Source organism: Staurois parvus, unplaced genomic scaffold (assembly GCF_062004578.1).
Source record: "Staurois parvus isolate SC_StPar_1 unplaced genomic scaffold, SC_StPar_1.0 ptg001505l, whole genome shotgun sequence".
In the NCBI taxonomy this organism is placed as follows: Eukaryota; Metazoa; Chordata; class Amphibia; order Anura; family Ranidae; genus Staurois; species Staurois parvus.
This window is the reverse complement of record NW_028319301.1, coordinates 733,596-877,774: the sequence shown is the minus strand read 5'-3', so window position 1 is coordinate 877,774 and position 144,179 is coordinate 733,596.

The following is a 144,179-nucleotide window of genomic DNA, read 5'->3' as shown; positions in this document are numbered from 1 at the left end:
TTCACTGACAACATTCACTCACTGACAACATTCACTGACAACATTCACTCACTGACAACATTCACTCACTGACAACATTCACTGACAACATTCACTCACTGACAACATTCACTGACAACATTCACTCACTGACAACATTCACTGACAACATTCACTCACTGACAACATTCACTGACAACATTCACTCACTGACAACATTCACTCTCTGACAACATTCACTCACTGACAACATTCACTGACAACATTCACTGACAACATTCACTCACTGACAACATTCACTGACAACATTCACTCTCTGACAACATTCACTGACAACATTCACTCACTGACAACATTCACTGACAACATTCACTCACTGACAACATTTACTCACTGACAACATTCACTGACAACATTCACTCACTGACAACATTCACTCTCTGACAACATTTGCTCACTGACAACATTCACTGACAACATTCACTGACAACATTTACTCACTGACAACATTCACTGACAACATTCACTCACAGACAACATTCACTGACAACATTCACTCACTGACAACATTCACTCACTGACAACATTCACTGACAACATTCACTCACTGACAACATTCACTGACAACATTCACTCACTGACAACATTCACTGACAACATTCACTCTCTGACAACATTCACTGACAACATTCACTCACTGACAACATTCACTGACAACATTCACTCACTGACAACATTCACTCACTGACAACATTCACTGACAACATTCACTCACTGACAACATTCACTGACAACATTCACTCACTGACAACATTCACTGACAACATTCACTCACTGACAACATTCACTGACAACATTCACTCACTGACAACATTCACTCTCTGACAACATTCACTCACTGACAACATTCACTGACAACATTCACTGACAACATTCACTCACTGACAACATTCACTGACAACATTCACTCTCTGACAACATTCACTGACAACATTCACTCACTGACAACATTCACTGACAACATTCACTCACTGACAACATTTACTCACTGACAACATTCACTGACAACATTCACTCACAGACAACATTCACTGACAACATTCACTCACTGACAACATTCACTGACAACATTCACTCACTGACAACATTCACTGACAACATTCACTCTCTGACAACATTCACTCACTGACAACATTCACTGACAACATTCACTCACTGACAACATTCACTGACAACATTCACTCACTGACAACATTCACTGACAACATTCACTCACTGACAACATTCACTCTCTGACAACATTCACTCACTGACAACATTCACTGACAACATTCACTCACTGACAACATTCACTGACAACATTCACTCACTGACAACATTCACTGACAACATTCACTCACTGACAACATTCACTCTCTGACAACATTCGCTCACTGACAACATTCACTGACAACATTCACTCACTGACAACATTCACTGACAACATTCACTCACTGACAACATTTACTCACTGACAACATTCACTGACAACATTCACTCACTGACAACATTCACTGACAACATTCACTCTCTGACAACATTCACTCACTGACAACATTCACTGACAACATTCACTCACTGACAACATTCACTGACAACATTCACTCACTGACAACATTCACTGACAACATTCACTCACTGACAACATTCACTCACTGACAACATTCACTGACAACATTCACTCACTGACAACATTCACTGACAACATTCACTCACTGACAACATTCACTGACAACATTCACTCACTGACAACATTCACTGACAACATTCACTCACTGACAACATTCACTCTCTGACAACATTCACTCACTGACAACATTCACTGACAACATTCACTCACTGACAACATTCACTGACAACATTCACTCACTGACAACATTCACTCACTGACAACATTCACTGACAACATTCACTCACTGACAACATTCAATGACAACATTCACTGACAACATTCGCTCACTGACAACATTCACTGACAACATTCACTCACTGACAACATTCACTGACAACATTCACTCACTGACAACATTCACTGACAACATTCACTCACTGACAACATTCACTCACTGACAACATTCACTGACAACATTCACTCACTGACAACATTCACTGACAACATTCACTCACTGACAACATTCACTGACAACATTTACTCACTGACAACATTCACTGACAACATTCACTCACTGACAACATTCACTCACTGACAACATTCACTGACAACATTCACTCTCTGACAACATTCACTCACTGACAACATTCACTCTCTGACAACATTCACTCACTGACAACATTCACTGACAACATTCACTCTCTGACAACATTCACTCACTGACAACATTCACTCTCTGACAACATTCACTCACTGACAACATTCACTCTCTGACAACATTCACTGACAACATTCACTCTCTGACAACATTCATTCACTGACAACATTAACTGACAACATTCACTCACTGACAACATTCACTCTCTGACAACATTCACTCTCTGACAACATTCACTGACAACATTCACTCACTGACAACATTCACTGACAACATTCACTGACTGACAACATTTACTCACTGACAACATTCACTGACAACATTCACTCACTGACAACATTCACTGACAACATTCACTCACTGACAACATTCACTGACAACATTCACTCACTGACAACATTCACTCACTGACAACATTCACTGACAACATTCACTCACTGACAACATTCACTGACAACATTCACTCACTGACAACATTCACTGACAACATTCGCTCACTGACAACATTCACTGACAACATTCACTGACAACATTCACTCACTGACAACATTCACTGACAACATTCACTCACTGACAACATTCACTGACAACATTCACTCACTGACAACATTCACTCTCTGACAACATTCACTCACTGACAACATTCACTGACAACATTCACTCACTGACAACATTCACTGACAACATTCACTCACTGACAACATTCACTGACAACATTCACTCACTGACAACATTCACTGACAACATTCGCTCACTGACAACATTCACTGACAACATTCACTCTCTGACAACATTCACTCACTGACAACATTCACTGACAACATTCACTCACTGATAACATTCACTGACAACATTCACTCTCTGACAACATTCACTGACAACATTCACTCACTGACAACATTCACTGACAACATTCACTCACTGACAACATTTACTCACTGACAACATTCACTGACAACATTCACTCACTGACAACATTCACTGACAACATTCACTCACTGACAACATTCACTCACTGACAACATTCACTGACAACATTCACTCACTGACAACATTCACTGACAACATTCACTCACTGACAACATTCACTGACAACATTCACTCACTGACAACATTCACTGACAACATTCGCTCACTGACAACATTCACTGACAACATTCACTCTCTGACAACATTCACTCACTGACAACATTCACTGACAACATTCACTCACTGACAACATTCACTGACAACATTCACTGACAACATTCACTCACTGACAACATTCACTCACTGACAACATTCACTCACTGACAACATTCACTGACAACATTCACTCACTGACAACATTCACTGACAACATTCACTCACTGACAACATTCACTGACAACATTCTCTCACTGACAACATTCACTGACAACATTCACTCACTGACAACATTCACTCTCTGACAACATTCACTCACTGACAACATTCACTGACAACATTCACTGACAACATTCACTCACTGACAACATTCACTGACAACATTCACTCTCTGACAACATTCACTGACAACATTCACTCACTGACAACATTCACTGACAACATTCACTCACTGACAACATTTACTCACTGACAACATTCCCTCACTGACAACATTCACTGACAACATTCACTCACTGACAACATTCACTCACTGACAACATTCACTCACTGACAACATTCACTGACAACATTCACTCACTGACAACATTCACTGACAACATTCACTCACTGACAACATTCGCTCACTGACAACATTCACTGACAACATTCACTCTCTGACAACATTCACTCACTGACAACATTCACTGACAACATTCACTCACTGACAACATTCACTGACAACATTCACTCACTGACAACATTCACTGACAACATTCACTGACAACATTCACTCACTGACAACATTCACTGACAACATTCACTCACTGACAACATTCACTCACTGACAACATTCACTGACAACATTCACTCACTGACAACATTCACTGACAACATTCACTCACTGACAACATTCACTCACTGACAACATTCACTGACAACATTCACTCACTGACAACATTCACTGACAACATTCACTCACTGACAACATTCACTGACAACATTCACTCACTGACAACATTCACTCTCTGACAACATTCACTCACTGACAACATTCACTGACAACATTCACTGACAACATTCACTCACTGACAACATTCACTGACAACATTCACTCTCTGACAACATTCACTGACAACATTCACTCACTGACAACATTCACTGACAACATTCACTCACTGACAACTTTTACTCACTGACAACATTCACTGACAACATTCACTCACTGACAACATTCACTCTCTGACAACATTCGCTCACTGACAACATTCACTGACAACATTCACTGACAACATTCACTCACTGACAACATTCACTGACAACATTCACTCTCTGACAACATTCACTGACAACATTCACTCACTGACAACATTCACTGACAACATTCACTCACTGACAACATTTACTCACTGACAACATTCACTGACAACATTCACTCACAGACAACATTCACTGACAACATTCACTCACTGACAACATTCACTCACTGACAACATTCACTGACAACATTCACTCACTGACAACATTCACTGACAACATTCACTCACTGACAACATTCACTGACAACATTCACTCTCTGACAACATTCACTCACTGACAACATTCACTGACAACATTCACTCACTGACAACATTCACTGACAACATTCACTCACTGACAACATTCACTCACTGACAACATTCACTGACAACATTCACTCACTGACAACATTCACTGACAACATTCACTCACTGACAACATTCACTGACAACATTCACTCTCTGACAACATTCACTCACTGACAACATTTACTCACTGACAACATTCACTCTCTGACAACATTCACTCACTGACAACATTTACTCACTGACAACATTCACTCACTGACAACATTCACTGACAACATTCACTCACTGACAACATTCACTGACAACATTTACTCACTGACAACATTCACTGACAACATTCACTCACAGACAACATTCACTGACAACATTCACTCACTGACAACATTCACTCACTGACAACATTCACTGACAACATTCACTCACTGACAACATTCACTGACAACATTCACTCTCTGACAACATTCACTCACTGACAACATTCACTCACTGACAACATTCACTCACTGACAACATTCACTGACAACATTCACTCACTGACAACATTCACTGACAACATTCACTCACTGACAACATTCACTGACAACATTCACTCACTGACAACATTCACTGACAACATTCACTCACTGACAACATTCACTCTCTGACAACATTCACTCACTGACAACATTCACTGACAACATTCACTGACAACATTCACTCACTGACAACATTCACTGACAACATTCACTCTCTGACAACATTCACTGACAACATTCACTCACTGACAACATTCACTGACAACATTCACTCACTGACAACATTTACTCACTGACAACATTCACTGACAACATTCACTCACTGACAACATTCACTCTCTGACAACATTCGCTCACTGACAACATTCACTGACAACATTCACTCACTGACAACATTCACTGACAACATTCACTCTCTGACAACATTCACTGACAACATTCACTCACTGACAACATTCACTGACAACATTCACTCACTGACAACATTTACTCACTGACAACATTCACTGACAACATTCACTCACAGACAACATTCACTGACAACATTCACTCACTGACAACATTCACTGACAACATTCACTCACTGACAACATTCACTGACAACATTCACTCACTGACAACATTCACTGACAACATTCACTGACAACATTCACTCACTGACAACATTCACTGACAACATTCACTCTCTGACAACATTCACTCACTGACAACATTCACTGACAACATTCACTCACTGACAACATTCACTGACAACATTCACTCACTGACAACATTCACTCACTGACAACATTCACTGACAACATTCACTCACTGACAACATTCACTGACAACATTCACTCACTGACAACATTCACTGACAACATTCACTCACTGACAACATTCACTGACAACATTCACTCACTGACAACATTCACTCTCTGACAACATTCACTCACTGACAACATTCACTGACAACATTCACTCACTGACAACATTCACTGACAACATTCACTCACTGACAACATTCACTGACAACATTCACTCACTGACAACATTCACTCTCTGACAACATTCGCTCACTGACAACATTCACTGACAACATTCACTGACAACATTCACTCACTGACAACATTCACTGACAACATTCACTCTCTGACAACATTCACTGACAACATTCACTCACTGACAACATTCACTGACAACATTCACTCACTGACAACATTTACTCACTGACAACATTCACTGACAACATTCACTCACTGACAACATTCACTGACAACATTCACTCACTGACAACATTCACTCACTGACAACATTCACTGACAACATTCACTCACTGACAACATTCACTGACAACATTCACTCACTGACAACATTCACTGACAACATTCACTCACTGACAACATTCACTGACAACATTCGCTCACTGACAACATTCACTGACAACATTCACTCTCTGACAACATTCACTCACTGACAACATTCACTGACAACATTCACTCACTGACAACATTCACTGACAACATTCACTCACTGACAACATTCACTCACTGACAACATTCACTCACTGACAACATTCACTGACAACATTCACTCACTGACAACATTCACTGACAACATTCACTCTCTGACAACATTCACTCACTGACAACATTCACTGACAACATTCACTGACAACATTCACTCACTGACAACATTCACTGACAACATTCACTCTCTGACAACATTCACTGACAACATTCACTCACTGACAACATTCACTGACAACATTCACTCACTGACAACATTTACTCACTGACAACATTCACTGACAACATTCACTCACTGACAACATTCACTGACAACATTCACTCACTGACAACATTCACTCACTGACAACATTCACTGACAACATTCACTCACTGACAACATTCACTGACAACATTCACTCACTGACAACATTCACTGACAACATTCACTCACTGACAACATTCGCTCACTGACAACATTCACTGACAACATTCACTCTCTGACAACATTCACTCACTGACAACATTCACTGACAACATTCACTCACTGACAACATTCACTGACAACATTCACTCACTGACAACATTCACTGACAACATTCACTCACTGACAACATTCACTCACTGACAACATTCACTGACAACATTCACTCACTGACAACATTCACTGACAACATTCACTCACTGACAACATTCACTGACAACATTCACTCACTGACAACATTCACTCTCTGACAACATCCACTCACTGACAACATTCACTGACAACATTCACTGACAACATTCACTCACTGACAACATTCACTGACAACATTCACTCTCTGACAACATTCACTGACAACATTCACTCACTGACAACATTCACTGACAACATTCACTCACTGACAACATTTACTCACTGACAACATTCACTGACAACATTCACTCACTGACAACATTCACTCTCTGACAACATTCGCTCACTGACAACATTCACTGACAACATTCACTGACAACATTCACTCACTGACAACATTCACTGACAACATTCACTCTCTGACAACATTCACTGACAACATTCACTCACTGACAACATTTACTCACTGACAACATTCACTGACAACATTCATTCACAGACAACATTCACTGACAACATTCACTCACTGACAACATTCACTCACTGACAACATTCACTGACAACATTCACTGACAACATTCACTCACTGACAACATTCACTGACAACATTCACTCACTGACAACATTCACTGACAACATTCACTCACTGACAACATTCACTCTCTGACAACATTCGCTCACTGACAACATTCACTGACAACATTCACTGACAACATTCACTCACTGACAACATTCACTGACAACATTCACTCTCTGACAACATTCACTGACAACATTCACTCACTGACAACATTCACTGACAACATTCACTCACTGACAACATTTACTCACTGACAACATTCACTGACAACATTCACTCACTGACAACATTCACTGACAACATTCACTCACTGAAACATTCACTCACTGACAACACTGACAACATTCACTGACAACATTCACTCACTGACAACATTCACTGACAACATTCGCTCACTGACAACATTCACTGACAACATTCACTCTCTGACAACATTCTCTCACTGACAACATTCACTGACAACATTCACTGACAACATTCACTCACTGACAACATTCACTCTCTGACAACATTCACTCACTGACAACATTCACTGACAACATTCACTCTCTGACAACATTCACTGACAACATTCACTCACTGACAACATTCACTGACAACATTCACTCACTGACAACATTCACGGACAACATTCACTCACTGACAACATTCACTGACAACATTCACTCACTGACAACATTCACTCTCTGACAACATTCACTCACTGACAACATTCACTGACAACATTCACTCACTGACAACATTCACTGACAACATTCACTCACTGACAACATTCACTGACAACATTCACTCACTGACAACATTCACTCTCTGACAACATTCGCTCACTGACAACATTCACTGACAACATTCACTGACAACATTCACTCACTGACAACATTCACTGACAACATTCACTCACTGACAACATTCACTGACAACATTCGCTCACTGACAACATTCACTGACAACATTCACTCTCTGACAACATTCACTCACTGACAACATTCACTGACAACATTCACTCACTGACAACATTCACTGACAACATTCACTCACTGACAACATTCACTGACAACATTCACTCACTGACAACATTCACTCACTGACAACATTCACTCACTGACAACATTCACTGACAACATTCACTCACTGACAACATTCACTGACAACATTCACTCTCTGACAACATTCACTCACTGACAACATTCACTGACAACATTCACTCACTGACAACATTCACTGACAACATTCACTCACTGACAACATTCACTCACTGACAACATTCACTGACAACATTCACTCACTGACAACATTCACTGACAACATTCACTCACTGACAACATTCACTGACAACATTCACTCACTGACAACATTCACTGACAACATTCACTCACTGACAACATTCACTCACTGACAACATTCACTGACAACATTCACTCACTGACAACATTCACTGACAACATTCACTCACTGACAACATTCACTGACAACATTTACTCACTGACAACATTCACTGACAACATTCACTCTCTGACAACATTCACTCACTGACAACATTCACTGACAACATTCACTCACTGACAACATTTACTCACTGACAACATTCACTGACAACATTCACTCACAGACAACATTCACTGACAACATTCACTCACTGACAACATTCACTGACAACATTCACTCACTGACAACATTCACTGACAACATTCACTCTCTGACAACATTCACTCACTGACAACATTCACTGACAACATTCACTCACTGACAACATTCACTGACAACATTCACTCACTGACAACATTCACTGACAACATTCACTCACTGACAACATTCACTGACAACATTCACTCACTGACAACATTCACTCTCTGACAACATTCACTCACTGACAACATTCACTGACAACATTCACTCACTGACAACATTCACTGACAACATTCACTCACTGACAACATTCACTGACAACATTCACTCACTGACAACATTCACTCTCTGACAACATTCGCTCACTGACAACATTCACTGACAACATTCACTGACAACATTCACTCACTGACAACATTCACTGACAACATTTACTCACTGACAACATTCACTGACAACATTCACTCACTGGCAACATTCACTGACAACATTCACTCACTGACAACATTCACTCACTGACAACATTCACTGACAACATTCACTCACTGACAACATTCACTGACAACATTCACTCACTGACAACATTCACTGACAACATTCACTGACAACATTCACTCACTGACAACATGCACTGACAACATTCACTCTCTGACAACATTCACTGACAACATTCACTCACTGACAACATTCACTGACAACATTCACTCACTGACAACATTTACTCACTGACAACATTCACTGACAACATTCACTCACTGACAACATTCACTCTCTGACAACATTCGCTCACTGACAACATTCACTGACAACATTCACTGACAACATTCACTCACTGACAACATTCACTGACAACATTCACTCTCTGACAACATTCACTGACAACATTCACTCACTGACAACATTCACTGACAACATTCACTCACTGACAACATTTACTCACTGACAACATTCACTGACAACATTCACTCACAGAAAACATTCACTGACAACATTCACTCACTGACAACATTCACTCTCTGACAACATTCGCTCACTGACAACATTCACTGACAACATTCACTGACAACATTCACTCACTGACAACATTCACTGACAACATTCACTCACTGACAACATTCACTGACAACATTCACTCTCTGACAACATTCACTCACTGACAACATTCACTGACAACATTCACTCACTGACAACATTCACTGACAACATTCACTCACTGACAACATTCACTGACAACATTCACTCACTGACAACATTCACTCACTGACAACATTCACTGACAACATTCACTCACTGACAACATTCACTGACAACATTCACTCACTGACAACATTCACTCACTGACAACATTCACTGACAACATTCACTCACTGACAACATTCACTCTCTGACAACATTCACTCACTGACAACATTCACTGACAACATTCACTCACTGACAACATTCACTGACAACATTCACTCTCTGACAACATTCACTGACAACATTCACTCACTGACAACATTCACTGACAACATTCACTCACTGACAACATTTACTCACTGACAACATTCACTGACAACATTCACTCACTGACAACATTCACTCTCTGACAACATTCGCTCACTGACAACATTCACTGACAACATTCACTGACAACATTCACTCACTGACAACATTCACTGACAACATTCACTCTCTGACAACATTCACTGACAACATTCACTCACTGACAACATTCACTGACAACATTCACTCACTGACAACATTTACTCACTGACAACATTCACTGACAACATTCACTCACTGACAACATTCACTGACAACATTCACTCACTGACAACATTCACTCACTGACAACATTCACTGACAACATTCACTCACTGACAACATTCACTGACAACATTCACTCACTGACAACATTCACTCACTGACAACATTCACTGACAACATTCACTCACTGACAACATTCACTGACAACATTCACTCACTGACAACATTCACTGACAACATTCGCTCACTGACAACATTCACTGACAACATTCACTCTCTGACAACATTCACTCACTGACAACATTCACTGACAACATTCACTCACTGACAACATTCACTGACAACATTCACTGACAACATTCACTCACTGACAACATTCACTCACTGACAACATTCACTCACTGACAACATTCACTGACAACATTCACTCACTGACAACATTCACTCTCTGACAACATTCGCTCACTGACAACATTCACTGACAACATTCACTGACAACATTCACTCACTGACAACATTCACTGACAACATTCACTCTCTGACAACATTCACTGACAACATTCACTCACTGACAACATTCACTGACAACATTCACTCACTGACAACATTTACTCACTGACAACATTCACTGACAACATTCACTCACAGAAAACATTCACTGACAACATTCACTCACTGACAACATTCACTCTCTGACAACATTCGCTCACTGACAACATTCACTGACAACATTCACTGACAACATTCACTCACTGACAACATTCACTGACAACATTCACTCACTGACAACATTCACTGACAACATTCACTCTCTGACAACATTCACTCACTGACAACATTCACTGACAACATTCACTCACTGACAACATTCACTGACAACATTCACTCACTGACAACATTCACTGACAACATTCACTCACTGACAACATTCACTCACTGACAACATTCACTGACAACATTCACTCACTGACAACATTCACTGACAACATTCACTCACTGACAACATTCACTCACTGACAACATTCACTGACAACATTCACTCACTGACAACATTCACTCTCTGACAACATTCACTCACTGACAACATTCACTGACAACATTCACTCACTGACAACATTCACTGACAACATTCACTCTCTGACAACATTCACTGACAACATTCACTCACTGACAACATTCACTGACAACATTCACTCACTGACAACATTTACTCACTGACAACATTCACTGACAACATTCACTCACTGACAACATTCACTCTCTGACAACATTCGCTCACTGACAACATTCACTGACAACATTCACTGACAACATTCACTCACTGACAACATTCACTGACAACATTCACTCTCTGACAACATTCACTGACAACATTCACTCACTGACAACATTCACTGACAACATTCACTCACTGACAACATTTACTCACTGACAACATTCACTGACAACATTCACTCACTGACAACATTCACTGACAACATTCACTCACTGACAACATTCACTCACTGACAACATTCACTGACAACATTCACTCACTGACAACATTCACTGACAACATTCACTCACTGACAACATTCACTCACTGACAACATTCACTGACAACATTCACTCACTGACAACATTCACTGACAACATTCACTCACTGACAACATTCACTGACAACATTCGCTCACTGACAACATTCACTGACAACATTCACTCTCTGACAACATTCACTCACTGACAACATTCACTGACAACATTCACTCACTGACAACATTCACTGACAACATTCACTGACAACATTCACTCACTGACAACATTCACTCACTGACAACATTCACTCACTGACAACATTCACTGACAACATTCACTCACTGACAACATTCACTGACAACATTCACTCACTGACAACATTCACTGACAAGATTCTCTCACTGACAACATTCACTGACAACATTCACTCACTGACAACATTCACTCTCTGACAACATTCACTCACTGACAACATTCACTGACAACATTCACTGACAACATTCACTCACTGACAACATTCACTGACAACATTCACTCTCTGACAACATTCACTGACAACATTCACTCACTGACAACATTCACTGACAACATTCACTCACTGACAACATTTACTCACTGACAACATTCACTCACTGACAACATTCACTGACAACATTCACTCACTGACAACATTCACTCACTGACAACATTCACTGACAACATTCACTCACTGACAACATTCACTGACAACATTCACTCACTGACAACATTCACTGACAACATTCACTCACTGACAACATTCGCTCACTGACAACATTCACTGACAACATTCACTCTCTGACAACATTCACTCACTGACAACATTCACTGACAACATTCACTCACTGACAACATTCACTGACAACATTCACTCACTGACAACATTCACTCACTGACAACATTCACTGACAACATTCACTGACAACATTCACTCACTGACAACATTCACTGACAACATTCACTCACTGACAACATTCACTCTCTGACAACATTCGCTCACTGACAACATTCACTGACAACATTCACTGACAACATTCACTCACTGACAACATTCACTGACAACATTCACTCTCTGACAACATTCACTGACAACATTCACTCACTGACAACATTCACTGACAACATTCACTCACTGACAACATTTACTCACTGACAACATTCACTGACAACATTCACTCACAGACAACATTCACTGACAACATTCACTCACTGACAACATTCACTCACTGACAACATTCACTGACAACATTCACTCACTGACAACATTCACTGACAACATTCACTCACTGACAACATTCACTGACAACATTCACTCTCTGACAACATTCACTCACTGACAACATTCACTGACAACATTCACTCACTGACAACATTCACTGACAACATTCACTCACTGACAACATTCACTCACTGACAACATTCACTGACAACATTCACTCACTGACAACATTCACTGACAACATTCACTCACTGACAACATTCACTGACAACATTCACTCACTGACAACATTCACTGACAACATTCACTCACTGACAACATTCACTCTCTGACAACATTCACTCACTGACAACATTCACTGACAACATTCACTGACAACATTCACTCACTGACAACATTCACTGACAACATTCACTCTCTGACAACATTCACTGACAACATTCACTCACTGACAACATTCACTGACAACATTCACTCACTGACAACATTTACTCACTGACAACATTCACTGACAACATTCACTCACTGACAACATTCACTCTCTGACAACATTCGCTCACTGACAACATTCACTGACAACATTCACTGACAACATTCACTCACTGACAACATTCACTGACAACATTCACTCTCTGACAACATTCACTGACAACATTCACTCACTGACAACATTCACTGACAACATTCACTCACTGACAACATTTACTCACTGACAACATTCACTGACAACATTCACTCACAGACAACATTCACTGACAACATTCACTCACTGACAACATTCACTGACAACATTCACTCACTGACAACATTCACTGACAACATTCACTCACTGACAACATTCACTGACAACATTCACTCTCTGACAACATTCACTCACTGACAACATTCACTGACAACATTCACTCACTGACAACATTCACTGACAACATTCACTCACTGACAACATTCACTCACTGACAACATTCACTGACAACATTCACTCACTGACAACATTCACTGACAACATTCACTCACTGACAACATTCACTGACAACATTCACTCACTGACAACATTCACTGACAACATTCACTCACTGACAACATTCACTCTCTGACAACATTCACTCACTGACAACATTCACTGACAACATTCACTCACTGACAACATTCACTGACAACATTCACTCACTGACAACATTCACTGACAACATTCACTCACTGACAACATTCACTCTCTGACAACATTCGCTCACTGACAACATTCACTGACAACATTCACTGACAACATTCACTCACTGACAACATTCACTGACAACATTCACTCACTGACAACATTTACTCACTGACAACATTCACTGACAACATTCACTCACTGACAACATTCACTGACAACATTCACTCACTGACAACATTCACTGACAACATTCACTCACTGACAACATTCACTGACAACATTCGCTCACTGACAACATTCACTGACAACATTCACTCTCTGACAACATTCACTCACTGACAACATTCACTGACAACATTCACTCACTGACAACATTCACTGACATCATTCACTGACAACATTCACTCACTGACAACATTCACTCACTGACAACATTCACTCACTGACAACATTCACTGACAACATTCACTCACTGACAACATTCACTGACAACATTCACTCTCTGACAACATTCACTCACTGACAACATTCACTGACAACATTCACTGACAACATTCACTCACTGACAACATTCACTGACAACATTCACTCTCTGACAACATTCACTGACAACATTCACTCACTGACAACATTCACTGACAACATTCACTCACTGACAACATTTACTCACTGACAACATTCACTGACAACATTCACTCACTGACAACATTCACTGACAACATTCACTCACTGACAACATTCACTCACTGACAACATTCACTGACAACATTCACTCACTGACAACATTCACTCTCTGACAACATTCACTCACTGACAACATTCACTGACAACATTCACTGACAACATTCACTCACTGACAACATTCACTGACAACATTCACTCTCTGACAACATTCACTGACAACATTCACTCACTGACAACATTCACTGACAACATTCACTCACTGACAACATTTACTCACTGACAACATTCACTGACAACATTCACTCACTGACAACATTCACTCTCTGACAACATTTGCTCACTGACAACATTCACTGACAACATTCACTGACAACATTTACTCACTGACAACATTCACTGACAACATTCACTCACAGACAACATTCACTGACAACATTCACTCACTGACAACATTCACTCACTGACAACATTCACTGACAACATTCACTCACTGACAACATTCACTGACAACATTCACTCACTGACAACATTCACTGACAACATTCACTCTCTGACAACATTCACTGACAACATTCACTCACTGACAACATTCACTGACAACATTCACTCACTGACAACATTCACTCACTGACAACATTCACTGACAACATTCACTCACTGACAACATTCACTGACAACATTCACTCACTGACAACATTCACTGACAACATTCACTCACTGACAACATTCACTCTCTGACAACATTCACTCACTGACAACATTCACTGACAACATTCACTGACAACATTCACTCACTGACAACATTCACTGACAACATTCACTCTCTGACAACATTCACTGACAACATTCACTCACTGACAACATTCACTGACAACATTCACTCACTGACAACATTTACTCACTGACAACATTCACTGACAACATTCACTCACAGACAACATTCACTGACAACATTCACTCACTGACAACATTCACTGACAACATTCACTCACTGACAACATTCACTGACAACATTCACTCTCTGACAACATTCACTCACTGACAACATTCACTGACAACATTCACTCACTGACAACATTCACTGACAACATTCACTCACTGACAACATTCACTGACAACATTCACTCACTGACAACATTCACTGACAACATTCACTCACTGACAACATTCACTCACTGACAACATTTACTCACTGACAACATTCACTGACAACATTCACTCACTGACAACATTCACTGACAACATTCACTCTCTGACAACATTCACTCACTGACAACATTCACTGACAACATTCACTCACTGACAACATTCACTGACAACATTCACTCACTGACAACATTCACTGACAACATTCACTCACTGACAACATTCACTCACTGACAACATTCACTGACAACATTCACTCACTGACAACATTCACTGACAACATTCACTCACTGACAACATTCACTGACAACATTCACTCACTGACAACATTCACTGACAACATTCACTCACTGACAACATTCACTCTCTGACAACATTCACTCACTGACAACATTCACTGACAACATTCACTGACAACATTCACTCACTGACAACATTCACTGACAACATTCACTCACTGACAACATTCACTGACAACATTCACTCACTGACAACATTCACTCTCTGACAACATTCACTCACTGACAACATTCACTGACAACATTCACTGACAACATTCACTCACTGACAACATTCACTGACAACATTCACTCTCTGACAACATTCACTGACAACATTCACTCACTGACAACATTCACTGACAACATTCACTCACTGACAACATTTACTCACTGACAACATTCACTGACAACATTCACTCACAGACAACATTCACTGACAACATTCACTCACTGACAACATTCACTGACAACATTCACTCACTGACAACATTCACTGACAACATTCACTCACTGACAACATTCACTGACAACATTCACTCACTGACAACATTCACTCTCTGACAACATTCACTCACTGACAACATTCACTGACAACATTCACTCACTGACAACATTCACTGACAACATTCACTCACTGACAACATTCACTGACAACATTCACTCACTGACAACATTCACTCTCTGACAACATTCGCTCACTGACAACATTCACTGACAACATTCACTCACTGACAACATTCACTGACAACATTCACTCACTGACAACATTTACTCACTGACAACATTCACTGACAACATTCACTCACTGACAACATTCACTGACAACATTCACTCTCTGACAACATTCACTCACTGACAACATTCACTGACAACATTCACTCACTGACAACATTCACTGACAACATTCACTCACTGACAACATTCACTGACAACATTCACTCACTGACAACATTCACTCACTGACAACATTCACTGACAACATTCACTCACTGACAACATTCACTGACAACATTCACTCACTGACAACATTCACTGACAACATTCACTCACTGACAACATTCACTGACAACATTCACTCACTGACAACATTCACTCTCTGACAACATTCACTCACTGACAACATTCACTGACAACATTCACTCACTGACAACATTCACTGACAACATTCACTCACTGACAACATTCACTCACTGACAACATTCACTGACAACATTCACTCACTGACAACATTCAATGACAACATTCACTGACAACATTCGCTCACTGACAACATTCACTGACAACATTCACTCACTGACAACATTCACTGACAACATTCACTCACTGACAACATTCACTGACAACATTCACTCACTGACAACATTCACTCACTGACAACATTCACTGACAACATTCACTCACTGACAACATTCACTGACAACATTCACTCACTGACAACATTCACTGACAACATTTACTCACTGACAACATTCACTGACAACATTCACTCACTGACAACATTTACTCACTGACAACATTCACTCTCTGACAACATTCACTCACTGACAACATTCACTCTCTGACAACATTCACTCACTGACAACATTCACTGACAACATTCACTCTCTGACAACATTCACTCACTGACAACATTCACTCTCTGACAACATTCACTCACTGACAACATTCACTCTCTGACAACATTCACTGACAACATTCACTCTCTGACAACATTCATTCACTGACAACATTAACTGACAACATTCACTCACTGACAACATTCACTCTCTGACAACATTCACTCTCTGACAACATTCACTGACAACATTCACTCACTGACAACATTCACTGACAACATTCACTCACTGACAACATTTACTCACTGACAACATTCACTGACAACATTCACTCACTGACAACATTCACTGACAACATTCACTCACTGACAACATTCACTGACAACATTCACTCACTGACAACATTCACTCACTGACAACATTCACTGACAACATTCACTCACTGACAACATTCACTGACAACATTCACTCACTGACAACATTCACTGACAACATTCGCTCACTGACAACATTCACTGACAACATTCACTGACAACATTCACTCACTGACAACATTCACTGACAACATTCACTCACTGACAACATTCACTGACAACATTCACTCACTGACAACATTCACTCTCTGACAACATTCACTCACTGACAACATTCACTGACAACATTCACTCACTGACAACATTCACTGACAACATTCACTCACTGACAACATTCACTGACAACATTCACTCACTGACAACATTCACTGACAACATTCGCTCACTGACAACATTCACTGACAACATTCACTCTCTGACAACATTCACTCACTGACAACATTCACTGACAACATTCACTCACTGATAACATTCACTGACAACCTTCACTCTCTGACAACATTCACTGACAACATTCACTCACTGACAACATTCACTGACAACATTCACTCACTGACAACATTTACTCACTGACAACATTCACTGACAACATTCACTCACTGACAACATTCACTGACAACATTCACTCACTGACAACATTCACTCACTGACAACATTCACTGACAACATTCACTCACTGACAACATTCACTGACAACATTCACTCACTGACAACATTCACTGACAACATTCACTCACTGACAACATTCAATGACAACATTCGCTCACTGACAACATTCACTGACAACATTCACTCTCTGACAACATTCACTCACTGACAACATTCACTGACAACATTCACTCACTGACAACATTCACTGACAACATTCACTGACAACATTCACTCACTGACAACATTCACTCACTGACAACATTCACTCACTGACAACATTCACTGACAACATTCACTCACTGACAACATTCACTGACAACATTCACTCACTGACAACATTCACTGACAACATTCTCTCACTGACAACATTCACTGACAACATTCACTCACTGACAACATTCACTCTCTGACAACATTCACTCACTGACAACATTCACTGACAACATTCACTGACAACATTCACTCACTGACAACATTCACTGACAACATTCACTCTCTGACAACATTCACTGACAACATTCACTCACTGACAACATTCACTGACAACATTCACTCACTGACAACATTTACTCACTGACAACATTCCCTCACTGACAACATTCACTGACAACATTCACTCACTGACAACATTCACTCACTGACAACATTCACTCACTGACAACATTCACTGACAACATTCACTCACTGACAACATTCACTGACAACATTCACTCACTGACAACATTCGCTCACTGACAACATTCACTGACAACATTCACTCTCTGACAACATTCACTCACTGACAACATTCACTGACAACATTCACTCACTGACAACATTCACTGACAACATTCACTCACTGACAACATTCACTGACAACATTCACTGACAACATTCACTCACTGACAACATTCACTGACAACATTCACTCACTGACAACATTCACTCACTGACAACATTCACTGACAACATTCACTCACTGACAACATTCACTGACAACATTCACTCACTGACAACATTCACTCACTGACAACATTCACTGACAACATTCACTCACTGACAACATTCACTGACAACATTCACTCACTGACAACATTCACTGACAACATTCACTCACTGACAACATTCACTCTCTGACAACATTCACTCACTGACAACATTCACTGACAACATTCACTGACAACATTCACTCACTGACAACATTCACTGACAACATTCACTCTCTGACAACATTCACTGACAACATTCACTCACTGACAACATTCACTGACAACATTCACTCACTGACAACTTTTACTCACTGACAACATTCACTGACAACATTCACTCACTGACAACATTCACTCTCTGACAACATTCGCTCACTGACAACATTCACTGACAACATTCACTGACAACATTCACTCACTGACAACATTCACTGACAACATTCACTCTCTGACAACATTCACTGACAACATTCACTCACTGACAACATTCACTGACAACATTCACTCACTGACAACATTTACTCACTGACAACATTCACTGACAACATTCACTCACAGACAACATTCACTGACAACATTCACTCACTGACAACATTCACTCACTGACAACATTCACTGACAACATTCACTCACTGACAACATTCACTGACAACATTCACTCACTGACAACATTCACTGACAACATTCACTCTCTGACAACATTCACTCACTGACAACATTCACTGACAACATTCACTCACTGACAACATTCACTGACAACATTCACTCACTGACAACATTCACTCACTGACAACATTCACTGACAACATTCACTCACTGACAACATTCACTGACAACATTCACTCACTGACAACATTCACTGACAACATTCACTCTCTGACAACATTCACTCACTGACAACATTTACTCACTGACAACATTCACTCTCTGACAACATTCACTCACTGACAACATTTACTCACTGACAACATTCACTCACTGACAACATTCACTGACAACATTCACTCACTGACAACATTCACTGACAACATTTACTCACTGACAACATTCACTGACAACATTCACTCACAGACAACATTCACTGACAACATTCACTCACTGACAACATTCACTCACTGACAACATTCACTGACAACATTCACTCACTGACAACATTCACTGACAACATTCACTCTCTGACAACATTCACTCACTGACAACATTCACTCACTGACAACATTCACTCACTGACAACATTCACTGACAACATTCACTCACTGACAACATTCACTGACAACATTCACTCACTGACAACATTCACTGACAACATTCACTCACTGACAACATTCACTGACAACATTCACTCACTGACAACATTCACTCTCTGACAACATTCACTCACTGACAACATTCACTGACAACATTCACTGACAACATTCACTCACTGACAACATTCACTGACAACATTCACTCTCTGACAACATTCACTGACAACATTCACTCACTGACAACATTCACTGACAACATTCACTCACTGACAACATTTACTCACTGACAACATTCACTGACAACATTCACTCACTGACAACATTCACTCTCTGACAACATTCGCTCACTGACAACATTCACTGACAACATTCACTCACTGACAACATTCACTGACAACATTCACTCTCTGACAACATTCACTGACAACATTCACTCACTGACAACATTCACTGACAACATTCACTCACTGACAACATTTACTCACTGACAACATTCACTGACAACATTCACTCACAGACAACATTCACTGACAACATTCACTCACTGACAACATTCACTGACAACATTCACTCACTGACAACATTCACTGACAACATTCACTCACTGACAACATTCACTGACAACATTCACTCTCTGACAACATTCACTCACTGACAACATTCACTGACAACATTCACTCACTGACAACATTCACTGACAACATTCACTCACTGACAACATTCACTCACTGACAACATTCACTGACAACATTCACTCACTGACAACATTCACTGACAACATTCACTCACTGACAACATTCACTGACAACATTCACTCACTGACAACATTCACTGACAACATTCACTCACTGACAACATTCACTCTCTGACAACATTCACTCACTGACAACATTCACTGACAACATTCACTCACTGACAACATTCACTGACAACATTCACTCACTGACAACATTCACTGACAACATTCACTCACTGACAACATTCACTCTCTGACAACATTCGCTCACTGACAACATTCACTGACAACATTCACTGACAACATTCACTCACTGACAACATTCACTGACAACATTCACTCTCTGACAACATTCACTGACAACATTCACTCACTGACAACATTCACTGACAACATTCACTCACTGACAACATTTACTCACTGACAACATTCACTGACAACATTCACTCACTGACAACATTCACTGACAACATTCACTCACTGACAACATTCACTCACTGACAACATTCACTGACAACATTCACTCACTGACAACATTCACTGACAACATTCACTCACTGACAACATTCACTGACAACATTCACTCACTGACAACATTCACTGACCACATTCGCTCACTGACAACATTCACTGACAACATTCACTCTCTGACAACATTCACTCACTGACAACATTCACTGACAACATTCACTCACTGACAACATTCACTGACAACATTCACTCACTGACAACATTCACTCACTGACAACATTCACTCACTGACAACATTCACTGACAACATTCACTCACTGACAACATTCACTGACAACATTCACTCTCTGACAACATTCACTCACTGACAACATTCACTGACAACATTCACTGACAACATTCACTCACTGACAACATTCACTGACAACATTCACTCTCTGACAACATTCACTGACAACATTCACTCACTGACAACATTCACTGACAACATTCACTCACTGACAACATTTACTCACTGACAACATTCACTGACAACATTCACTCACTGACAACATTCACTGACAACATTCACTCACTGACAACATTCACTCACTGACAACATTCACTGACAACATTCACTCACTGACAACATTCACTGACAACATTCACTCACTGACAACATTCACTGACAACATTCACTCACTGACAACATTCGCTCACTGACAACATTCACTGACAACATTCACTCTCTGACAACATTCACTCACTGACAACATTCACTGACAACATTCACTCACTGACAACATTCACTGACAACATTCACTCACTGACAGCATTCACTGACAACATTCACTCACTGACAACATTCACTCACTGACAACATTCACTGACAACATTCACTCACTGACAACATTCACTGACAACATTCACTCACTGACAACATTCACTGACAACATTCACTCACTGACAACATTCACTCTCTGACAACATCCACTCACTGACAACATTCACTGACAACATTCACTGACAACATTCACTCACTGACAACATTCACTGACAACATTCACTCTCTGACAACATTCACTGACAACATTCACTCACTGACAACATTCACTGACAACATTCACTCACTGACAACATTTACTCACTGACAACATTCACTGACAACATTCACTCACTGACAACATTCACTCTCTGACAACATTCGCTCACTGACAACATTCACTGACAACATTCACTGACAACATTCACTCACTGACAACATTCACTGACAACATTCACTCTCTGACAACATTCACTGACAACATTCACTCACTGACAACATTTACTCACTGACAACATTCACTGACAACATTCATTCACAGACAACATTCACTGACAACATTCACTCACTGACAACATTCACTCACTGACAACATTCACTGACAACATTCACTGACAACATTCACTCACTGACAACATTCACTGACAACATTCACTCACTGACAACATTCACTGACAACATTCACTCACTGACAACATTCACTCTCTGACAACATTCGCTCACTGACAACATTCACTGACAACATTCACTGACAACATTCACTCACTGACAACATTCACTGACAACATTCACTCTCTGACAACATTCACTGACAACATTCACTCACTGACAACATTCACTGACAACATTCACTCACTGACAACATTTACTCACTGACAACATTCACTGACAACATTCACTCACTGACAACATTCACTGACAACATTCACTCACTGAAACATTCACTCACTGACAACACTGACAACATTCACTGACAACATTCACTCACTGACAACATTCACTGACAACATTCGCTCACTGACAACATTCACTGACAACATTCACTCTCTGACAACATTCTCTCACTGACAACATTCACTGACAACATTCACTGACAACATTCACTCACTGACAACATTCACTCTCTGACAACATTCACTCACTGACAACATTCACTGACAACATTCACTCTCTGACAACATTCACTGACAACATTCACTCACTGACAACATTCACTGACAACATTCACTCACTGACAACATTCACGGACAACATTCACTCACTGACAACATTCACTGACAACATTCACTCACTGACAACATTCACTCTCTGACAACATTCACTCACTGACAACATTCACTGACAACATTCACTCACTGACAACATTCACTGACAACATTCACTCACTGACAACATTCACTGACAACATTCACTCACTGACAACATTCACTCTCTGACAACATTCGCTCACTGACAACATTCACTGACAACATTCACTGACAACATTCACTCACTGACAACATTCACTGACAACATTCACTCACTGACAACATTCACTGACAACATTCGCTCACTGACAACATTCACTGACAACATTCACTCTCTGACAACATTCACTCACTGACAACATTCACTGACAACATTCACTCACTGACAACATTCACTGACAACATTCACTCACTGACAACATTCACTGACAACATTCACTCACTGACAACATTCACTCACTGACAACATTCACTGACAACATTCACTCACTGACAACATTCACTGACAACATTCACTCTCTGACAACATTCACTCACTGACAACATTCACTGACAACATTCACTCACTGACAACATTCACTGACAACATTCACTCACTGACAACATTCACTCACTGACAACATTCACTGACAACATTCACTCACTGACAACATTCACTGACAACATTCACTCACTGACAACATTCACTGACAACATTCACTCACTGACAACATTCACTCTCTGACAACATTCACTCACTGACAACATTCACTGACAACATTCACTCACTGACAACATTCACTGACAACATTCACTCACTGACAACATTCACTGACAACATTCACTCACTGACAACATTCACTCTCTGACAACATTTGCTCACTGACAACATTCACTGACAACATTCACTGACAACATTCACTCACTGACAACATTCACTGACAACATTCACTCACTGACAACATTTACTCACTGACAACATTCACTGACAACATTCACTCACTGACAACATTCACTGACAACATTCACTCACTGACAACATTCACTGACAACATTCACTCACTGACAACATTCACTGACAACATTCACTCTCTGACAACATTCACTCACTGACAACATTCACTGACAACATTCACTCACTGACAACATTCACTGACAACATTCACTCACTGACAACATTCACTCACTGACAACATTCACTGACAACATTCACTCACTGACAACATTCACTGACAACATTCACTCACTGACAACATTCACTGACAACATTCACTCACTGACAACATTCACTGACAACATTCACTCACTGACAACATTCACTCTCTGACAACATTCACTCACTGACAACATTCACTGACAACATTCACTCACTGACAACATTCACTGACAACATTCACTCACTGACAACATTCACTGACAACATTCACTCACTGACAACATTCACTGACAACATTCACTCACTGACAACATTCACTCTCTGACAACATTCACTCACTGACAACATTCACTGACAACATTCACTCACTGACAACATTCACTGACAACATTCACTCACTGACAACATTCACTGACAACATTCACTCACTGACAACATTCACTGACAACATTCACTCACTGACAACATTCACTGACAACATTCGCTCACTGACAACATTCACTGACAACATTCACTCACTGACAACATTCACTCACTGACAACATTCACTGACAACATTCGCTCACTGACAACATTCACTGACAACATTCACTCTCTGACAACATTCACTCACTGACAACATTCACTGACAACATTCACTCACTGACAACATTCACTGACAACATTCACTCACTGACAACATTCACTGACAACATTCACTCACTGACAACATTCACTCACTGACAACATTCACTGACAACATTCACTCACTGACAACATTCACTGACAACATTCACTCACTGACAACATTCACTCTCTGACAACATTCACTCACTGACAACATTCACTGACAACATTCACTCACTGACAACATTCACTGACAACATTCATTCTCTGACAACATTCACTGACAACATTCACTCACTGACAACATTTACTCACTGACAACATTCACTGACAACATTCACTCACTGACAACATTCACTCTCTGACAACATTCGCTCACTGACAACATTCACTGACAACATTCACTGACAACATTCACTCTCTGACAACATTCACTGACAACATTCACTCACTGACAACATTCACTGACAACATTCACTCACTGACAACATTTACTCACTGACAACATTCACTGACAACATTCACTCACTGACAACATTCACTGACAACATTCACTCACTGACAACATTCACTCACTGACAACATTCACTGACAACATTCACTCACTGACAACATTCACTGACAACATTCACTCACTGACAACATTCACTCTCTGACAACATTCGCTCACTGACAACATTCACTGACAACATTCACTCACTGACAACATTCACTGACAACATTCACTCTCTGACAACATTCACTGACAACATTCACTCACTGACAACATTCACTGACAACATTCACTCACTGACAACATTTACTCACTGACAACATTCACTGACAACATTCACTCACAGACAACATTCACTGACAACATTCACTCACTGACAACATTCACTCACTGACAACATTCACTGACAACATTCACTCACTGACAACATTCACTGACAACATTCACTCACTGACAACATTCACTGACAACATTCACTCTCTGACAACATTCACTCACTGACAACATTCACTGACAACATTCACTCACTGACAACATTCACTGACAACATTCACTCACTGACAACATTCACTCACTGACAACATTCACTGACAACATTCACTCACTGACAACATTCACTGACAACATTCACTCACTGACAACATTCACTGACAACATTCACTCACTGACAACATTCACTGACAACATTCACTCACTGACAACATTCACTCTCTGACAACATTCACTCACTGACAACATTCACTGACAACATTCACTGACAACATTCACTCACTGACAACATTCACTGACAACATTCACTCTCTGACAACATTCACTGACAACATTCACTCACTGACAACATTCACTGACAACATTCACTCACTGACAACATTTACTCACTGACAACATTCCCTGACAACATTCACTCACTGACAACATTCACTCTCTGACAACATTCGCTCACTGACAACATTCACTGACAACATTCACTGACAACATTCACTCACTGACAACATTCACTGACAACATTCACTCTCTGACAACATTCACTGACAACATTCACTCACTGACAACATTCACTGACAACATTCACTCACTGACAACATTTACTCACTGACAACATTCACTGACAACATTCACTCACAGACAACATTCACTGACAACATTCACTCACTGACAACATTCACTGACAACATTCACTCACTGACAACATTCACTGACAACATTCACTCACTGACAACATTCACTGACAACATTCACTCTCTGACAACATTCACTGACAACATTCACTCACTGACAACATTCACTCACTGACAACATTCACTGACAACATTCATTCACTGACAACATTCACTGACAACATTCACTCACTGACAACATTCACTGACAACATTCACTCACTGACAACATTCACTGACAACATTCACTCACTGACAACATTCACTCTCTGACAACATTCACTCACTGACAACATTCACTGACAACATTCACTCACTGACAACATTCACTGACAACATTCACTCACTGACAACATTCACTGACAACATTCACTCACTGACAACATTCACTGACAACATTCACTCACTGACAACATTCACTCTCTGACAACATTCACTCACTGACAACATTCACTGACAACATTCAATGACAACATTCACTGACAACATTCACTCACTGACAACATTTACTCACTGACAACATTCACTGACAACATTCACTCACTGACAACATTCACTGACAACATTCACTCACTGACAACATTCACTCACTGACAACATTCACTGACAACATTCACTCACTGACAACATTCACTGACAACATTCACTCACTGACAACATTCGCTCACTGACAACATTCACTGACAACATTCACTCTCTGACAACATTCACTCACTGACAACATTCACTGACAACATTCACTCACTGACAACATTCACTCTCTGACAACATTCACTCACTGACAACATTCACTGACAACATTCACTGACAACATTCACTCACTGACAACATTCACTGACAACATTCACTCTCTGACAACATTCACTGACAACATTCACTCACTGACAACATTCACTGACAACATTCACTCACTGACAACATTTACTCACTGACAACATTCACTGACAACATTCACTCACTGACAACATTCACTCTCTGACAACATTTGCTCACTGACAACATTCACTGACAACATTCACTCACTGACAACATTCACTGACAACATTCACTCTCTGACAACATTCACTGACAACATTCACTCACTGACAGCATTCACTGACAACATTCACTCACTGACAACATTTACTCACTGACAACATTCACTGACAACATTCACTCACTGACAAAATTCACTCACTGACAACATTCACTGACAACATTCACTCACTGACAACATTCACTCACTGACAACATTCACTGACAACATTCACTCACTGACAACATTCACTCACTGACAACATTCACTGACAACATTCACTCACTGACAACATTCACTGACAACATTCACTCACTGACAACATTCACTGACAACATTCACTCACTGACAACATTCACTGACAACATTCACTCACTGACAACATTCACTCTCTGACAACATTCACTCACTGACAACATTCACTGACAACATTCACTCACTGACAACATTCACTGACAACATTCACTCACTGACAACATTCACTGACAACATTCACTCACTGACAACATTCACTCTCTGACAACATTTGCTCACTGACAACATTCACTGACAACATTCACTGACAACATTCACTCACTGACAACATTCACTGACAACATTCACTCACTGACAACATTTACTCACTGACAACATTCACTGACAACATTCACTCACTGACAACATTCACTGACAACATTCACTCACTGACAACATTCACTGACAACATTCACTCACTGACAACATTCACTGACAACATTCACTCTCTGACAACATTCACTCACTGACAACATTCACTGACAACATTCACTCACTGACAACATTCACTGACAACATTCACTCACTGACAACATTCACTCACTGACAACATTCACTGACAACATTCACTCACTGACAACATTCACTGACAACATTCACTCACTGACAACATTCACTCTCTGACAACATTCACTCACTGACAACATTCACTGACAACATTCACTCACTGACAACATTCACTGACAACATTCACTCACTGACAACATTCACTGACAACATTCACTCACTGACAACATTCACTCTCTGACAACATTTGCTCACTGACAAAATTCACTGACAACATTCACTGACAACATTCACTCACTGACAACATTCACTGACAACATTCACTCACTGACAACATTTACTCACTGACAACATTCACTGACAACATTCACTCACTGACAACATTCACTGACAACATTCACTCACTGACAACATTCACTGACAACATTCACTCACTGACAACATTCACTGACAACATTCGCTCACTGACAACATTCACTGACAACATTCACTCTCTGACAACATTCACTCACTGACAACATTCACTGACAACATTCACTCACTGACAACATTCACTGACAACATTCACTGACAACATTCACTCACTGACAACATTCACTCACTGACAACATTCACTCACTGACAACATTCACTGACAACATTCACTCACTGACAACATTCACTGACAACATTCACTCACTGACAACATTCACTGACAACATTCACTCACTGACAACATTCACTCTCTGACAACATTCACTCACTGACAACATTCACTGACAACATTCACTGACAACATTCACTCACTGACAACATTCACTGACAACATTCACTCTCTGACAACATTCACTGACAACATTCACTCACTGACAACATTCACTGACAACATTCACTCACTGACAACATTTACTCACTGACAACATTCACTGACAACATTCACTCACTGACAACATTCACTGACAACATTCACTCACTGACAACATTCACTCACTGACAACATTCACTGACAACATTCACTCACTGACAACATTCACTGACAACATTCACTCACTGACAACATTCGCTCACTGACAACATTCACTGACAACATTCACTCTCTGACAACATTCACTCACTGACAACATTCACTGACAACATTCACTCACTGACAACATTCACTCTCTGACAACATTCACTCACTGACAACATTCACTGACAATATTCACTCACTGACAACATTCACTGACAACATTCACTCTCTGACAACATTCACTGACAACATTCACTCACTGACAACATTCACTGACAACATTCACTCACTGACAACATTTACTCACTGACAACATTCACTGACAACATTCACTCACTGACAACATTCACTCTCTGACAACATTTGCTCACTGACAACATTCACTGACAACATTCACTCACTGACAACATTCACTGACAACATTCACTCTCTGACAACATTCACTGACAACATTCACTCACTGACAGCATTCACTGACAACATTCACTCACTGACAACATTTACTCACTGACAACATTCACTGACAACATTCACTCACAGACAACATTCACTGACAACATTCACTCACTGACAACATTCACTGACAACATTCACTCACTGACAACATTCACTGACAACATTCACTCACTGACAACATTCACTGACAACATTCGCTCACTGACAACATTCACTGACAACATTCACTCACTGACAACATTCACTCACTGACAACATTCACTGACAACATTCGCTCACTGACAACATTCACTGACAACATTCACTCTCTGACAACATTCACTCACTGACAACATTCACTGACAACATTCACTCACTGACAACATTCACTGACAACATTCACTCACTGACAACATTCACTGACAACATTCACTCACTGACAACATTCACTCACTGACAACATTCACTGACAACATTCACTCACTGACAACATTCACTGACAACATTCACTCACTGACAACATTCACTCTCTGACAACATTCACTCACTGACAACATTCACTGACAACATTCACTCACTGACAACATTCACTGACAACATTCATTCTCTGACAACATTCACTGACAACATTCACTCACTGACAACATTTACTCACTGACAACATTCACTGACAACATTCACTCACTGACAACATTCACTCTCTGACAACATTCGCTCACTGACAACATTCACTGACAACATTCACTGACAACATTCACTCTCTGACAACATTCACTGACAACATTCACTCACTGACAACATTCACTGACAACATTCACTCACTGACAACATTTACTCACTGACAACATTCACTGACAACATTCACTCACTGACAACATTCACTGACAACATTCACTCACTGACAACATTCACTCACTGACAACATTCACTGACAACATTCACTCACTGACAACATTCACTGACAACATTCACTCACTGACAACATTCACTCTCTGACAACATTCGCTCACTGACAACATTCACTGACAACATTCACTCACTGACAACATTCACTGACAACATTCACTCTCTGACAACATTCACTGACAACATTCACTCACTGACAACATTCACTGACAACATTCACTCACTGACAACATTTACTCACTGACAACATTCACTGACAACATTCACTCACAGACAACATTCACTGACAACATTCACTCACTGACAACATTCACTCACTGACAACATTCACTGACAACATTCACTCACTGACAACATTCACTGACAACATTCACTCTCTGACAACATTCACTCACTGACAACATTCACTGACAACATTCACTCACTGACAACATTCACTGACAACATTCACTCACTGACAACATTCACTCACTGACAACATTCACTGACAACATTCACTCACTGACAACATTCACTGACAACATTCACTCACTGACAACATTCACTGACAACATTCACTCACTGACAACATTCACTGACAACATTCACTCACTGACAACATTCACTCTCTGACAACATTCACTCACTGACAACATTCACTGACAACATTCACTGACAACATTCACTCACTGACAACATTCACTGACAACATTCACTCTCTGACAACATTCACTGACAACATTCACTCACTGACAACATTCACTGACAACATTCACTCACTGACAACATTTACTCACTGACAACATTCCCTGACAACATTCACTCACTGACAACATTCACTCTCTGACAACATTCGCTCACTGACAACATTCACTGACAACATTCACTGACAACATTCACTCACTGACAACATTCACTGACAACATTCACTCTCTGACAACATTCACTGACAACATTCACTCACTGACAACATTCACTGACAACATTCACTCACTGACAACATTTACTCACTGACAACATTCACTGACAACATTCACTCACAGACAACATTCACTGACAACATTCACTCACTGACAACATTCACTGACAACATTCACTCACTGACAACATTCACTGACAACATTCACTCACTGACAACATTCACTGACAACATTCACTCTCTGACAACATTCACTGACAACATTCACTCACTGACAACATTCACTCACTGACAACATTCACTGACAACATTCATTCACTGACAACATTCACTGACAACATTCACTCACTGACAACATTCACTGACAACATTCACTCACTGACAACATTCACTGACAACATTCACTCACTGACAACATTCACTCTCTGACAACATTCACTCACTGACAACATTCACTGACAACATTCACTCACTGACAACATTCACTGACAACATTCACTCACTGACAACATTCACTGACAACATTCACTCACTGACAACATTCACTGACAACATTCACTCACTGACAACATTCACTCTCTGACAACATTCACTCACTGACAACATTCACTGACAACATTCAATGACAACATTCACTGACAACATTCACTCACTGACAACATTTACTCACTGACAACATTCACTGACAACATTCACTCACTGACAACATTCACTGACAACATTCACTCACTGACAACATTCACTCACTGACAACATTCACTGACAACATTCACTCACTGACAACATTCACTGACAACATTCACTCACTGACAACATTCGCTCACTGACAACATTCACTGACAACATTCACTCTCTGACAACATTCACTCACTGACAACATTCACTGACAACATTCACTCACTGACAACATTCACTCTCTGACAACATTCACTCACTGACAACATTCACTGACAACATTCACTGACAACATTCACTCACTGACAACATTCACTGACAACATTCACTCTCTGACAACATTCACTGACAACATTCACTCACTGACAACATTCACTGACAACATTCACTCACTGACAACATTTACTCACTGACAACATTCACTGACAACATTCACTCACTGACAACATTCACTCTCTGACAACATTTGCTCACTGACAACATTCACTGACAACATTCACTCACTGACAACATTCACTGACAACATTCACTCTCTGACAACATTCACTGACAACATTCACTCACTGACAGCATTCACTGACAACATTCACTCACTGACAACATTTACTCACTGACAACATTCACTGACAACATTCACTCACTGACAAAATTCACTCACTGACAACATTCACTGACAACATTCACTCACTGACAACATTCACTCACTGACAACATTCACTGACAACATTCACTCACTGACAACATTCACTCACTGACAACATTCACTGACAACATTCACTCACTGACAACATTCACTGACAACATTCACTCACTGACAACATTCACTGACAACATTCACTCACTGACAACATTCACTGACAACATTCACTCACTGACAACATTCACTCTCTGACAACATTCACTCACTGACAACATTCACTGACAACATTCACTCACTGACAACATTCACTGACAACATTCACTCACTGACAACATTCACTGACAACATTCACTCACTGACAACATTCACTCTCTGACAACATTTGCTCACTGACAACATTCACTGACAACATTCACTGACAACATTCACTCACTGACAACATTCACTGACAACATTCACTCACTGACAACATTTACTCACTGACAACATTCACTGACAACATTCACTCACTGACAACATTCACTGACAACATTCACTCACTGACAACATTCACTGACAACATTCACTCACTGACAACATTCACTGACAACATTCACTCTCTGACAACATTCACTCACTGACAACATTCACTGACAACATTCACTCACTGACAACATTCACTGACAACATTCACTCACTGACAACATTCACTCACTGACAACATTCACTGACAACATTCACTCACTGACAACATTCACTGACAACATTCACTCACTGACAACATTCACTCTCTGACAACATTCACTCACTGACAACATTCACTGACAACATTCACTCACTGACAACATTCACTGACAACATTCACTCACTGACAACATTCACTGACAACATTCACTCACTGACAACATTCACTCTCTGACAACATTTGCTCACTGACAAAATTCACTGACAACATTCACTGACAACATTCACTCACTGACAACATTCACTGACAACATTCACTCACTGACAACATTTACTCACTGACAACATTCACTGACAACATTCACTCACTGACAACATTCACTGACAACATTCACTCACTGACAACATTCACTGACAACATTCACTCACTGACAACATTCACTGACAACATTCGCTCACTGACAACATTCACTGACAACATTCACTCTCTGACAACATTCACTCACTGACAACATTCACTGACAACATTCACTCACTGACAACATTCACTGACAACATTCACTGACAACATTCACTCACTGACAACATTCACTCACTGACAACATTCACTCACTGACAACATTCACTGACAACATTCACTCACTGACAACATTCACTGACAACATTCACTCACTGACAACATTCACTGACAACATTCACTCACTGACAACATTCACTCTCTGACAACATTCACTCACTGACAACATTCACTGACAACATTCACTGACAACATTCACTCACTGACAACATTCACTGACAACATTCACTCTCTGACAACATTCACTGACAACATTCACTCACTGACAACATTCACTGACAACATTCACTCACTGACAACATTTACTCACTGACAACATTCACTGACAACATTCACTCACTGACAACATTCACTGACAACATTCACTCACTGACAACATTCACTCACTGACAACATTCACTGACAACATTCACTCACTGACAACATTCACTGACAACATTCACTCACTGACAACATTCGCTCACTGACAACATTCACTGACAACATTCACTCTCTGACAACATTCACTCACTGACAACATTCACTGACAACATTCACTCACTGACAACATTCACTCTCTGACAACATTCACTCACTGACAACATTCACTGACAATATTCACTCACTGACAACATTCACTGACAACATTCACTCTCTGACAACATTCACTGACAACATTCACTCACTGACAACATTCACTGACAACATTCACTCACTGACAACATTTACTCACTGACAACATTCACTGACAACATTCACTCACTGACAACATTCACTCTCTGACAACATTTGCTCACTGACAACATTCACTGACAACATTCACTCACTGACAACATTCACTGACAACATTCACTCTCTGACAACATTCACTGACAACATTCACTCACTGACAGCATTCACTGACAACATTCACTCACTGACAACATTTACTCACTGACAACATTCACTGACAACATTCACTCACAGACAACATTCACTGACAACATTCACTCACTGACAACATTCACTCACTGACAACATTCACTGACAACATTCACTCACTGACAACATTCACTGACAACATTCACTCACTGACAACATTCACTGACAACATTCACTCTCTGACAACATTCACTCACTGACAACATTCACTGACAACATTCACTCACTGACAACATTCACTGACAACATTCACTCACTGACAACATTCACTGACAACATTCACTCACTGACAACATTCACTGACAACATTCACTCACTGACAACATTCACTGACAACATTCACTCACTGACAACATTCACTCTCTGACAACATTCACTCACTGACAACATTCACTGACAACATTCACTGACAACATTCACTCACTGACAACATTCACTGACAACATTCACTCACTGACAACATTTACTCACTGACAACATTCACTGACAACATTCACTCACAGACAACATTCACTGACAACATTCACTCACTGACAACATTCACTGACAACATTCACTCACTGACAACATTCACTGACAACATTCACTCTCTGACAACATTCACTCACTGACAACATTCACTGACAACATTCACTCACTGACAACATTCACTGACAACATTCATTCACTGACAACATTCACTGACAACATTCACTCACTGACAACATTCACTGACAACATTCACTCACTGACAACATTCACTCTCTGACAACATTCACTCACTGACAACATTCACTGACAACATTCACTCACTGACAACATTCACTGACAACATTCACTCACTGACAACATTCACTGACAACATTCACTCACTGGCAACATTCACTCTCTGACAACATTCGCTCACTGACAACATTCACTGACAACATTCACTGACAACATTCACTCACTGACAACATTCACTGACAACATTCACTCACTGACAACATTTACTCACTGACAACATTCACTGACAACATTCACTCACTGACAACATTCACTGACAACATTCACTCACTGACAACATTCACTCACTGACAACATTCACTGACAACATTCACTCACTGACAACATTCACTGACAACATTCACTCACTGACAACATTCACTGACAACATTCACTCACTGACAACATTCACTGACAACATTCGCTCACTGACAACATTCACTGACAACATTCACTCACTGACAACATTCACTCACTGACAACATTCACTGACAACATTCGCTCACTGACAACATTCACTGACAACATTCACTCTCTGACAACATTCACTCACTGACAACATTCACTGACAACATTCACTCACTGACAACATTCACTGACAACATTCACTCACTGACAACATTCACTGACAACATTCACTCACTGACAACATTCACTCACTGACAACATTCACTGACAACATTCACTCACTGACAACATTCACTGACAACATTCACTCACTGACAACATTCACTCTCTGACAACATTCACTCACTGACAACATTCACTGACAACATTCACTCACTGACAACATTCACTGACAACATTCATTCTCTGACAACATTCACTGACAACATTCACTCACTGACAACATTTACTCACTGACAACATTCACTGACAACATTCACTCACTGACAACATTCACTCTCTGACAACATTCGCTCACTGACAACATTCACTGACAACATTCACTGACAACATTCACTCTCTGACAACATTCACTGACAACATTCACTCACTGACAACATTCACTGACAACATTCACTCACTGACAACATTTACTCACTGACAACATTCACTGACAACATTCACTCACTGACAACATTCACTGACAACATTCACTCACTGACAACATTCACTCACTGACAACATTCACTGACAACATTCACTCACTGACAACATTCACTGACAACATTCACTCACTGACAACATTCACTCTCTGACAACATTCGCTCACTGACAACATTCACTGACAACATTCACTCACTGACAACATTCACTGACAACATTCACTCTCTGACAACATTCACTGACAACATTCACTCACTGACAACATTCACTGACAACATTCACTCACTGACAACATTTACTCACTGACAACATTCACTGACAACATTCACTCACAGACAACATTCACTGACAACATTCACTCACTGACAACATTCACTCACTGACAACATTCACTGACAACATTCACTCACTGACAACATTCACTGACAACATTCACTCACTGACAACATTCACTGACAACATTCACTCTCTGACAACATTCACTCACTGACAACATTCACTGACAACATTCACTCACTGACAACATTCACTGACAACATTCACTCACTGACAACATTCACTCACTGACAACATTCACTGACAACATTCACTCACTGACAACATTCACTGACAACATTCACTCACTGACAACATTCACTGACAACATTCACTCACTGACAACATTCACTGACAACATTCACTCACTGACAACATTCACTCTCTGACAACATTCACTCACTGACAACATTCACTGACAACATTCACTGACAACATTCACTCACTGACAACATTCACTGACAACATTCACTCTCTGACAACATTCACTGACAACATTCACTCACTGACAACATTCACTGACAACATTCACTCACTGACAACATTTACTCACTGACAACATTCCCTGACAACATTCACTCACTGACAACATTCACTCTCTGACAACATTCGCTCACTGACAACATTCACTGACAACATTCACTGACAACATTCACTCACTGACAACATTCACTGACAACATTCACTCTCTGACAACATTCACTGACAACATTCACTCACTGACAACATTCACTGACAACATTCACTCACTGACAACATTTACTCACTGACAACATTCACTGACAACATTCACTCACAGACAACATTCACTGACAACATTCACTCACTGACAACATTCACTGACAACATTCACTCACTGACAACATTCACTGACAACATTCACTCTCTGACAACATTCACTGACAACATTCACTCACTGACAACATTCACTCACTGACAACATTCACTGACAACATTCATTCACTGACAACATTCACTGACAACATTCACTCACTGACAACATTCACTGACAACATTCACTCACTGACAACATTCACTGACAACATTCACTCACTGACAACATTCACTCTCTGACAACATTCACTCACTGACAACATTCACTGACAACATTCACTCACTGACAACATTCACTGACAACATTCACTCACTGACAACATTCACTGACAACATTCACTCACTGACAACATTCACTGACAACATTCACTCACTGACAACATTCACTGACAACATTCACTCACTGACAACATTCACTCTCTGACAACATTCACTCACTGACAACATTCACTGACAACATTCACTGACAACATTCACTCACTGACAACATTCACTGACAACATTCACTGACAACATTCACTCACTGACAACATTTACTCACTGACAACATTCACTGACAACATTCACTCACTGACAACATTCACTGACAACATTCACTCACTGACAACATTCACTCACTGACAACATTCACTGACAACATTCACTCACTGACAACATTCACTGACAACATTCACTCACTGACAACATTCGCTCACTGACAACATTCACTGACAACATTCACTCTCTGACAACATTCACTCACTGACAACATTCACTGACAACATTCACTCACTGACAACATTCACTCTCTGACAACATTCACTCACTGACAACATTCACTGACAACATTCACTGACAACATTCACTCACTGACAACATTCACTGACAACATTCACTCTCTGACAACATTCACTGACAACATTCACTCACTGACAACATTCACTGACAACATTCACTCACTGACAACATTTACTCACTGACAACATTCACTGACAACATTCACTCACTGACAACATTCACTCTCTGACAACATTTGCTCACTGACAACATTCACTGACAACATTCACTCACTGACAACATTCACTGACAACATTCACTCTCTGACAACATTCACTGACAACATTCACTCACTGACAGCATTCACTGACAACATTCACTCACTGACAACATTTACTCACTGACAACATTCACTGACAACATTCACTCACAGACAACATTCACTGACAACATTCACTCACTGACAACATTCACTCACTGACAACATTCACTGACAACATTCACTCACTGACAACATTCACTGACAACATTCACTCACTGACAACATTCACTGACAACATTCACTCTCTGACAACATTCACTCACTGACAACATTCACTGACAACATTCACTGACAACATTCACTCACTGACAACATTCACTCACTGACAACATTCACTGACAACATTCACTCACTGACAACATTCACTGACAACATTCACTCACTGACAACATTCACTGACAACATTCACTCACTGACAACATTCACTCTCTGACAACATTCACTCACTGACAACATTCACTGACAACATTCACTGACAACATTCACTCACTGACAACATTCACTGACAACATTCACTCTCTGACAACATTCACTGACAACATTCACTCACTGACAACATTCACTGACAACATTCACTCACTGACAACATTCACTCACTGACAACATTCACTGACAACATTCACTCACTGACAACATTCACTCACTGACAACATTCACTGACAACATTCACTCACTGACAACATTCACTGACAACATTCACTCACTGACAACATTCACTGACAACATTCACTCACTGACAACATTCGCTCACTGACAACATTCACTGACAACATTCACTCTCTGACAACATTCACTCACTGACAACATTCACTGACAACATTCACTCACTGACAACATTCACTGACAACATTCACTCACTGACAACATTCACTGACAACATTCACTCACTGACAACATTCACTCACTGACAACATTCACTGACAACATTCACTCACTGACAACATTCACTGACAACATTCACTCACTGACAACATTCACTGACAACATTCACTCACTGACAACATTCACTCTCTGACAACATCCACTCACTGACAACATTCACTGACAACATTCACTGACAACATTCACTCACTGACAACATTCACTGACAACATTCACTCTCTGACAACATTCACTGACAACATTCACTCACTGACAACATTTACTCACTGACAACATTCACTGACAACATTCACTCACTGACAACATTCACTCTCTGACAACATTCGCTCACTGACAACATTCACTGACAACATTCACTGACAACATTCACTCACTGACAACATTCACTGACAACATTCACTCTCTGACAACATTCACTGACAACATTCACTCACTGACAACATTTACTCACTGACAACATTCACTGACAACATTCATTCACAGACAACATTCACTGACAACATTCACTCACTGACAACATTCACTGACAACATTCACTGACAACATTCACTCACTGACAACATTCACTGACAACATTCACTCACTGACAACATTCACTGACAACATTCACTCACTGACAACATTCACTCTCTGACAACATTCGCTCACTGACAACATTCACTGACAACATTCACTGACAACATTCACTCACTGACAACATTCACTGACAACATTCACTCTCTGACAACATTCACTGACAACATTCACTCACTGACAACATTCACTGACAACATTCACTCACTGACAACATTTACTCACTGACAACATTCACTGACAACATTCACTCACTGACAACATTCACTGACAACATTCACTCACTGAAACATTCACTCACTGACAACACTGACAACATTCACTGACAACATTCACTCACTGACAACATTCACTGACAACATTCGCTCACTGACAACATTCACTGACAACATTCACTCTCTGACAACATTCTCTCACTGACAACATTCACTGACAACATTCACTGACAACATTCACTCACTGACAACATTCACTCTCTGACAACATTCACTCACTGACAACATTCACTGACAACATTCACTCTCTGACAACATTCACTGACAACATTCACTCACTGACAACATTCACTGACAACATTCACTCACTGACAACATTCACGGACAACATTCACTCACTGACAACATTCACTGACAACATTCACTCACTGACAACATTCACTCTCTGACAACATTCACTCACTGACAACATTCACTGACAACATTCACTCACTGACAACATTCACTGACAACATTCACTCACTGACAACATTCACTCACTGACAACATTCACTGACAACATTCACTCACTGACAACATTCACTGACAACATTCACTCACTGACAACATTCACTGACAACATTCACTCACTGACAACATTCACTGACAACATTCACTCACTGACAACATTCACTGACAACATTCACTCTCTGACAACATTCACTCACTGACAACATTCACTGACAACATTCACTCACTGACAACATTCACTGACAACATTCACTCACTGACAACATTCACTCACTGACAACATTCACTGACAACATTCACTCACTGACAACATTCACTGACAACATTCACTCACTGACAACATTCACTGACAACATTCACTCACTGACAACATTCACTGACAACATTCACTCACTGACAACATTCACTCTCTGACAACATTCACTCACTGACAACCTTCACTGACAACATTCACTCACTGACAACATTCACTGACAACATTCACTCACTGACAACATTCACTGACAACATTCACTCACTGACAACATTCACTCACTGACAACATTCACTGACAACATTCACTCACTGACAACATTCACTGACAACATTCACTCACTGACAACATTCACTGACAACATTCACTCACTGACAACATTCACTCTCTGACAACATCCACTCACTGACAACATTCACTGACAACATTCACTGACAACATTCACTCACTGACAACATTCACTGACAACATTCACTCTCTGACAACATTCACTGACAACATTCACTCACTGACAACATTCACTGACAACATTCACTCACTGACAACATTTACTCACTGACAACATTCACTGACAACATTCACTCACTGACAACATTCACTCTCTGACAACATTCGCTCACTGACAACATTCACTGACAACATTCACTGACAACATTCACTCACTGACAACATTCACTGACAACATTCACTCTCTGACAACATTCACTGACAACATTCACTCACTGACAACATTTACTCACTGACAACATTCACTGACAACATTCATTCACAGACAACATTCACTGACAACATTCACTCACTGACAACATTCACTCACTGACAACATTCACTGACAACATTCACTGACAACATTCACTCACTGACAACATTCACTGACAACATTCACTCACTGACAACATTCACTGACAACATTCACTCACTGACAACATTCACTCTCTGACAACATTCGCTCACTGACAACATTCACTGACAACATTCACTGACAACATTCACTCACTGACAACATTCACTGACAACATTCACTCTCTGACAACATTCACTGACAACATTCACTCACTGACAACATTCACTGACAACATTCACTCACTGACAACATTTACTCACTGACAACATTCACTGACAACATTCACTCACTGACAACATTCACTGACAACATTCACTCACTGAAACATTCACTCACTGACAACACTGACAACATTCACTGACAACATTCACTCACTGACAACATTCACTGACAACATTCGCTCACTGACAACATTCACTGACAACATTCACTCTCTGACAACATTCTCTCACTGACAACATTCACTGACAACATTCACTGACAACATTCACTCACTGACAACATTCACTCTCTGACAACATTCACTCACTGACAACATTCACTGACAACATTCACTCTCTGACAACATTCACTGACAACATTCACTCACTGACAACATTCACTGACAACATTCACTCACTGACAACATTCACGGACAACATTCACTCACTGACAACATTCACTGACAACATTCACTCACTGACAACATTCACTCTCTGACAACATTCACTCACTGACAACATTCACTGACAACATTCACTCACTGACAACATTCACTGACAACATTCACTCACTGACAACATTCACTGACAACATTCACTCACTGACAACATTCACTCTCTGACAACATTCGCTCACTGACAACATTCACTGACAACATTCACTGACAACATTCACTCACTGACAACATTCACTGACAACATTCACTCACTGACAACATTCACTGACAACATTCGCTCACTGACAACATTCACTGACAACATTCACTCTCTGACAACATTCACTCACTGACAACATTCACTGACAACATTCACTCACTGACAACATTCACTGACAACATTCACTCACTGACAACATTCACTGACAACATTCACTCACTGACAACATTCACTCACTGACAACATTCACTGACAACATTCACTCACTGACAACATTCACTGACAACATTCACTCACTGACAACATTCACTGACAACATTCACTCACTGACAACATTCACTGACAACATTCACTCACTGACAACATTCACTGACAACATTCACTCTCTGACAACATTCACTCACTGACAACATTCACTGACAACATTCACTCACTGACAACATTCACTGACAACATTCACTCACTGACAACATTCACTCACTGACAACATTCACTGACAACATTCACTCACTGACAACATTCACTGACAACATTCACTCACTGACAACATTCACTGACAACATTCACTCACTGACAACATTCACTGACAACATTCACTCACTGACAACATTCACTCTCTGACAACATTCACTCACTGACAACCTTCACTGACAACATTCACTCACTGACAACATTCACTGACAACATTCACTCACTGACAACATTCACTGACAACATTCACTCACTGACAACATTCACTCTCTGACAACATTTGCTCACTGACAACATTCACTGACAACATTCACTGACAACATTCACTCACTGACAACATTCACTGACAACATTCACTCACTGACAACATTTACTCACTGACAACATTCACTGACAACATTCACTCACTGACAACATTCACTGACAACATTCACTCACTGACAACATTCACTGACAACATTCACTCACTGACAACATTCACTGACAACATTCGCTCACTGACAACATTCACTGACAACATTCACTCTCTGACAACATTCACTCACTGACAACATTCACTGACAACATTCACTCACTGACAACATTCACTGACAACATTCACTGACAACATTCACTCACTGACAACATTCACTCACTGACAACATTCACTCACTGACAACATTCACTGACAACATTCACTCACTGACAACATTCACTGACAACATTCACTCACTGACAACATTCACTCTCTGACAACATTCACTCACTGACAACATTCACTGACAACATTCACTGACAACATTCACTCACTGACAACATTCACTGACAACATTCACTCTCTGACAACATTCACTGACAACATTCACTCACTGACAACATTCACTGACAACATTCACTCACTGACAACATTTACTCACTGACAACATTCACTGACAACATTCACTCACTGACAACATTCACTGACAACATTCACTCACTGACAACATTCACTCACTGACAACATTCACTGACAACATTCACTCACTGACAACATTCACTCACTGACAACATTCGCTCACTGACAACATTCACTGACAACATTCACTCTCTGACAACATTCACTCACTGACAACATTCACTGACAACATTCACTCACTGACAACATTCACTCTCTGACAACATTCACTCACTGACAACATTCACTGACAACATTCACTGACAACATTCACTCACTGACAACATTCACTGACAACATTCACTCTCTGACAACATTCACTGACAACATTCACTCACTGACAACATTCACTGACAACATTCACTCACTGACAACATTTACTCACTGACAACATTCACTGACAACATTCACTCACTGACAACATTCACTCTCTGACAACATTTGCTCACTGACAACATTCACTGACAACATTCACTCACTGACAACATTCACTGACAACATTCACTCTCTGACAACATTCACTGACAACATTCACTCACTGACAGCATTCACTGACAACATTCACTCACTGACAACATTTACTCACTGACAACATTCACTGACAACATTCACTCACAGACAACATTCACTGACAACATTCACTCACTGACAACATTCACTCACTGACAACATTCACTGACAACATTCACTCACTGACAACATTCACTGACAACATTCACTCACTGACAACATTCACTGACAACATTCACTCTCTGACAACATTCACTCACTGACAACATTCACTGACAACATTCACTCACTGACAACATTCACTGACAACATTCACTCACTGACAACATTCACTGACAACATTCACTCACTGACAACATTCACTGACAACATTCACTCACTGACAACATTCACTCTCTGACAACATTCACTCACTGACAACATTCACTGACAACATTCACTGACAACATTCACTCACTGACAACATTCACTGACAACATTCACTCACTGACAACATTTACTCACTGACAACATTCACTGACAACATTCACTCACAGACAACATTCACTGACAACATTCACTCACTGACAACATTCACTGACAACATTCACTCACTGACAACATTCACTGACAACATTCACTCTCTGACAACATTCACTCACTGACAACATTCACTGACAACATTCACTCACTGACAACATTCACTGACAACATTCACTCACTGACAACATTCACTGACAACATTCACTCACTGACAACATTCACTGACAACATTCACTCACTGACAACATTCACTCTCTGACAACATTCACTCACTGACAACATTCACTGACAACATTCACTCACTGACAACATTCACTGACAACATTCACTCACTGACAACATTCACTGACAACATTCACTCACTGGCAACATTCACTCTCTGACAACATTCGCTCACTGACAACATTCACTGACAACATTCACTGACAACATTCACTCACTGACAACATTCACTCACTGACAACATTTACTCACTGACAACATTCACTGACAACATTCACTCACAGACAACATTCACTGACAACATTCACTCACTGACAACATTCACTGACAACATTCACTCACTGACAACATTCACTGACAACATTCACTCACTGACAACATTCACTGACAACATTCACTCTCTGACAACATTCACTGACAACATTCACTCACTGACAACATTCACTCACTGACAACATTCACTGACAACATTCATTCACTGACAACATTCACTGACAACATTCACTCACTGACAACATTCACTGACAACATTCACTCACTGACAACATTCACTGACAACATTCACTCACTGACAACATTCACTGACAACATTCACTCACTGACAACATTTACTCACTGACAACATTCACTGACAACATTCACTCACAGACAACATTCACTGACAACATTCACTCACTGACAACATTCACTCACTGACAACATTCACTGACAACATTCACTCACTGACAACATTCACTGACAACATTCACTCACTGACAACATTCACTGACAACATTCACTCTCTGACAACATTCACTCACTGACAACATTCACTGACAACATTCACTCACTGACAACATTCACTGACAACATTCACTCACTGACAACATTCACTGACAACATTCACTCACTGACAACATTCACTGACAACATTCACTCACTGACAACATTCACTGACAACATTCACTCACTGACAACATTCACTCTCTGACAACATTCACTCACTGACAACATTCACTGACAACATTCACTGACAACATTCACTCACTGACAACATTCACTGACAACATTCACTCACTGACAACATTTACTCACTGACAACATTCACTGACAACATTCACTCACAGACAACATTCACTGACAACATTCACTCACTGACAACATTCACTGACAACATTCACTCACTGACAACATTCACTGACAACATTCACTCTCTGACAACATTCACTCACTGACAACATTCACTGACAACATTCACTCACTGACAACATTCACTGACAACATTCATTCACTGACAACATTCACTGACAACATTCACTCACTGACAACATTCACTGACAACATTCACTCACTGACAACATTCACTCTCTGACAACATTCACTCACTGACAACATTCACTGACAACATTCACTCACTGACAACATTCACTGACAACATTCACTCACTGACAACATTCACTGACAACATTCACTCACTGGCAACATTCACTCTCTGACAACATTCGCTCACTGACAACATTCACTGACAACATTCACTGACAACATTCACTCACTGACAACATTCACTGACAACATTCACTCACTGACAACATTTACTCACTGACAACATTCACTGACAACATTCACTCACTGACAACATTCACTGACAACATTCACTCACTGACAACATTCACTCACTGACAACATTCACTGACAACATTCACTCACTGACAACATTCACTGACAACATTCACTCACTGACAACATTCACTGACAACATTCACTCACTGACAACATTCACTGACAACATTCGCTCACTGACAACATTCACTGACAACATTCACTCACTGACAACATTCACTCACTGACAACATTCACTGACAACATTCGCTCACTGACAACATTCACTGACAACATTCACTCTCTGACAACATTCACTCACTGACAACATTCACTGACAACATTCACTCACTGACAACATTCACTGACAACATTCACTCACTGACAACATTCACTGACAACATTCACTCACTGACAACATTCACTCACTGACAACATTCACTGACAACATTCACTCACTGACAACATTCACTGACAACATTCACTCACTGACAACATTCACTCTCTGACAACATTCACTCACTGACAACATTCACTGACAACATTCACTCACTGACAACATTCACTGACAACATTCATTCTCTGACAACATTCACTGACAACATTCACTCACTGACAACATTTACTCACTGACAACATTCACTGACAACATTCACTCACTGACAACATTCACTCTCTGACAACATTCGCTCACTGACAACATTCACTGACAACATTCACTGACAACATTCACTCTCTGACAACATTCACTGACAACATTCACTCACTGACAACATTCACTGACAACATTCACTCACTGACAACATTTACTCACTGACAACATTCACTGACAACATTCACTCACTGACAACATTCACTGACAACATTCACTCACTGACAACATTCACTCACTGACAACATTCACTGACAACATTCACTCACTGACAACATTCACTGACAACATTCACTCACTGACAACATTCACTCTCTGACAACATTCGCTCACTGACAACATTCACTGACAACATTCACTCACTGACAACATTCACTGACAACATTCACTCTCTGACAACATTCACTGACAACATTCACTCACTGACAACATTCACTGACAACATTCACTCACTGACAACATTTACTCACTGACAACATTCACTGACAACATTCACTCACAGACAACATTCACTGACAACATTCACTCACTGACAACATTCACTCACTGACAACATTCACTGACAACATTCACTCACTGACAACATTCACTGACAACATTCACTCACTGACAACATTCACTGACAACATTCACTCTCTGACAACATTCACTCACTGACAACATTCACTGACAACATTCACTCACTGACAACATTCACTGACAACATTCACTCACTGACAACATTCACTCACTGACAACATTCACTGACAACATTCACTCACTGACAACATTCACTGACAACATTCACTCACTGACAACATTCACTGACAACATTCACTCACTGACAACATTCACTGACAACATTCACTCACTGACAACATTCACTCTCTGACAACATTCACTCACTGACAACATTCACTGACAACATTCACTGACAACATTCACTCACTGACAACATTCACTGACAACATTCACTCTCTGACAACATTCACTGACAACATTCACTCACTGACAACATTCACTGACAACATTCACTCACTGACAACATTTACTCACTGACAACATTCCCTGACAACATTCACTCACTGACAACATTCACTCTCTGACAACATTCGCTCACTGACAACATTCACTGACAACATTCACTGACAACATTCACTCACTGACAACATTCACTGACAACATTCACTCTCTGACAACATTCACTGACAACATTCACTCACTGACAACATTCACTGACAACATTCACTCACTGACAACATTTACTCACTGACAACATTCACTGACAACATTCACTCACAGACAACATTCACTGACAACATTCACTCACTGACAACATTCACTGACAACATTCACTCACTGACAACATTCACTGACAACATTCACTCACTGACAACATTCACTGACAACATTCACTCTCTGACAACATTCACTGACAACATTCACTCACTGACAACATTCACTCACTGACAACATTCACTGACAACATTCATTCACTGACAACATTCACTGACAACATTCACTCACTGACAACATTCACTGACAACATTCACTCACTGACAACATTCACTGACAACATTCACTCACTGACAACATTCACTCTCTGACAACATTCACTCACTGACAACATTCACTGACAACATTCACTCACTGACAACATTCACTGACAACATTCACTCACTGACAACATTCACTGACAACATTCACTCACTGACAACATTCACTGACAACATTCACTCACTGACAACATTCACTGACAACATTCACTCACTGACAACATTCACTCTCTGACAACATTCACTCACTGACAACATTCACTGACAACATTCACTGACAACATTCACTCACTGACAACATTCACTGACAACATTCACTGACAACATTCACTCACTGACAACATTTACTCACTGACAACATTCACTGACAACATTCACTCACTGACAACATTCACTGACAACATTCACTCACTGACAACATTCACTCACTGACAACATTCACTGACAACATTCACTCACTGACAACATTCACTGACAACATTCACTCACTGACAACATTCGCTCACTGACAACATTCACTGACAACATTCACTCTCTGACAACATTCACTCACTGACAACATTCACTGACAACATTCACTCACTGACAACATTCACTCTCTGACAACATTCACTCACTGACAACATTCACTGACAACATTCACTGACAACATTCACTCACTGACAACATTCACTGACAACATTCACTCTCTGACAACATTCACTGACAACATTCACTCACTGACAACATTCACTGACAACATTCACTCACTGACAACATTTACTCACTGACAACATTCACTGACAACATTCACTCACTGACAACATTCACTCTCTGACAACATTTGCTCACTGACAACATTCACTGACAACATTCACTCACTGACAACATTCACTGACAACATTCACTCTCTGACAACATTCACTGACAACATTCACTCACTGACAGCATTCACTGACAACATTCACTCACTGACAACATTTACTCACTGACAACATTCACTGACAACATTCACTCACAGACAACATTCACTGACAACATTCACTCACTGACAACATTCACTCACTGACAACATTCACTGACAACATTCACTCACTGACAACATTCACTGACAACATTCACTCACTGACAACATTCACTGTCAACATTCACTCTCTGACAACATTCACTCACTGACAACATTCACTGACAACATTCACTGACAACATTCACTCACTGACAACATTCACTCACTGACAACATTCACTGACAACATTCACTCACTGACAACATTCACTGACAACATTCACTCACTGACAACATTCACTGACAACATTCACTCACTGACAACATTCACTCTCTGACAACATTCACTCACTGACAACATTCACTGACAACATTCACTGACAACATTCACTCACTGACAACATTCACTGACAACATTCACTCTCTGACAACATTCACTGACAACATTCACTCACTGACAACATTCACTGACAACATTCACTCACTGACAACATTCACTCACTGACAACATTCACTGACAACATTCACTCACTGACAACATTCACTCACTGACAACATTCACTGACAACATTCACTCACTGACAACATTCACTGACAACATTCACTCACTGACAACATTCACTGACAACATTCACTCACTGACAACATTCGCTCACTGACAACATTCACTGACAACATTCACTCTCTGACAACATTCACTCACTGACAACATTCACTGACAACATTCACTCACTGACAACATTCACTGACAACATTCACTCACTGACAACATTCACTGACAACATTCACTCACTGACAACATTCACTCACTGACAACATTCACTGACAACATTCACTCACTGACAACATTCACTGACAACATTCACTCACTGACAACATTCACTGACAACATTCACTCACTGACAACATTCACTCTCTGACAACATCCACTCACTGACAACATTCACTGACAACATTCACTGACAACATTCACTCACTGACAACATTCACTGACAACATTCACTCTCTGACAACATTCACTGACAACATTCACTCACTGACAACATTCACTGACAACATTCACTCACTGACAACATTTACTCACTGACAACATTCACTGACAACATTCACTCACTGACAACATTCACTCTCTGACAACATTCGCTCACTGACAACATTCACTGACAACATTCACTGACAACATTCACTCACTGACAACATTCACTGACAACATTCACTCTCTGACAACATTCACTGACAACATTCACTCACTGACAACATTTACTCACTGACAACATTCACTGACAACATTCATTCACAGACAACATTCACTGACAACATTCACTCACTGACAACATTCACTGACAACATTCACTGACAACATTCACTCACTGACAACATTCACTGACAACATTCACTCACTGACAACATTCACTGACAACATTCACTCACTGACAACATTCACTCTCTGACAACATTCGCTCACTGACAACATTCACTGACAACATTCACTGACAACATTCACTCACTGACAACATTCACTGACAACATTCACTCTCTGACAACATTCACTGACAACATTCACTCACTGACAACATTCACTGACAACATTCACTCACTGACAACATTTACTCACTGACAACATTCACTGACAACATTCACTCACTGACAACATTCACTGACAACATTCACTCACTGAAACATTCACTCACTGACAACACTGACAACATTCACTGACAACATTCACTCACTGACAACATTCACTGACAACATTCGCTCACTGACAACATTCACTGACAACATTCACTCTCTGACAACATTCTCTCACTGACAACATTCACTGACAACATTCACTGACAACATTCACTCACTGACAACATTCACTCTCTGACAACATTCACTCACTGACAACATTCACTGACAACATTCACTCTCTGACAACATTCACTGACAACATTCACTCACTGACAACATTCACTGACAACATTCACTCACTGACAACATTCACGGACAACATTCACTCACTGACAACATTCACTGACAACATTCACTCACTGACAACATTCACTCTCTGACAACATTCACTCACTGACAACATTCACTGACAACATTCACTCACTGACAACATTCACTGACAACATTCACTCACTGACAACATTCACTGACAACATTCACTCACTGACAACATTCACTCTCTGACAACATTCGCTCACTGACAACATTCACTGACAACATTCACTGACAACATTCACTCACTGACAACATTCACTGACAACATTCACTCACTGACAACATTCACTGACAACATTCGCTCACTGACAACATTCACTGACAACATTCACTCTCTGACAACATTCACTCACTGACAACATTCACTGACAACATTCACTCACTGACAACATTCACTGACAACATTCACTCACTGACAACATTCACTGACAACATTCACTCACTGACAACATTCACTCACTGACAACATTCACTGACAACATTCACTCACTGACAACATTCACTGACAACATTCACTCACTGACAACATTCACTGACAACATTCACTCACTGACAACATTCACTGACAACATTCACTCACTGACAACATTCACTGACAACATTCACTCTCTGACAACATTCACTCACTGACAACATTCACTGACAACATTCACTCACTGACAACATTCACTGACAACATTCACTCACTGACAACATTCACTCACTGACAACATTCACTGACAACATTCACTCACTGACAACATTCACTGACAACATTCACTCACTGACAACATTCACTGACAACATTCACTCACTGACAACATTCACTGACAACATTCACTCACTGACAACATTCACTCTCTGACAACATTCACTCACTGACAACCTTCACTGACAACATTCACTCACTGACAACATTCACTGACAACATTCACTCACTGACAACATTCACTGACAACATTCACTCACTGACAACATTCACTCACTGACAACATTCACTGACAACATTCACTCACTGACAACATTCACTGACAACATTCACTCACTGACAACATTCACTGACAATATTCACTCACTGACAACATTCACTCTCTGACAACATCCACTCACTGACAACATTCACTGACAACATTCACTGACAACATTCACTCACTGACAACATTCACTGACAACATTCACTCTCTGACAACATTCACTGACAACATTCACTCACTGACAACATTCACTGACAACATTCACTCACTGACAACATTTACTCACTGACAACATTCACTGACAACATTCACTCACTGACAACATTCACTCTCTGACAACATTCGCTCACTGACAACATTCACTGACAACATTCACTGACAACATTCACTCACTGACAACATTCACTGACAACATTCACTCTCTGACAACATTCACTGACAACATTCACTCACTGACAACATTTACTCACTGACAACATTCACTGACAACATTCATTCACAGACAACATTCACTGACAACATTCACTCACTGACAACATTCACTCACTGACAACATTCACTGACAACATTCACTGACAACATTCACTCACTGACAACATTCACTGACAACATTCACTCACTGACAACATTCACTGACAACATTCACTCACTGACAACATTCACTCTCTGACAACATTCGCTCACTGACAACATTCACTGACAACATTCACTGACAACATTCACTCACTGCCAACATTCACTGACAACATTCACTCTCTGACAACATTCACTGACAACATTCACTCACTGACAACATTCACTGACAACATTCACTCACTGACAACATTTACTCACTGACAACATTCACTGACAACATTCACTCACTGACAACATTCACTGACAACATTCACTCACTGAAACATTCACTCACTGACAACACTGACAACATTCACTGACAACATTCACTCACTGACAACATTCACTGACAACATTCGCTCACTGACAACATTCACTGACAACATTCACTCTCTGACAACATTCTCTCACTGACAACATTCACTGACAACATTCACTGACAACATTCACTCACTGACAACATTCACTCTCTGACAACATTCACTCACTGACAACATTCACTGACAACATTCACTCTCTGACAACATTCACTGACAACATTCACTCACTGACAACATTCACTGACAACATTCACTCACTGACAACATTCACGGACAACATTCACTCACTGACAACATTCACTGACAACATTCACTCACTGACAACATTCACTCTCTGACAACATTCACTCACTGACAACATTCACTGACAACATTCACTCACTGACAACATTCACTGACAACATTCACTCACTGACAACATTCACTGACAACATTCACTCACTGACAACATTCACTCTCTGACAACATTCGCTCACTGACAACATTCACTGACAACATTCACTGACAACATTCACTCACTGACAACATTCACTGACAACATTCACTCACTGACAACATTCACTGACAACATTCGCTCACTGACAACATTCACTGACAACATTCACTCTCTGACAACATTCACTCACTGACAACATTCACTGACAACATTCACTCACTGACAACATTCACTGACAACATTCACTCACTGACAACATTCACTGACAACATTCACTCACTGACAACATTCACTCACTGACAACATTCACTGACAACATTCACTCACTGACAACATTCACTGACAACATTCACTCACTGACAACATTCACTGACAACATTCACTCACTGACAACATTCACTGACAACATTCACTCACTGACAACATTCACTGACAACATTCACTCTCTGACAACATTCACTCACTGACAACATTCACTGACAACATTCACTCACTGACAACATTCACTGACAACATTCACTCACTGACAACATTCACTCACTGACAACATTCACTGACAACATTCACTCACTGACAACATTCACTGACAACATTCACTCACTGACAACATTCACTGACAACATTCACTCACTGACAACATTCACTGACAACATTCACTCACTGACAACATTCACTCTCTGACAACATTCACTCACTGACAACCTTCACTGACAACATTCACTCACTGACAACATTCACTGACAACATTCACTCACTGACAACATTCACTGACAACATTCACTCACTGACAACATTCACTCTCTGACAACATTTGCTCACTGACAACATTCACTGACAACATTCACTGACAACATTCACTCACTGACAACATTCACTGACAACATTCACTCACTGACAACATTTACTCACTGACAACATTCACTGACAACATTCACTCACTGACAACATTCACTGACAACATTCACTCACTGACAACATTCACTGACAACATTCACTCACTGACAACATTCACTGACAACATTCGCTCACTGACAACATTCACTGACAACATTCACTCTCTGACAACATTCACTCACTGACAACATTCACTGACAACATTCACTCACTGACAACATTCACTGACAACATTCACTGACAACATTCACTCACTGACAACATTCACTCACTGACAACATTCACTCACTGACAACATTCACTGACAACATTCACTCACTGACAACATTCACTGACAACATTCACTCACTGACAACATTCACTGACAACATTCACTCACTGACAACATTCACTCTCTGACAACATTCACTCACTGACAACATTCACTGACAACATTCACTGACAACATTCACTCACTGACAACATTCACTGACAACATTCACTCTCTGACAACATTCACTGACAACATTCACTCACTGACAACATTCACTGACAACATTCACTCACTGACAACATTTACTCACTGACAACATTCACTGACAACATTCACTCACTGACAACATTCACTGACAACATTCACTCACTGACAACATTCACTCACTGACAACATTCACTGACAACATTCACTCACTGACAACATTCACTGACAACATTCACTCACTGACAACATTCGCTCACTGACAACATTCACTGACAACATTCACTCTCTGACAACATTCACTCACTGACAACATTCACTGACAACATTCACTCACTGACAACATTCACTCTCTGACAACATTCACTCACTGACAACATTCACTGACAACATTCACTCACTGACAACATTCACTGACAACATTCACTCTCTGACAACATTCACTGACAACATTCACTCACTGACAACATTCACTGACAACATTCACTCACTGACAACATTTACTCACTGACAACATTCACTGACAACATTCACTCACTGACAACATTCACTCTCTGACAACATTTGCTCACTGACAACATTCACTGACAACATTCACTCACTGACAACATTCACTGACAACATTCACTCTCTGACAACATTCACTGACAACATTCACTCACTGACAGCATTCACTGACAACATTCACTCACTGACAACATTTACTCACTGACAACATTCACTGACAACATTCACTCACAGACAACATTCACTGACAACATTCACTCACTGACAACATTCACTCACTGACAACATTCACTGACAACATTCACTCACTGACAACATTCACTGACAACATTCACTCACTGACAACATTCACTGACAACATTCACTCTCTGACAACATTCACTCACTGACAACATTCACTGACAACATTCACTCACTGACAACATTCACTGACAACATTCACTCACTGACAACATTCACTGACAACATTCACTCACTGACAACATTCACTGACAACATTCACTCACTGACAACATTCACTGACAACATTCACTCACTGACAACATTCACTCTCTGACAACATTCACTCACTGACAACATTCACTGACAACATTCACTGACAACATTCACTCACTGACAACATTCACTGACAACATTCACTCACTGACAACATTTACTCACTGACAACATTCACTGACAACATTCACTCACAGACAACATTCACTGACAACATTCACTCACTGACAACATTCACTGACAACATTCACTCACTGACAACATTCACTGACAACATTCACTCTCTGACAACATTCACTCACTGACAACATTCACTGACAACATTCACTCACTGACAACATTCACTGACAACATTCACTCACTGACAACATTCACTGACAACATTCACTCACTGACAACATTCACTGACAACATTCACTCACTGACAACATTCACTCTCTGACAACATTCACTCACTGACAACATTCACTGACAACATTCACTCACTGACAACATTCACTGACAACATTCACTCACTGACAACATTCACTGACAACATTCACTCACTGGCAACATTCACTCTCTGACAACATTCGCTCACTGACAACATTCACTGACAACATTCACTGACAACATTCACTCACTGACAACATTCACTCACTGACAACATTTACTCACTGACAACATTCACTGACAACATTCACTCACAGACAACATTCACTGACAACATTCACTCACTGACAACATTCACTGACAACATTCACTCACTGACAACATTCACTGACAACATTCACTCACTGACAACATTCACTGACAACATTCACTCTCTGACAACATTCACTGACAACATTCACTCACTGACAACATTCACTCACTGACAACATTCACTGACAACATTCATTCACTGACAACATTCACTGACAACATTCACTCACTGACAACATTCACTGACAACATTCACTCACTGACAACATTCACTGACAACATTCACTCACTGACAACATTCACTCTCTGACAACATTCACTCACTGACAACATTCACTGACAACATTCACTCACTGACAACATTCACTGACAACATTCACTCACTGACAACATTCACTGACAACATTCACTCACTGACAACATTCACTGACAACATTCACTCACTGACAACATTCACTCTCTGACAACATTCACTCACTGACAACATTCACTGACAACATTCACTGACAACATTCACTCACTGACAACATTCACTGACAACATTCACTGACAACATTCACTCACTGACAACATTTACTCACTGACAACATTCACTGACAACATTAACTCACTGACAACATTCACTGACAACATTCACTCACTGACAACATTCACTCACTGACAACATTCACTGACAACATTCACTCACTGACAACATTCACTGACAACATTCACTCACTGACAACATTCGCTCACTGACAACATTCACTGACAACATTCACTCTCTGACAACATTCACTCACTGACAACATTCACTGACAACATTCACTCTCTGACAACATTCACTCACTGACAACATTCACTGACAACATTCATTGACAACATTCACTCACTGACAACATTCACTGACAACATTCACTCTCTGACAACATTCACTGACAACATTCACTCACTGACAACATTCACTGACAACATTCACTCACTGACAACATTTACTCACTGACAACATTCACTGACAACATTCACTCACTGACAACATTCACTCTCTGACAACATTTGCTCACTGACAACATTCACTGACAACATTCACTCACTGACAACATTCACTGACAACATTCACTCTCTGACAACATTCACTGACAACATTCACTCACTGACAGCATTCACTGACAACATTCACTCACTGACAACATTTACTCACTGACAACATTCACTGACAACATTCACTCACAGACAACATTCACTGACAACATTCACTCACTGACAACATTCACTCACTGACAACATTCACTGACAACATTCACTCACTGACAACATTCACTGACAACATTCACTCACTGACAACATTCACTGACAACATTCACTCTCTGACAACATTCACTCACTGACAACATTCACTGACAACATTCACTGACAACATTCACTCACTGACAACATTCACTCACTGACAACATTCACTGACAACATTCACTCACTGACAACATTCACTGACAACATTCACTCACTGACAACATTCACTGACAACATTCACTCACTGACAACATTCACTCTCTGACAACATTCACTCACTGACAACATTCACTGACAACATTCACTGACAACATTCACTCACTGACAACATTCACTGACAACATTCACTCTCTGACAACATTCACTGACAACATTCACTCACTGACAACATTCACTGACAACATTCACTCACTGACAACATTTACTCACTGACAACATTCACTGACAACATTCACTCACTGACAACATTCACTGACAACATTCACTCACTGACAACATTCACTGACAACATTCACTCTCTGACAACATTCACTCACTGACAACATTCACTCACTGACAACATTCACTGACAACATTCACTCACTGACAACATTCACTGACAACATTCACTCACTGACAACATTCACTCTCTGACAACATTCACTCACTGACAACATTCACTGACAACATTCACTCACTGACAACATTCACTGACAACATTCACTCACTGACAACATTCACTGACAACATTCACTCACTGGCAACATTCACTCTCTGACAACATTCGCTCACTGACAACATTCACTGACAACATTCACTGACAACATTCACTCACTGACAACATTCACTGACAACATTCACTCACTGACAACATTTACTCACTGACAACATTCACTGACAACATTCACTCACTGACAACATTCACTGACAACATTCACTCACTGACAACATTCACTCACTGACAACATTCACTGACAACATTCACTCACTGACAACATTCACTGACAACATTCACTCACTGACAACATTCACTGACAACATTCACTCACTGACAACATTCACTGACAACATTCGCTCACTGACAACATTCACTGACAACATTCACTCACTGACAACATTCACTCACTGACAACATTCACTGACAACATTCGCTCACTGACAACATTCACTGACAACATTCACTCTCTGACAACATTCACTCACTGACAACATTCACTGACAACATTCACTCACTGACAACATTCACTGACAACATTCACTCACTGACAACATTCACTGACAACATTCACTCACTGACAACATTCACTCACTGACAACATTCACTGACAACATTCACTCACTGACAACATTCACTGACAACATTCACTCACTGACAACATTCACTCTCTGACAACATTCACTCACTGACAACATTCACTGACAACATTCACTCACTGACAACATTCACTGACAACATTCATTCTCTGACAACATTCACTGACAACATTCACTCACTGACAACATTCACTGACAACATTCACTCACTGACAACATTTACTCACTGACAACATTCACTGACAACATTCACTCACTGACAACATTCACTCTCTGACAACATTCGCTCACTGACAACATTCACTGACAACATTCACTGACAACATTCACTCTCTGACAACATTCACTGACAACATTCACTCACTGACAACATTCACTGACAACATTCACTCACTGACAACATTTACTCACTGACAACATTCACTGACAACATTCACTCACTGACAACATTCACTGACAACATTCACTCACTGACAACATTCACTCACTGACAACATTCACTGACAACATTCACTCACTGACAACATTCACTGACAACATTCACTCACTGACAACATTCACTCTCTGACAACATTCGCTCACTGACAACATTCACTGACAACATTCACTCACTGACAACATTCACTGACAACATTCACTCTCTGACAACATTCACTGACAACATTCACTCACTGACAACATTCACTGACAACATTCACTCACTGACAACATTTACTCACTGACAACATTCACTGACAACATTCACTCACAGACAACATTCACTGACAACATTCACTCACTGACAACATTCACTCACTGACAACATTCACTGACAACATTCACTCACTGACAACATTCACTGACAACATTCACTCACTGACAACATTCACTGACAACATTCACTCTCTGACAACATTCACTCACTGACAACATTCACTGACAACATTCACTCACTGACAACATTCACTGACAACATTCACTCACTGACAACATTCACTCACTGACAACATTCACTGACAACATTCACTCACTGACAACATTCACTGACAACATTCACTCACTGACAACATTCACTGACAACATTCACTCACTGACAACATTCACTGACAACATTCACTCACTGACAACATTCACTCTCTGACAACATTCACTCACTGACAACATTCACTGACAACATTCACTGACAACATTCACTCACTGACAACATTCACTGACAACATTCACTCTCTGACAACATTCACTGACAACATTCACTCACTGACAACATTCACTGACAACATTCACTCACTGACAACATTTACTCACTGACAACATTCCCTGACAACATTCACTCACTGACAACATTCACTCTCTGACAACATTCGCTCACTGACAACATTCACTGACAACATTCACTGACAACATTCACTCACTGACAACATTCACTGACAACATTCACTCTCTGACAACATTCACTGACAACATTCACTCACTGACAACATTCACTGACAACATTCACTCACTGACAACATTTACTCACTGACAACATTCACTGACAACATTCACTCACTGACAACATTCACTCTCTGACAACATTCGCTCACTGACAACATTCACTGACAACATTCACTCACTGACAACATTCACTGACAACATTCACTCTCTGACAACATTCACTGACAACATTCACTCACTGACAACATTCACTGACAACATTCACTCACTGACAACATTCACTCACTGACAACATTCACTGACAACATTCACTCACTGACAACATTCACTGACAACATTCACTCACTGACAACATTCACTGACAACATTCACTCTCTGACAACATTCACTCACTGACAACATTCACTGACAACATTCACTCACTGACAACATTCACTCACTGACAACATTCACTGACAACATTCACTCACTGACAACATTCACTGACAACATTCACTCACTGACAACATTCACTCTAAGACAACATTCACTCACTGACAACATTCACTGACAACATTCACTCACTGATAACATTCACTCTCTGACAACATTCACTCACTGATAACATTCACTCTCTGACAACATTCACTCACTGATAACATTCACTCTCTGACAACATTCACTCACTGACAACATTCACTCTCTGACAACATTCACTCACTGACAACATTCACTGACAACATTCACTCACTGACAACATTCACTGACAACATTCACTCACTGACAACATTCACTGACAACATTCACTCACTGACAACATTCACTCACTTATAACATTCACTGACAACATTCACTCACTGACAACATTCACTCACTGACAACATTCACTGACAACATTCACTCACTGATAACATTCACTCTCTGACAACATTCACTGACAACATTCACTCACTGACAACATTCACTCTCTGACAACATTCACTGACAACATTCACTCTCTGACAACATTCACTCACTGACAACATTCACTCATTGACAACATTCACTGACAACATTCACTCACTGACAACATTCACTGACAACATTCACTCACTTATAACATTCACTGACAACATTCACTCACTGATAACATTCACTGACAACATTCACTGACAACATTCACTCATTGACAACATTCACTCACTGACAACATTCACTGACAACATTCACTCACTGACAACATTCACTCACTGACAACATTCACTCTCTGACAACATTCACCCACTGACAACATTCACTGACTACATTCACTCTCTGACAACATTCACTCACTGACAACATTCACTGACAACATTCACTCTCTGACAACATTCACTCACTGACAACATTCACTCACTGATAACATTCACTCTCTGACAACATTCACTCAGACAACATTCACTCACTGACAACATTCACTGACAACATTCACTCACTGACAACATTCACTGACAACATTCACTCACTGATAACATTCACTCTCTAACAACATTCACTCACTGATAACATTCACTGACAACATTCACTCTCTGACAACATTCACTCACTGACAACATTCACTGACAACATTCACTCACTGACAAAAATTCACTGACAACATTCACTCACTGACAACATTCACTGACAACATTCACTCACTTATAACATTCACTGACAACATTCACTCACTGATAACATTCACTGACAACATTCACTCACTGACAACATTCACTCTCTGACAACATTCACTCACTGACAACATTCACTCACTGACAACATTCACTGACAACATTGACTCTCTGACAACATTCATTCACTGACAACATTCACTGACAACATTCACTCACTGATAACATTCACTCTCTGACAACGTTCACTGACAACATTCACTCACTGACAACATTCACTCACTGACAACATTCACTGACAACATTCACTTACTGATAACATTCACTCACTGACAACATTCACTCACTGACAACATTCACTGACAACATTCACTCACTGACAACATTGACTGACAACATTCACTCACTGACAACATTCACTGACAACATTCACTCTCTGACAACATTCACTCACTGACAACATTCACTGACAACATTCACTCTCTGACAACATTCGCTCACTGACAACATTCACTGACAACATTCACTGACAACATTCACTCACTGACAACATTCACTGACAACATTCACTCTCTGACAACATTCACTGACAACATTCACTCACTGACAACATTCACTGACAACATTCACTCACTGACAACATTTACTCACTGACAACATTCACTGACAACATTCACTCACTGACAACATTCACTGACAACATTCACTCACTGACAACATTCACTGACAACATTCACTCACTGACAACATTCACTGACAACATTCACTCTCTGACAACATTCACTCACTGACAACATTCACTGACAACATTCACTCACTGACAACATTCACTGACAACATTCACTCACTGACAACATTCACTCTCTGACAACATTCACTCACTGACAACATTCACTGACAACATTCACTCACTGACAACATTCACTGACAACATTCACTCACTGACAACATTCACTGACAACATTCACTCACTGACAACATTCACTCTCTGACAACATTCGCTCACTGACAACATTCACTGACAACATTCACTGACAACATTCACTCACTGACAACATTCACTGACAACATTCACTCACTGACAACATTTACTCACTGACAACATTCACTGACAACATTCACTCACTGACAACATTCACTGACAACATTCACTCACTGACAACATTCACTGACAACATTCACTCACTGACAACATTCACTGACAACATTCGCTCACTGACAACATTCACTGACAACATTCACTCTCTGACAACATTCACTCACTGACAACATTCACTGACAACATTCACTCACTGACAACATTCACTGACAACATTCACTGACAACATTCACTCACTGACAACATTCACTCACTGACAACATTCACTCACTGACAACATTCACTGACAACATTCACTCACTGACAACATTCACTGACAACATTCACTCACTGACAACATTCACTCTCTGACAACATTCACTCACTGACAACATTCACTGACAACATTCACTGACAACATTCACTCACTGACAACATTCACTCTCTGACAACATTCACTGACAACATTCACTCACTGACAACATTCACTGACAACATTCACTCACTGACAACATTTACTCACTGACAACATTCACTGACAACATTCACTCACTGACAACATTCACTGACAACATTCACTCACTGACAACATTTACTCGCTGACAACATTCACTGACAACATTCACTCACTGACAACATTCACTGACAACATTCACTCACTGACAACATTCACTCACTGACAACATTCACTGACAACATTCACTCACTGACAACATTCACTGACAACATTCACTCACTGACAACATTCGCTCACTGACAACATTCACTGACAACATTCACTCTCTGACAACATTCACTCACTGACAACATTCACTGACAACATTCACTCACTGACAACATTCACTGACAACATTCACTCATTGACAACATTCACTGACAACATTCACTGACAACATTCACTCACTGACAACATTCACTGACAACATTCACTCACTGACAACATTCACTGACAACATTCACTCACTGACATTCACTCTCTGACAACATTCACTCACTGACAACATTCACTGACAACATTCACTGACAACATTCACTCTCTGACAACATTCACTGACAACATTCACTCACTGACAACATTCACTGACAACATTCACTCACTGACAACATTCACTCTCTGACAACATTCGCTCACTGACAACATTCACTGACAACATTCACTGACAACATTCACTCACTGACAACATTCACTGACAACATTCACTCTCTGACAACATTCACTGACAACATTCACTCACTGACAACATTTACTCACTGACAACATTCACTGACAACATTCACTCACAGACAACATTCACTGACAACATTCACTCACTGACAACATTCACTCACTGACAACATTCACTGACAACATTCACTCACTGACAACATTCACTGACAACATTCACTCACTGACAACATTCACTGACAACATTCACTCTCTGACAACATTCACTCACTGACAACATTCACTGACAACATTCACTCACTGACAACATTCACTCACTGACAACATTCACTGACAACATTCACTCACTGACAACATTCACTGACAACATTCACTCACTGACAACATTCACTGACAACATTCACTCACTGACAACATTCACTGACAACATTCACTCACTGACAACATTCACTCTCTGACAACATTCACTCACTGACAACATTCACTGACAACATTCACTGACAACATTCACTCACTGACAACATTCACTGACAACATTCACTCTCTGACAACATTCACTGACAACATTCACTCACTGACAACATTCACTGACAACATTCACTCACTGACAACATTTACTCACTGACAACATTCCCTGACAACATTCACTCACTGACAACATTCACTCTCTGACAACATTCGCTCACTGACAACATTCACTGACAACATTCACTGACAACATTCACTCACTGACAACATTCACTGACAACATTCACTCTCTGACAACATTCACTGACAACATTCACTCACTGACAACATTCACTGACAACATTCACTCACTGACAACATTTACTCACTGACAACATTCACTGACAACATTCACTCACAGACAACATTCACTGACAACATTCACTCACTGACAACATTCACTGACAACATTCACTCACTGACAACATTCACTGACAACATTCACTCTCTGACAACATTCACTCACTGACAACATTCACTGACAACATTCACTCACTGACAACATTCACTGACAACATTCACTCACTGACAACATTCACTGACAACATTCACTCACTGACAACATTCACTCACTGACAACATTCACTGACAACATTCACTCACTGACAGCATTCACTGACAACATTCACTCACTGACAACATTCACTGACAACATTCACTCACTGACAACATTCACTGACAACATTCACTCACTGACAACATTCACTCTCTGACAACATTCACTCACTGACAACATTCACTGACAACATTCACTCACTGACAACATTCACTGACAACATTCACTCACTGACAACATTCACTGACAACATTCACTCACTGACAACATTCACTCTCTGACAACATTCGCTCACTGACAACATTCACTGACAACATTCACTGACAACATTCACTCACTGACAACATTCACTGACAACATTCACTCACTGACAACACTTACTCACTGACAACATTCACTGACAACATTCACTCACTGACAACATTCACTGACAACATTCACTCACTGACAACATTCACTCACTGACAACATTCACTGACAACATTCACTCACTGACAACATTCACTGACAACATTCACTCACTGACAACATTCACTGACAACATTCACTGACAACATTCGCTCACTGACAACATTCACTGACAACATTCACTCACTGACAACATTCACTCACTGACAACATTCACTGACAACATTCGCTCACTGACAACATTCACTGATAACATTCACTCTCTGACAACATTCACTCACTGACAACATTCACTGACAACATTCACTCACTGACAACATTCACTGACAACATTCACTCACTGACAACATTCACTGACAACATTCACTCACTGACAACATTCACTCACTGACAACATTCACTGACAACATTCACTCACTGACAACATTCACTGACAACATTCACTCACTGACAACATTCACTGACAACATTCACTCACTGACAACATTCACTCTCTGACAACATTCACTCACTGACAACATTCACTGACAACATTCACTGACAACATTCACTCACTGACAACATTCACTGACAACATTCATTCTCTGACAACATTCACTGACAACATTCACTCACTGACAACATTCACTGACAACATTCACTCACTGACAACATTTACTCACTGACAACATTCACTGACAACATTCACTCACTGACAACATTCACTCTCTGACAACATTCGCTCACTGACAACATTCACTGACAACATTCACTGACAACATTCACTCACTGACAACATTCACTGACAAAATTCACTCTCTGACAACATTCACTGACAACATTCACTCACTGACAACATTCACTGACAACATTCACTCACTGACAACATTTACTCACTGACAACATTCACTGACAACATTCACTCACTGACAACATTCACTGACAACATTCACTCACTGACAACATTCACTCACTGACAACATTCACTGACAACATTCACTCACTGACAACATTCACTGACAACATTCACTCACTGACAACATTCACTCTCTGACAACATTCGCTCACTGACAACATTCACTGACAACATTCACTGACAACATTCACTCACTGACAACATTCACTGACAACATTCACTCTCTGACAACATTCACTGACAACATTCACTCACTGACAACATTCACTGACAACATTCACTCACTGACAACATTTACTCACTGACAACATTCACTGACAACATTCACTCACAGACAACATTCACTGACAACATTCACTCACTGACAACATTCACTCACTGACAACATTCACTGACAACATTCACTCACTGACAACATTCACTGACAACATTCACTCACTGACAACATTCACTGACAATATTCACTCTCTGACAACATTCACTCACTGACAACATTCACTGACAACATTCACTCACTGACAACATTCACTGACAACATTCACTCACTGACAACATTCACTCACTGACAACATTCACTGACAACATTCACTCACTGACAACATTCACTGACAACATTCACTCACTGACAACATTCACTGACAACATTCACTCACTGACAACATTCACTGACAACATTCACTCACTGACAACATTCACTCTCTGACAACATTCACTCACTGACAACATTCACTGACAACATTCACTGACAACATTCACTCACTGACAACATTCACTGACAACATTCACTCTCTGACAACATTCACTGACAACATTCACTCACTGACAACATTTACTCACTGACAACATTCCCTGACAACATTCACTCACTGACAACATTCACTCTCTGACAACATTCGCTCACTGACAACATTCACTGACAACATTCACTGACAACATTCACTCACTGACAACATTCACTGACAACATTCACTCTCTGACAACATTCACTGACAACATTCACTCACTGACAACATTCACTGACAACATTCACTCACTGACAACATTTACTCACTGACAACATTCACTGACAACATTCACTCACAGACAACATTCACTGACAACATTCACTCACTGACAACATTCACTGACAACATTCACTCACTGACAACATTCACTGACAACATTCACTCACTGACAACATTCACTGACAACATTCACTCTCTGACAACATTCACTGACAACATTCACTCACTGACAACATTCACTGACAACATTCACTCACTGACAACATTCACTGACAACATTCACTCACTGACAACATTCACTGACAACATTCACTCACTGACAACATTCACTCTCTGACAACATTCACTCACTGACAACATTCACTGACAACATTCACTCACTGACAACATTCACTGACAACATTCACTCACTGACAACATTCACTGACAACATTCACTCACTGACAACATTCACTCTCTGACAACATTCGCTCACTGACAACATTCACTGACAACATTCACTGACAACATTCACTCACTGACAACATTCACTGACAACATTCACTCACTGACAACATTCACTGACAACATTCACTCACTGACAACATTCACTGACAACATTCACTCACTGACAACATTCACTCTCTGACAACATTCACTCACTGACAACATTCACTGACAACATTCACTCACTGACAACATTCACTGACAACATTCACTCACTGACAACATTCACTGACAACATTCACTCACTGACAACATTCACTCACTGACAACATTTACTGACAACATTCACTCACTGACAACATTCACTGTCAACATTCACTCACTGACAACATTCACTGACAACATTCACTCACTGACAACATTCACTGACAACATTCACTCACTGACAACATTCACTCTCTGACAACATTCACTCACTGACAACATTCACTGACAACATTCACTCACTGACAACATTCACTGACAACATTCACTCACTGACAACATTCACTGACAACATTCACTCACTGACAACATTCACTCACTGACAACATTCACTGACAACATTCACTCACTGACAACATTCACTGACAACATTCACTCACTGACAACATTCACTCTCTGACAACATTCGCTCACTGACAACATTCACTGACAACATTCACTGACAACATTCACTCACTGACAACATTCACTGACAACATTCACTCTCTGACAACATTCACTGACAACATTCACTCACTGACAACATTCACTGACAACATTCACTCACTGACAACATTCACTGACAACATTCACTCACTGACAACATTCACTGACAACATTCACTCTCTGACAACATTCACTCACTGACAACATTCACTGACAACATTCACTCACTGACAACATTCACTGACAACATTCACTCACTGACAACATTCACTGACAACATTCACTCACTGACAACATTCACTGACAACATTCACTCACTGATAACATTCACTCACTGACAACATTCACTGACAACATTCACTCACTGACAACATTCACTGACAACATTCACTCACTGACAACATTCACTGACAACATTCACTCACTGACAACATTCACTCTCTGACAACATTCGCTCACTGACAACATTCACTGACAACATTCACTGACAACATTCACTCACTGACAACATTCACTGACAACATTCACTCTCTGACAACATTCACTGACAACATTCACTCACTGACAACATTCACTGACAACATTCACTCACTGACAACATTTACTCACTGACAACATTCACTGACAACATTCACTCACTGACAACATTCACTGACAACATTCACTCACTGACAACATTTACTCACTGACAACATTCACTGACAACATTCACTCACTGACAACATTCACTGACAACATTCACTCACTGACAACATTCACTCTCTGACAACATTCGCTCACTGACAACACTCACTGACAACATTCACTGACAACATTCACTCACTGACAACATTCACTGACAACATTCACTCACTGACAACATTCACTCTCTGACAACATTCACTCACTGACAACATTCACTGACAACATTCACTCACTGACAACATTCACTGACAACATTCACTCACTGACAACATTCACTCACTGACAACATTCACTGACAACATTCACTCACTGACAACATTCAATGACAACATTCACTGACAACATTCGATCACTGACAACATTCACTGACAACATTCACTCACTGACAACATTCACTGACAACATTCACTCACTGACAACATTCACTGACAACATTCACTCACTGACAACATTCACTCACTGACAACATTCACTGACAACATTCACTCACTGACAACATTCACTGACAACATTTACTCACTGACAACATTCACTGACAACATTCACTCACTGACAACATTCACTCACTGACAACATTCACTGACAACATTCACTCTCTGACAACATTCACTCACTGACAACATTCACTCTCTGACAACATTCACTCACTGACAACATTCACTGACAACATTCACTCTCTGACAACATTCACTCACTGACAACATTCACTCTCTGACAACATTCACTCACTGACAACATTCACTCTCTGACAACATTCACTGACAACATTCACTCTCTGACAACATTCATTCACTGACAACATTAACTGACAACATTCACTCACTGACAACATTCACTCTCTGACAACATTCACTCACTGACAACATTCACTGACAACATTCACTGACAACATTCACTCACTGATAACATTCACTGACAACATTCACTCTCTGACAACATTCACTGACAACATTCACTCACTGACAACATTCACTGACAACATTCACTCACTGACAACATTTACTCACTGACAACATTCACTGACAACATTCACTCACTGACAACATTCACTGACAACATTCACTCACTGACAACATTCACTGACAACATTCACTCACTGACAACATTCACTCACTGACAACATTCACTGACAACATTCACTCACTGACAACATTCACTGACAACATTCACTCACTGACAACATTCACTGACAACATTCGCTCACTGACAACATTCACTGACAACATTCACTGACAACATTCACTCACTGACAACATTCACTGACAACATTCACTCACTGACAACATTCACTGACAACATTCACTCACTGACAACATTCACTCTCTGACAACATTCACTCACTGACAACATTCACTGACAACATTCACTCACTGACAACATTCACTGACAACATTCACTCACTGACAACATTCACTGACAACATTCACTCACTGACAACATTCACTGACAACATTCGCTCACTGACAACATTCACTGACAACATTCACTCTCTGACAACATTCACTCACTGACAACATTCACTGACAACATTCACTCACTGATAACATTCACTGACAACATTCACTCTCTGACAACATTCACTGACAACATTCACTCACTGACAACATTCACTGACAACATTCACTCACTGACAACATTTACTCACTGACAACATTCACTGACAACATTCACTCACTGACAACATTCACTGACAACATTCACTCACTGACAACATTCACTCACTGACAACATTCACTGACAACATTCACTCACTGACAACATTCACTGACAACATTCACTCACTGACAACATTCACTGACAACATTCGCTCACTGACAACATTCACTGACAACATTCACTCTCTGACAACATTCACTCACTGACAACATTCACTGACAACATTCACTCACTGACAACATTCACTGACAACATTCACTGACAACATTCACTCACTGACAACATTCACTCACTGACAACATTCACTCACTGACAACATTCACTGACAACATTCACTCACTGACAACATTCACTGACAACATTCACTCACTGACAACATTCACTGACAACATTCTCTCACTGACAACATTCACTGACAACATTCACTCACTGACAACATTCACTCTCTGACAACATTCACTCACTGACAACATTCACTGACAACATTCACTGACAACATTCACTCACTGACAACATTCACTGACAACATTCACTCTCTGACAACATTCACTGACAACATTCACTCACTGACAACATTCACTGACAACATTCACTCACTGACAACATTTACTCACTGACAACATTCCCTCACTGACAACATTCACTGACAACATTCACTCACTGACAACATTCACTCACTGACAACATTCACTCACTGACAACATTCACTGACAACATTCACTCACTGACAACATTCACTGACAACATTCACTCACTGACAACATTCACTGACAACATTCACTCACTGACAACATTCGCTCACTGACAACATTCACTGACAACATTCACTCTCTGACAACATTCACTCACTGACAACATTCACTGACAACATTCACTCACTGACAACATTCACTGACAACATTCACTCACTGACAACATTCACTGACAACATTCACTGACAACATTCACTCACTGACAACATTCACTGACAACATTCACTCACTGACAACATTCACTCACTGACAACATTCACTGACAACATTCACTCACTGACAACATTCACTGACAACATTCACTCACTGACAACATTCACTCACTGACAACATTCACTGACAACATTCACTCACTGACAACATTCACTGACAACATTCACTCACTGACAACATTCACTGACAACATTCACTCACTGACAACATTCACTCTCTGACAACATTCACTCACTGACAACATTCACTGACAACATTCACTGACAACATTCACTCACTGACAACATTCACTGACAACATTCACTCTCTGACAACATTCACTGACAACATTCACTCACTGACAACATTCACTGACAACATTCACTCACTGACAACTTTTACTCACTGACAACATTCACTGACAACATTCACTCACTGACAACATTCACTCTCTGACAACATTCGCTCACTGACAACATTCACTGACAACATTCACTGACAACATTCACTCACTGACAACATTCACTGACAACATTCACTCTCTGACAACATTCACTGACAACATTCACTCACTGACAACATTCACTGACAACATTCACTCACTGACAACATTTACTCACTGACAACATTCACTGACAACATTCACTCACAGACAACATTCACTGACAACATTCACTCACTGACAACATTCACTCACTGACAACATTCACTGACAACATTCACTCACTGACAACATTCACTGACAACATTCACTCACTGACAACATTCACTGACAACATTCACTCTCTGACAACATTCACTCACTGACAACATTCACTGACAACATTCACTCACTGACAACATTCACTGACAACATTCACTCACTGACAACATTCACTCACTGACAACATTCACTGACAACATTCACTCACTGACAACATTCACTGACAACATTCACTCACTGACAACATTCACTGACAACATTCACTCTCTGACAACATTCACTCACTGACAACATTTACTCACTGACAACATTCACTCTCTGACAACATTCACTCACTGACAACATTTACTCACTGGCAACATTCACTCACTGACAACATTCACTGACAACATTCACTCACTGACAACATTCACTGACAACATTCACTCACTGACAACATTCACTGACAACATTCACTCACTGACAACATTCACTGACAACATTCACTCTCTGACAACATTCACTCACTGACAACATTCACTGACAACATTCACTCACTGACAACATTCACTGACAACATTCACTCACTGACAACATTCACTCACTGACAACATTCACTGACAACATTCACTCACTGACAACATTCACTGACAACATTCACTCACTGACAACATTCACTGACAACATTCACTCACTGACAACATTCACTGACAACATTCGCTCACTGACAACATTCACTGACAACATTCACTCTCTGACAACATTCACTCACTGACAACATTCACTGACAACATTCACTCACTGACAACATTCACTGACAACATTCACTGACAACATTCACTCACTGACAACATTCACTCACTGACAACATTCACTCACTGACAACATTCACTGACAACATTCACTCACTGACAACATTCACTGACAACATTCACTCACTGACAACATTCACTGACAAGATTCTCTCACTGACAACATTCACTGACAACATTCACTCACTGACAACATTCACTCTCTGACAACATTCACTCACTGACAACATTCACTGACAACATTCACTGACAACATTCACTCACTGACAACATTCACTGACAACATTCACTCTCTGACAACATTCACTGACAACATTCACTCACTGACAACATTCACTGACAACATTCACTCACTGACAACATTTACTCACTGACAACATTCACTCACTGACAACATTCACTGACAACATTCACTCACTGACAACATTCACTCACTGACAACATTCACTGACAACATTCACTCACTGACAACATTCACTCACTGACAACATTCACTGACAACATTCACTGACAACATTCACTCACTGACAACATTCACTGACAACATTCACTCACTGACAACATTCACTCACTGACAACATTCACTGACAACATTCACTCACTGACAACATTCACTGACAACATTCACTCACTGACAACATTCACTCACTGACAACATTCACTGACAACATTCACTCACTGACAACATTCACTGACAACATTCACTCACTGACAACATTCACTCTCTGACAACATTCACTCACTGACAACATTCACTGACAACATTCACTGACAACATTCACTCACTGACCACATTCACTGACAACATTCACTCTCTGACAACATTCACTGACAACATTCACTCACTGACAACATTCACTGACAACATTCACTCACTGACAACATTTACTCACTGACAACATTCACTGACAACATTCACTCACTGACAACATTCACTCTCTGACAACATTCGCTCACTGACAACATTCACTGACAACATTCACTGACAACATTCACTCACTGACAACATTCACTGACAACATTCACTCTCTGACAACATTCACTGACAACATTCACTCACTGACAACATTCACTGACAACATTCACTCACTGACAACATTTACTCACTGACAACATTCACTGACAACATTCACTCACAGACAACATTCACTGACAACATTCACTCACTGACAACATTCACTCACTGACAACATTCACTGACAACATTCACTCACTGACAACATTCACTGACAACATTCACTCTCTGACAACATTCACTCACTGACAACATTCACTGACAACATTCACTCACTGACAACATTCACTCACTGACAACATTCACTGACAACATTCACTCACTGACAACATTCACTGACAACATTCACTCACTGACAACATTCACTGACAACATTCACTCACTGACAACATTCACTGACAACATTCACTCACTGACAACATTCACTCTCTGACAACATTCACTCACTGACAACATTCACTGACAACATTCACTGACAACATTCACTCACTGACAACATTCACTGACAACATTCACTCTCTGACAACATTCACTGACAACATTCACTCACTGACAACATTCACTGACAACATTCACTCACTGACAACATTTACTCACTGACAACATTCACTGACAACATTCACTCACTGACAACATTCACTCTCTGACAACATTCGCTCACTGACAACATTCACTGACAACATTCACTGACAACATTCACTCACTGACAACATTCACTGACAACATTCACTCTCTGACAACATTCACTGACAACATTCACTCACTGACAACATTCACTGACAACATTCACTCACTGACAACATTTACTCACTGACAACATTCACTGACAACATTCACTCACAGACAACATTCACTGACAACATTCACTCACTGACAACATTCACTGACAACATTCACTCACTGACAACATTCACTGACAACATTCACTCACTGACAACATTCACTGACAACATTCACTCTCTGACAACATTCACTCACTGACAACATTCACTGACAACATTCACTCACTGACAACATTCACTCACTGACAACATTCACTCACTGACAACATTCACTGACAACATTCACTCACTGACAACATTCACTGACAACATTCACTCACTGACAACATTCACTGACAACATTCACTCACTGACAACATTCACTGACAACATTCACTCACTGACAACATTCACTCTCTGACAACATTCACTCACTGACAACATTCACTGACAACATTCACTCACTGACAACATTCACTGACAACATTCACTCACTGACAACATTCACTGACAACATTCACTCACTGACAACATTCACTCTCTGACAACATTCGCTCACTGACAACATTCACTGACAACATTCACTGACAACATTCACTCACTGACAACATTCACTGACAACATTCACTCTCTGACAACATTCACTGACAACATTCACTCACTGACAACATTCACTGACAACATTCACTCACTGACAACATTTACTCACTGACAACATTCACTGACAACATTCACTCACTGACAACATTCACTGACAACATTCACTCACTGACAACATTCACTCACTGACAACATTCACTGACAACATTCACTCACTGACAACATTCACTGACAACATTCACTCACTGACAACATTCACTGACAACATTCACTCACTGACAACATTCACTGACAACATTCGCTCACTGACAACATTCACTGACAACATTCACTCTCTGACAACATTCACTCACTGACAACATTCACTGACAACATTCACTCACTGACAACATTCACTGACAACATTCACTCACTGACAACATTCACTCACTGACAACATTCACTCACTGACAACATTCACTGACAACATTCACTCACTGACAACATTCACTGACAACATTCACTCTCTGACAACATTCACTCACTGACAACATTCACTGACAACATTCACTGACAACATTCACTCACTGACAACATTCACTGACAACATTCACTCTCTGACAACATTCACTGACAACATTCACTCACTGACAACATTCACTGACAACATTCACTCACTGACAACATTTACTCACTGACAACATTCACTGACAACATTCACTCACTGACAACATTCACTGACAACATTCACTCACTGACAACATTCACTCACTGACAACATTCACTGACAACATTCACTCACTGACAACATTCACTGACAACATTCACTCACTGACAACATTCACTGACAACATTCACTCACTGACAACATTCGCTCACTGACAACATTCACTGACAACATTCACTCTCTGACAACATTCACTCACTGACAACATTCACTGACAACATTCACTCACTGACAACATTCACTGACAACATTCACTCACTGACAACATTCACTGACAACATTCACTCACTGACAACATTCACTCACTGACAACATTCACTGACAACATTCACTCACTGACAACATTCACTGACAACATTCACTCACTGACAACATTCACTGACAACATTCACTCACTGACAACATTCACTCTCTGACAACATCCACTCACTGACAACATTCACTGACAACATTCACTGACAACATTCACTCACTGACAACATTCACTGACAACATTCACTCTCTGACAACATTCACTGACAACATTCACTCACTGACAACATTCACTGACAACATTCACTCACTGACAACATTTACTCACTGACAACATTCACTGACAACATTCACTCACTGACAACATTCACTCTCTGACAACATTCGCTCACTGACAACATTCACTGACAACATTCACTGACAACATTCACTCACTGACAACATTCACTGACAACATTCACTCTCTGACAACATTCACTGACAACATTCACTCACTGACAACATTTACTCACTGACAACATTCACTGACAACATTCATTCACAGACAACATTCACTGACAACATTCACTCACTGACAACATTCACTCACTGACAACATTCACTGACAACATTCACTCACTGACAACATTCACTGACAACATTCACTCACTGACAACATTCACTGACAACATTCACTCACTGACAACATTCACTCTCTGACAACATTCGCTCACTGACAACATTCACTGACAACATTCACTGACAACATTCACTCACTGACAACATTCACTGACAACATTCACTCTCTGACAACATTCACTGACAACATTCACTCACTGACAACATTTACTCACTGACAACATTCACTGACAACATTCACTCACTGACAACATTCACTGACAACATTCACTCACTGAAACATTCACTCACTGACAACACTGACAACATTCACTGACAACATTCACTCACTGACAACATTCACTGACAACATTCGCTCACTGACAACATTCACTGACAACATTCACTCTCTGACAACATTCTCTCACTGACAACATTCACTGACAACATTCACTGACAACATTCACTCACTGACAACATTCACTCTCTGACAACATTCACTCACTGACAACATTCACTGACAACATTCACTCTCTGACAACATTCACTGACAACATTCACTCACTGACAACATTCACTGACAACATTCACTCACTGACAACATTCACGGACAACATTCACTCACTGACAACATTCACTGACAACATTCACTCACTGACAACATTCACTCTCTGACAACATTCACTCACTGACAACATTCACTGACAACATTCACTCACTGACAACATTCACTGACAACATTCACTCACTGACAACATTCACTGACAACATTCACTCACTGACAACATTCACTCTCTGACAACATTCGCTCACTGACAACATTCACTGACAACATTCACTGACAACATTCACTCACTGACAACATTCACTGACAACATTCACTCACTGACAACATTCACTGACAACATTCGCTCACTGACAACATTCACTGACAACATTCACTCTCTGACAACATTCACTCACTGACAACATTCACTGACAACATTCACTCACTGACAACATTCACTGACAACATTCACTCACTGACAACATTCACTCACTGACAACATTCACTGACAACATTCACTCACTGACAACATTCACTGACAACATTCACTCACTGACAACATTCACTGACAACATTCACTCACTGACAACATTCACTGACAACATTCACTCACTGACAACATTCACTGACAACATTCACTCTCTGACAACATTCACTCACTGACAACATTCACTGACAACATTCACTCACTGACAACATTCACTGACAACATTCACTCACTGACAACATTCACTCACTGACAACATTCACTGACAACATTCACTCACTGACAACATTCACTGACAACATTCACTCACTGACAACATTCACTGACAACATTCACTCACTGACAACATTCACTGACAACATTCACTCACTGACAACATTCACTCTCTGACAACATTCACTCACTGACAACATTCACTGACAACATTCACTCACTGACAACATTCACTGACAACATTCACTCACTGACAACATTCACTGACAACATTCACTCACTGACAACATTCACTCTCTGACAACATTTGCTCACTGACAACATTCACTGACAACATTCACTGACAACATTCACTCACTGACAACATTCACTGACAACATTCACTCACTGACAACATTTACTCACTGACAACATTCACTGACAACATTCACTCACTGACAACATTCACTGACAACATTCACTCACTGACAACATTCACTGACAACATTCACTCACTGACAACATTCACTGACAACATTCGCTCACTGACAACATTCACTGACAACATTCACTCTCTGACAACATTCACTCACTGACAACATTCACTGACAACATTCACTCACTGACAACATTCACTGACAACATTCACTGACAACATTCACTCACTGACAACATTCACTCACTGACAACATTCACTCACTGACAACATTCACTGACAACATTCACTCACTGACAACATTCACTGACAACATTCACTCACTGACAACATTCACTCACTGACAACATTCACTCTCTGACAACATTCACTCACTGACAACATTCACTGACAACATTCACTGACAACATTCACTCACTGACAACATTCACTGACAACATTCACTCTCTGACAACATTCACTGACAACATTCACTCACTGACAACATTCACTGACAACATTCACTCACTGACAACATTTACTCACTGACAACATTCACTGACAACATTCACTCACTGACAACATTCACTGACAAAATTCACTCACTGACAACATTCACTCACTGACAACATTCACTGACAACATTCACTCACTGACAACATTCACTGACAACATTCACTCACTGACAACATTCGCTCACTGACAACATTCACTGACAACATTCACTCTCTGACAACATTCACTCACTGACAACATTCACTGACAACATTCACTCACTGACAACATTCACTCTCTGACAACATTCACTCACTGACAACATTCACTGACAACATTCACTGACAACATTCACTCACTGACAACATTCACTGACAACATTCACTCTCTGACAACATTCACTGACAACATTCACTCACTGACAACATTCACTGACAACATTCACTCACTGACAACATTTACTCACTGACAACATTCACTGACAACATTCACTCACTGACAACATTCACTCTCTGACAACATTTGCTCACTGACAACATTCACTGACAACATTCACTCACTGACAACATTCACTGACAACATTCACTCTCTGACAACATTCACTGACAACATTCACTCACTGACAGCATTCACTGACAACATTCACTCACTGACAACATTTACTCACTGACAACATTCACTGACAACATTCACTCACAGACAACATTCACTGACACCATTCACTCACTGACAACATTCACTCACTGACAACATTCACTGACAACATTCACTCACTGACAACATTCACTGACAACATTCACTCACTGACAACATTCACTGACAACATTCACTCTCTGACAACATTCACTCACTGACAACATTCACTGACAACATTCACTCACTGACAACATTCACTGACAACATTCACTCACTGACAACATTCACTGACAACATTCACTCACTGACAACATTCACTGACAACATTCACTCACTGACAACATTCACTCTCTGACAACATTCACTCACTGACAACATTCACTGACAACATTCACTGACAACATTCACTCACTGACAACATTCACTGACAACATTCACTCACTGACAACATTTACTCACTGACAACATTCACTGACAACATTCACTCACAGACAACATTCACTGACAACATTCACTCACTGACAACATTCACTGACAACATTCACTCACTGACAACATTCACTGACAACATTCACTCTCTGACAACATTCACTCACTGACAACATTCACTGACAACATTCACTCACTGACAACATTCACTGACAACATTCACTCACTGACAACATTCACTGACAACATTCACTCACTGACAACATTCACTCTCTGACAACATTCGCTCACTGACAACATTCACTGACAACATTCACTCACTGACAACATTCACTGACAACATTCACTCACTGACAACATTTACTCACTGACAACATTCACTGACAACATTCACTCACTGACAACATTCACTGACAACATTCACTCTCTGACAACATTCACTCACTGACAACATTCACTGACAACATTCACTCACTGACAACATTCACTGACAACATTCACTCACTGACAACATTCACTGACAACATTCACTCACTGACAACATTCACTCACTGACAACATTCACTGACAACATTCACTCACTGACAACATTCACTGACAACATTCACTCACTGACAACATTCACTGACAACATTCACTCACTGACAACATTCACTGACAACATTCACTCACTGACAACATTCACTCTCTGACAACATTCACTCACTGACAACATTCACTGACAACATTCACTCACTGACAACATTCACTGACAACATTCACTCACTGACAACATTCACTCACTGACAACATTCACTGACAACATTCACTCACTGACAACATTCAATGACAACATTCACTGACAACATTCGCTCACTGACAACATTCACTGACAACATTCACTCACTGACAACATTCACTGACAACATTCACTCACTGACAACATTCACTGACAACATTCACTCACTGACAACATTCACTCACTGACAACATTCACTGACAACATTCACTCACTGACAACATTCACTGACAACATTCACTCACTGACAACATTCACTGACAACATTTACTCACTGACAACATTCACTGACAACATTCACTCACTGACAACATTCACTCACTGACAACATTCACTGACAACATTCACTCTCTGACAACATTCACTCACTGACAACATTCACTCTCTGACAACATTCACTCACTGACAACATTCACTGACAACATTCACTCTCTGACAACATTCACTCACTGACAACATTCACTCTCTGACAACATTCACTCACTGACAACATTCACTCTCTGACAACATTCACTGACAACATTCACTCTCTGACAACATTCATTCACTGACAACATTAACTGACAACATTCACTCACTGACAACATTCACTCTCTGACAACATTCACTCACTGACAACATTCACTGACAACATTCACTGACAACATTCACTCACTGATAACATTCACTGACAACATTCACTCTCTGACAACATTCACTGACAACATTCACTCACTGACAACATTCACTGACAACATTCACTCACTGACAACATTTACTCACTGACAACATTCACTGACAACATTCACTCACTGACAACATTCACTGACAACATTCACTCACTGACAACATTCACTGACAACATTCACTCACTGACAACATTCACTGACAACATTCACTCACTGACAACATTCACTGACAACATTCACTCACTGACAACATTCACTGACAACATTCGCTCACTGACAACATTCACTGACAACATTCACTGACAACATTCACTCACTGACAACATTCACTGACAACATTCACTCACTGACAACATTCACTGACAACATTCACTCACTGACAACATTCACTCTCTGACAACATTCACTCACTGACAACATTCACTGACAACATTCACTCACTGACAACATTCACTGACAACATTCACTCACTGACAACATTCACTGACAACATTCACTCACTGACAACATTCACTGACAACATTCACTCTCTGACAACATTCACTCACTGACAACATTCACTGACAACATTCACTCACTGATAACATTCACTGACAACATTCACTCTCTGACAACATTCACTGACAACATTCACTCACTGACAACATTCACTGACAACATTCACTCACTGACAACATTTACTCACTGACAACATTCACTGACAACATTCACTCACTGACAACATTCACTGACAACATTCACTCACTGACAACATTCACTCACTGACAACATTCACTGACAACATTCACTCACTGACAACATTCACTGACAACATTCACTCACTGACAACATTCACTGACAACATTCGCTCACTGACAACATTCACTCACTGACAACATTCACTGACAACATTCACTCACTGACAACATTCACTGACAACATTCACTCACTGACAACATTCACTGACAACATTCACTCACTGACAACATTCACTGACAACATTCACTCACTGACAACATTCACTCTCTGACAACATTCACTCACTGACAACATTCACTGACAACATTCACTGACAACATTCACTCACTGACAACATTCACTGACAACATTCACTCTCTGACAACATTCACTGACAACATTCACTCACTGACAACATTCACTGACAACATTCACTCACTGACAACATTTACTCACTGACAACATTCCCTGACAACATTCACTCACTGACAACATTCACTCTCTGACAACATTCGCTCACTGACAACATTCACTGACAACATTCACTGACAACATTCACTCACTGACAACATTCACTGACAACATTCACTCTCTGACAACATTCACTGACAACATTCACTCACTGACAACATTCACTGACAACATTCACTCACTGACAACATTTACTCACTGACAACATTCACTGACAACATTCACTCACTGACAACATTCACTCTCTGACAACATTCGCTCACTGACAACATTCACTGACAACATTCACTCACTGACAACATTCACTGACAACATTCACTCTCTGACAACATTCACTGACAACATTCACTCACTGACAACATTCACTGACAACATTCACTCACTGACAACATTCACTCACTGACAACATTCACTGACAACATTCACTCACTGACAACATTCACTGACAACATTCACTCACTGACAACATTCACTGACAACATTCACTCTCTGACAACATTCACTCACTGACAACATTCACTGACAACATTCACTCACTGACAACATTCACTCACTGACAACATTCACTGACAACATTCACTCACTGACAACATTCACTGACAACATTCACTCACTGACAACATTCACTCTAAGACAACATTCACTCACTGACAACATTCACTGACAACATTCACTCACTGATAACATTCACTCTCTGACAACATTCACTCACTGATAACATTCACTCTCTGACAACATTCACTCACTGATAACATTCACTCTCTGACAACATTCACTCACTGACAACATTCACTCTCTGACAACATTCACTCACTGACAACATTCACTGACAACATTCACTCACTGACAACATTCACTGACAACATTCACTCACTGACAACATTCACTGACAACATTCACTCACTGACAACATTCACTGACAACATTCACTCACTTATAACATTCACTGACAACATTCACTCACTGACAACATTCACTCACTGACAACATTCACTGACAACATTCACTCACTGATAACATTCACTCTCTGACAACATTCACTGACAACATTCACTCACTGACAACATTCACTCTCTGACAACATTCACTGACAACATTCACTCTCTGACAACATTCACTCACTGACAACATTCACTCATTGACAACATTCACTGACAACATTCACTCACTGACAACATTCACTGACAACATTCACTCACTTATAACATTCACTGACAACATTCACTCACTGATAACATTCACTGACAACATTCACTGACAACATTCACTCATTGACAACATTCACTCACTGACAACATTCACTGACAACATTCACTCACTGACAACATTCACTCACTGACAACATTCACTCTCTGACAACATTCACCCACTGACAACATTCACTGACTACATTCACTCTCTGACAACATTCACTCACTGACAACATTCACTGACAACATTCACTCTCTGACAACATTCACTCACTGACAACATTCACTCACTGATAACATTCACTCTCTGACAACATTCACTCAGACAACATTCACTCACTGACAACATTCACTGACAACATTCACTCACTGACAACATTCACTGACAACATTCACTCACTGATAACATTCACTCTCTAACAACATTCACTCACTGATAACATTCACTGACAACATTCACTCTCTGACAACATTCACTCACTGACAACATTCACTGACAACATTCACTCACTGACAAAAATTCACTGACAACATTCACTCACTGACAACATTCACTGACAACATTCACTCACTTATAACATTCACTGACAACATTCACTCACTGATAACATTCACTGACAACATTCACTCACTGACAACATTCACTCTCTGACAACATTCACTCACTGACAACATTCACTCACTGACAACATTCACTGACAACATTGACTCTCTGACAACATTCATTCACTGACAACATTCACTGACAACATTCACTCACTGATAACATTCACTCTCTGACAACGTTCACTGACAACATTCACTCACTGACAACATTCACTCACTGACAACATTCACTGACAACATTCACTTACTGATAACATTCACTCACTGACAACATTCACTCACTGACAACATTCACTGACAACATTCACTCACTGACAACATTGACTGACAACATTCACTCACTGACAACATTCACTGACAACATTCACTCTCTGACAACATTCACTCACTGACAACATTCACTGACAACATTCACTCTCTGACAACATTCGCTCACTGACAACATTCACTGACAACATTCACTGACAACATTCACTCACTGACAACATTCACTGACAACATTCACTCTCTGACAACATTCACTGACAACATTCACTCACTGACAACATTCACTGACAACATTCACTCACTGACAACATTTACTCACTGACAACATTCACTGACAACATTCACTCACAGACAACATTCACTGACAACATTCACTCACTGACAACATTCACTGACAACATTCACTCACTGACAACATTCACTGACAACATTCACTCACTGACAACATTCACTGACAACATTCACTCTCTGACAACATTCACTCACTGACAACATTCACTGACAACATTCACTCACTGACAACATTCACTGACAACATTCACTCACTGACAACATTCACTCTCTGACAACATTCACTCACTGACAACATTCACTGACAACATTCACTCACTGACAACATTCACTGACAACATTCACTCACTGACAACATTCACTGACAACATTCACTCACTGACAACATTCACTCTCTGACAACATTCGCTCACTGACAACATTCACTGACAACATTCACTGACAACATTCACTCACTGACAACATTCACTGACAACATTCACTCACTGACAACATTTACTCACTGACAACATTCACTGACAACATTCACTCACTGACAACATTCACTGACAACATTCACTCACTGACAACATTCACTGACAACATTCACTCACTGACAACATTCACTGACAACATTCGCTCACTGACAACATTCACTGACAACATTCACTCTCTGACAACATTCACTCACTGACAACATTCACTGACAACATTCACTCACTGACAACATTCACTGACAACATTCACTGACAACATTCACTCACTGACAACATTCACTCACTGACAACATTCACTCACTGACAACATTCACTGACAACATTCACTCACTGACAACATTCACTGACAACATTCACTCACTGACAACATTCACTCTCTGACAACATTCACTCACTGACAACATTCACTGACAACATTCACTGACAACATTCACTCACTGACAACATTCACTCTCTGACAACATTCACTGACAACATTCACTCACTGACAACATTCACTGACAACATTCACTCACTGACAACATTTACTCACTGACAACATTCACTGACAACATTCACTCACTGACAACATTCACTGACAACATTCACTCACTGACAACATTTACTCGCTGACAACATTCACTGACAACATTCACTCACTGACAACATTCACTGACAACATTCACTCACTGACAACATTCACTCACTGACAACATTCACTGACAACATTCACTCACTGACAACATTCACTGACAACATTCACTCACTGACAACATTCGCTCACTGACAACATTCACTGACAACATTCACTCTCTGACAACATTCACTCACTGACAACATTCACTGACAACATTCACTCACTGACAACATTCACTGACAACATTCACTCATTGACAACATTCACTGACAACATTCACTGACAACATTCACTCACTGACAACATTCACTGACAACATTCACTCACTGACAACATTCACTGACAACATTCACTCACTGACATTCACTCTCTGACAACATTCACTCACTGACAACATTCACTGACAACATTCACTGACAACATTCACTCTCTGACAACATTCACTGACAACATTCACTCACTGACAACATTCACTGACAACATTCACTCACTGACAACATTCACTCTCTGACAACATTCGCTCACTGACAACATTCACTGACAACATTCACTGACAACATTCACTCACTGACAACATTCACTGACAACATTCACTCTCTGACAACATTCACTGACAACATTCACTCACTGACAACATTTACTCACTGACAACATTCACTGACAACATTCACTCACAGACAACATTCACTGACAACATTCACTCACTGACAACATTCACTCACTGACAACATTCACTGACAACATTCACTCACTGACAACATTCACTGACAACATTCACTCACTGACAACATTCACTGACAACATTCACTCTCTGACAACATTCACTCACTGACAACATTCACTGACAACATTCACTCACTGACAACATTCACTCACTGACAACATTCACTGACAACATTCACTCACTGACAACATTCACTGACAACATTCACTCACTGACAACATTCACTGACAACATTCACTCACTGACAACATTCACTGACAACATTCACTCACTGACAACATTCACTCTCTGACAACATTCACTCACTGACAACATTCACTGACAACATTCACTGACAACATTCACTCACTGACAACATTCACTGACAACATTCACTCTCTGACAACATTCACTGACAACATTCACTCACTGACAACATTCACTGACAACATTCACTCACTGACAACATTTACTCACTGACAACATTCCCTGACAACATTCACTCACTGACAACATTCACTCTCTGACAACATTCGCTCACTGACAACATTCACTGACAACATTCACTGACAACATTCACTCACTGACAACATTCACTGACAACATTCACTCTCTGACAACATTCACTGACAACATTCACTCACTGACAACATTCACTGACAACATTCACTCACTGACAACATTTACTCACTGACAACATTCACTGACAACATTCACTCACAGACAACATTCACTGACAACATTCACTCACTGACAACATTCACTGACAACATTCACTCACTGACAACATTCACTGACAACATTCACTCTCTGACAACATTCACTCACTGACAACATTCACTGACAACATTCACTCACTGACAACATTCACTGACAACATTCACTCACTGACAACATTCACTGACAACATTCACTCACTGACAACATTCACTCACTGACAACATTCACTGACAACATTCACTCACTGACAGCATTCACTGACAACATTCACTCACTGACAACATTCACTGACAACATTCACTCACTGACAACATTCACTGACAACATTCACTCACTGACAACATTCACTCTCTGACAACATTCACTCACTGACAACATTCACTGACAACATTCACTCACTGACAACATTCACTGACAACATTCACTCACTGACAACATTCACTGACAACATTCACTCACTGACAACATTCACTCTCTGACAACATTCGCTCACTGACAACATTCACTGACAACATTCACTGACAACATTCACTCACTGACAACATTCACTGACAACATTCACTCACTGACAACACTTACTCACTGACAACATTCACTGACAACATTCACTCACTGACAACATTCACTGACAACATTCACTCACTGACAACATTCACTCACTGACAACATTCACTGACAACATTCACTCACTGACAACATTCACTGACAACATTCACTCACTGACAACATTCACTGACAACATTCACTGACAACATTCGCTCACTGACAACATTCACTGACAACATTCACTCACTGACAACATTCACTCACTGACAACATTCACTGACAACATTCGCTCACTGACAACATTCACTGATAACATTCACTCTCTGACAACATTCACTCACTGACAACATTCACTGACAACATTCACTCACTGACAACATTCACTGACAACATTCACTCACTGACAACATTCACTGACAACATTCACTCACTGACAACATTCACTCACTGACAACATTCACTGACAACATTCACTCACTGACAACATTCACTGACAACATTCACTCACTGACAACATTCACTGACAACATTCACTCACTGACAACATTCACTCTCTGACAACATTCACTCACTGACAACATTCACTGACAACATTCACTGACAACATTCACTCACTGACAACATTCACTGACAACATTCATTCTCTGACAACATTCACTGACAACATTCACTCACTGACAACATTCACTGACAACATTCACTCACTGACAACATTTACTCACTGACAACATTCACTGACAACATTCACTCACTGACAACATTCACTCTCTGACAACATTCGCTCACTGACAACATTCACTGACAACATTCACTGACAACATTCACTCACTGACAACATTCACTGACAAAATTCACTCTCTGACAACATTCACTGACAACATTCACTCACTGACAACATTCACTGACAACATTCACTCACTGACAACATTTACTCACTGACAACATTCACTGACAACATTCACTCACTGACAACATTCACTGACAACATTCACTCACTGACAACATTCACTCACTGACAACATTCACTGACAACATTCACTCACTGACAACATTCACTGACAACATTCACTCACTGACAACATTCACTCTCTGACAACATTCGCTCACTGACAACATTCACTGACAACATTCACTGACAACATTCACTCACTGACAACATTCACTGACAACATTCACTCTCTGACAACATTCACTGACAACATTCACTCACTGACAACATTCACTGACAACATTCACTCACTGACAACATTTACTCACTGACAACATTCACTGACAACATTCACTCACAGACAACATTCACTGACAACATTCACTCACTGACAACATTCACTCACTGACAACATTCACTGACAACATTCACTCACTGACAACATTCACTGACAACATTCACTCACTGACAACATTCACTGACAATATTCACTCTCTGACAACATTCACTCACTGACAACATTCACTGACAACATTCACTCACTGACAACATTCACTGACAACATTCACTCACTGACAACATTCACTCACTGACAACATTCACTGACAACATTCACTCACTGACAACATTCACTGACAACATTCACTCACTGACAACATTCACTGACAACATTCACTCACTGACAACATTCACTGACAACATTCACTCACTGACAACATTCACTCTCTGACAACATTCACTCACTGACAACATTCACTGACAACATTCACTGACAACATTCACTCACTGACAACATTCACTGACAACATTCACTCTCTGACAACATTCACTGACAACATTCACTCACTGACAACATTTACTCACTGACAACATTCCCTGACAACATTCACTCACTGACAACATTCACTCTCTGACAACATTCGCTCACTGACAACATTCACTGACAACATTCACTGACAACATTCACTCACTGACAACATTCACTGACAACATTCACTCTCTGACAACATTCACTGACAACATTCACTCACTGACAACATTCACTGACAACATTCACTCACTGACAACATTTACTCACTGACAACATTCACTGACAACATTCACTCACAGACAACATTCACTGACAACATTCACTCACTGACAACATTCACTGACAACATTCACTCACTGACAACATTCACTGACAACATTCACTCACTGACAACATTCACTGACAACATTCACTCTCTGACAACATTCACTGACAACATTCACTCACTGACAACATTCACTGACAACATTCACTCACTGACAACATTCACTGACAACATTCACTCACTGACAACATTCACTGACAACATTCACTCACTGACAACATTCACTCTCTGACAACATTCACTCACTGACAACATTCACTGACAACATTCACTCACTGACAACATTCACTGACAACATTCACTCACTGACAACATTCACTGACAACATTCACTCACTGACAACATTCACTCTCTGACAACATTCGCTCACTGACAACATTCACTGACAACATTCACTGACAACATTCACTCACTGACAACATTCACTGACAACATTCACTCACTGACAACATTCACTGACAACATTCACTCACTGACAACATTCACTGACAACATTCACTCACTGACAACATTCACTCTCTGACAACATTCACTCACTGACAACATTCACTGACAACATTCACTCACTGACAACATTCACTGACAACATTCACTCACTGACAACATTCACTGACAACATTCACTCACTGACAACATTCACTCACTGACAACATTTACTGACAACATTCACTCACTGACAACATTCACTGTCAACATTCACTCACTGACAACATTCACTGACAACATTCACTCACTGACAACATTCACTGACAACATTCACTCACTGACAACATTCACTCTCTGACAACATTCACTCACTGACAACATTCACTGACAACATTCACTCACTGACAACATTCACTGACAACATTCACTCACTGACAACATTCACTGACAACATTCACTCACTGACAACATTCACTCACTGACAACATTCACTGACAACATTCACTCACTGACAACATTCACTGACAACATTCACTCACTGACAACATTCACTCTCTGACAACATTCGCTCACTGACAACATTCACTGACAACATTCACTGACAACATTCACTCACTGACAACATTCACTGACAACATTCACTCTCTGACAACATTCACTGACAACATTCACTCACTGACAACATTCACTGACAACATTCACTCACTGACAACATTTACTCACTGACAACATTCACTGACAACATTCACTCACAGACAACATTCACTGACAACATTCACTCACTGACAACATTCACTCACTGACAACATTCACTGACAACATTCACTCACTGACAACATTCACTGACAACATTCACTCACTGACAACATTCACTGACAACATTCACTCTCTGACAACATTCACTCACTGACAACATTCACTGACAACATTCACTCACTGACAACATTCACTGACAACATTCACTCACTGACAACATTCACTGACAACATTCACTCACTGACAACATTCACTGACAACATTCACTCACTGATAACATTCACTCACTGACAACATTCACTGACAACATTCACTCACTGACAACATTCACTGACAACATTCACTCACTGACAACATTCACTGACAACATTCACTCACTGACAACATTCACTCTCTGACAACATTCGCTCACTGACAACATTCACTGACAACATTCACTGACAACATTCACTCACTGACAACATTCACTGACAACATTCACTCTCTGACAACATTCACTGACAACATTCACTCACTGACAACATTCACTGACAACATTCACTCACTGACAACATTTACTCACTGACAACATTCACTGACAACATTCACTCACTGACAACATTCACTGACAACATTCACTCACTGACAACATTTACTCACTGACAACATTCACTGACAACATTCACTCACTGACAACATTCACTGACAACATTCACTCACTGACAACATTCACTCTCTGACAACATTCGCTCACTGACAACACTCACTGACAACATTCACTGACAACATTCACTCACTGACAACATTCACTGACAACATTCACTCACTGACAACATTCACTCTCTGACAACATTCACTCACTGACAACATTCACTGACAACATTCACTCACTGACAACATTCACTGACAACATTCACTCACTGACAACATTCACTCACTGACAACATTCACTGACAACATTCACTCACTGACAACATTCAATGACAACATTCACTGACAACATTCGATCACTGACAACATTCACTGACAACATTCACTCACTGACAACATTCACTGACAACATTCACTCACTGACAACATTCACTGACAACATTCACTCACTGACAACATTCACTCACTGACAACATTCACTGACAACATTCACTCACTGACAACATTCACTGACAACATTTACTCACTGACAACATTCACTGACAACATTCACTCACTGACAACATTCACTCACTGACAACATTCACTGACAACATTCACTCTCTGACAACATTCACTCACTGACAACATTCACTCTCTGACAACATTCACTCACTGACAACATTCACTGACAACATTCACTCTCTGACAACATTCACTCACTGACAACATTCACTCTCTGACAACATTCACTCACTGACAACATTCACTCTCTGACAACATTCACTGACAACATTCACTCTCTGACAACATTCATTCACTGACAACATTAACTGACAACATTCACTCACTGACAACATTCACTCTCTGACAACATTCACTCACTGACAACATTCACTGACAACATTCACTGACAACATTCACTCACTGATAACATTCACTGACAACATTCACTCTCTGACAACATTCACTGACAACATTCACTCACTGACAACATTCACTGACAACATTCACTCACTGACAACATTTACTCACTGACAACATTCACTGACAACATTCACTCACTGACAACATTCACTGACAACATTCACTCACTGACAACATTCACTGACAACATTCACTCACTGACAACATTCACTCACTGACAACATTCACTGACAACATTCACTCACTGACAACATTCACTGACAACATTCACTCACTGACAACATTCACTGACAACATTCGCTCACTGACAACATTCACTGACAACATTCACTGACAACATTCACTCACTGACAACATTCACTGACAACATTCACTCACTGACAACATTCACTGACAACATTCACTCACTGACAACATTCACTCTCTGACAACATTCACTCACTGACAACATTCACTGACAACATTCACTCACTGACAACATTCACTGACAACATTCACTCACTGACAACATTCACTGACAACATTCACTCACTGACAACATTCACTGACAACATTCGCTCACTGACAACATTCACTGACAACATTCACTCTCTGACAACATTCACTCACTGACAACATTCACTGACAACATTCACTCACTGATAACATTCACTGACAACATTCACTCTCTGACAACATTCACTGACAACATTCACTCACTGACAACATTCACTGACAACATTCACTCACTGACAACATTTACTCACTGACAACATTCACTGACAACATTCACTCACTGACAACATTCACTGACAACATTCACTCACTGACAACATTCACTCACTGACAACATTCACTGACAACATTCACTCACTGACAACATTCACTGACAACATTCACTCACTGACAACATTCACTGACAACATTCGCTCACTGACAACATTCACTGACAACATTCACTCTCTGACAACATTCACTCACTGACAACATTCACTGACAACATTCACTCACTGACAACATTCACTGACAACATTCACTGACAACATTCACTCACTGACAACATTCACTCACTGACAACATTCACTCACTGACAACATTCACTGACAACATTCACTCACTGACAACATTCACTGACAACATTCACTCACTGACAACATTCACTGACAACATTCTCTCACTGACAACATTCACTGACAACATTCACTCACTGACAACATTCACTCTCTGACAACATTCACTCACTGACAACATTCACTGACAACATTCACTGACAACATTCACTCACTGACAACATTCACTGACAACATTCACTCTCTGACAACATTCACTGACAACATTCACTCACTGACAACATTCACTGACAACATTCACTCACTGACAACATTTACTCACTGACAACATTCCCTCACTGACAACATTCACTGACAACATTCACTCACTGACAACATTCACTCACTGACAACATTCACTCACTGACAACATTCACTGACAACATTCACTCACTGACAACATTCACTGACAACATTCACTCACTGACAACATTCACTGACAACATTCACTCACTGACAACATTCACTCACTGACAACATTCACTGACAACATTCACTCTCTGACAACATTCACTCACTGACAACATTCACTGACAACATTCACTCACTGACAACATTCACTGACAACATTCACTCACTGACAACATTCACTGACAACATTCACTGACAACATTCACTCACTGACAACATTCACTGACAACATTCACTCACTGACAACATTCACTCACTGACAACATTCACTGACAACATTCACTCACTGACAACATTCACTGACAACATTCACTCACTGACAACATTCACTCACTGACAACATTCACTGACAACATTCACTCACTGACAACATTCACTGACAACATTCACTCACTGACAACATTCACTGACAACATTCACTCACTGACAACATTCACTCTCTGACAACATTCACTCACTGACAACATTCACTGACAACATTCACTGACAACATTCACTCACTGACAACATTCACTGACAACATTCACTCTCTGACAACATTCACTGACAACATTCACTCACTGACAACATTCACTGACAACATTCACTCACTGACAACTTTTACTCACTGACAACATTCACTGACAACATTCACTCACTGACAACATTCACTCTCTGACAACATTCGCTCACTGACAACATTCACTGACAACATTCACTGACAACATTCACTCACTGACAACATTCACTGACAACATTCACTCTCTGACAACATTCACTGACAACATTCACTCACTGACAACATTCACTGACAACATTCACTCACTGACAACATTTACTCACTGACAACATTCACTGACAACATTCACTCACAGACAACATTCACTGACAACATTCACTCACTGACAACATTCACTCACTGACAACATTCACTGACAACATTCACTCACTGACAACATTCACTGACAACATTCACTCACTGACAACATTCACTGACAACATTCACTCTCTGACAACATTCACTCACTGACAACATTCACTGACAACATTCACTCACTGACAACATTCACTGACAACATTCACTCACTGACAACATTCACTCACTGACAACATTCACTGACAACATTCACTCACTGACAACATTCACTGACAACATTCACTCACTGACAACATTCACTGACAACATTCACTCTCTGACAACATTCACTCACTGACAACATTTACTCACTGACAACATTCACTCTCTGACAACATTCACTCACTGACAACATTTACTCACTGGCAACATTCACTCACTGACAACATTCACTGACAACATTCACTCACTGACAACATTCACTGACAACATTCACTCACTGACAACATTCACTGACAACATTCACTCACTGACAACATTCACTGACAACATTCACTCTCTGACAACATTCACTCACTGACAACATTCACTGACAACATTCACTCACTGACAACATTCACTGACAACATTCACTCACTGACAACATTCACTCACTGACAACATTCACTGACAACATTCACTCACTGACAACATTCACTGACAACATTCACTCACTGACAACATTCACTGACAACATTCACTCACTGACAACATTCACTGACAACATTCGCTCACTGACAACATTCACTGACAACATTCACTCTCTGACAACATTCACTCACTGACAACATTCACTGACAACATTCACTCACTGACAACATTCACTGACAACATTCACTGACAACATTCACTCACTGACAACATTCACTCACTGACAACATTCACTCACTGACAACATTCACTGACAACATTCACTCACTGACAACATTCACTGACAACATTCACTCACTGACAACATTCACTGACAAGATTCTCTCACTGACAACATTCACTGACAACATTCACTCACTGACAACATTCACTCTCTGACAACATTCACTCACTGACAACATTCACTGACAACATTCACTGACAACATTCACTCACTGACAACATTCACTGACAACATTCACTCTCTGACAACATTCACTGACAACATTCACTCACTGACAACATTCACTGACAACATTCACTCACTGACAACATTTACTCACTGACAACATTCACTCACTGACAACATTCACTGACAACATTCACTCACTGACAACATTCACTCACTGACAACATTCACTGACAACATTCACTCACTGACAACATTCACTCACTGACAACATTCACTGACAACATTCACTGACAACATTCACTCACTGACAACATTCACTGACAACATTCACTCACTGACAACATTCACTCACTGACAACATTCACTGACAACATTCACTCACTGACAACATTCACTGACAACATTCACTCACTGACAACATTCACTCACTGACAACATTCACTGACAACATTCACTCACTGACAACATTCACTGACAACATTCACTCACTGACAACATTCACTCTCTGACAACATTCACTCACTGACAACATTCACTGACAACATTCACTGACAACATTCACTCACTGACCACATTCACTGACAACATTCACTCTCTGACAACATTCACTGACAACATTCACTCACTGACAACATTCACTGACAACATTCACTCACTGACAACATTTACTCACTGACAACATTCACTGACAACATTCACTCACTGACAACATTCACTCTCTGACAACATTCGCTCACTGACAACATTCACTGACAACATTCACTGACAACATTCACTCACTGACAACATTCACTGACAACATTCACTCTCTGACAACATTCACTGACAACATTCACTCACTGACAACATTCACTGACAACATTCACTCACTGACAACATTTACTCACTGACAACATTCACTGACAACATTCACTCACAGACAACATTCACTGACAACATTCACTCACTGACAACATTCACTCACTGACAACATTCACTGACAACATTCACTCACTGACAACATTCACTGACAACATTCACTCTCTGACAACATTCACTCACTGACAACATTCACTGACAACATTCACTCACTGACAACATTCACTCACTGACAACATTCACTGACAACATTCACTCACTGACAACATTCACTGACAACATTCACTCACTGACAACATTCACTGACAACATTCACTCACTGACAACATTCACTGACAACATTCACTCACTGACAACATTCACTCTCTGACAACATTCACTCACTGACAACATTCACTGACAACATTCACTGACAACATTCACTCACTGACAACATTCACTGACAACATTCACTCTCTGACAACATTCACTGACAACATTCACTCACTGACAACATTCACTGACAACATTCACTCACTGACAACATTTACTCACTGACAACATTCACTGACAACATTCACTCACTGACAACATTCACTCTCTGACAACATTCGCTCACTGACAACATTCACTGACAACATTCACTGACAACATTCACTCACTGACAACATTCACTGACAACATTCACTCTCTGACAACATTCACTGACAACATTCACTCACTGACAACATTCACTGACAACATTCACTCACTGACAACATTTACTCACTGACAACATTCACTGACAACATTCACTCACAGACAACATTCACTGACAACATTCACTCACTGACAACATTCACTGACAACATTCACTCACTGACAACATTCACTGACAACATTCACTCACTGACAACATTCACTGACAACATTCACTCTCTGACAACATTCACTCACTGACAACATTCACTGACAACATTCACTCACTGACAACATTCACTGACAACATTCACTCACTGACAACATTCACTCACTGACAACATTCACTGACAACATTCACTCACTGACAACATTCACTGACAACATTCACTCACTGACAACATTCACTGACAACATTCACTCACTGACAACATTCACTGACAACATTCACTCACTGACAACATTCACTCTCTGACAACATTCACTCACTGACAACATTCACTGACAACATTCACTCACTGACAACATTCACTGACAACATTCACTCACTGACAACATTCACTGACAACATTCACTCACTGACAACATTCACTCTCTGACAACATTCGCTCACTGACAACATTCACTGACAACATTCACTGACAACATTCACTCACTGACAACATTCACTGACAACATTCACTCTCTGACAACATTCACTGACAACATTCACTCACTGACAACATTCACTGACAACATTCACTCACTGACAACATTTACTCACTGACAACATTCACTGACAACATTCACTCACTGACAACATTCACTGACAACATTCACTCACTGACAACATTCACTCACTGACAACATTCACTGACAACATTCACTCACTGACAACATTCACTGACAACATTCACTCACTGACAACATTCACTGACAACATTCACTCACTGACAACATTCACTGACAACATTCGCTCACTGACAACATTCACTGACAACATTCACTCTCTGACAACATTCACTCACTGACAACATTCACTGACAACATTCACTCACTGACAACATTCACTGACAACATTCACTCACTGACAACATTCACTCACTGACAACATTCACTCACTGACAACATTCACTGACAACATTCACTCACTGACAACATTCACTGACAACATTCACTCTCTGACAACATTCACTCACTGACAACATTCACTGACAACATTCACTGACAACATTCACTCACTGACAACATTCACTGACAACATTCACTCTCTGACAACATTCACTGACAACATTCACTCACTGACAACATTCACTGACAACATTCACTCACTGACAACATTTACTCACTGACAACATTCACTGACAACATTCACTCACTGACAACATTCACTGACAACATTCACTCACTGACAACATTCACTCACTGACAACATTCACTGACAACATTCACTCACTGACAACATTCACTGACAACATTCACTCACTGACAACATTCACTGACAACATTCACTCACTGACAACATTCGCTCACTGACAACATTCACTGACAACATTCACTCTCTGACAACATTCACTCACTGACAACATTCACTGACAACATTCACTCACTGACAACATTCACTGACAACATTCACTCACTGACAACATTCACTGACAACATTCACTCACTGACAACATTCACTCACTGACAACATTCACTGACAACATTCACTCACTGACAACATTCACTGACAACATTCACTCACTGACAACATTCACTGACAACATTCACTCACTGACAACATTCACTCTCTGACAACATCCACTCACTGACAACATTCACTGACAACATTCACTGACAACATTCACTCACTGACAACATTCACTGACAACATTCACTCTCTGACAACATTCACTGACAACATTCACTCACTGACAACATTCACTGACAACATTCACTCACTGACAACATTTACTCACTGACAACATTCACTGACAACATTCACTCACTGACAACATTCACTCTCTGACAACATTCGCTCACTGACAACATTCACTGACAACATTCACTGACAACATTCACTCACTGACAACATTCACTGACAACATTCACTCTCTGACAACATTCACTGACAACATTCACTCACTGACAACATTTACTCACTGACAACATTCACTGACAACATTCATTCACAGACAACATTCACTGACAACATTCACTCACTGACAACATTCACTCACTGACAACATTCACTGACAACATTCACTCACTGACAACATTCACTGACAACATTCACTCACTGACAACATTCACTGACAACATTCACTCACTGACAACATTCACTCTCTGACAACATTCGCTCACTGACAACATTCACTGACAACATTCACTGACAACATTCACTCACTGACAACATTCACTGACAACATTCACTCTCTGACAACATTCACTGACAACATTCACTCACTGACAACATTTACTCACTGACAACATTCACTGACAACATTCACTCACTGACAACATTCACTGACAACATTCACTCACTGAAACATTCACTCACTGACAACACTGACAACATTCACTGACAACATTCACTCACTGACAACATTCACTGACAACATTCGCTCACTGACAACATTCACTGACAACATTCACTCTCTGACAACATTCTCTCACTGACAACATTCACTGACAACATTCACTGACAACATTCACTCACTGACAACATTCACTCTCTGACAACATTCACTCACTGACAACATTCACTGACAACATTCACTCTCTGACAACATTCACTGACAACATTCACTCACTGACAACATTCACTGACAACATTCACTCACTGACAACATTCACGGACAACATTCACTCACTGACAACATTCACTGACAACATTCACTCACTGACAACATTCACTCTCTGACAACATTCACTCACTGACAACATTCACTGACAACATTCACTCACTGACAACATTCACTGACAACATTCACTCACTGACAACATTCACTGACAACATTCACTCACTGACAACATTCACTCTCTGACAACATTCGCTCACTGACAACATTCACTGACAACATTCACTGACAACATTCACTCACTGACAACATTCACTGACAACATTCACTCACTGACAACATTCACTGACAACATTCGCTCACTGACAACATTCACTGACAACATTCACTCTCTGACAACATTCACTCACTGACAACATTCACTGACAACATTCACTCACTGACAACATTCACTGACAACATTCACTCACTGACAACATTCACTCACTGACAACATTCACTGACAACATTCACTCACTGACAACATTCACTGACAACATTCACTCACTGACAACATTCACTGACAACATTCACTCACTGACAACATTCACTGACAACATTCACTCACTGACAACATTCACTGACAACATTCACTCTCTGACAACATTCACTCACTGACAACATTCACTGACAACATTCACTCACTGACAACATTCACTGACAACATTCACTCACTGACAACATTCACTCACTGACAACATTCACTGACAACATTCACTCACTGACAACATTCACTGACAACATTCACTCACTGACAACATTCACTGACAACATTCACTCACTGACAACATTCACTGACAACATTCACTCACTGACAACATTCACTCTCTGACAACATTCACTCACTGACAACATTCACTGACAACATTCACTCACTGACAACATTCACTGACAACATTCACTCACTGACAACATTCACTGACAACATTCACTCACTGACAACATTCACTCTCTGACAACATTTGCTCACTGACAACATTCACTGACAACATTCACTGACAACATTCACTCACTGACAACATTCACTGACAACATTCACTCACTGACAACATTCACTCACTGACAACATTCACTGACAACATTCACTCACTGACAACATTCACTGACAACATTCACTCACTGACAACATTCACTGACAACATTTACTCACTGACAACATTCACTGACAACATTCACTCACTGACAACATTCACTCACTGACAACATTCACTGACAACATTCACTCTCTGACAACATTCACTCACTGACAACATTCACTCTCTGACAACATTCACTCACTGACAACATTCACTGACAACATTCACTCTCTGACAACATTCACTCACTGACAACATTCACTCTCTGACAACATTCACTCACTGACAACATTCACTCTCTGACAACATTCACTGACAACATTCACTCTCTGACAACATTCATTCACTGACAACATTAACTGACAACATTCACTCACTGACAACATTCACTCTCTGACAACATTCACTCACTGACAACATTCACTGACAACATTCACTGACAACATTCACTCACTGATAACATTCACTGACAACATTCACTCTCTGACAACATTCACTGACAACATTCACTCACTGACAACATTCACTGACAACATTCACTCACTGACAACATTTACTCACTGACAACATTCACTGACAACATTCACTCACTGACAACATTCACTGACAACATTCACTCACTGACAACATTCACTGACAACATTCACTCACTGACAACATTCACTGACAACATTCACTCACTGACAACATTCACTGACAACATTCACTCACTGACAACATTCACTGACAACATTCGCTCACTGACAACATTCACTGACAACATTCACTGACAACATTCACTCACTGACAACATTCACTGACAACATTCACTCACTGACAACATTCACTGACAACATTCACTCACTGACAACATTCACTCTCTGACAACATTCACTCACTGACAACATTCACTGACAACATTCACTCACTGACAACATTCACTGACAACATTCACTCACTGACAACATTCACTGACAACATTCACTCACTGACAACATTCACTGACAACATTCACTCTCTGACAACATTCACTCACTGACAACATTCACTGACAACATTCACTCACTGATAACATTCACTGACAACATTCACTCTCTGACAACATTCACTGACAACATTCACTCACTGACAACATTCACTGACAACATTCACTCACTGACAACATTTACTCACTGACAACATTCACTGACAACATTCACTCACTGACAACATTCACTGACAACATTCACTCACTGACAACATTCACTCACTGACAACATTCACTGACAACATTCACTCACTGACAACATTCACTGACAACATTCACTCACTGACAACATTCACTGACAACATTCGCTCACTGACAACATTCACTCACTGACAACATTCACTGACAACATTCACTCACTGACAACATTCACTGACAACATTCACTCACTGACAACATTCACTGACAACATTCACTCACTGACAACATTCACTGACAACATTCACTCACTGACAACATTCACTGACAACATTCACTCACTGACAACATTCACTCTCTGACAACATTCACTCACTGACAACATTCACTGACAACATTCACTCACTGACAACATTCACTGACAACATTCACTCACTGACAACATTCACTGACAACATTCACTCACTGACAACATTCACTCACTGACAACATTTACTGACAACATTCACTCACTGACAACATTCACTGTCAACATTCACTCACTGACAACATTCACTGACAACATTCACTCACTGACAACATTCACTGACAACATTCACTCACTGACAACATTCACTCTCTGACAACATTCACTCACTGACAACATTCACTGACAACATTCACTCACTGACAACATTCACTGACAACATTCACTCACTGACAACATTCACTGACAACATTCACTCACTGACAACATTCACTCACTGACAACATTCACTGACAACATTCACTCACTGACAACATTCACTGACAACATTCACTCACTGACAACATTCACTCTCTGACAACATTCGCTCACTGACAACATTCACTGACAACATTCACTGACAACATTCACTCACTGACAACATTCACTGACAACATTCACTCTCTGACAACATTCACTGACAACATTCACTCACTGACAACATTCACTGACAACATTCACTCACTGACAACATTTACTCACTGACAACATTCACTGACAACATTCACTCACAGACAACATTCACTGACAACATTCACTCACTGACAACATTCACTCACTGACAACATTCACTGACAACATTCACTCACTGACAACATTCACTGACAACATTCACTCACTGACAACATTCACTGACAACATTCACTCTCTGACAACATTCACTCACTGACAACATTCACTGACAACATTCACTCACTGACAACATTCACTGACAACATTCACTCACTGACAACATTCACTGACAACATTCACTCACTGACAACATTCACTGACAACATTCACTCACTGATAACATTCACTCACTGACAACATTCACTGACAACATTCACTCACTGACAACATTCACTGACAACATTCACTCACTGACAACATTCACTGACAACATTCACTCACTGACAACATTCACTCTCTGACAACATTCGCTCACTGACAACATTCACTGACAACATTCACTGACAACATTCACTCACTGACAACATTCACTGACAACATTCACTCTCTGACAACATTCACTGACAACATTCACTCACTGACAACATTCACTGACAACATTCACTCACTGACAACATTTACTCACTGACAACATTCACTGACAACATTCACTCACTGACAACATTCACTGACAACATTCACTCACTGACAACATTTACTCACTGACAACATTCACTGACAACATTCACTCACTGACAACATTCACTGACAACATTCACTCACTGACAACATTCACTCTCTGACAACATTCGCTCACTGACAACACTCACTGACAACATTCACTGACAACATTCACTCACTGACAACATTCACTGACAACATTCACTCACTGACAACATTCACTCTCTGACAACATTCACTCACTGACAACATTCACTGACAACATTCACTCACTGACAACATTCACTGACAACATTCACTCACTGACAACATTCACTCACTGACAACATTCACTGACAACATTCACTCACTGACAACATTCAATGACAACATTCACTGACAACATTCGATCACTGACAACATTCACTGACAACATTCACTCACTGACAACATTCACTGACAACATTCACTCACTGACAACATTCACTGACAACATTCACTCACTGACAACATTCACTCACTGACAACATTCACTGACAACATTCACTCACTGACAACATTCACTGACAACATTTACTCACTGACAACATTCACTGACAACATTCACTCACTGACAACATTCACTCACTGACAACATTCACTGACAACATTCACTCTCTGACAACATTCACTCACTGACAACATTCACTCTCTGACAACATTCACTCACTGACAACATTCACTGACAACATTCACTCTCTGACAACATTCACTCACTGACAACATTCACTCTCTGACAACATTCACTCACTGACAACATTCACTCTCTGACAACATTCACTGACAACATTCACTCTCTGACAACATTCATTCACTGACAACATTAACTGACAACATTCACTCACTGACAACATTCACTCTCTGACAACATTCACTCACTGACAACATTCACTGACAACATTCACTGACAACATTCACTCACTGATAACATTCACTGACAACATTCACTCTCTGACAACATTCACTGACAACATTCACTCACTGACAACATTCACTGACAACATTCACTCACTGACAACATTTACTCACTGACAACATTCACTGACAACATTCACTCACTGACAACATTCACTGACAACATTCACTCACTGACAACATTCACTGACAACATTCACTCACTGACAACATTCACTCACTGACAACATTCACTGACAACATTCACTCACTGACAACATTCACTGACAACATTCACTCACTGACAACATTCACTGACAACATTCGCTCACTGACAACATTCACTGACAACATTCACTGACAACATTCACTCACTGACAACATTCACTGACAACATTCACTCACTGACAACATTCACTGACAACATTCACTCACTGACAACATTCACTCTCTGACAACATTCACTCACTGACAACATTCACTGACAACATTCACTCACTGACAACATTCACTGACAACATTCACTCACTGACAACATTCACTGACAACATTCACTCACTGACAACATTCACTGACAACATTCGCTCACTGACAACATTCACTGACAACATTCACTCTCTGACAACATTCACTCACTGACAACATTCACTGACAACATTCACTCACTGATAACATTCACTGACAACATTCACTCTCTGACAACATTCACTGACAACATTCACTCACTGACAACATTCACTGACAACATTCACTCACTGACAACATTTACTCACTGACAACATTCACTGACAACATTCACTCACTGACAACATTCACTGACAACATTCACTCACTGACAACATTCACTCACTGACAACATTCACTGACAACATTCACTCACTGACAACATTCACTGACAACATTCACTCACTGACAACATTCACTGACAACATTCGCTCACTGACAACATTCACTGACAACATTCACTCTCTGACAACATTCACTCACTGACAACATTCACTGACAACATTCACTCACTGACAACATTCACTGACAACATTCACTGACAACATTCACTCACTGACAACATTCACTCACTGACAACATTCACTCACTGACAACATTCACTGACAACATTCACTCACTGACAACATTCACTGACAACATTCACTCACTGACAACATTCACTGACAACATTCTCTCACTGACAACATTCACTGACAACATTCACTCACTGACAACATTCACTCTCTGACAACATTCACTCACTGACAACATTCACTGACAACATTCACTGACAACATTCACTCACTGACAACATTCACTGACAACATTCACTCTCTGACAACATTCACTGACAACATTCACTCACTGACAACATTCACTGACAACATTCACTCACTGACAACATTTACTCACTGACAACATTCCCTCACTGACAACATTCACTGACAACATTCACTCACTGACAACATTCACTCACTGACAACATTCACTCACTGACAACATTCACTGACAACATTCACTCACTGACAACATTCACTGACAACATTCACTCACTGACAACATTCACTGACAACATTCACTCACTGACAACATTCACTCACTGACAACATTCACTGACAACATTCACTCTCTGACAACATTCACTCACTGACAACATTCACTGACAACATTCACTCACTGACAACATTCACTGACAACATTCACTCACTGACAACATTCACTGACAACATTCACTGACAACATTCACTCACTGACAACATTCACTGACAACATTCACTCACTGACAACATTCACTCACTGACAACATTCACTGACAACATTCACTCACTGACAACATTCACTGACAACATTCACTCACTGACAACATTCACTCACTGACAACATTCACTGACAACATTCACTCACTGACAACATTCACTGACAACATTCACTCACTGACAACATTCACTGACAACATTCACTCACTGACAACATTCACTCTCTGACAACATTCACTCACTGACAACATTCACTGACAACATTCACTGACAACATTCACTCACTGACAACATTCACTGACAACATTCACTCTCTGACAACATTCACTGACAACATTCACTCACTGACAACATTCACTGACAACATTCACTCACTGACAACTTTTACTCACTGACAACATTCACTGACAACATTCACTCACTGACAACATTCACTCTCTGACAACATTCGCTCACTGACAACATTCACTGACAACATTCACTGACAACATTCACTCACTGACAACATTCACTGACAACATTCACTCTCTGACAACATTCACTGACAACATTCACTCACTGACAACATTCACTGACAACATTCACTCACTGACAACATTTACTCACTGACAACATTCACTGACAACATTCACTCACAGACAACATTCACTGACAACATTCACTCACTGACAACATTCACTCACTGACAACATTCACTGACAACATTCACTCACTGACAACATTCACTGACAACATTCACTCACTGACAACATTCACTGACAACATTCACTCTCTGACAACATTCACTCACTGACAACATTCACTGACAACATTCACTCACTGACAACATTCACTGACAACATTCACTCACTGACAACATTCACTCACTGACAACATTCACTGACAACATTCACTCACTGACAACATTCACTGACAACATTCACTCACTGACAACATTCACTGACAACATTCACTCTCTGACAACATTCACTCACTGACAACATTTACTCACTGACAACATTCACTCTCTGACAACATTCACTCACTGACAACATTTACTCACTGGCAACATTCACTCACTGACAACATTCACTGACAACATTCACTCACTGACAACATTCACTGACAACATTCACTCACTGACAACATTCACTGACAACATTCACTCACTGACAACATTCACTGACAACATTCACTCTCTGACAACATTCACTCACTGACAACATTCACTGACAACATTCACTCACTGACAACATTCACTGACAACATTCACTCACTGACAACATTCACTCACTGACAACATTCACTGACAACATTCACTCACTGACAACATTCACTGACAACATTCACTCACTGACAACATTCACTGACAACATTCACTCACTGACAACATTCACTGACAACATTCGCTCACTGACAACATTCACTGACAACATTCACTCTCTGACAACATTCACTCACTGACAACATTCACTGACAACATTCACTCACTGACAACATTCACTGACAACATTCACTGACAACATTCACTCACTGACAACATTCACTCACTGACAACATTCACTCACTGACAACATTCACTGACAACATTCACTCACTGACAACATTCACTGACAACATTCACTCACTGACAACATTCACTGACAAGATTCTCTCACTGACAACATTCACTGACAACATTCACTCACTGACAACATTCACTCTCTGACAACATTCACTCACTGACAACATTCACTGACAACATTCACTGACAACATTCACTCACTGACAACATTCACTGACAACATTCACTCTCTGACAACATTCACTGACAACATTCACTCACTGACAACATTCACTGACAACATTCACTCACTGACAACATTTACTCACTGACAACATTCACTCACTGACAACATTCACTGACAACATTCACTCACTGACAACATTCACTCACTGACAACATTCACTGACAACATTCACTCACTGACAACATTCACTCACTGACAACATTCACTGACAACATTCACTGACAACATTCACTCACTGACAACATTCACTGACAACATTCACTCACTGACAACATTCACTCACTGACAACATTCACTGACAACATTCACTCACTGACAACATTCACTGACAACATTCACTCACTGACAACATTCACTCACTGACAACATTCACTGACAACATTCACTCACTGACAACATTCACTGACAACATTCACTCACTGACAACATTCACTCTCTGACAACATTCACTCACTGACAACATTCACTGACAACATTCACTGACAACATTCACTCACTGACCACATTCACTGACAACATTCACTCTCTGACAACATTCACTGACAACATTCACTCACTGACAACATTCACTGACAACATTCACTCACTGACAACATTTACTCACTGACAACATTCACTGACAACATTCACTCACTGACAACATTCACTCTCTGACAACATTCGCTCACTGACAACATTCACTGACAACATTCACTGACAACATTCACTCACTGACAACATTCACTGACAACATTCACTCTCTGACAACATTCACTGACAACATTCACTCACTGACAACATTCACTGACAACATTCACTCACTGACAACATTTACTCACTGACAACATTCACTGACAACATTCACTCACAGACAACATTCACTGACAACATTCACTCACTGACAACATTCACTCACTGACAACATTCACTGACAACATTCACTCACTGACAACATTCACTGACAACATTCACTCTCTGACAACATTCACTCACTGACAACATTCACTGACAACATTCACTCACTGACAACATTCACTCACTGACAACATTCACTGACAACATTCACTCACTGACAACATTCACTGACAACATTCACTCACTGACAACATTCACTGACAACATTCACTCACTGACAACATTCACTGACAACATTCACTCACTGACAACATTCACTCTCTGACAACATTCACTCACTGACAACATTCACTGACAACATTCACTGACAACATTCACTCACTGACAACATTCACTGACAACATTCACTCTCTGACAACATTCACTGACAACATTCACTCACTGACAACATTCACTGACAACATTCACTCACTGACAACATTTACTCACTGACAACATTCACTGACAACATTCACTCACTGACAACATTCACTCTCTGACAACATTCGCTCACTGACAACATTCACTGACAACATTCACTGACAACATTCACTCACTGACAACATTCACTGACAACATTCACTCTCTGACAACATTCACTGACAACATTCACTCACTGACAACATTCACTGACAACATTCACTCACTGACAACATTTACTCACTGACAACATTCACTGACAACATTCACTCACAGACAACATTCACTGACAACATTCACTCACTGACAACATTCACTGACAACATTCACTCACTGACAACATTCACTGACAACATTCACTCACTGACAACATTCACTGACAACATTCACTCTCTGACAACATTCACTCACTGACAACATTCACTGACAACATTCACTCACTGACAACATTCACTGACAACATTCACTCACTGACAACATTCACTCACTGACAACATTCACTGACAACATTCACTCACTGACAACATTCACTGACAACATTCACTCACTGACAACATTCACTGACAACATTCACTCACTGACAACATTCACTGACAACATTCACTCACTGACAACATTCACTCTCTGACAACATTCACTCACTGACAACATTCACTGACAACATTCACTCACTGACAACATTCACTGACAACATTCACTCACTGACAACATTCACTGACAACATTCACTCACTGACAACATTCACTCTCTGACAACATTCGCTCACTGACAACATTCACTGACAACATTCACTGACAACATTCACTCACTGACAACATTCACTGACAACATTCACTCTCTGACAACATTCACTGACAACATTCACTCACTGACAACATTCACTGACAACATTCACTCACTGACAACATTTACTCACTGACAACATTCACTGACAACATTCACTCACTGACAACATTCACTGACAACATTCACTCACTGACAACATTCACTCACTGACAACATTCACTGACAACATTCACTCACTGACAACATTCACTGACAACATTCACTCACTGACAACATTCACTGACAACATTCACTCACTGACAACATTCACTGACAACATTCGCTCACTGACAACATTCACTGACAACATTCACTCTCTGACAACATTCACTCACTGACAACATTCACTGACAACATTCACTCACTGACAACATTCACTGACAACATTCACTCACTGACAACATTCACTCACTGACAACATTCACTCACTGACAACATTCACTGACAACATTCACTCACTGACAACATTCACTGACAACATTCACTCTCTGACAACATTCACTCACTGACAACATTCACTGACAACATTCACTGACAACATTCACTCACTGACAACATTCACTGACAACATTCACTCTCTGACAACATTCACTGACAACATTCACTCACTGACAACATTCACTGACAACATTCACTCACTGACAACATTTACTCACTGACAACATTCACTGACAACATTCACTCACTGACAACATTCACTGACAACATTCACTCACTGACAACATTCACTCACTGACAACATTCACTGACAACATTCACTCACTGACAACATTCACTGACAACATTCACTCACTGACAACATTCACTGACAACATTCACTCACTGACAACATTCGCTCACTGACAACATTCACTGACAACATTCACTCTCTGACAACATTCACTCACTGACAACATTCACTGACAACATTCACTCACTGACAACATTCACTGACAACATTCACTCACTGACAACATTCACTGACAACATTCACTCACTGACAACATTCACTCACTGACAACATTCACTGACAACATTCACTCACTGACAACATTCACTGACAACATTCACTCACTGACAACATTCACTGACAACATTCACTCACTGACAACATTCACTCTCTGACAACATCCACTCACTGACAACATTCACTGACAACATTCACTGACAACATTCACTCACTGACAACATTCACTGACAACATTCACTCTCTGACAACATTCACTGACAACATTCACTCACTGACAACATTCACTGACAACATTCACTCACTGACAACATTTACTCACTGACAACATTCACTGACAACATTCACTCACTGACAACATTCACTCTCTGACAACATTCGCTCACTGACAACATTCACTGACAACATTCACTGACAACATTCACTCACTGACAACATTCACTGACAACATTCACTCTCTGACAACATTCACTGACAACATTCACTCACTGACAACATTTACTCACTGACAACATTCACTGACAACATTCATTCACAGACAACATTCACTGACAACATTCACTCACTGACAACATTCACTCACTGACAACATTCACTGACAACATTCACTCACTGACAACATTCACTGACAACATTCACTCACTGACAACATTCACTGACAACATTCACTCACTGACAACATTCACTCTCTGACAACATTCGCTCACTGACAACATTCACTGACAACATTCACTGACAACATTCACTCACTGACAACATTCACTGACAACATTCACTCTCTGACAACATTCACTGACAACATTCACTCACTGACAACATTTACTCACTGACAACATTCACTGACAACATTCACTCACTGACAACATTCACTGACAACATTCACTCACTGAAACATTCACTCACTGACAACACTGACAACATTCACTGACAACATTCACTCACTGACAACATTCACTGACAACATTCGCTCACTGACAACATTCACTGACAACATTCACTCTCTGACAACATTCTCTCACTGACAACATTCACTGACAACATTCACTGACAACATTCACTCACTGACAACATTCACTCTCTGACAACATTCACTCACTGACAACATTCACTGACAACATTCACTCTCTGACAACATTCACTGACAACATTCACTCACTGACAACATTCACTGACAACATTCACTCACTGACAACATTCACGGACAACATTCACTCACTGACAACATTCACTGACAACATTCACTCACTGACAACATTCACTCTCTGACAACATTCACTCACTGACAACATTCACTGACAACATTCACTCACTGACAACATTCACTGACAACATTCACTCACTGACAACATTCACTGACAACATTCACTCACTGACAACATTCACTCTCTGACAACATTCGCTCACTGACAACATTCACTGACAACATTCACTGACAACATTCACTCACTGACAACATTCACTGACAACATTCACTCACTGACAACATTCACTGACAACATTCGCTCACTGACAACATTCACTGACAACATTCACTCTCTGACAACATTCACTCACTGACAACATTCACTGACAACATTCACTCACTGACAACATTCACTGACAACATTCACTCACTGACAACATTCACTCACTGACAACATTCACTGACAACATTCACTCACTGACAACATTCACTGACAACATTCACTCACTGACAACATTCACTGACAACATTCACTCACTGACAACATTCACTGACAACATTCACTCACTGACAACATTCACTGACAACATTCACTCTCTGACAACATTCACTCACTGACAACATTCACTGACAACATTCACTCACTGACAACATTCACTGACAACATTCACTCACTGACAACATTCACTCACTGACAACATTCACTGACAACATTCACTCACTGACAACATTCACTGACAACATTCACTCACTGACAACATTCACTGACAACATTCACTCACTGACAACATTCACTGACAACATTCACTCACTGACAACATTCACTCTCTGACAACATTCACTCACTGACAACATTCACTGACAACATTCACTCACTGACAACATTCACTGACAACATTCACTCACTGACAACATTCACTGACAACATTCACTCACTGACAACATTCACTCTCTGACAACATTTGCTCACTGACAACATTCACTGACAACATTCACTGACAACATTCACTCACTGACAACATTCACTGACAACATTCACTCACTGACAACATTCACTCACTGACAACATTCACTGACAACATTCACTCACTGACAACATTCACTGACAACATTCACTCACTGACAACATTCACTGACAACATTTACTCACTGACAACATTCACTGACAACATTCACTCACTGACAACATTCACTCACTGACAACATTCACTGACAACATTCACTCTCTGACAACATTCACTCACTGACAACATTCACTCTCTGACAACATTCACTCACTGACAACATTCACTGACAACATTCACTCTCTGACAACATTCACTCACTGACAACATTCACTCTCTGACAACATTCACTCACTGACAACATTCACTCTCTGACAACATTCACTGACAACATTCACTCTCTGACAACATTCATTCACTGACAACATTAACTGACAACATTCACTCACTGACAACATTCACTCTCTGACAACATTCACTCACTGACAACATTCACTGACAACATTCACTGACAACATTCACTCACTGATAACATTCACTGACAACATTCACTCTCTGACAACATTCACTGACAACATTCACTCACTGACAACATTCACTGACAACATTCACTCACTGACAACATTTACTCACTGACAACATTCACTGACAACATTCACTCACTGACAACATTCACTGACAACATTCACTCACTGACAACATTCACTGACAACATTCACTCACTGACAACATTCACTGACAACATTCACTCACTGACAACATTCACTGACAACATTCACTCACTGACAACATTCACTGACAACATTCGCTCACTGACAACATTCACTGACAACATTCACTGACAACATTCACTCACTGACAACATTCACTGACAACATTCACTCACTGACAACATTCACTGACAACATTCACTCACTGACAACATTCACTCTCTGACAACATTCACTCACTGACAACATTCACTGACAACATTCACTCACTGACAACATTCACTGACAACATTCACTCACTGACAACATTCACTGACAACATTCACTCACTGACAACATTCACTGACAACATTCACTCTCTGACAACATTCACTCACTGACAACATTCACTGACAACATTCACTCACTGATAACATTCACTGACAACATTCACTCTCTGACAACATTCACTGACAACATTCACTCACTGACAACATTCACTGACAACATTCACTCACTGACAACATTTACTCACTGACAACATTCACTGACAACATTCACTCACTGACAACATTCACTGACAACATTCACTCACTGACAACATTCACTCACTGACAACATTCACTGACAACATTCACTCACTGACAACATTCACTGACAACATTCACTCACTGACAACATTCACTGACAACATTCGCTCACTGACAACATTCACTCACTGACAACATTCACTGACAACATTCACTCACTGACAACATTCACTGACAACATTCACTCACTGACAACATTCACTGACAACATTCACTCACTGACAACATTCACTGACAACATTCACTCACTGACAACATTCACTCTCTGACAACATTCACTCACTGACAACATTCACTGACAACATTCACTGACAACATTCACTCACTGACAACATTCACTGACAACATTCACTCTCTGACAACATTCACTGACAACATTCACTCACTGACAACATTCACTGACAACATTCACTCACTGACAACATTTACTCACTGACAACATTCCCTGACAACATTCACTCACTGACAACATTCACTCTCTGACAACATTCGCTCACTGACAACATTCACTGACAACATTCACTGACAACATTCACTCACTGACAACATTCACTGACAACATTCACTCTCTGACAACATTCACTGACAACATTCACTCACTGACAACATTCACTGACAACATTCACTCACTGACAACATTTACTCACTGACAACATTCACTGACAACATTCACTCACTGACAACATTCACTCTCTGACAACATTCGCTCACTGACAACATTCACTGACAACATTCACTCACTGACAACATTCACTGACAACATTCACTCTCTGACAACATTCACTGACAACATTCACTCACTGACAACATTCACTGACAACATTCACTCACTGACAACATTCACTCACTGACAACATTCACTGACAACATTCACTCACTGACAACATTCACTGACAACATTCACTCACTGACAACATTCACTGACAACATTCACTCTCTGACAACATTCACTCACTGACAACATTCACTGACAACATTCACTCACTGACAACATTCACTCACTGACAACATTCACTGACAACATTCACTCACTGACAACATTCACTGACAACATTCACTCACTGACAACATTCACTCTAAGACAACATTCACTCACTGACAACATTCACTGACAACATTCACTCACTGATAACATTCACTCTCTGACAACATTCACTCACTGATAACATTCACTCTCTGACAACATTCACTCACTGATAACATTCACTCTCTGACAACATTCACTCACTGACAACATTCACTCTCTGACAACATTCACTCACTGACAACATTCACTGACAACATTCACTCACTGACAACATTCACTGACAACATTCACTCACTGACAACATTCACTGACAACATTCACTCACTGACAACATTCACTGACAACATTCACTCACTTATAACATTCACTGACAACATTCACTCACTGACAACATTCACTCACTGACAACATTCACTGACAACATTCACTCACTGATAACATTCACTCTCTGACAACATTCACTGACAACATTCACTCACTGACAACATTCACTCTCTGACAACATTCACTGACAACATTCACTCTCTGACAACATTCACTCACTGACAACATTCACTCATTGACAACATTCACTGACAACATTCACTCACTGACAACATTCACTGACAACATTCACTCACTTATAACATTCACTGACAACATTCACTCACTGATAACATTCACTGACAACATTCACTGACAACATTCACTCATTGACAACATTCACTCACTGACAACATTCACTGACAACATTCACTCACTGACAACATTCACTCACTGACAACATTCACTCTCTGACAACATTCACCCACTGACAACATTCACTGACTACATTCACTCTCTGACAACATTCACTCACTGACAACATTCACTGACAACATTCACTCTCTGACAACATTCACTCACTGACAACATTCACTCACTGATAACATTCACTCTCTGACAACATTCACTCAGACAACATTCACTCACTGACAACATTCACTGACAACATTCACTCACTGACAACATTCACTGACAACATTCACTCACTGATAACATTCACTCTCTAACAACATTCACTCACTGATAACATTCACTGACAACATTCACTCTCTGACAACATTCACTCACTGACAACATTCACTGACAACATTCACTCACTGACAAAAATTCACTGACAACATTCACTCACTGACAACATTCACTGACAACATTCACTCACTTATAACATTCACTGACAACATTCACTCACTGATAACATTCACTGACAACATTCACTCACTGACAACATTCACTCTCTGACAACATTCACTCACTGACAACATTCACTCACTGACAACATTCACTGACAACATTGACTCTCTGACAACATTCATTCACTGACAACATTCACTGACAACATTCACTCACTGATAACATTCACTCTCTGACAACGTTCACTGACAACATTCACTCACTGACAACATTCACTCACTGACAACATTCACTGACAACATTCACTTACTGATAACATTCACTCACTGACAACATTCACTCACTGACAACATTCACTGACAACATTCACTCACTGACAACATTGACTGACAACATTCACTCACTGACAACATTCACTGACAACATTCACTCTCTGACAACATTCACTCACTGACAACATTCACTGACAACATTCACTCTCTGACAACATTCGCTCACTGACAACATTCACTGACAACATTCACTGACAACATTCACTCACTGACAACATTCACTGACAACATTCACTCTCTGACAACATTCACTGACAACATTCACTCACTGACAACATTCACTGACAACATTCACTCACTGACAACATTTACTCACTGACAACATTCACTGACAACATTCACTCACAGACAACATTCACTGACAACATTCACTCACTGACAACATTCACTGACAACATTCACTCACTGACAACATTCACTGACAACATTCACTCACTGACAACATTCACTGACAACATTCACTCTCTGACAACATTCACTCACTGACAACATTCACTGACAACATTCACTCACTGACAACATTCACTGACAACATTCACTCACTGACAACATTCACTCTCTGACAACATTCACTCACTGACAACATTCACTGACAACATTCACTCACTGACAACATTCACTGACAACATTCACTCACTGACAACATTCACTGACAACATTCACTCACTGACAACATTCACTCTCTGACAACATTCGCTCACTGACAACATTCACTGACAACATTCACTGACAACATTCACTCACTGACAACATTCACTGACAACATTCACTCACTGACAACATTTACTCACTGACAACATTCACTGACAACATTCACTCACTGACAACATTCACTGACAACATTCACTCACTGACAACATTCACTGACAACATTCACTCACTGACAACATTCACTGACAACATTCGCTCACTGACAACATTCACTGACAACATTCACTCTCTGACAACATTCACTCACTGACAACATTCACTGACAACATTCACTCACTGACAACATTCACTGACAACATTCACTGACAACATTCACTCACTGACAACATTCACTCACTGACAACATTCACTCACTGACAACATTCACTGACAACATTCACTCACTGACAACATTCACTGACAACATTCACTCACTGACAACATTCACTCTCTGACAACATTCACTCACTGACAACATTCACTGACAACATTCACTGACAACATTCACTCACTGACAACATTCACTCTCTGACAACATTCACTGACAACATTCACTCACTGACAACATTCACTGACAACATTCACTCACTGACAACATTTACTCACTGACAACATTCACTGACAACATTCACTCTCTGACAACATTCACTGACAACATTCACTCACTGACAACATTCACTGACAACATTCACTCACTGACAACTTTTACTCACTGACAACATTCACTGACAACATTCACTCACTGACAACATTCACTCTCTGACAACATTCGCTCACTGACAACATTCACTGACAACATTCACTGACAACATTCACTCACTGACAACATTCACTGACAACATTCACTCTCTGACAACATTCACTGACAACATTCACTCACTGACAACATTCACTGACAACATTCACTCACTGACAACATTTACTCACTGACAACATTCACTGACAACATTCACTCACAGACAACATTCACTGACAACATTCACTCACTGACAACATTCACTCACTGACAACATTCACTGACAACATTCACTCACTGACAACATTCACTGACAACATTCACTCACTGACAACATTCACTGACAACATTCACTCTCTGACAACATTCACTCACTGACAACATTCACTGACAACATTCACTCACTGACAACATTCACTGACAACATTCACTCACTGACAACATTCACTCACTGACAACATTCACTGACAACATTCACTCACTGACAACATTCACTGACAACATTCACTCACTGACAACATTCACTGACAACATTCACTCTCTGACAACATTCACTCACTGACAACATTTACTCACTGACAACATTCACTCTCTGACAACATTCACTCACTGACAACATTTACTCACTGGCAACATTCACTCACTGACAACATTCACTGACAACATTCACTCACTGACAACATTCACTGACAACATTCACTCACTGACAACATTCACTGACAACATTCACTCACTGACAACATTCACTGACAACATTCACTCTCTGACAACATTCACTCACTGACAACATTCACTGACAACATTCACTCACTGACAACATTCACTGACAACATTCACTCACTGACAACATTCACTCACTGACAACATTCACTGACAACATTCACTCACTGACAACATTCACTGACAACATTCACTCACTGACAACATTCACTGACAACATTCACTCACTGACAACATTCACTGACAACATTCGCTCACTGACAACATTCACTGACAACATTCACTCTCTGACAACATTCACTCACTGACAACATTCACTGACAACATTCACTCACTGACAACATTCACTGACAACATTCACTGACAACATTCACTCACTGACAACATTCACTCACTGACAACATTCACTCACTGACAACATTCACTGACAACATTCACTCACTGACAACATTCACTGACAACATTCACTCACTGACAACATTCACTGACAAGATTCTCTCACTGACAACATTCACTGACAACATTCACTCACTGACAACATTCACTCTCTGACAACATTCACTCACTGACAACATTCACTGACAACATTCACTGACAACATTCACTCACTGACAACATTCACTGACAACATTCACTCTCTGACAACATTCACTGACAACATTCACTCACTGACAACATTCACTGACAACATTCACTCACTGACAACATTTACTCACTGACAACATTCACTCACTGACAACATTCACTGACAACATTCACTCACTGACAACATTCACTCACTGACAACATTCACTGACAACATTCACTCACTGACAACATTCACTCACTGACAACATTCACTGACAACATTCACTGACAACATTCACTCACTGACAACATTCACTGACAACATTCACTCACTGACAACATTCACTCACTGACAACATTCACTGACAACATTCACTCACTGACAACATTCACTGACAACATTCACTCACTGACAACATTCACTCACTGACAACATTCACTGACAACATTCACTCACTGACAACATTCACTGACAACATTCACTCACTGACAACATTCACTCTCTGACAACATTCACTCACTGACAACATTCACTGACAACATTCACTGACAACATTCACTCACTGACCACATTCACTGACAACATTCACTCTCTGACAACATTCACTGACAACATTCACTCACTGACAACATTCACTGACAACATTCACTCACTGACAACATTTACTCACTGACAACATTCACTGACAACATTCACTCACTGACAACATTCACTCTCTGACAACATTCGCTCACTGACAACATTCACTGACAACATTCACTGACAACATTCACTCACTGACAACATTCACTGACAACATTCACTCTCTGACAACATTCACTGACAACATTCACTCACTGACAACATTCACTGACAACATTCACTCACTGACAACATTTACTCACTGACAACATTCACTGACAACATTCACTCACAGACAACATTCACTGACAACATTCACTCACTGACAACATTCACTCACTGACAACATTCACTGACAACATTCACTCACTGACAACATTCACTGACAACATTCACTCTCTGACAACATTCACTCACTGACAACATTCACTGACAACATTCACTCACTGACAACATTCACTCACTGACAACATTCACTGACAACATTCACTCACTGACAACATTCACTGACAACATTCACTCACTGACAACATTCACTGACAACATTCACTCACTGACAACATTCACTGACAACATTCACTCACTGACAACATTCACTCTCTGACAACATTCACTCACTGACAACATTCACTGACAACATTCACTGACAACATTCACTCACTGACAACATTCACTGACAACATTCACTCTCTGACAACATTCACTGACAACATTCACTCACTGACAACATTCACTGACAACATTCACTCACTGACAACATTTACTCACTGACAACATTCACTGACAACATTCACTCACTGACAACATTCACTCTCTGACAACATTCGCTCACTGACAACATTCACTGACAACATTCACTGACAACATTCACTCACTGACAACATTCACTGACAACATTCACTCTCTGACAACATTCACTGACAACATTCACTCACTGACAACATTCACTGACAACATTCACTCACTGACAACATTTACTCACTGACAACATTCACTGACAACATTCACTCACAGACAACATTCACTGACAACATTCACTCACTGACAACATTCACTGACAACATTCACTCACTGACAACATTCACTGACAACATTCACTCACTGACAACATTCACTGACAACATTCACTCTCTGACAACATTCACTCACTGACAACATTCACTGACAACATTCACTCACTGACAACATTCACTGACAACATTCACTCACTGACAACATTCACTCACTGACAACATTCACTGACAACATTCACTCACTGACAACATTCACTGACAACATTCACTCACTGACAACATTCACTGACAACATTCACTCACTGACAACATTCACTGACAACATTCACTCACTGACAACATTCACTCTCTGACAACATTCACTCACTGACAACATTCACTGACAACATTCACTCACTGACAACATTCACTGACAACATTCACTCACTGACAACATTCACTGACAACATTCACTCACTGACAACATTCACTCTCTGACAACATTCGCTCACTGACAACATTCACTGACAACATTCACTGACAACATTCACTCACTGACAACATTCACTGACAACATTCACTCTCTGACAACATTCACTGACAACATTCACTCACTGACAACATTCACTGACAACATTCACTCACTGACAACATTTACTCACTGACAACATTCACTGACAACATTCACTCACTGACAACATTCACTGACAACATTCACTCACTGACAACATTCACTCACTGACAACATTCACTGACAACATTCACTCACTGACAACATTCACTGACAACATTCACTCACTGACAACATTCACTGACAACATTCACTCACTGACAACATTCACTGACAACATTCGCTCACTGACAACATTCACTGACAACATTCACTCTCTGACAACATTCACTCACTGACAACATTCACTGACAACATTCACTCACTGACAACATTCACTGACAACATTCACTCACTGACAACATTCACTCACTGACAACATTCACTCACTGACAACATTCACTGACAACATTCACTCACTGACAACATTCACTGACAACATTCACTCTCTGACAACATTCACTCACTGACAACATTCACTGACAACATTCACTGACAACATTCACTCACTGACAACATTCACTGACAACATTCACTCTCTGACAACATTCACTGACAACATTCACTCACTGACAACATTCACTGACAACATTCACTCACTGACAACATTTACTCACTGACAACATTCACTGACAACATTCACTCACTGACAACATTCACTGACAACATTCACTCACTGACAACATTCACTCACTGACAACATTCACTGACAACATTCACTCACTGACAACATTCACTGACAACATTCACTCACTGACAACATTCACTGACAACATTCACTCACTGACAACATTCGCTCACTGACAACATTCACTGACAACATTCACTCTCTGACAACATTCACTCACTGACAACATTCACTGACAACATTCACTCACTGACAACATTCACTGACAACATTCACTCACTGACAACATTCACTGACAACATTCACTCACTGACAACATTCACTCACTGACAACATTCACTGACAACATTCACTCACTGACAACATTCACTGACAACATTCACTCACTGACAACATTCACTGACAACATTCACTCACTGACAACATTCACTCTCTGACAACATCCACTCACTGACAACATTCACTGACAACATTCACTGACAACATTCACTCACTGACAACATTCACTGACAACATTCACTCTCTGACAACATTCACTGACAACATTCACTCACTGACAACATTCACTGACAACATTCACTCACTGACAACATTTACTCACTGACAACATTCACTGACAACATTCACTCACTGACAACATTCACTCTCTGACAACATTCGCTCACTGACAACATTCACTGACAACATTCACTGACAACATTCACTCACTGACAACATTCACTGACAACATTCACTCTCTGACAACATTCACTGACAACATTCACTCACTGACAACATTTACTCACTGACAACATTCACTGACAACATTCATTCACAGACAACATTCACTGACAACATTCACTCACTGACAACATTCACTCACTGACAACATTCACTGACAACATTCACTCACTGACAACATTCACTGACAACATTCACTCACTGACAACATTCACTGACAACATTCACTCACTGACAACATTCACTCTCTGACAACATTCGCTCACTGACAACATTCACTGACAACATTCACTGACAACATTCACTCACTGACAACATTCACTGACAACATTCACTCTCTGACAACATTCACTGACAACATTCACTCACTGACAACATTTACTCACTGACAACATTCACTGACAACATTCACTCACTGACAACATTCACTGACAACATTCACTCACTGAAACATTCACTCACTGACAACACTGACAACATTCACTGACAACATTCACTCACTGACAACATTCACTGACAACATTCGCTCACTGACAACATTCACTGACAACATTCACTCTCTGACAACATTCTCTCACTGACAACATTCACTGACAACATTCACTGACAACATTCACTCACTGACAACATTCACTCTCTGACAACATTCACTCACTGACAACATTCACTGACAACATTCACTCTCTGACAACATTCACTGACAACATTCACTCACTGACAACATTCACTGACAACATTCACTCACTGACAACATTCACGGACAACATTCACTCACTGACAACATTCACTGACAACATTCACTCACTGACAACATTCACTCTCTGACAACATTCACTCACTGACAACATTCACTGACAACATTCACTCACTGACAACATTCACTGACAACATTCACTCACTGACAACATTCACTGACAACATTCACTCACTGACAACATTCACTCTCTGACAACATTCGCTCACTGACAACATTCACTGACAACATTCACTGACAACATTCACTCACTGACAACATTCACTGACAACATTCACTCACTGACAACATTCACTGACAACATTCGCTCACTGACAACATTCACTGACAACATTCACTCTCTGACAACATTCACTCACTGACAACATTCACTGACAACATTCACTCACTGACAACATTCACTGACAACATTCACTCACTGACAACATTCACTCACTGACAACATTCACTGACAACATTCACTCACTGACAACATTCACTGACAACATTCACTCACTGACAACATTCACTGACAACATTCACTCACTGACAACATTCACTGACAACATTCACTCACTGACAACATTCACTGACAACATTCACTCTCTGACAACATTCACTCACTGACAACATTCACTGACAACATTCACTCACTGACAACATTCACTGACAACATTCACTCACTGACAACATTCACTCACTGACAACATTCACTGACAACATTCACTCACTGACAACATTCACTGACAACATTCACTCACTGACAACATTCACTGACAACATTCACTCACTGACAACATTCACTGACAACATTCACTCACTGACAACATTCACTCTCTGACAACATTCACTCACTGACAACATTCACTGACAACATTCACTCACTGACAACATTCACTGACAACATTCACTCACTGACAACATTCACTGACAACATTCACTCACTGACAACATTCACTCTCTGACAACATTTGCTCACTGACAACATTCACTGACAACATTCACTGACAACATTCACTCACTGACAACATTCACTGACAACATTCACTCACTGACAACATTCACTCACTGACAACATTCACTGACAACATTCACTCACTGACAACATTCACTGACAACATTCACTCACTGACAACATTCACTGACAACATTTACTCACTGACAACATTCACTGACAACATTCACTCACTGACAACATTCACTCACTGACAACATTCACTGACAACATTCACTCTCTGACAACATTCACTCACTGACAACATTCACTCTCTGACAACATTCACTCACTGACAACATTCACTGACAACATTCACTCTCTGACAACATTCACTCACTGACAACATTCACTCTCTGACAACATTCACTCACTGACAACATTCACTCTCTGACAACATTCACTGACAACATTCACTCTCTGACAACATTCATTCACTGACAACATTAACTGACAACATTCACTCACTGACAACATTCACTCTCTGACAACATTCACTCACTGACAACATTCACTGACAACATTCACTGACAACATTCACTCACTGATAACATTCACTGACAACATTCACTCTCTGACAACATTCACTGACAACATTCACTCACTGACAACATTCACTGACAACATTCACTCACTGACAACATTTACTCACTGACAACATTCACTGACAACATTCACTCACTGACAACATTCACTGACAACATTCACTCACTGACAACATTCACTGACAACATTCACTCACTGACAACATTCACTGACAACATTCACTCACTGACAACATTCACTGACAACATTCACTCACTGACAACATTCACTGACAACATTCGCTCACTGACAACATTCACTGACAACATTCACTGACAACATTCACTCACTGACAACATTCACTGACAACATTCACTCACTGACAACATTCACTGACAACATTCACTCACTGACAACATTCACTCTCTGACAACATTCACTCACTGACAACATTCACTGACAACATTCACTCACTGACAACATTCACTGACAACATTCACTCACTGACAACATTCACTGACAACATTCACTCACTGACAACATTCACTGACAACATTCACTCTCTGACAACATTCACTCACTGACAACATTCACTGACAACATTCACTCACTGATAACATTCACTGACAACATTCACTCTCTGACAACATTCACTGACAACATTCACTCACTGACAACATTCACTGACAACATTCACTCACTGACAACATTTACTCACTGACAACATTCACTGACAACATTCACTCACTGACAACATTCACTGACAACATTCACTCACTGACAACATTCACTCACTGACAACATTCACTGACAACATTCACTCACTGACAACATTCACTGACAACATTCACTCACTGACAACATTCACTGACAACATTCGCTCACTGACAACATTCACTCACTGACAACATTCACTGACAACATTCACTCACTGACAACATTCACTGACAACATTCACTCACTGACAACATTCACTGACAACATTCACTCACTGACAACATTCACTGACAACATTCACTCACTGACAACATTCACTGACAACATTCATTCACTGACAACATTCACTCTCTGACAACATTCACTCACTGACAACATTCACTGACAACATTCACTCACTGACAACATTCACTGACAACATTCACTCACTGACAACATTCACTGACAACATTCACTCACTGACAACATTCACTCACTGACAACATTTACTGACAACATTCACTCACTGACAACATTCACTGTCAACATTCACTCACTGACAACATTCACTGACAACATTCACTCACTGACAACATTCACTGACAACATTCACTCACTGACAACATTCACTCTCTGACAACATTCACTCACTGACAACATTCACTGACAACATTCACTCACTGACAACATTCACTGACAACATTCACTCACTGACAACATTCACTGACAACATTCACTCACTGACAACATTCACTCACTGACAACATTCACTGACAACATTCACTCACTGACAACATTCACTGACAACATTCACTCACTGACAACATTCACTCTCTGACAACATTCGCTCACTGACAACATTCACTGACAACATTCACTGACAACATTCACTCACTGACAACATTCACTGACAACATTCACTCTCTGACAACATTCACTGACAACATTCACTCACTGACAACATTCACTGACAACATTCACTCACTGACAACATTTACTCACTGACAACATTCACTGACAACATTCACTCACAGACAACATTCACTGACAACATTCACTCACTGACAACATTCACTCACTGACAACATTCACTGACAACATTCACTCACTGACAACATTCACTGACAACATTCACTCACTGACAACATTCACTGACAACATTCACTCTCTGACAACATTCACTCACTGACAACATTCACTGACAACATTCACTCACTGACAACATTCACTGACAACATTCACTCACTGACAACATTCACTGACAACATTCACTCACTGACAACATTCACTGACAACATTCACTCACTGATAACATTCACTCACTGACAACATTCACTGACAACATTCACTCACTGACAACATTCACTGACAACATTCACTCACTGACAACATTCACTGACAACATTCACTCACTGACAACATTCACTCTCTGACAACATTCGCTCACTGACAACATTCACTGACAACATTCACTGACAACATTCACTCACTGACAACATTCACTGACAACATTCACTCTCTGACAACATTCACTGACAACATTCACTCACTGACAACATTCACTGACAACATTCACTCACTGACAACATTTACTCACTGACAACATTCACTGACAACATTCACTCACTGACAACATTCACTGACAACATTCACTCACTGACAACATTTACTCACTGACAACATTCACTGACAACATTCACTCACTGACAACATTCACTGACAACATTCACTCACTGACAACATTCACTCTCTGACAACATTCGCTCACTGACAACACTCACTGACAACATTCACTGACAACATTCACTCACTGACAACATTCACTGACAACATTCACTCACTGACAACATTCACTCTCTGACAACATTCACTCACTGACAACATTCACTGACAACATTCACTCACTGACAACATTCACTGACAACATTCACTCACTGACAACATTCACTCACTGACAACATTCACTGACAACATTCACTCACTGACAACATTCAATGACAACATTCACTGACAACATTCGATCACTGACAACATTCACTGACAACATTCACTCACTGACAACATTCACTGACAACATTCACTCACTGACAACATTCACTGACAACATTCACTCACTGACAACATTCACTCACTGACAACATTCACTGACAACATTCACTCACTGACAACATTCACTGACAACATTTACTCACTGACAACATTCACTGACAACATTCACTCACTGACAACATTCACTCACTGACAACATTCACTGACAACATTCACTCTCTGACAACATTCACTCACTGACAACATTCACTCTCTGACAACATTCACTCACTGACAACATTCACTGACAACATTCACTCTCTGACAACATTCACTCACTGACAACATTCACTCTCTGACAACATTCACTCACTGACAACATTCACTCTCTGACAACATTCACTGACAACATTCACTCTCTGACAACATTCATTCACTGACAACATTAACTGACAACATTCACTCACTGACAACATTCACTCTCTGACAACATTCACTCACTGACAACATTCACTGACAACATTCACTGACAACATTCACTCACTGATAACATTCACTGACAACATTCACTCTCTGACAACATTCACTGACAACATTCACTCACTGACAACATTCACTGACAACATTCACTCACTGACAACATTTACTCACTGACAACATTCACTGACAACATTCACTCACTGACAACATTCACTGACAACATTCACTCACTGACAACATTCACTGACAACATTCACTCACTGACAACATTCACTCACTGACAACATTCACTGACAACATTCACTCACTGACAACATTCACTGACAACATTCACTCACTGACAACATTCACTGACAACATTCGCTCACTGACAACATTCACTGACAACATTCACTGACAACATTCACTCACTGACAACATTCACTGACAACATTCACTCACTGACAACATTCACTGACAACATTCACTCACTGACAACATTCACTCTCTGACAACATTCACTCACTGACAACATTCACTGACAACATTCACTCACTGACAACATTCACTGACAACATTCACTCACTGACAACATTCACTGACAACATTCACTCACTGACAACATTCACTGACAACATTCGCTCACTGACAACATTCACTGACAACATTCACTCTCTGACAACATTCACTCACTGACAACATTCACTGACAACATTCACTCACTGATAACATTCACTGACAACATTCACTCTCTGACAACATTCACTGACAACATTCACTCACTGACAACATTCACTGACAACATTCACTCACTGACAACATTTACTCACTGACAACATTCACTGACAACATTCACTCACTGACAACATTCACTGACAACATTCACTCACTGACAACATTCACTCACTGACAACATTCACTGACAACATTCACTCACTGACAACATTCACTGACAACATTCACTCACTGACAACATTCACTGACAACATTCGCTCACTGACAACATTCACTGACAACATTCACTCTCTGACAACATTCACTCACTGACAACATTCACTGACAACATTCACTCACTGACAACATTCACTGACAACATTCACTGACAACATTCACTCACTGACAACATTCACTCACTGACAACATTCACTCACTGACAACATTCACTGACAACATTCACTCACTGACAACATTCACTGACAACATTCACTCACTGACAACATTCACTGACAACATTCTCTCACTGACAACATTCACTGACAACATTCACTCACTGACAACATTCACTCTCTGACAACATTCACTCACTGACAACATTCACTGACAACATTCACTGACAACATTCACTCACTGACAACATTCACTGACAACATTCACTCTCTGACAACATTCACTGACAACATTCACTCACTGACAACATTCACTGACAACATTCACTCACTGACAACATTTACTCACTGACAACATTCCCTCACTGACAACATTCACTGACAACATTCACTCACTGACAACATTCACTCACTGACAACATTCACTCACTGACAACATTCACTGACAACATTCACTCACTGACAACATTCACTGACAACATTCACTCACTGACAACATTCACTGACAACATTCACTCACTGACAACATTCACTCACTGACAACATTCACTGACAACATTCACTCTCTGACAACATTCACTCACTGACAACATTCACTGACAACATTCACTCACTGACAACATTCACTGACAACATTCACTCACTGACAACATTCACTGACAACATTCACTGACAACATTCACTCACTGACAACATTCACTGACAACATTCACTCACTGACAACATTCACTCACTGACAACATTCACTGACAACATTCACTCACTGACAACATTCACTGACAACATTCACTCACTGACAACATTCACTCACTGACAACATTCACTGACAACATTCACTCACTGACAACATTCACTGACAACATTCACTCACTGACAACATTCACTGACAACATTCACTCACTGACAACATTCACTCTCTGACAACATTCACTCACTGACAACATTCACTGACAACATTCACTGACAACATTCACTCACTGACAACATTCACTGACAACATTCACTCTCTGACAACATTCACTGACAACATTCACTCACTGACAACATTCACTGACAACATTCACTCACTGACAACTTTTACTCACTGACAACATTCACTGACAACATTCACTCACTGACAACATTCACTCTCTGACAACATTCGCTCACTGACAACATTCACTGACAACATTCACTGACAACATTCACTCACTGACAACATTCACTGACAACATTCACTCTCTGACAACATTCACTGACAACATTCACTCACTGACAACATTCACTGACAACATTCACTCACTGACAACATTTACTCACTGACAACATTCACTGACAACATTCACTCACAGACAACATTCACTGACAACATTCACTCACTGACAACATTCACTCACTGACAACATTCACTGACAACATTCACTCACTGACAACATTCACTGACAACATTCACTCACTGACAACATTCACTGACAACATTCACTCTCTGACAACATTCACTCACTGACAACATTCACTGACAACATTCACTCACTGACAACATTCACTGACAACATTCACTCACTGACAACATTCACTCACTGACAACATTCACTGACAACATTCACTCACTGACAACATTCACTGACAACATTCACTCACTGACAACATTCACTGACAACATTCACTCTCTGACAACATTCACTCACTGACAACATTTACTCACTGACAACATTCACTCTCTGACAACATTCACTCACTGACAACATTTACTCACTGGCAACATTCACTCACTGACAACATTCACTGACAACATTCACTCACTGACAACATTCACTGACAACATTCACTCACTGACAACATTCACTGACAACATTCACTCACTGACAACATTCACTGACAACATTCACTCTCTGACAACATTCACTCACTGACAACATTCACTGACAACATTCACTCACTGACAACATTCACTGACAACATTCACTCACTGACAACATTCACTCACTGACAACATTCACTGACAACATTCACTCACTGACAACATTCACTGACAACATTCACTCACTGACAACATTCACTGACAACATTCACTCACTGACAACATTCACTGACAACATTCGCTCACTGACAACATTCACTGACAACATTCACTCTCTGACAACATTCACTCACTGACAACATTCACTGACAACATTCACTCACTGACAACATTCACTGACAACATTCACTGACAACATTCACTCACTGACAACATTCACTCACTGACAACATTCACTCACTGACAACATTCACTGACAACATTCACTCACTGACAACATTCACTGACAACATTCACTCACTGACAACATTCACTGACAAGATTCTCTCACTGACAACATTCACTGACAACATTCACTCACTGACAACATTCACTCTCTGACAACATTCACTCACTGACAACATTCACTGACAACATTCACTGACAACATTCACTCACTGACAACATTCACTGACAACATTCACTCTCTGACAACATTCACTGACAACATTCACTCACTGACAACATTCACTGACAACATTCACTCACTGACAACATTTACTCACTGACAACATTCACTCACTGACAACATTCACTGACAACATTCACTCACTGACAACATTCACTCACTGACAACATTCACTGACAACATTCACTCACTGACAACATTCACTCACTGACAACATTCACTGACAACATTCACTGACAACATTCACTCACTGACAACATTCACTGACAACATTCACTCACTGACAACATTCACTCACTGACAACATTCACTGACAACATTCACTCACTGACAACATTCACTGACAACATTCACTCACTGACAACATTCACTCACTGACAACATTCACTGACAACATTCACTCACTGACAACATTCACTGACAACATTCACTCACTGACAACATTCACTCTCTGACAACATTCACTCACTGACAACATTCACTGACAACATTCACTGACAACATTCACTCACTGACCACATTCACTGACAACATTCACTCTCTGACAACATTCACTGACAACATTCACTCACTGACAACATTCACTGACAACATTCACTCACTGACAACATTTACTCACTGACAACATTCACTGACAACATTCACTCACTGACAACATTCACTCTCTGACAACATTCGCTCACTGACAACATTCACTGACAACATTCACTGACAACATTCACTCACTGACAACATTCACTGACAACATTCACTCTCTGACAACATTCACTGACAACATTCACTCACTGACAACATTCACTGACAACATTCACTCACTGACAACATTTACTCACTGACAACATTCACTGACAACATTCACTCACAGACAACATTCACTGACAACATTCACTCACTGACAACATTCACTCACTGACAACATTCACTGACAACATTCACTCACTGACAACATTCACTGACAACATTCACTCTCTGACAACATTCACTCACTGACAACATTCACTGACAACATTCACTCACTGACAACATTCACTCACTGACAACATTCACTGACAACATTCACTCACTGACAACATTCACTGACAACATTCACTCACTGACAACATTCACTGACAACATTCACTCACTGACAACATTCACTGACAACATTCACTCACTGACAACATTCACTCTCTGACAACATTCACTCACTGACAACATTCACTGACAACATTCACTGACAACATTCACTCACTGACAACATTCACTGACAACATTCACTCTCTGACAACATTCACTGACAACATTCACTCACTGACAACATTCACTGACAACATTCACTCACTGACAACATTTACTCACTGACAACATTCACTGACAACATTCACTCACTGACAACATTCACTCTCTGACAACATTCGCTCACTGACAACATTCACTGACAACATTCACTGACAACATTCACTCACTGACAACATTCACTGACAACATTCACTCTCTGACAACATTCACTGACAACATTCACTCACTGACAACATTCACTGACAACATTCACTCACTGACAACATTTACTCACTGACAACATTCACTGACAACATTCACTCACAGACAACATTCACTGACAACATTCACTCACTGACAACATTCACTGACAACATTCACTCACTGACAACATTCACTGACAACATTCACTCACTGACAACATTCACTGACAACATTCACTCTCTGACAACATTCACTCACTGACAACATTCACTGACAACATTCACTCACTGACAACATTCACTGACAACATTCACTCACTGACAACATTCACTCACTGACAACATTCACTGACAACATTCACTCACTGACAACATTCACTGACAACATTCACTCACTGACAACATTCACTGACAACATTCACTCACTGACAACATTCACTGACAACATTCACTCACTGACAACATTCACTCTCTGACAACATTCACTCACTGACAACATTCACTGACAACATTCACTCACTGACAACATTCACTGACAACATTCACTCACTGACAACATTCACTGACAACATTCACTCACTGACAACATTCACTCTCTGACAACATTCGCTCACTGACAACATTCACTGACAACATTCACTGACAACATTCACTCACTGACAACATTCACTGACAACATTCACTCTCTGACAACATTCACTGACAACATTCACTCACTGACAACATTCACTGACAACATTCACTCACTGACAACATTTACTCACTGACAACATTCACTGACAACATTCACTCACTGACAACATTCACTGACAACATTCACTCACTGACAACATTCACTCACTGACAACATTCACTGACAACATTCACTCACTGACAACATTCACTGACAACATTCACTCACTGACAACATTCACTGACAACATTCACTCACTGACAACATTCACTGACAACATTCGCTCACTGACAACATTCACTGACAACATTCACTCTCTGACAACATTCACTCACTGACAACATTCACTGACAACATTCACTCACTGACAACATTCACTGACAACATTCACTCACTGACAACATTCACTCACTGACAACATTCACTCACTGACAACATTCACTGACAACATTCACTCACTGACAACATTCACTGACAACATTCACTCTCTGACAACATTCACTCACTGACAACATTCACTGACAACATTCACTGACAACATTCACTCACTGACAACATTCACTGACAACATTCACTCTCTGACAACATTCACTGACAACATTCACTCACTGACAACATTCACTGACAACATTCACTCACTGACAACATTTACTCACTGACAACATTCACTGACAACATTCACTCACTGACAACATTCACTGACAACATTCACTCACTGACAACATTCACTCACTGACAACATTCACTGACAACATTCACTCACTGACAACATTCACTGACAACATTCACTCACTGACAACATTCACTGACAACATTCACTCACTGACAACATTCGCTCACTGACAACATTCACTGACAACATTCACTCTCTGACAACATTCACTCACTGACAACATTCACTGACAACATTCACTCACTGACAACATTCACTGACAACATTCACTCACTGACAACATTCACTGACAACATTCACTCACTGACAACATTCACTCACTGACAACATTCACTGACAACATTCACTCACTGACAACATTCACTGACAACATTCACTCACTGACAACATTCACTGACAACATTCACTCACTGACAACATTCACTCTCTGACAACATCCACTCACTGACAACATTCACTGACAACATTCACTGACAACATTCACTCACTGACAACATTCACTGACAACATTCACTCTCTGACAACATTCACTGACAACATTCACTCACTGACAACATTCACTGACAACATTCACTCACTGACAACATTTACTCACTGACAACATTCACTGACAACATTCACTCACTGACAACATTCACTCTCTGACAACATTCGCTCACTGACAACATTCACTGACAACATTCACTGACAACATTCACTCACTGACAACATTCACTGACAACATTCACTCTCTGACAACATTCACTGACAACATTCACTCACTGACAACATTTACTCACTGACAACATTCACTGACAACATTCATTCACAGACAACATTCACTGACAACATTCACTCACTGACAACATTCACTCACTGACAACATTCACTGACAACATTCACTCACTGACAACATTCACTGACAACATTCACTCACTGACAACATTCACTGACAACATTCACTCACTGACAACATTCACTCTCTGACAACATTCGCTCACTGACAACATTCACTGACAACATTCACTGACAACATTCACTCACTGACAACATTCACTGACAACATTCACTCTCTGACAACATTCACTGACAACATTCACTCACTGACAACATTTACTCACTGACAACATTCACTGACAACATTCACTCACTGACAACATTCACTGACAACATTCACTCACTGAAACATTCACTCACTGACAACACTGACAACATTCACTGACAACATTCACTCACTGACAACATTCACTGACAACATTCGCTCACTGACAACATTCACTGACAACATTCACTCTCTGACAACATTCTCTCACTGACAACATTCACTGACAACATTCACTGACAACATTCACTCACTGACAACATTCACTCTCTGACAACATTCACTCACTGACAACATTCACTGACAACATTCACTCTCTGACAACATTCACTGACAACATTCACTCACTGACAACATTCACTGACAACATTCACTCACTGACAACATTCACGGACAACATTCACTCACTGACAACATTCACTGACAACATTCACTCACTGACAACATTCACTCTCTGACAACATTCACTCACTGACAACATTCACTGACAACATTCACTCACTGACAACATTCACTGACAACATTCACTCACTGACAACATTCACTGACAACATTCACTCACTGACAACATTCACTCTCTGACAACATTCGCTCACTGACAACATTCACTGACAACATTCACTGACAACATTCACTCACTGACAACATTCACTGACAACATTCACTCACTGACAACATTCACTGACAACATTCGCTCACTGACAACATTCACTGACAACATTCACTCTCTGACAACATTCACTCACTGACAACATTCACTGACAACATTCACTCACTGACAACATTCACTGACAACATTCACTCACTGACAACATTCACTCACTGACAACATTCACTGACAACATTCACTCACTGACAACATTCACTGACAACATTCACTCACTGACAACATTCACTGACAACATTCACTCACTGACAACATTCACTGACAACATTCACTCACTGACAACATTCACTGACAACATTCACTCTCTGACAACATTCACTCACTGACAACATTCACTGACAACATTCACTCACTGACAACATTCACTGACAACATTCACTCACTGACAACATTCACTCACTGACAACATTCACTGACAACATTCACTCACTGACAACATTCACTGACAACATTCACTCACTGACAACATTCACTGACAACATTCACTCACTGACAACATTCACTGACAACATTCACTCACTGACAACATTCACTCTCTGACAACATTCACTCACTGACAACATTCACTGACAACATTCACTCACTGACAACATTCACTGACAACATTCACTCACTGACAACATTCACTGACAACATTCACTCACTGACAACATTCACTCTCTGACAACATTTGCTCACTGACAACATTCACTGACAACATTCACTGACAACATTCACTCACTGACAACATTCACTGACAACATTCACTCACTGACAACATTCACTCACTGACAACATTCACTGACAACATTCACTCACTGACAACATTCACTGACAACATTCACTCACTGACAACATTCACTGACAACATTTACTCACTGACAACATTCACTGACAACATTCACTCACTGACAACATTCACTCACTGACAACATTCACTGACAACATTCACTCTCTGACAACATTCACTCACTGACAACATTCACTCTCTGACAACATTCACTCACTGACAACATTCACTGACAACATTCACTCTCTGACAACATTCACTCACTGACAACATTCACTCTCTGACAACATTCACTCACTGACAACATTCACTCTCTGACAACATTCACTGACAACATTCACTCTCTGACAACATTCATTCACTGACAACATTAACTGACAACATTCACTCACTGACAACATTCACTCTCTGACAACATTCACTCACTGACAACATTCACTGACAACATTCACTGACAACATTCACTCACTGATAACATTCACTGACAACATTCACTCTCTGACAACATTCACTGACAACATTCACTCACTGACAACATTCACTGACAACATTCACTCACTGACAACATTTACTCACTGACAACATTCACTGACAACATTCACTCACTGACAACATTCACTGACAACATTCACTCACTGACAACATTCACTGACAACATTCACTCACTGACAACATTCACTGACAACATTCACTCACTGACAACATTCACTGACAACATTCACTCACTGACAACATTCACTGACAACATTCGCTCACTGACAACATTCACTGACAACATTCACTGACAACATTCACTCACTGACAACATTCACTGACAACATTCACTCACTGACAACATTCACTGACAACATTCACTCACTGACAACATTCACTCTCTGACAACATTCACTCACTGACAACATTCACTGACAACATTCACTCACTGACAACATTCACTGACAACATTCACTCACTGACAACATTCACTGACAACATTCACTCACTGACAACATTCACTGACAACATTCACTCTCTGACAACATTCACTCACTGACAACATTCACTGACAACATTCACTCACTGATAACATTCACTGAC